The sequence below is a fragment of the Cornus florida genome, unplaced genomic scaffold, assembly GCF_030987335.1.
Source record: "Cornus florida cultivar Cherokee Brave unplaced genomic scaffold, ASM3098733v1 CherokeeBrave_3.0.0_Hap2_Chr05, whole genome shotgun sequence".
Taxonomy (NCBI): domain Eukaryota; kingdom Viridiplantae; phylum Streptophyta; class Magnoliopsida; order Cornales; family Cornaceae; genus Cornus; species Cornus florida.
The window spans coordinates 82,398,338-82,507,629 of NW_026775575.1; the positions used below are offsets into that span (position 1 = coordinate 82,398,338).

At 34.6% G+C, this 109,292-nt stretch overlaps 2 protein-coding genes and 1 pseudogene across 3 annotated transcripts; 2 read left to right on the forward strand and 1 right to left on the reverse strand.

Annotated features, from left to right (window-relative positions):
* The first annotated feature begins 4,760 nt into the window (after window positions 1–4,760).
* LOC132307193 (uncharacterized) lies at window positions 4,761–5,698 on the forward strand. Its single transcript, XM_059804883.1, has 2 exons — window positions 4,761–5,044; window positions 5,235–5,698. The coding sequence occupies exons 1-2, from the start codon at window positions 4,837–4,839 to the stop codon at window positions 5,426–5,428; spliced, it is 402 nt and encodes a 133-aa protein (XP_059660866.1). The 5' UTR covers window positions 4,761–4,836; the 3' UTR covers window positions 5,429–5,698.
* A 32,986-nt stretch (window positions 5,699–38,684) lies between these two features.
* On the reverse strand, window positions 38,685–43,710 carry LOC132307194 (G-type lectin S-receptor-like serine/threonine-protein kinase At4g27290). 2 transcript variants are annotated; one of them, XM_059804884.1, is made up of 7 exons: window positions 41,659–43,703; window positions 41,326–41,454; window positions 40,355–40,479; window positions 40,063–40,273; window positions 39,676–39,913; window positions 39,451–39,601; window positions 38,685–39,363 (listed from the first exon to the last, which is right to left on the reverse strand). In XM_059804884.1, exons 1-7 carry the CDS (start codon window positions 42,953–42,955, stop codon window positions 39,058–39,060), a joined length of 2,457 nt encoding a protein of 818 aa, XP_059660867.1. In that variant the 5' UTR covers window positions 42,956–43,703; the 3' UTR covers window positions 38,685–39,057. The 2 variants fall into 2 exon arrangements, 1 of the variants encoding a protein (XP_059660867.1); XR_009482190.1 differs by having other exon boundaries at window positions 39,323–39,363; window positions 39,451–39,533; window positions 41,659–43,710.
* A 16,570-nt stretch (window positions 43,711–60,280) lies between these two features.
* Window positions 60,281–88,308, forward strand: LOC132307195 (phosphoinositide phospholipase C 4-like; annotated as a pseudogene).
* The last annotated feature ends 20,984 nt before the right edge of the window (window positions 88,309–109,292 follow it).

The window sequence follows — 109,292 nt, forward strand, 5'->3', positions numbered from 1 at the left end:
TGACGCCGTAGGAGATATTGTTGCCTACGTGCCGTTCTCCTTTCCTTCCTAGTTCCTTGCATGTTCTGTCCATTTCTAGCGTTAACCATCTGTTAACACGAAAAGACAGACGTCAGTACCCTTTCTATACGAACCATAAGGAATACAATGAATCCTAACTTAAGCTCTATTCAAGAGAAAACGCTACGCGGAAGACTTAATACGAAAACATCCTAGAGACACTTGAACCTGGAGTGCTCTGATACCAACTGTGATACCCCTCGGATCCGAGACACGGGTTGATCAGGCCCAGGCCCAAACCCGAGGGAATATCAAACAATTAATATTTTATAATGAACATGGAATACAAAATAAATTAAGAAATGAAATTAAAGCTGGAAGGAACTAAAAATAGAATCCGCAAAATATTATAATTATTAAAATCCATCAAACCCAAACTCCAAAACTCCATCAGTTTACAACTTGGGAATCCATCTCTAGTGGACCCCTATTAAACATCCAAACGGAAGATAGAACAACTGTAATAAACGTTCAGAAATAAAACTATAGAGAGAGCCCTACATCGTCACAAGAGTGAATAGAGACCTCTGCTTAGCACGAACACGTCTAAGCCTGGAACTGTCGTGTACCTGAAAAATAGAAGTGGGTCAGGCCCACGCGCAAGTTCTATACTACTACAACTCAAATAGAGGCCCGATACGCATGTACATCCTAAACAATTCAACAATAACTGATAGTCCGTAAATATATATATAGTCACACTAAAGGACTCTCATTGGACTACAAGCCGGTCTCAACCTGAATAGAGGTAACATGCTAAAACGCACACGAAGTGGGCATATGTACCTATACCTAAACAGGGTACACCTCCAACCATCGTAGCCAGCTACACATCCCGATGCATATACGCTCCCTAGCCATCGGTCCTGAGGCTCAAGCTCATACCGAGGCACCATAACAGTACATATATAAAATCCATCCAAAATCCCTGGTATTGCCGCTCAACAAGTAGTTGCCATGACAATACAAATCCACGGGACTTAACTTTTAGTTAATCCCATCCTTATTCCAAGTAGGTGGGTAATGGTATTGTTTTAAAAACCAAACCCATCCTTAGTATTCTACCGTCCCATACCGGTGTCTACTTTCCAATCCTCCAGTAGTCAATAATACCAATAAATCAAGTATATATCAACTAAATTCCAACATCCAACATTCAATGTTAGCAGTGATAAAATAAGCATTGATAAACAGGGTCACAACAACAACATATACATGCCCAATTTAAGTTGTTCCCTTTAGTCTGATATAAAGACAGAATTAATTAAAACTTCTATTTAACACCTTACAAATGACATACAGATATGTAGGGTATGTATCACAAAATCCTAACCTCCACAGTTGATACTAACTGTGATAATGTAAGCATCAAAACAATATTCACAGTATGTATGTAGACATGCTCAAATTATAGTGTTCCACAAAACCGATCTAGAGTTAAACTCAAATCCTCCTAGTATTTAAGTTCAAACAGTTGCTATTACAGAAGTTAAGATAGCTATCATCTAGACCCATCCTTCCAATAATTTATACTAGCAGTGGTAAGGAAAAACGTGAACCACAGAACCACAATGCATCCACAAACATGCTTAGTCTAGGTTGAACAAACATACAACACTACTGTAACTACCAGTTTCATAGCAAAACAGATATCATTTTAGTTTGGTTTAATCTTCATTAATCTTGGAATCATTTAAGAGTGCAAAGAGTATGAAGCCTAAGGGAAAGAGTAAGGATAGAATCTTGCCTCAGAAACTTTTGTTCAAAGTTTCAACGTCGTCTTCTAAAAAAAATCCCGGCAAGTTCCAAAACCCGGTTACTGTTCACGGGTATGAAATACTATTCCCGAACTCACAATCTGATCTCCACCGTTCAGATTGTGCGACACTGAGTCATAAACCTATCCTCCAAATTTCAGCTCGATCGGACCACGGACGAAGCTGGATCGGATGTTTGATGAAATCTAGGCAGAATGGAAAAAAAACCTGTGCGACCCAGTTACTGTTCACGAGTACGAATCACTGTTCCAGAGGTCAAACTCTGATCTCCACCGTTCAAATTGTGTGTCACTGAGTCATGAACCTCTCTTCCAAAATTCAGCTCGATCGGACCACGGACGAAGCAGGATCGGATGTTTGATGAAATCTGGGCAGAATGGAAAAAACCTGTGCGATCCAGTTACTGTTCACGAGTACGAATCACTGTTCCCGAGGTCAAACTCTGATCTCCACCGTTCAGATTGTGCGTCACTGAGTCGTGAACCTCTCCTCCAAAATTCAGCTCGATCGGACAACGGACGAAGCGGGATCGAACCTTTGATCACACCTTAGCAGAATGTGAAAAACGGCGTTTTTCCTTCTCCACTTCCACAAAACGTGTGTTTTGTTTTAAAAAAACCCTACACAGACGTCTACCTTATACTTATAGAGTTTTCCTAAACCCTAAGTTCATTTAAGTCCAACTCACAATCCTAACCGGCCCATCCAATTAACGTAGAAGCCTACGACGGCTATAATATAAAACCCTAATTTATATTGTAATTAAACCCTAGTTAGATGTATTTACCTAATTACCCTATTCACCATTAAATACTTGACAAATAATCTAATTGAACAAAATAATAATTAGTAAACCCAATTAAACCAAATAAGACACACATAAAATAAGACACATATAGAATAATTAAACCAATTACACTTAAACCATTAATGCCAATTAAATAATTAAAACACTAACAAGTAATTCCAATCAAATAAGTAAACCAATTACACTTAAACCATTAATGCCAATTAAATAATTAAAACACTAACAAGTAATTCCAATCAAATAACTAAAAATAAATGTCATTTAAATAAATTAAATCACCACAAAAGAAAACAATTAAGCACCTAATAAAAAAAAAATAATGACACATAATCAAATAAAATGCACTTAAATAATAAATTAAATACCATTATATACCAGGAATATCCTTTTTAAAATTATGGGTATTACAGTTAATAATTCAAATAACAAGAAATATATATAAAAAAAAGGGGCATAAATAAGGCACTGGCTAATTGAAACAAAGACATTACAGACAAATTGAACAAATTCATGCATTTTCAAATTACAGACATTTTAATATAAATTAAACAAATTCATGCATTTTCAAATAAAACCCCCAAATCGAACAATTTACAGACAAATTAAAAAAAAATCAAAATCCTAAATTTACAGACAATCGAAAAATTCAACAAATTTAACAAACCGAACAAAGAAACTCAAAAACTAACCCTAAACTCCCAAATCAAGATCTTAAATTACAGATATAAATTTAACAAACCTTAAACCCCCAAACCAAAACAACCAAACAAAGAAATACTAAAAAAAGAAACTCATTTTTACAAACCCGAAACCCCTTATCAAATAAAACCAAAATCAATTTTTAGAAAGACAAAATTCATACCTCCAAATTGTGATTTTTTCTCAACAACTTCAAATCAAACAAATGCTTCCCCTTCGAACCTTCAACTATCTGCAGATATGTTGTTTGATCAAGCGTATTCGGTGTACGTATCAACCAAAATCGATGTCTTCACATACGAACCTAGGGTTATATCTCTCTGTTATTTCTTCTCTCTGTCTCTCTATCTAGGGTTAGTCGACAAAATGAAATTGCAAAACCTAAGTTTGGGTTAACGAAGTAAAGTGGATTCAAGTGTTTGGCCATTGTGATTACAAGGTGTTTGGTTCGCAAGATAAAACAAAATTGGGTTTAAGTTATACAAACTTTGGTTTAGTTAAGTGTATATTGGAAAACGACAAAAGGACAATTTAGTCTTTTCATTCACTTATTATTTTTTGTCAGCCGATAATGTCTGACAGGGGATCTGATTGAATTTTTGCAAACATAGGGGGTCACATTGAAGATTGTACATACCTCAGGGGGTGTAACTGAAGTTAACCCATTTATATGTATAAGATATGTGTCAAAGAGTCTTGAGCACGTAAATAGCGTGGCTCAACAACTTAAAAGTTTTGTGTCGAATCCAATCTAGATAGCGTGGCTCAACAACTTAAAAGTTTTGTGTTGAATCCAATCTAGACAGCGATTGGATTGTTACAAGGTTATAGCTTCACTAACCTTCTTTATTTATTTATTTATTTATGAGCTAGAACAACTATTATTTACAATTAGGGTTGGATTCGGATTTAAAACACTCAGCCGAAATTCTAATTTATTTTTTTGTACATTTTATAATTTTAAATATTATATATATATTTCTAATTAAGAACACCGGTTTCTTTTCAATTTACTTTTGTTTAAATTTTAATTTATTATACATTAATACTTTTTAGATTTAATTCCTTTGGAATTGCTTAATAGTTTTTTTTTAAATTACTCGTACAAAACTAATCCAAGATCAGCTGGATTAGAGCCTCATTTCCTAATCTGAGTTCAAAAACAAAAAATATTTAAATGTATTAGATAGATACCATGGATCATGAAAAAACTCCAGATACTCTTTTTAGTCTTCTAAGTCAGGTTTAATCCAAAACTTAGACAACATTACTAATAAAGTTGTCTTGGATTGACCCTTTTAACCCCTCCAACGCATCTGAGTTGCACCCAAACACCCAGCCCTTTTGGGTCTTTTGGGTTTTTGGGAAGTGACGAGGATTATTATATGATCATTACACCTATAAAAACAGAGACGCTAACAGCGTCACACAGAAGATTTCAAATATTTTCAAATTTTGAAACGAGAGAGAGAGAGAGAAAACAGAGGAAAAATGGCATCAACAACGAGAGGAAAAGGCGGTGATGTGAAGGGTTTCTACAGGCAGACGAAGAAGAGCGGTGGCATCACTAAGCCCAGAGGCAAAGCTTCTTCCTCTTCCAAAGGATCATCAAAAGCATCTCCAAACCAATCGGCCACTTTCGGCTCAGACATTGCCCAACCACCAACCCTAATCTCACACGGTTCTCTCGATCTCAATGGTCTCTCTCTTCATTCATTCATATCTCTGATTATTAATCTATCTTTGTGTATGTGTGTGTGTGTGTATATATATATATTAAATCTAGGGTTTTGAAATGGTCAAATTGATTGATGGCATAATTTGATTTGATTCGAGGAGTGATATTGTAATTGATTAAATGTAAATATATCTATGTATGTGTGTGATAGATGAATACGATGCGAAGGAGGAAGTGTTGAGGCAATTCGACATGAACATGGCGTACGGGCCGTGCTGTGGGATGAGCAGATTGGGGCGTTGGGAGCGTGCACAGCGTATGGGTCTTAACCCACCCAAAGACATCGAGAGCCTTCTCAATGGACCCAAGGTTAGCCAAGACTGTCTCTGGGAGGGTCGAGTTTAATACTACTAATTTAGTAATTAGCTATCAATTTCAGGTTTTGGTTTTGTGTATTACGCCTATCCTGTGCGCTATGCTTTTTAGTCTTAAATTAGTTTTTGTGGTTGATGTTGATGGATTCAGCTTCTAGCTGGGTTGTGTACTGTTAGTTTGCTATCAATTTGTACTTATCAATTAATTGAGAACTTGTCAATTAATTGAGAACCATTAGTTGTGACTGTGTTTCCTCATCGTTTAGTTTGTGACTGTGTTTTTTTTTTTTTTTTTTTTGTTGGTTATACTGTGTGCAAATTCCATGCCCTTATCATTCTCAATGTAGTGGAATATCTTATGCTTAAAACATTAAGGTTTGGAGGCAAAGCTGGCAGTGTATTTGCCCATTCCTTTAAATAGTTTGTTTTGTTTTTGGAATATTAATTAGCCCTCAAAATAAATCAATGTGATGAAAACTAATTGAAAAAAATTAAAGGATTTGCAACAGAGAAGAACAATGTGTGATTTTATGTTTTGATTCAGGACTGTATTTGTGGGGATCTATTCTTATTTAAATTAGATTTATAGACTACCTTTGTCCTACTTTAATTATTCTATTTTAGGAACAGTGACTCACAATTAAAGTGGGACGGAGGGAGTATATGCGTTTAGGTGTACAGTCTTACGAAGCAGGAATTTATTTATTTATTTTTTTTAAAACTAGTATACCTTGCTATTGCCCCTTGAAAGGGAAGAGGTGATGGCCTGGGTGGAGGTGAAAGAGGTGGAGATGGCCATGATTAGAGGGTGGGGTGTAAGAAGGGGTGGAGAAAATAGAGTGATATGGATACGGAAGGAGAGAGAATAAATATAATAATGATAAGTTTTTATTTTTATTTTTAAAAGGTTATAATTAGGGTGAATTGTTGTGCCTTAAAATGTGTAGTTTTAAGGCACATGACAAGACCAAAAGACCTTCTCCACAACTGAAGATCCAAGTCCTGTATTTAGATCCTCTGCCGAGGTAAAGGATGATCTTTATATGTTTATATGTGAAAGTTGTCCCAAATATATATATCTTATATCTATCTTTTGCACTAGAATAAATGTTTCCCTTTTCATTTTTCAATATTTTTGGTAACATTACCAATTTAACCTTTAACTTGTAAAAAGTAAAGAAAATTACAAAATAGTCTATTTTAAAATTTCACTTTTCAGAGTGATTAAATTAAATAAAATAATTACAAATTCATCAAAAATTATAATTAAGGTCCAAAATGTCTTATTGAAAAATACTAAAATATCCTTCTTAAAATCATCTAATTTCAAAAATTATTTGTCATCGGATTAAATAGTTCGAGAATGAAAAACTCTTAATAATTCCAAGTGGTCTTTCAAGCTTTCCAACTCGTCTAAACAGATCCACCATGCATCCATAATACTTCATTTCTGGCTTCAAATTGCATTTTTAGTTCATCATGTGGAATTACTCGAACACCCTCGTCAACTATACCACGGTAAATACAACCACACAGTAAACGAAGAATTGTGATTGAATCTGGCTGGACTCTGCCATCAACATTTGATTAAAAAATGGTATTGCTTGATCTCCACAACCATGCGTTTCATATCCAACAATCATTGATTTCCAAGTAAACTAATCTCTGCTTTTGCATCCCATTGAAGACACTAAGTGCACTATCCAAGGTTATGCATTTAGCATACATATCTACAGAGCATTCGCAACAAAAACATTGTCCAATAACCCATGTCACTAGCCAATCTTGCATTTGAACAACACTACTAAATACACCCACATGAGCACAATAAGTGACCAAGCTCACAGGAATAAACCAATCAAAACCCAAATTCAAATTTCTCATTCAGTCATATATCTTTATTGTCTGGCAGGGCAAACCCGCCCAGAAGTAGCACGAAATCAAAGAATTCCAAGACACCAAGTATTTTTCGGGCATTTCATCAAAAAATTATGTGCAATACCAATGCAACCATTTATTGCATACAAGTTACAACCTAATGAAATTGGTACAAACATAAATGTCCATATCATACCCACTTTGAATAATCGAGCATAAACCTTTCTGCACACACTTCTAATTGAGAGTTATTCATTCTCGAACAATCCAATTTGATGTCAAATTTTTTTTTAAGAAGGATATTTTGATTTTTTAGAATAAGAGCTTGGAGGGTATTTTGGTCCTTATGAATAATTCTTGATGCATTCGTAATTATTTTGTTTAATTTAATCAAATTGAAAAATAAAACTTTAAAATAGATCATTTTGTTATTTAAGACTCCTAACTCTACCTATAAGTAGTTTTCCCAAAAAAAGTAAACCATTACATCATGGACCCATTATGGAAGATTTAATAATTCATTCATTACCAATACAATAAAAAAGGGTCGTGATACTCAAGCAGACAACTTAGGCCTATTTCTGAGGCAGAATCTACGTGGCAGTCTAATTGTCAAGTTGTCAAGTTTGGGAGAGAGAGAGAGAACTTGGTGGCGACACACAAACTAACTTTCTCTCATTAGGACCCAACAATGGCGTCCCTCATATGCTCAGTTGACCAATTGGCCCAACTCTTCGGCCCTAACACCACCACCGTAGCAGCCGTCGTAGCCTACATCTACAACCAATTCACCACTGTCTCTGACGATGATAGTTTCAACTGCGCCGGAGGTTTTCACCCGAAAAGGCTACAACGGCGCTAAGACCGATGCCTGGTCTTGTGGGGGGTGATCCTTGTGTTTCTTTCTTCTCTCTCCTCCCCTTCTCTACTCTCTACATGCACTCTCACTCTCTCAATTTGAAAACCCAAAATTAGAGTTATGCGATTTCGAAGTTATTAACCCAAAATTAGATTCCTAAAAAAGGATATTTATTTTGGGACGGAGGGAATATTATTAAAATTACAAAGAGTTTCTATAAAATTTTATTATATATTTATTTTTCAAAAGAGTAATGCTCCTAAAAGGTCCCTTTCACGAGAATAGCAAGCTTTGTCTTCATATATATATATATATAGAAAGGCTCTTATGCGGTCCAAAATAACGGACCAAAACTCAATTAGTTAATCACACTTTATTACCTTATCAGACTTAACCATAGTTAATAATGTTAACTTTAATAGTCAATTTTCCAAAAAAAGATTCTCCCTCTCTCTCCTCTTTATTCCTATCTTAAACAAGTTCCTTGTACTTTCAATGTTAGATACATTGATTCATAGAATGATACAAATCTTACAGGAACCAATGATTGTTTTTCATAAGCAATGATTACAAATCTATGAACAAATTGACAGTTGCTCTCTTATTTATTTTTTATTTTTTATTTTATTTTTCATAAGCAATGATACAAATCTATGAACCAATGATTACTTGGAGAATGAATATGGTAATTGCGTTGTGGCTGTAGTGGTGAAGATGATGGAGATGATGGCTGTGATGGTGTGAATATGGCGGGAGTGGCTGAGATTGAAGGAAGATGGAATAGATTAAGGAGGAAAGAAATTGAATAAAGGTATTAAATGACTATGGTAAATTGACTATTAAAGTAAATATTATTAATTATGGTTAAGTCTGATAAGATAATAAAGTGTCATTGACTAATTAAATTTTAGTTATCGCATGAGAGCCTTCCCGATATATATATATATATATATATATATATATATATATATATATATATATATATATTAGTTATCTACTATTAAATTTATATATATTAATTATTTACCACTATATTTATTTAGTTACATAGTTATATTATGTATTTTCCTATGTATTAACAATTCTCTACTCTATCTAACCTTTGAATATGATTTTAATCCGAATCTAAACTAAATAGGATATGGACTGGAACTTCAATATGATAACCCATTAGCAATTGGAATTTGATCCGTTGACAGGGGGCGCGCGCGCGCGCACACACACATACATATATATGTATAATGTATGTATGTATATATATTATATATATAGTAGAATATGGATATATAACTCAAAGACAAAGAAAAGAGATACCAAGGTTGTCCAAGCCTAGGAAGCACATATACTTTTACGAGAGCGATGTACACGTATACATGTTCGATATTTTTTAAACATACTCATAATTTTAAAATATATTTTTTAATTTCTAACACATGTTCGATATTTATTAGATACTTCAACTATGTATCCGATACTTCTCATATACTTTAGGAAAAATTACACTTAAGTAAATTTAGGAGTCCTAAATAACAAATCAGTTTAAAAGTTAATTTTTTAATTTGGTTGATTTAAACAAAATAATTACATATGCATTGAAAACTATTGTTTAGGTTCAATACCTTCGAAAACTCTTATTTAAAAATACCAAGTTATCCTTCCTAAATCAATAGTTCTTTCATTTAAGGAATTTAGAAAAACAAGATTTTTGAGTTGATGTGGCGACTTTGTAGGCGAGTGTGTGTGAGCGTGTGTAGGTAGCATTAGTAGACTACCACACTGGGCGAGCTACAAGTGCACAATTTCACATTACCCGGGTGTGGATGAGGCAAGTGCTATATGTATATTTAACACCATTCTATGACACAACGCGTTTTAAAGCCATAATGACCGTGAACCTACTAGAACACTGAAGTTAAGCGTGCTTAACTTGGAATAATACCAGGATGGGTGGCCCCCTGATAAGTCTTTGGTCCGGGGGAGCCAAAAGCTGACAATATTGTGTATGGCTAGGGTGAGGATTGTTACAAATGGTATAAAGTCTGACCCAGTCGGAGGTGTGGCCAACGGAGACGTTGGGCCCCAAAAGGGGGATGATTGTGGCGACCTTGTGGGCGGGTGTGCGTGAGCGTGTGCAGGTGGCACCAATAAGGCTACCACACTGGGCGAGCTATAGGTGCACACATCGCCTGGGTGTGGATGAGGTAAATGCTATATGTAGATTTAACACCTTTAACCTGGAGTAGTACCTGGATGGGTGACCTCCTGTGAAGTCTCTGGTCCGAGGGAGCTAAAAACAGACAATATTGTGTCTGGTTAGGGTGAAAGTTGTTACAGTTGACTTTTAACTTGGAGGGCATTTTTGCATTTGATGTATATATCACCAAAAATGAATAAAATAAAAAAACAACATATATATTTATATAGGAAAAAAAATTGTGCACTTAACTTTAACCTTATCTCATCTCGGTTCAAACTTGCAAATATAAATTTAAAAATATACAAATAATTTAGTGAACATAACTTTAGCCATATGTGGAGGGAAAAAAACGCCCTCCAATAAAAAGCGCACACGTTACCACTACCCATATCAACATTCCAAGGACATATAAGGCCCATCATGCTCAAGCCCAAGTTGAAGGTATTTATAGCCCAAGACCTTTGTTATTTGTCCTCCAACTTCCATCAAGGCCGAATCAAGAAGTCATCAGCCCAGCTTATGAGTATTTAACATCCGGCCTGTTACTCAAGCCCAGCCGGATCAAAATATATTCGGCCCAAGAATGCACAAGTCCTACCATATGAATGATTTACTATAGAAGGAAAATTCTATAGGAAGTTCTGTACAAGGCAAGTTCTATGTATGGAAAATTCGACAATGGAAAAAACCCTATTAGAAAAGAATGGTTATATAGAAAGAATTGGAGGGCAAGTAACGCGAGTCCTACCATAATCTTGCAATCTTTTGTATATAAATAGAGGCTCAGACCTCCAATAAAGGATCAAGCAATTTGTGCTTCTCTATACACTGTTCTTATTTATTTTTATTGTTTCTTTGAGTGAGTTGTTTTATTTTTCTCAATCATTATTGGTTGAGCGAAATTTTGCACCTACACTTTGGCGCCGTCTGTGGGAAACGTATAGAAATATACTCCCACTCGTTCTTCAAATTAAATCCTTTAGTCGTGTCTGGAATGTCAAACGGAGAGTCAGCAATGAGTCAACAGATAGGATTGATGCAAAAGATGCGAGAAGAGTTCTTGCACCAATTTAAGACACTCCGGCAAGCAAACGATACGAGTGTCGCCCAGATAGCTGCGCTTCAGCAGCAGACTCATACGCTGCACACGGTCATGGCCAGGCTAACGCCACAACCACCACCAGACGATGCTGCGGCACCACCCCCCACACGGAATTTACCTCCGGTTCACGAGCCTCCAGCCAACGAGACACCACCCAATGGGGCTCGACCTAGTGAGGTTCAGCAAAAGCAAGGACGAGGTCCGAGGCGGTTGCTTCGGATAATCTCCCGCATCGCACACAGGACGAACAGGCCGAGTCCAGCCATAGGCTTATAGTATGGTCCAATGGCGTTCCAGATGGCGCACGTGTGCAAGATGCCTTCGACGAAAAGAAGCTCTTGAGAGTCCAGACACCAGCCGAGATGGCTAGAGAGCATAAGAACTCCTTGGTCAAGACCCCCTTTACTGACGAGGTGTACCTTGTGGAGAGACCGAAGAAGTTCACTATGCCATCCTTCACCCAGTTCGATGGGGCAGGAGACCCCTCTCGGCATCTCGATCATTATGCGCAAAAGATGGCACTGGACGATCATAACGATCCGTGGATGTGTAAGGTTTTTCCTACCAGTTTAACCGGAGCAGCGTTAGAATGGTTCAGGAATAGGCCACACAAGTCTATCCCTGACTATGAGACCTTGTGCACTATGTTCTTAGCCCAGTATTGCGGAAATAAGAAGTAGAAGAAAAGTATCGCCAGCCTTTTCACCATAAGGCAAAGGAAGGGAGAAACTTTACAAGATTTTTTATCCAGGTTTAACATGGAGGCCTCGGAGATAGCAGATTGCCATCCTGCCACGGCAATCGAAATATTTAAATTGGCAATGATCCAGGGAACCAAGTTTCACACATCCTTGGTCAAATATTCCCCCCCGGATATGCAGACTTTGAACGCTAGGGCACAAATCTACATTCGGTTGGAGGAAAACGTAGCTCACCGTGCACAGCACGCTACCCTCGTCACAGTGGAAAACAAGTCTCGAGAGAAAGCTGCGAGCACAAGGATGCAGAAGGTTCCTCATACCGCCACACAAGTCACCCAAGCGTCTGAGAAAAGATGAAGGACAGAGGACAGGCTTACCCCTCTCCGTACTACCTTGGCGCGCCTATTCCAAGAGAATAAGACGAGGTTCGCGACTCCTCAGCCCATGAAACAACCCTTGGAGCAGAGGGACAAAAGCAAACATTGTGCCTACCATAGAGATTATAGGCATACCACCAATGACTGCAGGTCCCTACAGTGACAGGTAGAAAGTATGATAGCGAGAGGAGAATTGGTGGAGTATCTCGCCACGAAGGAGCACGTAAAACCTCGTGAGTTTAATTCTCGATGGGTAGAGGGCGGTCAGGTAAAGGTTATCCATGCTATACACGAAAGGTCAGAAGATGATGAAGAGTCTGAAGAGTTGTACAGATCCAGGCTGAGAGAGGCTCATAAGTTACGAAGATTGTCTTCGGTAAACACGGTTGCACCAGGCAGCATCAACATTGGATTTGGTAACAATGATCGTTCTAGAGTCCAGCGCCCGCATGAGGACCCCTTGGTCATCAGCCTCCTGGTAGCGAATTATATGATCAGGAGAGTGCTGATAGATCCGGGAAGTAGTGCCAACATCATTACAAAAACAGCTTTTGATCAGTTGGGGGTTTCACCATCGTCCATCAGGCCAACTTCTGGCCCCCTAATGGGATTTGACGGTACTAAGGTGAATCCGCTTGGGGTGATCGATCTATCCGTTACTGCAGCAAAAAGAACTCTGAAGGAAAACTTCGTCGTGACAGAGATTCATCTATCTTATAACCTCATTATGGGGAGAGGTTGGATCCATCGCATGAACGGAGTCCCCTCTACATTTCATCAAGTAATGATGTGTTTATCCCCGGATGGCAGGGAGGTAATCGACCTCTGGGGAGACTAGGTTGCTGCCAAAAAATGTTACATGTTAACGTTACACGAAGCAAAGAAAGCGTCGAAATCACCTCAGTCAGATGCGAATCCCAAAGACGCAATCAAATAGTAGTTACAGTATCCTCTGCCCAAGTATCTCAAGGCAGAGGAAGAAGCCGAAGCTGAAGCACCTACCGAGGAGTCCCTCGAAGCTATAGAGGTAGTCCTCGGAGACCCTCAGAAGATCACCTACATTGGCTCATCTTGCACAGCCGAAGAGAAGGAAGCATTGATCAGGGTCATTCGGTGCAATTCGGATGTCTTTGCCTGGGATCACTCGGACATGGTGGGGATCAATCCTACAGTCTCATGCCATAGTCTGAGGGTTAACCCAGAGTTCAGGCCAGTCAAGCAGAGGCACCGACGGTTCGCACCTGAACGGAATCGCATAATAGCCGAGGAAGTAAATAAACTATTACAAGCAGGATTCATTCGAGAGGTGCAATACCCACAATGGCTCTCAAATGTAGTAGTCGTTCAAAAGAAGAATGGGAAATGGAGGGTATGCGTAGATTATACCAACCTTAACAAAGCTTGCCCAAAAGATAACTTTCCTCTGCCCAAGATTGATCAAATGGTGGATGCTACGACGGGTTATGAAAGGCTCACATTCCTCGATGCATACTCCGGCTATAATCAGATTCCCATGAATCCTGAAGATGAAGAGAAAACCGCTTTCATCACAGAAACGGGCACTTACTGCTACAGAGTGATGCCCTTCGGTCTAAAGAATGCCGGAGCCACCTACCAGCGACTTGTTAATAAAATTTTCAATAATCTGTTGGGAAATACAGTTGAAGCCTATATCGATGATATGGTGGTCAAAAGTATACGGAAAGAGGACCACCCGAAGCACCTCCAGGAGGTCTTTGATACTCTCAAGAGATACAATATGAAGCTGAACCCCACCAAGTGCTCCTTCGCCGTCTCGTCAGGACAGTTCCTTGGGCACGTCGTAAATAAAAGAGGAATAGAAGTAAGCCCAGCTAAGGCAAAGGCACTCATACAGAACCAGGAGCCGAAAACCCGCAGGGAAGTGCAAGTTCTAACCGGCCGAATTGCGGCTCTCAGCCGGTTCATATCCCGAGTATCTGATAAGTATAAACCTTTCTTTGATGCTATTCGATCCAAAAACAAAGATATGTGGGGACCTCAGCAGCAGGAAGCTCTCAATCAATTGAAAAGCTACATGACAAAACCCCCAATCCTTTCTGCTCCAACGCCCGGAGACACTCTCATCCTGTACCTGGCAGTATCAACTGTAGCAACAAGTGCAGTATTGATCAAAGAAGGAGGCAAGGTTCAGCACCCAATCTTTTACACAAGCAAAACGATGACGGATGCCGAGACACGGTATAGCAAGACAGAAAAGGTAATCCTGGCGTTAATTTATGCCAAGAGGAAACTTCGACATTACTTCGAGTCTCACAGCATAGTGGTACTTACAAATCACCCAATACGGGCTATCCTAGCTAAACCAGACCTGTCTGGTCGAATTACAAAATGGGCTATTGAACTTAGCTCTTTTGACATCACCTATGCACCGAAGGTATCTCGCAAGGGGCAGTCGGTAGCAGATTTCCTACTAGAGTACGAAGATCAACCAGAGGAACCGACACTTCAAGAGCCATACTGGGAGTTACGAGTTGATGGCTCTTCCAACCGGAAAAGGGCCGGGGTCGGGATTGACATCACAACACCCGAGGGTACCAAGCTGCAGCAGTCAATTTTGCTAGATTTCCCATCTACTAATAACGAGGCCGAGTACGAGGCGATGCTCGCCGGACTTCGGCTAGCTAAACAGCTACAGGTACGATGTTTAAAAGTTTTTAGTGACTCACAGCTTGTGATCAATCAAGTGACAGGGCAATATTCTCCCAAGGAGGAACGTATGAAGTTGTACAAAGATGCTATAGAGAGTGCTATCCGGGAGTTCGATCAAATCGAGTTCCATCAGGTACCACGAGATGAAAATGCCGAAGCAGATCGATTGGCTGCAGCCGCATCATCTTCAGATGAAGAGTTGGTTCGGCTTGTTCCAATCGATGTTCTCGAAGAGCCCAGCATTAATCCCCAGCAAGAGGTGATGGTGATCCCGGAAGTACCACGCGAGCCCTGCTGGATTGATCCAATCGAGGCCTACCTCAAGGAAGGGGTTCTCCCGAATCAGAAAGCTGAGGCAAGGAAGCTCAGGCTTACCGCGGCTAAGTACGCAATCATCAATAACCAGTTGTACCGAAGGTCATTCTCCGGTCCCTATCTCAAGTGTTTAACCCCTACTGAGGCTCTCACAATTCTAAAACAAGTTCATGAAGGAGATTGTGGAAACCACTCCGGAGGAAGATCCCTTGCACACAAAATTCTAACCCAGGGGTATTTTTGGCCATACTTGGCTCGGAATGCCGAGGAATACTCAAGAAGATGTGAGAAGTGTCAGCGCCATGGTCCAATAAAGCGTCAACCTATCGAAGGTTTGCACGCCATGGCAAATCCATGGTCGTTCGCCCAATGGGGGATTGATATAGTAGGACCGTTACCCAAAACTATGGAAAAAAAAAAGCATGTGCTTCTGGCTACGGATTACTTCACCAAGTGGGTGGAAGCTGAAGCTTTCTCTAGCGTCACCCACGAAGAAGTAAAGCATTTCATTTGGAGCAACATTATTTGCCGGTTTGGGGTACCAAAAGTCATCGTAATGGACAATGGTAAGAACCTCGATAATAGAAGTACAAGAAAGTTCTTTAGTGAACATGGAATCCTGCAAAAATTGGCTGCAGTTAGTCATCCACAAGGCAATGGGCAAGCTGAAATAACTAATCGAATGATATTCGGGTGCTTAAAGAAAAAATTGGAGAAATTGAAGACAAAGTGGTACGAGAATCTCCCTCAAGTGCTCTGGGCTTATCGAACCACTCCGAGACGGCCCACGGGAGAAAGCCCATTTGCTATGGCATATGGATCCGAAGCTATCATTCCTACCGAGTCCATAATCCCAACCCTTCGGACATCTTTGGTATTGGAAGGGAACAATGAGCAACAACTCGAACATAGCCTTGATCTTGTGGACGAAAGGAGAGATGCGGCAGCAATTCGGCTCGCGGCATACCAACAGCAGGTGTGTAACAGTTATAACAAACGAGTCAGATTCAGGAGCTTTGTGGTAGGCGATTGGGTTTTGAAGCAGGAGCCAGCTCATGTAAAGAAACTGGAACCTAACTGGACCGGACCCTACAGAGTTACCGAAGTAGTGGGGAAAGGAGCATATCGTTTGGCCGAAGCTGGCGGACGTCCCATTGCGCATCCTTGGAACGCAATACACCTGAAAAGGTATTTCCATTAGTTAAGTTTGTCAATTTTGCTACACGTTTTTCACAAATAAGGCTGAATATGTCCACAATCAGCCACACTTTTCTATGTTTTTGTTTCTTTTTCTAAAAATTGGGGGGGGGGGGGGGTCATACGACTCTATGATTACGTAACTTTTATGCGCATGTCAAGTCGCACTATGCGTTATGATCAATGATTTTTACAAAACAAACAAAAAATAACAAGCACACAAGACACAAAACACATGACTTATGGCCTGTGCTTAAAACTTTCTATCCCACATCGATAAAACAGTATGTGCTACATTCTGTTATATATGGGAATATTCAAATAGTTAATTACGGTGTAAGGAGGGCCCACTGGTATTTAAGGCTGTCAAGCTCAATACCAGAGGCATTCCTTACACCGACTTTTTTGAAAAAATTCAGTCTATGTCCCACATCGGATAAAAATAGAAAAGAAATGCGGTTCATATATGCGTGGTCCACAACATTTGGTTGCCAAGAAGGGAGTATCAGTGGAGGCAGGTATCTAAAGTCAACAAATGGAAAACTTCACAGCCACTGTTACTCGCTTTCTTGGCCCCCTATCATTTTTGAGTCCTCGGCCTCATGATAAGTGGTTTGAGGAAAAATATAAAACAAACCTCCCCTCAGGCTCCGCGCCGGGGAGTAATTCATTCGCCTCGGACCTACAGTGTCCGATTCGGCACAACCTCCCCTCAGGCTCCGCGCCGGGGAGTAATTCATTCGCCTCGGACCTGAAGTGTCCGGTTCGGCACAACCTCCCCTCAGGCTCAACGTCGGGGAGTAGTCCTCTCGCTTCGGACCCTAAGTGTCCGGCTCAGCAAAACCTCCCCTCTGGCTCAGCGCCGGGGAATGATTCATTTAAACCTCCCCTCAGACTCAGCGCCGGGGAGTAATTCATTCGCCTCGGACCTTAAGTGTCCGGTTCGGCACAACCTCCCCTCAGGCTCAGCGCCGGGGAGTGGTTCTTTCGCCTCGGACCCAAAGTGTTCGGCTCGGCAAAACCTCCCCTCGGGCTCAGCGCCGGAGAGTAGGTCATTCGCTTCAGACCCTAGGTATCTGGCTCGGCAAAAATCTCGCCTCGGACCCTAAGTGTTCGGCTCGGTGACAACCTCACCTCGGACCCTAAGTGTTCGGCTCGGCGAAACCCTCCTCCGGCTCTACGCCAGGGAATGTATAATTCGCCTCGGATCCTAAGTATCCGAGATAGCTTCGGACCCTAAGTGTCCTACTCAGCAATATCCCTCCACACTCAGTGCCGAGGGGTAATTCGCTTTAGACCTCTGGTACCCGGATTATAACTCTTCCTACCAAACTCCAAGTGTTTAATACCCTGTGGATGCAGATATATCATAAGTTCATCATACTCCACCTCACATCAGGAACACATGAGAAGGAAAGAGTATGTATACGCCTACTACAGGCAAGTAAAAGGCAAGGGTTCATTTAACAGTTAAATTATTGTCCATATGAATCGTCCTGCGATATCAACTAAACTGTTAAAAGGACCTCCTTCCTCCCACAGTCCTTGCGTTTTCACGGATAGCATAAATCCGAAGCATAAAGACAATGTTTAGTGTTTAAACACATTACCAGACAGAGAAATATGAACAGTATCAAGAGCATACAGCAAAAACAAGTCAGACAAGTCTAAAACGAAAAATTATATTCATTATCCCAAAACAGGCTGTTAATAAAAACAAGATACATGACTCTACTTCCTCTTCGGATCGAAGGGAGTAGATTCAAAAGCATCTACTGCATTAGGATTTGAGGTAGGAGGAGTTGAAACCGCAGGAGCAGGGGAGCTAGGAGTACCCTTCAGGTGTGCCTTCACCATCTCGGCAAAGCGGATTTCAGCTTCTAAAGCCTCTGGCCCTTCATCGTATGGGAAGTGCACCCCCACTTTCTTGTCAAAGGCATCCGGATCCATCGTCTTAGGGCCTGAGCCCTGATTATAGCCAGACCGGAACGCTTTAGCACTAGCCAGGTGCGCCAGACAAGAGTAGCGCCCCTGCATTTGCTTCCCCGCCTTGAAGCAAGTAGTAAGAGCCTCGGTCAGGCGTTGAACCTCGGCCTGAAGAGAATCCACCTTAGCCTCAGAGGCTGACAACTGCCTCTTATACGTATCCTTGGCTTCAGAAGCTATCTTCAGATTGGTGGAGGCAGTAGTGGCTCTCTTCTCTGCATTTTCAAGATCCTTTTCCAACTTCTTGATGGAGAGGGATTGAGCTTCAGCAGTGGCACAGAGGGCCATGGTGTGGTATAAACTCTGTTTAACAGGGAAGTAAATATAAGCATAAATAGAAACATAAGCAAGCAAGAGTAACTTAATTCTGAAAGAGCAATGCGAACCTCTATGGCCCGGACTGGGGCAGAGGGGAGTAGTTGCTCCAACCCCATTTGGCTGATGGCTTCCTCGTCCTTTGGGAGCCACATTCCTCGAGCCACCGCTAGTGCAGCTGAAGGGTCTGTAATCACAGAATCCCCTGAGTGCAAGACTGACCTGTCAGCCCTGGTAAAGGAAGGAGTCCAAGGAGCCCCAGTCTCGGCTAGAACAAATGCCCTGACTTCATCTTCAGGTTTGGCCTCTCCAGCCTTTTTCCTTCTGCTTTTAGAAGGGACCTTGCCTTTTCCAGAGGATGAGGGGTTGAGGCGAGATTTCTTCAATGGTGGTTCCTCAACCTCCACTTCATCCTCAATTGATCCAATGACGACCAAGGGTTGGGCATCTTCGGCTTTCTTTTTTAAAGCCTCAGCCCTCTGTATCTCCTCCTCAGTCATGGGGAAACTGTCAAAGGATGGTAGAGACAGATCCATGAGGTCTGCAGCAATGGCACTGGAGGCAATATCCTTGAGGTTTGAAGAAGTTAGCAGGTCCTCGATAGGCGAGGGGTCACTCCAGACTCGTTCCTCAAGAAAAGAAAGTTTGTTCCTTGCTGCGGAGGATGGGAATGTAGCTGAAAAAACACCAAGAAACTCATAAATATGGCGAAATATTAAGACTTGGCAAACAAAACAGTCAGAACACTTGGTATGAAGGGAGGTTAAATATTCTATACCTAACTTCCCGAATTTGCGCGGGATAGGAAGCGCAATTGATTGGGACACAAACCATTTTCCTTTAACTACAACCATCCTTTCTTTCCATTTCTTTTCGGATGAAGGGAGGTTCGTGCATATCCTCTGATGAAGGGGAGAAGTTAAAAAGAAGCGACCAGGCTCGGTCCCGTGCTTAGATATATTGTAAGTAAGCAGAAGGTCGGCAAGGGTCAAATCCAGAGCCTCTAATTTCTGGCGCACCAACAGTGCCGAAAGGATGCGAAAGAAATTGGGATTTACCTGAAGGGGGGCAAGACCTAGCTTATTGAAAACTAAATGATAGAAGGGATGAAGAGGGAATCAAAGGGCGTTAAGGTGCCCTACCGAAAGAAACAATTCATCCTCCTCAATTCCCTCGCCGGAGGTGAAATCGGCACCCTCGGGATATTCTGCAATTTCTACTCCCTCAGGAATATCAAATTCTTCCATTACTGAAGCAATAGAGAACTTGATGCGGCGAATAGAGATGATTGCTTTCTTCTCTTCATGGGTAAGAACATAATCAGAGCCTGAGGTGGATGTTTCGGTTGGAAGAGGGGAAGTACCTAATGGATTCAACGAAGGGCGATCTGTAGAAACCCTAGGAGGGGGAGCCCTAATGCGAATGGGGGAAGATGAAGGTGTGGATTCAGAATCCCCAAGGTCTACACGTTCGGGAGTAGATGGAGTACTCATAATGAAAGATTGAAGAGAAAGATGCGAAACTAACCTGACAAAGCGAAGGAAGCGATGGAATGAAGGACGCAGAGGTGCAGCAAGGGCAAATGTAACTCTTGCAAAATCTTGTGTGACGGAGTAATAATGAAAGACCACGAATCGTTTCTGAAGCAAAGTAAAAACCGGTGTCAATTCCCTCTTTAATAGGAGCCGTCACTCAATTAAAAATGGAATTTGGGGCAAAGTGTGGAGGGAAAAAAATGCCCTCCAATAAAAAGCGCACACGTCACCACTACCCATATCAACATTCCAAGGACATATAAGGCCCATCATGCTCAAGCCCAAGTTGAAGGTATTTATAACCCAAGACCTTTGTTATTTGTCCCCCAACTTCCATCAAGGCCGAATCAAGAAGTCATCAGCCCAACTTATGAGTATTTAACATCCGGCCTATTACTCAAGCCCAGCCGGATCAAAATATATTCGGCCCAAGAATGCACAAGTCCTACCATATGAATGATTTACTATAGAAGGAAAATTCTATAGGAAGTTCTGTACAAGGCAAGTTCTATGTATGGAAAATTCGACAATGGAAAAAACCCTATTAGAAAAGAATGGTTATATAGAAAGAATTGGAGGGCAAGCAACGCGAGTCCTACCATAATCTTGCAATCTTTTGTATATAAATAGAGGCTAAGACCTCCAATAAAGGATCAAGCAATTTGCGCTTCTCTATACACTGTTCTTATTTATTTTTATTGTTTCTTTGAGTGAGTTGTTTTATTTTTCTCAATCATTATTGGTTGAGCGAAATTTTGCACCTACACCATATCTCTTAATCATACTAATATAAACCTTGCAAATGTGAAAACTTTCATGAGCAAAGAAAAATAAATACACACACACACACACACACACACACACACACACATACATATAGTATACATGTACACGGGAATGGGAGAGGGAGAGGGAGATCATGAAACTAAATGGTTGTTTCAGTAAATGGTACACTAACAACCATTTATTTATTTATAAAAAAAAAGTGTAAATTGAGCCAAATGATAATCATCTCAAGGCATGCATCACATCGAAGAAGATTCATTCTTCGTATGAAAGAGTTTAATTATATTTTTCTTTATGGGAATTACTCTTTAATTGCCCTATTTTTTACTATATTGATTTTATTTTATTTTATTTTATTTTATATTGTTTGTATAAATTATCGTGTGTGTGTTATATATATATATAAATATAAAGTTGTAGCAGTATGATTCAAAGTTAATGGAAAGATCTTATTTTTCTAAATTTTTTAAGGAAATAAATTATATCAAGAAAATACTTGATTTAAGGTGAAAAATTTAGTATTTTGGAATAAGAGTTTGGAGGATATTTTGGACTTGAACAATAATTATTGATGCATATGTAAATATTTTACCTAATCTAACTAAGATGAAAAATGAACTTTTAAAATAGACAATTTTGTTATTTAAGACTCCTAACTCTTTATTAAGTGTAATTTTTCCTATACTTTATAATATATTTTATCAAGTTTTTAACATTAAAATATAACTTTTGCAGCAATAATAAGATAGTATAATTGATAAGAAATATTCAAAATTTATTAACTGATTACTAAGGATGCTTGTTTTATATATTGTAAAACTAACTTGTATTAATGATTGTATTTCAATTTATAATATTTATAAAAAATGACCAAAAATTAAAAAATTTATTTATATAAAAATATAATTTGTTATTATTTTATTATCGTATCCTTAGAAATGATTTTATAGGGGTGGGCAAAAAATTCGCGAATCCGTGAATCCGATCTGATCCGTGCAGATCAGATCGGATTACCAGACTCACGGATCGATGGCAAATTCAAAAAAATTGAATCTATAGTTTACCGATCGGATCACGGATTAAGCTGTCAAAAATCTGATCCAATCCGTGAATCCGAGCCGTGGCCAATCCGTAATATATATATATATATATATATATATATATATGAATTCGTAACATACATTACTTTTCTGTTTTCTTTTTTTGGTAAGGATTATATAATGAGTTTTATAATATTTATTACTCAATCAATGGTAGTGGACCACCGACTTTTCTTTTAATCAAAACTTAAACCTAGCCAAAAATGAAAGAACTCGAAGAACAAAAGAAGAGTAGGAAGAAAAGCGGCCGCTTCACCTATTATGCATTTAAATTGGTTTTATCTATGTTCTGTTATACACTTATATTGCTTTGTAAGTGGATATGAAATTGGTGAAAATAAATTATTTTGAAAAATCCAGTCCGCGGATTGGATCTGATCCGATCCGATCCGTTGACTAACGGATTGGTGGTGGATTCAAAATCTCTCAATCCGTTGCGAGCGGATCGAATTAGGATTGATGCTTAATTCGATCCGATCTAATCCATGGCCACCCCTATGATTTTATATAGCCTATATGTTGTACTTTTATTTTGTTTTTATTTATTTATTTTATTTTTTAAATTTGTATCCATTATCGGTCCATGTGTATATCTTTCTATTGGGCTAACCTTGTTATTTATAAGCAAAGAGCCCAACAACTATTTTCTCATTAAACACTCATTTTGTAAATTAAAAATCAAAATTGATGGACCTTAAAAGACCCATTAAATCTTATAATCGACCAACAGTTACAATTTTAAAATGATGGATGAAGTTTTGAGTGGGTCATTACAAATAGTATCAAATCTAATCGGAAGTGTGGCCAACGAGGGCGTTGGGCCCAAGGGGGGTTGATTATGGCAACCTTGTGGGCGGGTGGACTATGGACGGGTGCAAGAGGCGATGACAAGCTACCATACTAGGCGAGTTACAAGTGAACAATATCACATCATCTGGTGGAATAGGTCTTTACTGTTACAGTTTTCAACATTATTTTCAACACTATTAGCCTAATTCTAATTATTAATTTGTTTTTCGACAATGTTAATTTAATTTTCAACACTCTTGATATGATTTTAAACACTATTTAATCTTATTTTCAACACTCTAAAATCATATTGATAGTTAAAAAAGACACAAAATGGGTGTGGTCCATTCGTCTACTGCCTACTCTCGCATTTTATTGTGTTTTAGAAATTTTATTTTTGAGAGTGAATCAAATAAGGATCAATATAGTAATATTTTCTCAAGGAAGTGAAAGATCTTACACAACAATATTTGAAAGTGTGTTGCAACATTATAATATGTCGTGTGAGTATTTAATATATTGCATGAGTGTTGCATCTTTTATATAAATTAGTGATGGTGCAACATCTCACTATGTACAATAAATGTTTGGATGCAAGTTCAATTGAGATGATCCAATTCTATTCTATGATGTGGAAGTATATGATAAACATTTGTTCCACAAAATTTTACATATTGTACTATATGATGACTATTAATACAATATGTATTAATACACTTGTTTCCAACAAGTGGGCTATCAGTCAACAACCAGTTCAGGTCCAGCCCAATTTCTTACAAACAATTCCTTCCTGGATCGTATTGTGGTGGTTTATTTTAAAACCCTTTTGACTTTAGGTTTTGGTTAGGTTATAGGAGTAACTTTATACTAAAACCCATATGTAATCAAATACCATGTTGCAACCACCACATGCCATAAAATAACTAATTAATGGATGGGTTGGATTTGAACAAGTCCATGTTCAACCAAATCTTATTAAATACCATGAGGTTTGGCATATAGTAAGCATACTTTTAAATATCATAAAATTAAATGTTTTTTTTTTTTTTTTTTAGGAGTTGCAATTTTGTTGTTTGGGAAAATGATGAAATTTTTTCATATTCTTTATTTATTTATTTTATGTTTTATCTTATTCTTTTCAATAAGTCTTCTTCTCCTCCCACTCTTATTATAAGTTTACAGTTGTTATGAACACATTTTTATTCTATTGAAAAATTTGTAAAAGTATTGAATTTGGGATTTCTAAATCTGGTTCAATGGTTTTTTTTTTCAAATTATTTTAATTATTATAAATTTATGTATATATATATATATATATTTGTAGATTTTGTTTTTGAGTTGTGACTAATTTTATTTATATTATTGAAAAAGTCATTTTTTATTTTTTTACCTAAAATCTCAAATTAGAATGAGCAGCCCCTGTTTGGACAGACATTATTAATTTTTCGATCTTATTAGTTTTAAATGAGGTGGGTTTTATGTGGTTTAGTAGTCTCCATTGCACAAGTAGGAGGAAGAAAATCCAACGTAAGACACCTCATACAATCAATTGGGCAATTGGGAACGTGGCAATGTTTGATGCCTATATTGTCAACAACTTAATCTTGGGATACTTCCAAATTTGCTGAAAATGACAATCGATAGGTTTGCCATGACTCATGAATTTGTGAATGTAATATGGAAAATGATAAAAGCACCTAATAGTATTATTATTATTCTGTTTTTTTTAGAAAGGAATAAAATTTGATGGAAGGGAGAAAAGAAGATATGAATGGGACATTCATGGAAAGAAATGGTATTCTTCCCTGTTTTTGTTTGATGGATGAAAAAGAAAAGAATGGAATAATACCTTATCTTGTTTGTTACGATTTTCGGTAGAAGAGAATAAAGCATGTTAATTACTACTTCCGTCGTCACGGTTCTTTAAAAAAAATCTTTTTTGAAATAGAGGATGTATAAATTTATAAGGAAAGTTTAGTAATTTAAATTTTGCAATAGTCTTGTCTTTTTTCCCTCTCGTCTTTTGAACATATTTGGAGGGATAAAATTTTGTGAAGGGTGAAGGATGACTCATCCATCCTCTTTTCTCTTCTCTCCTTTCATCCCCACTATCAAACGAAGTGGATCATTCAACTACCAGTCCAGGTCCTGTCAAATTGGATAGAAGGGAGAGAAGAAGAGATGAATGAGACATGTAGAGAAGAGAATATAATAAGATAATACCTGATCTTATTTGTTGTGATAGAAGAGAAGAAAACATGTTAATTTAAAAACTTTTGCAATAGGCATGCCTTTTTTCTTAATTACTTTTTGTGACTTCAAATGAAACTCGAATAAGTTTAATTCAAACTTATTATTTTCTTTTAAAGATTCAATCTTTAATCTTTTGTCCATATTTGGTGGGATGAAAATTTGTGAAGGAAGAATGATAATTCATTCATCATCTTTTCTCTTCTTTATCAAATGAAGAAATTTTATTTTTTCTTCCCATCTTCCTTCTACCCCTCTTGCTTCCTACCAAACGTAACATACCTTTTTCAATGATTGATTTGAAAGTTTTAAAAGAATTTATAATTTGTAATGGATAAATATAGATTCTCTCTCCTCTCAAGTATTTAAAAGAATGATGAACACAAAAATATTATTAATAGAGACATCATTTTTCTACTCCTCTTTGGTGTTTGAACGAGCATAGTGAACAGCTAAGCTGCAGATATATCCTCCGTTAAGGAGGTTGCATATTTGACTATAATGAAGGCCTATACTACTTTGTACTGTCTCTTGATATCAGTACCAACCTGCTTATATAAAATTATCTTACCTACTCCACTCCTTTTTTTCTCCTATGATTTTCAGCATATATATATATATATATATATATATATATATTGATATTACTGTGTAATTTTATATATTGATATTAATTTCATCACGATCAATTTTTTTATTACATATAAATATAGTCGGTTACATGAATTTTTTTCTTTCATTATTTTCTATTGCAAGTCATTTTTTTTATTAATCTAATACATTAATAGTGTTGTATATTTTTAACACAATATATTTATTTTTTCATCATATTAGATATATTTTTCAATAGGGTACATCATTTTCAACATAGTGATTTCAAAACATTACATCTAACTGAAAAATATAAATATAAATATGTTAAAAATTAATGTAATGGTGCTGAAAATCACCGCTGTATCAAAATTTATAGGGCAAATTACATTGACTTCTCTTGAGTTTTGGACAAGTTACACAAGGTAGACTGTTTAACATTTCTTTACTCCAATGAGATTTGGTCTGTGCACTCAGCGAAACTATAGCGTTTTTATTTTTTTATTTTTATTTTTTGGACTTGTTGACCAAAACCTTTAAAATGACAATTTTGTCATTCCCTTATATAAAACACAATATAATATATTATTATAATATAAGAATATTAATGACTTTTCAAACTCTACAACTTTTCGGCAGTTGGTGAACAAATTTTAAGAGAAGTTAAAGTAATAAACGCTAAATGATTTATTTGATCTAAATATTATGAAAGACTTATGAAACACGAACACTCCACCTAGAGGTGTTGTGGCTGTGTCGAACACAGTTAAAAGTATCCTAAAATTTGAATATATTTTTTTTTTGGTTGAATACGACTGGGATTGGCAAGAATACATTTTGGACACTTTCATAATATGATGAGGTAATTTTGTAATTATTTTTATTAGAAGATGAATTCAATACAATTTAAAATATATTATGGACTAATTCGAAAAATAATAGAAAATTTAAAATAGCAAAAATAACAAACTTTTAATTATAAACTCCAAATTAATATTTTTATTCATGATTATGTGGATAAAATAAATAAAAATAATAATTATTTTTTATGTATAATAAAATATTATATTATTATTTTTTAATGTATTCATATCATATGCGTATCTTATTTTTTAAAAAAATTATAATATTATCATGCGTATTCATGTTTCGAACACCAATCTAATTTACTCAAATTTAAACACATACATAAAGTTGCACTCTACTAGTATTAATATGTATTCTGAAATAAAAAGTTACTTCTACATACAAAGTTGTAACACAAGTGCCAGATTTTTCCTGGTGGATGGATGACACAGCATGTGTTTATGTATAGATTATTTGTTCACGCCAGTCTGAGCTGAACCATAATTCTCCACGTTGTTTAACTACAAAGTTTGGGTTAACTTTATGTGGGTCCAGTCAAGTTTTCACTGTGGCAACGTCTCAGAAAAGCGAATGTAATAAACGCTAAAAGGTATAATTGGCGTAAATATCACTAAGCTCAGGAAAAATAGATAAAGGTGTTAAAGAACACTTGGACACATGGCGAATCATGATTTGCCATGTGTAACATCAGTTGCGGTATTGGTATCCGTCACAATCGCAATGTAACAAATTCAGGTAAATATCGATGTAAATCAGTCACTGGTTCATGAAAGTATGTAACAGTATCAAACCCTTAAAAAAGAGTTACAAATCAAGCAATACGTCGCCTATTGACCGATACGATGAACCATACGTCGCCTATTGACCGATACGATGAACCATTTGTCAGAATCAGATAAAATTTAAATATTTTATTTTCTTGTTGAACACAGATATAATTTGATAAGAATACATTTTGAACACTTTCAAAACAAGATGGGATGATTTTACAGTTATTTTTATTAAAAGATTAAATTCAATGCAATTTAAAATATATTATGAACTACGAAAAATAATATAAATTTTAAAAGAGCAAAAATAACAAACATTTAATTATAAACTCTAAACTAGTGCTTTTTTCATGATTATGTGGATAAAGTATATAAAATTATTATTATTATTTTTTTTATGTATAACAAAATATTATATTATTATTTTTTAATATATCCATATCATATTTGAATACTATTTCTAAAAAATTTAAGGTGTCTCGTATCTGTATTTTGAGGACGAATCTAATTTATTCAAATTTATACACATACATAAAGTTGTACTCTACAAAATTGAAAGAAACGAAAAATATTCCTTATGCATATATTCTGAAGTTTGATATATATACAAGTTAGTAATAGATAAAAAATTATATACTCACACTTAGGAAGACATTTTTATGAATATGTGAATAATAATTAATTCACAATTGGTTATTTATTTATTTTGGCTGGAGGAATAATATTATGAAAAAATGCAAAGTAATTTATTATTACTTTGTCCATTATGAATTTTTAATTCGTAGCATGCTTTGATGGTACAATTTATGGTTGCACAATTTATTTCAGGACTTGAAGTTATGGGTATCATTTTCAGATTGCTGAAAATTTATGCTGCAATTGTTGATCTTCTTGTATAAAAAATGATAGATATTCTAAAGTTGAAATACTTTATCATTAAAGAAGATGTTTAAAACAACGAGTATCTATTGAACATATAAGCATACAACTTATAATTGCAATCCATTAGCGAATGTACTACCACCCAAGACATTAGACATTTGGAAGAATGAGTCTTGAATGTAGTCAATGATGATTATTATTTTTAATTAATTACTTAACAATGCTTATATATATTTGATATTTTGATCTCATTAAACGTATTTATGATATTTCCTGTTAATTTATATATGTACATGTACATATTATTTTGAATGAATGATAACATGAATAGTCTTGGAAAAGACATTATTGTTAGATTATTATCGATACTTCTCATTTATAGACTATATTAAATAGATTATTAATGTTGTGGTACATGGAATGAATTGTGTCATTTAGTGATATATAATCGTCATGATTCGTATTGGTAGTTTATTTACCATGGTATTTATGATAACCAGTTTAATAAGTCAATATTTATGGTGCACACTAATGACTATTTTATTAAACCACAACAGAAGTTATCACATGACCAAGTGGGAGACTATAAGATTATTTATTAATTGTGTGGCCCACATGATTTGGACATGTAATATATTTCATTAATTAGTGGTTAAATAAATAGATTTCAGATTAATATTGTATTATCTAGTCAACTTATAAATTACCTTTTTAGTAATTAATTATTAGAGAAGTGTTTTTTTTATTTATTTCTTATTTTGATGGAAAGTGGAATTAAGGTTACTAAAAGGAAAGCCGGTCATCTCTCTGTCATTATAAAGTGCATATATCCCATCAATTATGTACGCTAATAAAAACAACACGTATAATGTTTATGTGTGTAAGAGAAAGAAATCGGTTTCCATACTTTGAGTTGCAGTTTAACACGTTATTCGTTTCGCATAAAAGATCTTGACATTTGCCTTGATCTCTACGAGATTTTCAATTACAGATCGAGGTATTTATAACTAACTATTTATTTATGCATTATAGACATGTGAAAATAATGAAGTTCTAAAATTTGGGATTCATGTTTAATTTGTGATTGACACGAACAATTAAAGTTTACATGTGGATTGATTCGTTAATGAAATGAGAAAGAGGGAATGAAAAGGAAATATGTTGATGTGACTATATAAAACGGGTTGCGTAAAATACACAACAATTTTACACATTTGTGTATCACAGACTGTTGGAGATAATTTATTTTTTTTAATTAATTTTTTTTTTTTTACACATTATATGTGGCAGTCGATTGGAGATGCTCTAATGATTGTATAAAATTAATTTTCTTTATTTTATACTATCTTTTCCTTAAGGGAGATTATCTACTAAAAAAAACTATCGGGGGTTTTTAGAAAAGTCTGATATGTAAAACCAGATTGATATAATCTGATACTTTACAGATTACATTGATTCGATTTATTGTCCTCATTCAGTGGCGTATCCAAGGGGGGGCTCGAGCCCCCCCACAAATTTTTTTTTTTAGTATAGGTATACTTAGCCCAGTGTTTTAAAAAAGAAAAAAATTAGTAGTAGTATTAGCTCCCCAATTTTAACCCATCCAAACAAGCCCAATATTTAAGCCACAATTTTAAAACAAAGGCTCAACCAAATAGACCCAAGCCAAACAAACCTTAAACAATCACTAAGCCAAAGCACAAACAACTCCTAAATTCCTAATCTTGCATAAATTAAAGAGCTCACTCATTCTCTCTCTCTAAAGTCTAACTTTATTTCCTCTAAAATTTTTCAAGTCTTTAATCTTTCGATCCCCAATTCCCCCTTATTTAATATTAACCCCCCCATTAATAATTCCTGGATTCGCCCTCGTCCTCATTGATTCGGATTAGTTTCAATTTTTATGAAACTAGTAGGATTGGATTGGTTTTGATTTTATGTCTATACCGAACCAATTCATTCCATATACATCCTTAAAGGTGAAGGTTCAAGTTTCCACAAGGACAAACGTAGGTGTGAATTTCTTATAATAATGTGTGTGTGTGTGTGTGTGTGTGTGTATAATGCATATAAAGCTTTGATTATATATTTATATAAAGGTATGAGAAATAGATATTGAAGGTGCCGAGCACATAGTGCACCGGCTCATTCAAGTCGTACGTGCACTATATATATCCACATGTGCTCAAATGAGCCTCGTGCACGATGTGCCGAGTACACCCAATATTTATTCAGATCTTAATGGCATCATAAGCACAACACCAATTTTGTCAATTTGGAGGATTTTTTTTCAAAAATTGTGGGAGTAAAAGATCATAGTGAGATCACATCAGTCGCTAGTTGAGTTTTATACACCTAGCTAATCCTTTAAACAATACTCCCTATGTCTTTTATTAGTGGTCCATTTTTTTCTTTTTACATGTTCCAAATTAGTTATCCTCTTTGAAAAGTCAAAGCATATTTTCTTTATATTTCCATCATTATAAAATTTCAAACTTTGTAATTATATATATTTAAATTAAAAAGGACAATTTAGTAATTTTAAAAAAGGATAATACATTAATTGCATGTCTCTTTAAAAAGTTATAAAATCAAAAATTAACAACTAATAAGGGACGGAGATAGTATATGTATATATATATATTTTTCCACCAACCCTTTAAACATTCATTAATGTAGAAATGAAATGCTTCATATGCAGTTCAAACTTTGGTGTGACGAATCCAAGGGCAAGGATGTCCAAACATAAACTATCTATCAACTACCATGACTTGAATTGGGGTAGGTATATCTTGGCCTTCTGCAATTAATTCTTTCAAAATTAGGACAGATGCATCTAGAAGGCGCATGTGATAAGCTGGTGGTGACATTCACCTCTAATTGCCAATATCATTTCAGTATATTGTCATTTATTTTTTGAGACTATTTTATAAAAACAAAATGTAAGAAATTTTTATCGAAAAAAAAAAAATGTAAGAAATTACTTTCGTTAACATTTTTAATTAGAGAAATGATAAGTCTTCCGATCTCAATTACTGACTATTCTTACGAATACAACGTGGTTGGATTACGTTGAAACTCTTAAAAAAAATAACGTAAACATCTCTTTTTCTTCGACTTATTTCCAATCACGTTATATTCGGAAGAAGAGTCGACAATTGAAGTCGGAAGACTTATCATTACTCTTTTAATTATCCTTGTAAACTCACATACTCATTTGTTATTTAATAATAATAATAATCCTAAATTGTTGCGTGCTAAAATTTAGAACTACGAACACAAATTCACATCTAGATTAGGCTTCTCATTTTACATATAATTTTAATTCCTAAATTATGGTTGATATTTGATAACATGTATTTGGTGACTTTAATTGGAATTAGAGTTGGAAAAAAATTACTTCATGCAAGTTTTTATACTGTCAATAAAAATACTTCAAATAACATTGCAAATTTTTCAGTCGACCAAATCAGTAATCTATCACTCACATAGCATATTATATATATATATATATATATATATATATATATATATATATTGATGATGATCGGATTGAAAGTTGAGAAAACTGTGAACAAATTAATAAGGGAAATTTAGACCTGAAATTACACCAAGCAGAAAGAAGGAAAAAAAAAAAAAAAAAAAATCCAAACCAAAGTATAATTTATTAAATAATTTATTAGTAAATCAAATTGAATCTCATTCCTTAAAAAGTACTAGGGGTGCACACGATTCAGTTTGGACCGGTTTAAGAGTTTTTTGAAACCAAACCATTTATAACGGATTCATAAAATTTATAACTAAACCAAACCAATTGACCAAAGGAACCAAACCAAATTGTGAAATACCGGTTTGGTTTGGTTTGGTTCGGTTCGGTTCCACAGTTCCCTTTTTTTTCTTCTTCTTTATTATTACAGAAGTATTCATATTATCTGCATGCACAACAATAAACCAAGTTATCAACACATTCAAAACTATTAATATATTCAGAACTTTTAATTTATTCTTCTCTATCACTTTTGGAACTGAAGTAAATAAATTCAAAATTAGTAATAACCTAATACATTTAGAATTATTAATTCAACAACAAACATTCAACCACAATTCAATTCACAATCACATAATATGTAATAAATGGAAAATAATATTATTGACAACTTTAATACCCCACTTAAAATCGATAGAGATAAAAATATGATGTGATAATCTAACATTCCTAACTTATATAGGTATCATTACTACTCTTGCTTGTTTCCATAATATACGGTCAATTTTTCTTTTCTTATCTTTTCAGTTTTCCATAACCGTTCTTTTTCATTTTCACAACAACTTTCATGGTACTCAAATATTCTAGAGCAAAAACTACGATGTTTTATAATTTTTCAATGCTTTGCAATTTTTCTTTAAATTCATTTCTTTATTTTTGTTTCTAGGAGTCACATAGATCATTAGTTTTAATCATCATAACAATGAACAAATGTCTATCAAAGTAATTGATGTATATTAATAATCAAAGACACAATATTTTATATTGTATATTAATAATCAAAGATACAATATTTTATATATAATGAGGAATACACAATTTAATTATATATAGGAAAAATAATTTTAAATATCTCAATAGTTCTTAGAGAAATGTAATGTGATATATATATATATATAACACATATATAATTTAATATAAATGGTAATTGAAATTTTAATCCTCAATAAAGATAAGAAGAAATTTAGAAAATAAATTACAACTTTCCTAAATCCTTTTCTCTCCATTGCATGGGGGTTAACATGGATTTTTGCTCCATTGCATGGGGTTCACCACTCGTTTCAATTTTTTTTTTTTTTCCCTTTCTTTTCGTCTTTCTCGCATCAATTGGGTTTTTTAAATTTGGGGCGCTCCATAAATCTATGATAATTTTTTTAAAATATTTAATTGAGAAATGATACATGTGCCGACCCAATCCACCGACATGTCATTCGAATCCAACGTGGATAGGTGTAACAAGGGTTATTTGTCCTACATCGGAATCGGATAGGAAAGTGATTGGGTATAAATGGGTGGGTATGCAGCACTACCCAATAGTTCGAGCTTTTGGGTAAATGGGTAAGCGCCCACCCGTTTCAGTTGGTATCAGAGCCAGACCCAGTCCTTGATCTGGTGTCACGCCAAGCACCCTGCCCGGAAGGCGTCCGGGCTAGCATCCCAGGTAGGCAGGGTGGCCCGAACCGCAACGAGGGTGTTGCGAGTTTGGGTGGGGGAGAATGTAACAAAGGTCATTTGTCCCACATCGGAATCGGATGGGAAAGTGATTGGATATAAATGGGTGGGTATGCAGCACTACCTAATAGTTCGAACTTTTGGGTAAATGGGCAAGCGCCCACCCGTTTCAATAGGCCACGTCAGACCCAAACAACAGAGCATTCTTTCTCTCTTTTTGATTCTCTCTGCTTAAAAAAACAAAACCCCTTTTCTTATTTTATCCACCACCACCAAAGGCATTCACCCACACCGCTTCCTCCCACAGGAAATACACAGAGAGGGTATGAGAAAGAGAAGGATTAGAGATCATGACTATCGTACTCCAATCATCATCCAATTAAGAAATTCATCTCTTAGCCACTTGGAGGTGTGTCGCCGGAAACTTATCGCTTCAAATCATTCCTGACAACAACACCGCCACAACAGATCCAACCCAGTGACCTCCTTTGCCTTTGTTGTCGACATCACGGGCCAAGCCGTCGCCGGATCGGAGCTCTGTCAAGAAGGAGTCGATGAAGAAGCTAGTTATCGCCGCTGATGATAGCCCGAACAAGTTGTTGGAACACCCGCTTTAAGTTTCGAAGTCATTTGAGCGGTTCGCCGTCGACGGAGAGCCGAGCTTGGACCTGACGTAGTCCGATCTAATGGCTTTTTTGTCTCTCTGGTTTGCGGCCCACCGCCGAACTTGGACTTCTTGTTGAACCGATCGGGTTTGAAGAACCATAGAGTGGTACGCCATCTATTCCCTTATTCTCGCAGCGTTCATGTTTCGTTTGGGTTCACGGCGAAGGTACAGTTGACGACCACGGTGTATTTGCGTCCATAGCCCCAATCGGAAAGAATTTTTTACTGGTTCGAGGACCGTCGCAGCGGAACATGGTGGCGGCATTTACGACAGTGTATAAATGTATTGTGTATATATCTTCATTTTATGATCCTATTGCCAATCAACCTAAATCAAAGAGGATATTCTTTTTCCATACAAATAAGGTTTTAGCTAGCACCAGATGTGAAGAGAAGAGAAATGAAGAACAATGGAAGTAATAGAGGGAGAGAAAGAGGGGAATCGTGAAGAGAGAAAGAACTATGTGTTTTTGGGTCTGACGTGGCCTATCCACGTTGAATTCAGAGGATATGTCGTTGGATTGGATCGGCAAATCTATCATTTTTCTATTTAATTAGTACTGCTTATGAAGATACTTATGCCAAAATAGTTTAAAGAAATGTTTAGATTATGTATGCCTTTCACTGGCATTGTGTTAGATAGTATCTTGGGATGAGGAGGGATATGATTTTCACATTTTTCTATACATACTCCCGGAAGATTAAGGACATTCATTAGATTAAGGATATGTCGTTGGATTGGATCGGCAGATCTATCATTTTTCTATTTAATTATGAAGATACTTATGCCAAAATAGTTTAAAGAAATGTTTAGATTATGTATGCCTTCACTGGTATTGTGTTAGATAGTATCTTGGGATGAGGAGGGATATGATTTTCACATTCTTCTATACATACTCCAGGAAGATTAAGGACATTCATTAGAACGAGTGATTTAATTATCGCCATTAAATTTTAAACTGCAGTAAATTTGTCAACTAATTCCTGCCTAGTGTCACGGGCTTAGAGTTTCAGCACCACTCTAGTTGCTCCCGTGCGGCACCAAGACGTTGCTCCCACTCTCGCAAGTACTTGGTCAGCCTAATTCCCGTGCACACCTTAGCCAACACACTCCCCTCGTGCGCTTACTAGTGTTGTAGTTGCACTCGCCCTCTCCTCACTTGGCTTGCACACTCACACACACTAAGACACTTAAGTTGGCAAGGAAAGAACACTTCTATTACTTCAAAGAATGCTTTGTACAAGGCTAGCACTCAAGCTCTCTACAAGGCTCTCAAGACTCACTCTAGGACTTGTACCCTGCAAAATGAAGTCCTACCTCTATTTATAGGCATCCCCATCCCTAATGGACGGCTAGGATGCATTCTAACCAACGGTGGAGATTGATTATCTAGAATCTTCTCCCACCTTCTTCACACTTCCATACTTATCTACTACTATCTACAACATTCTAGAATTCTCCATACTACTCCACACAACTCTGGAGAACTGTAGAACCTTCCACACACTTCTACACATTTCTACACATATCTAGAATCTTCCACATAACTCTAGACTATTCCGGAAGACTCTAGAAACTCCACTCGCCATGCAGTTGCCATGCAGCGTCCTCCTCAACGTCTGCGTGTCGCCTGCGTGGCACAACCTCCATAGGCGGGGCGTGACATTCTCCCCCACCCATTTCCGTGACGCCCTCGTCACGGTTTCTTCAGCTGACCCAGCCTCTCGCAGGTCATCAGCACTTGCGCATATGTCCTTGGCCCAAACGTACGAGCGCCCTTCGGGAGATGTGAAGTCCTCACGAGCTCCATCGTGTTGACTGCCACCTCTGGACTCTCCTTCCTGCCCACGAGCGGCACCATACATGCGGCCTTGCCTTCCTCGCCTCCAAGTATCATCAACGCACCAAGGCATGGTAGTGGCGCGGCGTTGTTCCTGTCCATGAACTCCAGCCCCAGCACCATGTCGTGGTCGTCCATCTCCGCAACTTGGAAGTCAGCCTTGCCCTTCCATCCTTGCATGCATAGCTCCACCTCCTTGCACACTCTACTTACGCGTGCCTCCTCGGAGTTGACGGCCTTGATCCAGCCCTCCGTCTTGCGCATCTCCAAGCCAAGTCGTTGCGCCTCCTCCGGGGTAATGAAGTTGTGTGTAGCACCCGTGTCTACCAACGCTTGCACGGCTTTGCCACCAACCTGCGCATCCACATAGCGCACCCCAGCTACCTTCTTTGCCTTGCCCTTCTTCTTGGTGTCATGCGCCATGCTACTCAGCATCTGCATAGCCCCCATGCACCTATCTTCATCGCTGCCCGCATCGTCCACCCTGCCCTTGCCCTTATCCTTCACAAGGGCGCTTATGGTCTTCTTGTTGGGGCAGTGTCGCAATATGTGCGGCCCTTCGCACAAGTAGCACTTCGGCTCCCACTTGCCCTTATCGCGGCGCTCCCCTTTGCCACTAGCCTTAGACCCCTCTCCATGGTCCTTGCCTTTATCATGGCGTGGGCGTCTCTCCTCATCGCTGTGCTCATCATCACTTGACTTGGGCGAGCCCCTTTTCTTGAAGCGACGGTCTCCCCCACCTTTACCGTGGTCCCTCCTGGGAGACGTGGCCCTCTTGTCATCGTGCCTAAAGTCTTCAAGGCGCTCCGCTATAGCCATTGCGGATGCCAAGTCTCTAGGCTCCCTCCTTCTCAGCTCTGTGGCTACCCAAGACTGCAACCCATCAATGAACAAGCACACGCGTTGCCGCTCCGGCATTTCTGGGATCTCCAGCATCAAGTTGGAGTACTCCTTCACATACTCCCTTATGCTGCCCTTCTGCTTCAGGCGCCTTAGGTTGATCATGGCGAGGTCCTCAACGCACTCAGGGTAGAACTGCCTCTTGAGCTGCCTTTTGAACTCCTCCCATGTATCAACTGCTCTTGCGCCCCTACCGGTGAAACGCTGCCTCCACCATAGAGCGGCGGTGTCTGTGAGGTACATAGTGCCTATCTGCACCTTCTCCTCATCATCCTCGATCTCCATGCACTCGAAGTACCGCTCCATGTGCCAGAAGAAGTTGTCAATCTGGCGCGCATTCCTCGCCCCATCGTACTCCTTGGGCTCCGGCGCCTTCTTCTTCCTTGGCTTCACCACGACCTCGCGCGCCTGGGAGAATTCCTTCTTGCACTCGGCAATCTCCACGCGCAAGTCGTCTACCAGATCATGCAAGTCCCTTTCCTTCTCTTGCGCCTTATTGGCGATGCCATCAATCAGCTCGTAGAGCTCCACCATCCTTCTCTCGAGCCTATTAAACTTAGTCTCCGTGTAGACCAAGTGTGTGGCAAGCTTCTCCTCCAAGCTCTGCTCTAAGATGTGGACTTGGTGGTCTCCTCCGCTAGCCATGTCTACTCCAACAAAGCTCCCTTGACGAACCTGGCTCTGATACCAACTGTCACGGGCTTAGAGTTTCAGCACCACTCTAGTTGCTCCCGTGCGGCACCAAGACGTTGCTCCCACTCTCGCAAGTACTTGGTCAGCCTAATTCCCGTGCACACCTTAGCCAACACACTCCCCTCATGCGCTTACTAGTGTTGTAGTTGCACTCGCCCTCTCCTCACTTGGCTTGCACACTCACACACACTAAGACACTTAAGTTGGCAAGGAAAGAACACTTCTATTACTTCAAAGAATGCTTTGTACAAGGCTAGCACTCAAGCTCTCTACAAGGCTCTCAAGACTCACTCTAGGACTTATACCCTGCAAAATGAAGTCCTACCTCTATTTATAGGCATCCCCATCCCTAATGGACGGCTAGGATGCATTCTAACCAACGGTGGAGATTGATTATCTAGAATCTTCTCCCACCTTCTTCACACTTCCATACTTATCTACTAGTATCTACAACATTCTAGAATTCTCCATACTACTCCACACAACTCTGGAGAACTGTAGAACCTTCCACACACTTCTACACATTTCTACACATATCTAGAATCTTCCACATAACTCTAGACTATTCCAGAAGACTCTAGAAACTCCACTTGCCATGCAGTTGCCATGCAGCGTCCTCCTCAGCGTCTGCGTGTCGCCTGCGTGGCACAACCTCCATAGGCGGGGCGTGACACTAGGGTTAGTTCCATCAGATTTACAGAAAGGTAGGTTCATCATCCAGACACAAAGTTCACTTTAATTTTAAACTTTAAAATAAAATAAAAAAATTAATACAGTTGAATAGTCAGTAAAATGGGAGAATATCTCAACCCCATCCACTTCTCATTGTCCAATTCTTTACAATGGGTGAATCAACCAAAGCTAAATTTTTAGAAAATTTGATTAAAAAAATAAAACAAACCTTTAGCATAAATCCTAAACAAACACACACTTGTGATTTTAAGCATAGTTAAAAATATATATAATATTTTCGGGCTAAGGTTGGGCTTCGGGCTTCATTCATATCAACCCAAACCCAGACCAAATTGAATTCGGGCTCAAAATATATAGTCCAGGCCCAAACCAAAACTAAAAACACATTGCCCAAGCCCACAAAATTTCGGGCTTGGCTCGGGTTATTTCTGGTTGGTCCCGCCCGAATTGCAGTCCTACTTCTATCTAGCTTCCATTAATGTTATTGTCAATGCATTTTCAGTATGACTTGTCTCACCCATTGATAAATCTGAATCAATGAAACTTCTTTCCACAAAGAAACCAGGCTGTTTGGGTTCAGGCAATGCCACTCCCTCATTACCCAACATGAAAACTACTGATGACATGGTTGGTCTGTCGTTGGGCAGTTTCTGAACACATAGTAGACCCACTTGAATACATCTTAGTACTTGAGATTCAATGTATGAACTTTTCAAACATGAATCCACTAGTTCCAGGGCTTTGTGATCATTCCACAGCAACCAAGTCTGTAACAATCACAATCCTCAAATTTAGTATTTCAGATAGGAAGTTAGAAAGAAATAAAATAAAATAGGTAATACATTTCACCATACATGGCCCAAAAGAGAATGACAGTGATTAGGATGATGAAATTTCCTGTTCTTCTTGCCACTCACGATCTCAAGTAAAAGCACACCTAAACTAAAGACGTCAGATTTTACTGAAAATTTTCCATCAATGGCATACTCTGGCGACATGTAACCACTGCATAAAGTATCAAATTTAAGCATATAAAACTGATGAAGAAGTACTATCTAAAATTTGTTTACAAAACTTACTATGTTCCGATTACTCGCTTTGTTTTGGCTTCAATTTGATTAGTCCCAAAACTTCTTGCTATCCCAAAGTCTGAAATTTTTGGACTTAGTTCTTCATCTAGTAAAATGTTGCTGGCTTTGAGATCCCTATGAATGATTCTTAATCTTGAGTCCTGATGAAGGTAGAGAAGTCCCCTTGATATGGCCATGGCAATTTCAAATCGTTTTTGCCATGGAAGTTCTAGTCTTCTATTCTGATCTGCATGACATTTCCATCCATATAAGTTCTACATCAGTTGTTTTTGTTCTTTTAAAAAAAAAATAGGGCAGAGGACTCTGCTGCATAAATGCATAAAGTGCACCATGAAATTGGTCTAATAAGATAAAGGGTGAAGAGTAGAACTAGACCAAAAATGAAATAATCCAAGCTTTTGTTCGGCATGTACTCATATATTAGCATCCTCTCTTCTCCTTCAATGCAACTGCCCAACAGCTTAACAAGATTCCGGTGTTGAAGTTTGGTAATCAAAATAACTTCATTTGTGAACTCTTGTAGGCCTTGTCCAGAATTATTCGAAAGCCTCTTGACTGCTATTTCTTGTCCCGTTGCTAGCTTACCCTACAAATTTTTGAATAGCAATGTTAAAATAGGGGTTCACTTTTTTTAATTACATATCAAACGAAATATTACTTATTTAACCTTATAAACATGACCAAAACCACCCTCTCCGATCATATTTGTGGAAGAGAAGTTCTTAGTGGCATTTACAATAGTGTCCAGATCAAAAAATGGTAACTCAATGTCTTCATTCTTAGTTTCCATACCTGCAAGATCAAAAACGTTATAGATGCAACTTGATAACTGTCATCATTCAAATAACTGTCTGGCATCCTAAGGCCGGGTTAGCTAGTCTCCTGATAATCATTGATGTTATTAGCACCACAATCTTCTCCAGGTCTTACAAAAGAATGTTCACCTAGAAGCTTTTTCATTTTCTATTTATAGTACATACTGTATCGTTCTATCATACTCTAGCAGATTTTAGGAGATTTAATCTCCTTTTCTACTTGGAGAGCTCTTCTACCCTAATAATTAAAATTGAAACATCTGTTGGACCAATAGAAGGCCACATGTGGGGGCGTGTTGAATGATCTAAATATTCAACTTATGCTCAAACTTTTAGATTAGGTGGTGTTCAACAGATGTTTTCAAGACAGGCAACTACACACCCTTCATGACAAACAACTTCTCTGTTTCTCTATACTCATCCTGAAAAATTCATGTAAGCCCAAGGGAAAGTATTATGATTAAGCCACACACACACACACACACACACAAACACACACACACACACACACACACACACACAAAAAAAAAATCTTTGGTTGGATGACTTTATCAATAGTTAATAGCATTCAGATTATAACGACCTGTCCTTTTTGTAGAGATAAAGTGGCTCAATTAAAGTGACTAGGTAGAGACCAAGATAAAGTGGCAAAGGAAATAAATTTGAAAATCTTGACATTTGATGCCAACAAGACATGAGAAAGACAAAAAATAGGAACTTGGAATCTAACTAAAAAATGGGGTTGGATTCGCCTCTGTAAGAATTTGTAGTTTTCTTTGCTAAATAGGAAAGGGAAGTAATTTGAGTCTTCTAGATATCTTACCTACTCTCTTCAGCTTCCTCCTTAAGAAATACAAGAGAAAGAACAGGCCTAGGAGTACCACTGCTGCAAGTAATATAGGAATGATTATAATCTTCAATCGTCCCTCTACATGGGAGCTGCTATGTGTTTCTGCACAGTCAAAATTTACCACAATGTAAAGCAACTATATTTGAAGGCAGGAAAACTAAGAAATAAAGCAGCAGTAAAAGAAGACACTTTTCAGTGAGAGTTTCTATATGCCTCCTCTCTGTTGAAAACATGGCAACTTTCTTTTATATTTCCAAACAGAATGTAAAAGCTACTCATCTACATGCTTGGGAATATATATTTTACCTAACTCAGAGGAGGCCATTCTTATGTAAATATCTTGTCCAATTTCTGCGAGGTAGTCCCTAATATCAATCAAGTCATCAAACCAGAGCAAGCAGCCACTTCCTCCTGTTGTTACATCTATATTTGCATAAGCCATACAAGAACAGTTTTTTGCGCATATCATCTCGCATTCCTTGAGGGTCATGCTCCTATTAAACCAGGAATTCCGTGTGTCAGGCAATTTAACACCGGAATACTTGAGAAATCCATTTGATGATCCATTGTGGCAATCCAAGGGCGTTCTTCGAACACACCCACCCGACCAATCTGCTGTGTCCCAATCTTTTGGGTATCTTGGCATAAATTTATCAAGACACGTACACACCGGGGAGTTACCAATGCTGCAGCTACCATAGGCCTGACATAGCCCATAAGAATCACAGTTATCTGATGGTGTATTCGTGTAAACTGTCCAATCCTGTGTTTTATAATTCCATGTCAAGCGCTGTAGAATTCCATTCTGATTCAAAACAGACCGTGAGAAAACTGAGCTATTAATAAGCTCATATTCAAAATATACCTCCTTTTGATCAAAAACAAATTGATATGCGTAAATGCTGTTTGGTTTTAAACCCACCGAGCCACTAAAGCTGAGACCATTCCATGGTCCAGTTCGGTATTGCTCAACCGGACCTTTCATGAGGACGAATTGTGGGAATCCACGAAGATCAAGTCCAAAAGAACAGTCACCTTTAGAAGGGTCATCACTGGACTTCCATGACCATAGACGCCGATCAATTCCGGTTTCTAGGTTCTTTCCAAGCTTCATGCCCGGCAACAAAGTGTCACACGGATAATCAAAACTCTGCCATAGGAAATTCACACCATTTGCATCTTTGACAACAAGATTACCCGAATCCAAAAGCTGTGCAACTGGGTTCACCGTGTTGTTACTGGATGATGATGAATTTGACGAAGACCAGAAGATGCTGTTTGTAGTATTGACAAGCATGAGAACTCCTCCATGAGTGAGCTTTAAGACACCTCCTCCTGATGTATCAGTAATTGGAGTATCTCTGTTGGCAACCCATACCACAGTCCCAACAGATCTTTTGTACCATATTCCCAAATATCGATTCCTGGAAGTACTACCAGAGGGGCTGAAAAACCCCAGTTCAAACGTTGTGTCTGAAGAGACCATGGTTTGCCCATCAGTAAGAGATTGAGTTGCAGTTATGGTGTCTAATTCTACTGCATCACAGATTATTGTGAACATGAAAAAAATAGAATACAAGAAAAGAATTATGGTATTACTCATGCTTCACAATATTAATTCAGAAAACCATAGGATAGGTTTTTTGGTTGGCCGATGGCGTACAAGATGAAAGCGAAATAAAAAAGTCAGGGTCAGTTTGGTGCAATGGAGAAGGGAGGAAAGGAAAGGGAAGGTGATGGAGGGTGATTAAAAATTTGTGCTTGGCATAAATGGTTGGAAGAAAAGGAAAGGAAAGGGATGGTTTTGGAGGGTTAGCACAAGGCTCAAACAGTAACTTTCTTAAGGAAATGGAAGGAGAGCTTGATGTATCTTTGGTGATGCCAAATTTACCTTCAAGATTACACAAGTTTGCAAAACAAGAATTATAGATACATACAAGTTAGCAGTTGCAGAGATAGCGTAAGACGGCGGACAGCGGCTGAAGCTTGCGAAGGGCGAACCCGAACTGGAACAGCGGCGATGGAAACTGAAAGATATGGGTTTTGATTTTTTTGAACAATCTGAAATGATATGCCGATATGGGTTTTGAACTTTTGATTCTTGCAGACAGATAGAAAAACTGAAATATATAGGTTTTGAACTTCTAATTCTTGTAGTGCAGAGAGAGAGAGAGAGAGAGAGTTGAGAACGAGAATAGAGATGGGAGGCGGCGAGATTGGGAAGGCTGAAATGATTTGCCCTAAATTTTATTTTTTCTTTTCTTGTGGCCCATCATCCATGCCATGGGCCTGTTAAATGTACAGGAGACACTATATATATATATATATATACATATATTTATCTTTTAAAATAGAAAAAGGTATAATAATAAATTTTTTGAAATAATAAATTTTTTTTTTTTTCAAACATGATCATTATATATATATATAATGATCATTTCAAAAAATTTATTATTATACCTTTTTCTATTTTAAAAGATAAATATATATATATATATATATATATATATATATATTTATTTTATTAATCAATCAAATATGATGGAGGATTAAAATTATTCTTTCTTTTTATTTATTTCATAACTAATATTATCCTTTCTTGTAGCAAATATAACCTCAGGTGCTGTTTGATAAAACTGAAAATTTCAAGCACTAAATTTTAAGCGCTGAAACTTTAAGCACTGAATGTATTAATTTGAAAACCTGTTTAATTACATTTTAATTATAAGTGCTGAATTCATTAAGATTATTTGTTATATACAAAAGCTGAAGTCTGAAAGTTGTACATATTACATTTTTGCTCTCAATATATGATACTCATAACAGTTTTATATTTATAATGCAAAAATATTAATAAAACAACCACATTCACCCAATGAAATAAATAAATATATGGATTTTGTATTACATAATATTTAAAATATATGAGTTTTGAATTGAATAATATTTAGGTAAAGATATTAAAAAGGGTGTTACAAAGATTAAGGAAAATACTTGAAAAATAATTCTTATTTAGGAATAAAATTCTATTATATAAATATTTGATGGAAATTTTAAATCTGTTGATTTTTGGATAACATAATATTTATGTAGGTATAGTGTTACAAAAATTAAAAAAAGTAAAATTTAAAATATATGTGTTTTGAATTACATAATATTTATATAGGGTATTAACAAATGTGTTGCAAAAATTAAGGAAAGTAAAAAAGAATTCTTATCTAGGAACATAATTCTATTATATATTTTCAGGGCCTGTAGGATTAGTTGAGGTACGCACTAGCTAGCCCAGATACCCACTATTAACAAAAAATAAAAATAAAAAATTAATTCTATTAGATAAATAATTAATAAAAATTTAAAGTATATAGGTTTTGGATATCAAAAAGTATGTTATAAAAGATTAAAGAAAGTAAAATTTAAAATATATGGGTTTTGGATCACATGGTAAAATATTGAAAAGAGTGTTAAAGAAAGTATGTGAAAGACAATTCTTCTCTGATAATAAAATTCTATTATATAAATAATTATATAATATTTTTGTAGGGTATAAAAATGATGTGGGTATAAAAATAGTATTAAAAATATTAAAGAAAATACGTGAAATTGAATAAAATTATGTTATATAAATGATTGTTTTATAGAGTGAATCAATATAAATAGTAACCAAAAGGCTATATACGTGTTTAAAAATTAAAATATATTAGGTAGAATTATGTTTTTTTTCTTTTTTTTTTGAATTTGTTACATGTAATTTATTTTCATTAGAAAAATCGCAGAGAGAAACCCTAAAACAGATAACACAATTATATAATGGTAGAGTAGTCATTAAAAAATTATTTTTTAAATCCAATGACTTACTGTGTTCTGCGATAAGTAATCTTTTCCATGCTTAAAATTGGTGTCCTAAAATTTTATCAAATAAGCTTATTTTTAAAAATTATTTATCATGTTTTGCATTCAGCCCTGAATTTCTTCCCCATGGAAATATGCAAAGTATAAATGCGCAATTAATTTATTCAGGTTCAGGGTCAAAGCCAGCCAGCCAGCCAGGCCTCCTCCTTTTCTAGAGTACTAATGAAGGCTAGTTGTGACTCACCATACTTGACTTTTTAATTGGTGGTCCCACACCACATCTATGACTCTAGCCGCCTTCCATTTGAATGGTTGAGTATATAATTATATAACTCATGAAAATTTCATGAAATTTTACTACTTATATATATATATAAATATAGAGAGTCTGTGACTTATTGGTTATTAACATTTTCTCGTCTCTTAAGGGGAAAAGTGTGCAAGGTTTAACCTGTGAATAAATATAATGAAGGCTAGTTGTGACTCACCATACTTGACTTTTTAATTGGTGGTCCCACACCACATCTATGACTCTAGCCGCCTTCCATTTGAATGGTAGGGTATATAATTATATAACTCGTGAAAATTTCATGAAATTTTACTACTTATATATATATAAATATATGAGAGTCTGTGAAATTTTACTACTTATATATATATAAATATATGAGAGTCTGTGACTTATTGGTTATTAACATTTTCTCGTCTCTTAAGGTGAAAAGTGTGCAAGGTTTAACCCGTGAATAAATATAATGAAGGCTAGTTGTGACTCACCATACTTGACTTTTTAATTGGTGGTCCCACACCACATCTATGACTCTAGCCGCCTTCCATTTGAATGGTAGAGTATATAATTAAATAACTCATGAAAATTTCATGAAATTTTACTACTTATATATATATAAATATATGAGAGTCTGTGACTTATTGGTTATTATGTGACATGATTTAACACCAACAGTAATTAAATTTTAAATGTCACGTGTCAATTTGTTACAAATTCAATTCAGGATAGCATTTAGAAAAAAAAAAAAAAAAAAAAAAAAAAAAAAAAAAAAAAAAAACTTAGTATAACTTAGAAAATATTTAACTTAGAGGATCCAAGTCTTTTAAAGGTAGTAACAAAGTTCTACATTTTTTCTTTAGGATGCCACAATATGCTGCATAGAGAAAGTATTAAATATCCTGGGAGTATGGTATTTCGGGGTCATCCCAACCCTTAAATATGGTAGGACCTACCACTACACAGGGATGGCTAAACCCTTAGGTGACTTAGGTTGTTGCCTAAGGCTTAGCCATTAGGAAGGCCTTAATTTTTTTTTTTAATTTTTTAATTTTTTTTTTTTTGGTATTGTACCCTTTCTAAAATTTTATTTCCTTCCTATATCACTCCGGCCAATGTAGAGGTCTCAAAATTTGTATTTCTTTATATTACAACTTTCAAAAAATTTTATTTGTTTATATTATAACTTTCCTAAAAATGTTATTTGTTTATATTATAACCTTTTTAAAAATGTTATTTCTTTCTTACTATTAAACTTTGCCCAATAGAAAAGCCTCGGTTTTATTTTTTATTTTTTAAAATTTTATTTTCTTATATTATACCTCCTTAAATTTTTTATATTTAGTAGGGGCTAAAATATTTCTATCTTTATCTTACCCCTTTTTTTTTCTTTTTCTTTTTTTTCAGATTCTCATTCACCGTTTCTTTTTATCCATTCCATATTTTATTTAAACTTTTATCTTCTTTGTTTTTTTTATTTTTTCCTTCTTATTTTTGATATATTTTTTTATCATTTTTCATTCAGTATAAATTGTAGAAATTCTAAGATTAATTATGTGATAAGAAAAATTAATTATATATATTAAATATAAAAAATTTATTTTTATATCTTTCGTCTAAAACTTCAAATAATATTAAGCCGCCCTACCACCTCATTCATAATGGAAGAGTTGTCATTGTTCCTGAATATCATACCGGGAGTGATGGCCCCACCACATTAATGGGTTGGAACGACCCGGAACACCCTACCTCCGGCTATTTAATACTTTCTCGTGTGGCATGGACGGTATGCGTCAGTATCAACAACTAGTAAGTGTTCACATCCAGCAAACTATCGAGGCTGGTGGTGCACATATCATATTGTTTCTTAATCACATTAATTGGATTGACTTGATACACCTCGGTTTCGTCACCCTCACCCCACCTAACATTCGTCAGCATCCAGAATAAAATAAAGTGGGAAGGTGATGCCTCAAAGCTCCGGGAGTTCATACAGTATATATTTTTATATATACATATAGATTGAAAAAATTTTGTGTGGGGGAATCTTTTATGAAGGCAAACTTATATAATGAATTTATTTTTATTACTTTAATAGAGTTTTATTTTATAAATTTTTAAAAATTTAAAGTATAAAATGAAAACAAAAAAATTAGTGGGGCAAATTATAATTTTAGAGGGGCATATTCATAAATTCTAAAAAATTTAAAATATAAAATTCAAAAAAAAAAAAAAATTAGTGAAACAAATTGTAATTTTAGTGGGGCATGTTTACAAATTTTTAAAAATTTAAAGCATAAAATTAAAATATAAAAAATTTAGTAGGTATCCGGCCCCACTAATCCTATGTTGAGTCCCTCCATGTACAAATACGCATTTAGATATATAAAAATGAAATTACTTAGCTAATGAAAAAATTAAATAAACAAGTTCAATAATAACTTAATATCATTTCTTCCTTCCATTTAACTAAATAAAATATTTGTATTCGGTTTAAAAATTAAAATGTTAGAACCGGTGGAACAAATTGAACCTAATCAAATCATGTAGTTTGATTCAATGAAAATATTCGATTTCGGTTCTAAAATTAAAGAAGGATTTGTTAGGAAACATGCAAGGTTTAAAAATTTTTTGAGGAGTTTTCATACATAGATTTTGATCCATCACATAGAGACAAATTTTATGCAAAAATAAAGTATGATGTATCATTCAATTAATAGATACTTATATCAAAGGTTTAAGAAAACCTTTAAATCTTTCCTCTAAAGCGAATGTTCCACTTATTGTAATTCCCTTAGCAAGATACATTCTCCTTAAATCTCCATCTTCTTGGTAGTGGTTTTGCCTTTAGAAATTACCTATAAGCCTCCATAAATGACCTTGAAAAACGAGGCTTGTGGGAATCTCCATTAGATGAAAACACTAACCCTAAATTTCTAGAGAGAGAAAATATATTCCTTTTTCCTTCTTCAAAAGTCTCTCCTAAAATATACTTGGACCATGTATATATAAGTAACATAAAGATAAGGAAAGAAAATAATAAATCATTCTCAATCTCTAACTCATATATATCAAATCTAATAGAATTCTAATATCAAGTTGGGATATGAGTGAGAATCCTTTGGGTTTATTATTTTCTTGGTTACAATGAATTAATAATTGGCCTGATCTATGAACCCATTTCTATTAATTTATAAATTAATTTCTACTTTACTAAAAGAAATTAATTGAACTCCAATTAAATAATAAATAACCTCTAAGTCAATGTTGCACTTTGACCCCTCTGTGCATAATTAGTTATCGGATAAATAAAGTCATCAATCCGACTACCTAATTAATATATTTATTTTGATACCTTTGATTATTTCCGGCTTGATCATAATAAAAAATTTGTTTAATAAAAAATAATAATTTAAATAAATAAATATATAATAAATCATTTTGTTTAAAAACACACGAAGGCCTTCGAATTTACTGTGTGATCAACCATAATCAATACAAAATAAATACATATAGTAATGATGCAAATATTGAAAATATAACCCTCTAACTATTAATTACATAATTACTCAAAATGCCGGTCTAAGGATTCCGAAGATTCCGCCAAACAAATCAAGGTAATTATTAATTAATTAAAGAGTCTATATTTCTCTCATACTTAAGAGTCAAATGTTATGACAGTGATAGGGAGCAATTGCATACGACAGCTCTTGCAATTTATCTCAACCTAACGCGGATCCAGTTCAAATCTTAGTTAATAATGAGTCCAACCATAATTACCGACTCTGAACAATTTATGATTACTATTTATATTCATGTATTGATCGCCATCACATACATATATAAATATTTCTTGTAATCAAGTGGAGACTATCAATTCCATAATGAATCGAAACCTAATACATTGAATTCACCAATTATATAAATCATAAATATTTCAGATATATCAGGAACATATGTCATTATAATCTAAATAGGAATTTGGTATAGCAGGGCATATAAATCCCAACAGCTCCCATTTGCCCTCATAGCCAATTCGAACTGCATCTATCTCCAATGTTATCCAGGTGACGATCAAAACTATTGATCGATGACACCTTTATTAATGGATCAACAAAGTTGTGTTCCAATGTAACATTCTAGCCACGAGTACATTTTCTTGCCAGATAATATCATGTAGGACATGATACTTTCTCTCAGTGTACTTTGTTCCTCTATGGAACCTTGGGTCATAGGTTTGGACTACTTCTGCACTATTGTCGCAATATAACTCGATAGGCAGGCTAGTACGCTCCACAACTTCAAAATCAGTAAGATCAAACCAAAAGACTTTCTTTGTTGCCTTTAAGGCTACAATGTACTCCACCTTCAGGTTTAAGTTAGTAGTTGAAAACTGCTTAACAATCTACCAACTGATTTCCCTTCCATTGAGTAAACATACACTAAGTCATGAACCTCATAATATTTACATCTGATTTAAAATCAGAACTAGCATACTCGACTGGAATCACATCATCACATCCATAAAGGAGTAAGAGATTATTGGTTCTCCTAAGATACTTAATGATATTTTTCACAATAAATATTTTTCACAATAAACCAGTTATCAAGTCCGGAATTGGACTAATATCTACAGACTGTCCTGATAAATACACAAAACCTATTATTTCATGCACCAAAATAAGCTTTTAATTAGACTTTTATATTATTTAAATATTCTTATATGCTTGTTTTGTGTTTTGTAGGTATTAATGTATGAATGGGAAGAATGCAAGCAAAAATGGAGAACAAAGCACAGAAGGTTATATGTTTTACTAAGCAAAAAAAAAAACACAAGAAGCATTGTAGCTGAGATGGAATTGTGTTCAAAATCTTTCATGAATTCCCAAGTTCGAATCCTTCCAAAAACAAAAAGCATTGTGTTTTTGGTCCTCCATGTAGTTAGCATGCCATATCATCATTAGCATAATATATATATATATTATATTATATTTTGGAAGAAGAAAGAAGGAAGCCACGTGAAGAAGGAGAGAGAAAAAAGAAAAGAAAAAGAGAATGATTGTGAGTTGGTAAAGGAGGAGAGAGAAAGAAGAAATCAAAAAGTGGGTAAAGATAGGAAGTCAACAATGAGAATAGCAGAGAGGTGGCATGAGGAAATAAAGAAGAAATTTGGGCAAAACCATCATTAAAGCCTACAAGTGGGTTTCTTCCTTTGGTTATAAATTGCACACTTCGGAGGTAAAGAAAGGATGAGCTAGATAGAGTTATAGAGTGAAATAGTTATAATTTTTGATAGTTTATTTCTTTGTGTAATTTTCTTTAAAGCTTTCTTTAATTTAATACAAGTTATTTTCACAAGTTTCATTCTCATTTAATTTCAAGCAAGTTAGTTTCATTTACATGCTTTCATTTCTTGTTGATTCTCAGTTAAGTGTTTAATGTTTTATAGTTGTAATTTTATTTTCATAGTTCGTGACAAATCTCAAAATCAATGTTTTTAAATCTCTTGTGCGGAAACTCATCTTGAATGCGTGGTTCGACCCTACTTACCATTAGACATTTTTAGTTAAATGGTTGTAGGTATTTTATCTTGATATGTAGTGTATTTGACAACAACAATTCTATAAATACATGCCTACCATATCCCTACAATGAAGCGGATGTCCTGTTTGGTATAGACCATAGCATATATGAGAATCCCACATGCCGAAGCATATTATTCCACTCTCATTTGCTCAATCTCCTCTGTTAGTCTTGGAAAACTACTTTCTAGAGAGAGCAATCCATGTCAATAAAGTAACAACTCATTATTTTAGTTTTACATACCAAATCTGGTCAAAACTTTATCGATGTAGGATTATTAAGATAAGCCTATTTTCCTTTTAACCTGATCTTGTAAAAGTTTGATCCTAGGAATATAACTTACATCTTGAAGATCTTTCATTTCAAAGTAATTTGAACAACTACCTCTTTACTGATGACAAAACTTTCCATATCATTCTAAATGAGTAGGATGTCATCAATATATATAGAATTAGAAAAATAATGACATTCCCTTGTACACTCATGATTTATTCACTAAGAAATCTTCTGGTATCCTTTTGTAGATTAATTTGTCTTTCCTAGGTATCACCCTACTAGAAAGTTCTACAAGATCCCAGATTTTATTAGAATATATAGATTCCAACTTTGATTTCATAGCAACTTGCCAAAATGATTTGTATCCATATCGGTTCACGCTTCCGTGTAGCTTACTGGGTCCAACTCATGTTTAACAAGGATGTCCATAAAGGTCTTACCTAAAAATATGATTCTGTTAGATTAGATGATAATCCTCCCACTACAACAATGTACCGATGCAGGAATCTATGTACTAGATGATGCTGACGCATCAATAGGGAATTCATATATAATTCTTAATCTCTATAATAAGTGTGTTCATATATGGTACATATGGTACTCATACCATATTCTTTAACATTATGCTACTAGGTATATAATTCATAATATGATCCTCCTATAGATAAACAATCAACTTTTATCATTGAGATCATAAAATAATTCATCATAATGCTTTTAGAGTAGCCATCAAATCAAACATGCCTATGATCTGCTTCCAACTTACTTGTCCATATCAAGCGCACATGTGCAAGACTACCTCATATGAGCATGTAATTAAAACTAAGATTTAGTAAAAAATACAGTTAAAAAAGGTATCCTTGAGATAGACTAAGATGGAATACAATTTATCATGTGCATCGATATCGTTAAGGCTAAACTCTAAAATGAAAGAGATAATGAAGTATATCAAATCATAGATCTAACCATGTTAAGCAGAATTCTGTTATTCCTATTTGACACCTCAATTCATTGAGCGTCAATTGCGGAAAACCTGTACACAACACCCTCATTAACCATATAGTCTTTGCACTATCCCAAGAAATACTCATATCTACAATCAAAACGAAGTGTTTTGATAAGTTTACCTAATTTGTGCTCCACATCAGTCTTGATACATTCGGAATATACCAAAAGTTTAAGACTTGTGTCGCATCAGGTAAATTTATCCAAAACGTGAGTAATCTTGGTTGGATGGTCATAAGATCACACATGTCAGTGTGTACTGACTCCAATTGTTATTTATGTCATTTCATTTGGCTGATTAAAGCCCTTATGATTATTTATCATTCAATACAGGATTCACAAGTTGGTTTTGGCTCCCCTGCCTCACTAGGTAATAAACCTTCTTTAACCAATCTTTGAATCTTATTTTGACTGATTATAACCTAATAATAAACACTAAAAATACAATGAGTCAAGAATAACAAATTTTCTCTTAACATTCAATCCAGAAAATGCAACATTATTTTCTACATCATGTAAATATTAAGAGCTTGTGATTATAATATATTTACCATCTTCAATGCACCAAAAGCAATCGCATATTTATTTAATTTTATAAAAGCAGTTTTACCAAAAGTAACAGCACAGTTGTTATAAACCAAAAGTGAAACAAGAATGAGATTGCGTCTAACATCTGTGCTTAAAGATAGTTCTCTAATACTAATATCCTTATACTCTCTAATATCAGATGTAATACTCCCACTGACTTAACTACAACCTTGGTATCAGGTCAAAAGACAAATATATATCCATATCATTGAGGCTACTGGATTCCTGAAATCCTTGCAATGAATTGCAAACATGTTTGGTGGCTCTAGAATCTATCCATCAGGAATTAATAGATACAACCACATAACATGGCTCAATGATTAAATATATATTTTCCTATGTCACGTCGTTGTTTAAACAGTTCGTCCTTTAGTGTCTTAGTTAGCCGCAAAAGAAACAGTTTCCTTCGCCCTCAACTTCCACTGCCTTACTTCCTTTAACCTTTTTTGATACCCAGGTTTTGTGCTAGCCTAGTCCTATTATCATCCTTCTTCTTTCCTTTCCCCATCCACTTGGGCCTAGAAGAAGATGGTATAGACTAGGTTAGATTGATAGGAATGCCCATACTTCTGATTATCCCTTCATATATTACCAATTCTATAAGAATATCAGTGAATGTGAACTCAAATTGGTTCCTTATTTAGTTTACTTAAAAAGAGCCGGACGAGTTTGGTAACAAGGTAATAATCATGTCAACTTGAAATTTACCACCTAAGTCAGCTTTATTGACCTCCAGTTAATTTTTAAATAATAAACAATCATTTTCAAAACACATTCTTTTACTGGAGTTCCTTAGACTATCTCAATGGTATTCAAGTCTGACACAGTACTAAGGCATGCACTCTATCTAATCTTACCAAAATATCTCACTGACATTTAACATAATGCTTGAAGAAAATAAAATAATGTAAATATTAGCTTTGGAGCGTATTCGAGATAAACTCTAGAATGTAGCACCGAATCATATAATTTGCCTTATTTCACTTCTTAAAAGCATTAATGTTCTCTTAGGTATTTTAAAGTAAAAGGGAATTAGGTATTGGAGTGGTAAACACATTTTGTACCCTTACGTTATGAGTAAAATATCTAAGTTCCTTTTTCCAGTCTGTATAAATCAAGTCCAATTACATTGAATATGTTAGCAAGTAGATAAAATGGATTGGACATAATATCTGAATATAAATGCATTTATACAATATATGTAAGGTGAATTATTAATACTATCATGCATATTTAAAATTAAATTGAGTTTGTCAACCACATAGTATAATAAATCTCAATAGTATAGGAATTCATTATCACTATTGGTAAAAAAATTATTTTTAATTAATGTGGATCCCTCAACTTCATAACATAATAAATCACACAATCAATACGTCAATAATTTATCCTGATAGAGGAGTCCATTATTACTATTGTAGAGATTCATTTGCTATTAGGCGAGCTATAACGACCCGAGTTTTGATTCAACCCGGCACTACAGTGATGAACTGAAGATTGACCCGTTAACGGATCCAGATGCGGAAGCAAGAAATGAAACAACGGTCTCCCAAGGCACAACACACTTTTGAGACCCTAAGATAACCTCCCATGAGGTCACAGAACCCAAATGAATAAAGTGCGGAAGCAAAACAAAGACAACTCCTTAGAGATGTACATTATCCCTAAGACACAGGAATGGACTTTGAAAGATTTTTGAGGCTCAATGGAAACAAAATGAAGACGAGGGTATCAAAACCCGACGAAGGAATGACCAAGGGTAAAATGGTCATTTTACCCAAGGAGGAAGGAATTTAACTTTCAACAAGTCAAATTAGATTAAAAACATTCAAACCATCTTTTGGAAACTTCACATGAAGTCCCAAGGCCAAAGGAACTGAAATCCCAGTTGAACCCTATCCCGGTTCGAACCAAATCCGACACCCTCTCACTAAAATAAGGATATCTTGAGATAGGAAAAGAATATGAAGCTGAAATTGGTACCATTGGAAAGCTTATTTCGACGCGGTCAATTTAGACTCAAGAACAGACCAATTTGGAGTTAAAACAAAGAAGTTAAGTCAAATTGAAGTTGGAAGTCCAAAACTGAAAACCCTGGACGACTTGAACCGGTTCAACTTTGGCAATATGCCCAAGCTGAACCACAATGACACCTTGAACCAGTTTAACTATTCTTGAACCGGTTCAACTTGACCAGAGTTGAACTTAAACAGCAGAAACAGTGTTTTAACTAGAAAAATGAGTTTGAAGCGCGATTTTCGAGGTCAAGATGACATTTTTCAGAAAATTGTCGTGAAGAAACTCCCCTTAAAATCACATTTTCTATGTGATGAAGTCAAGAACGGAATTTATTCCCTAAAGAAAGTCCCCAAAATGCCCTTGGGCTGAGTTTTTCAACAAAAGGCTCAAAACACAAACGAAAGGGTTTTTCATGGAAACGATCATTCACGAAAACGTAAATGATGATTTTGAGTGTGTGGGAATGATCTGTGGCTCCCGAAAATGGCCGAGTCAAAATTCGACCCCCCAACGGCCAAAAAGGAGAAAATTAACTTGAAATGAGAAAATTGAAAACCAAAATTAGGAAATGGTTTTAATTAACTGTTTGGCCCTTAGCCACACTTTATACATGATTAATGAGACCCTATGAAAGAATCAGAATGGAATTCCCACGCCCGATGCAAAAGTTATGACATAACAACATATGAATTTTCAATATTTCCATATGAACTTTGAAAGCACAAGTGTATAGAATACGAGATATATGATATTGGCCTCCGGCCTCATCTTATATATGTTGAATGCAATGAAAAGGAGTGTACTTATGTACACTTTACATATATGGGATCAAAGAATACAAGTTTTGTCAAAATAAACAAAAGTAAACATGATATGCTAACATGTGCATATTCAATGTCATCAAAAATACTTCAAAACTTCTAGCATGTCTAAGAGTGTTGTGTATCCCACAACAAAGCTTCTTTACCTGTAAAACACCCAGTAACTTCGGAGTGAATAAACAAGATTAACAAGTTTATTCGTAGGGGATGAGCATGCATTGACTCGATTTCTTTAGAGATTTTTAGGACTAACATGATATAGTTTAAAGGGATCATGCCACCTAACGTCTATGTCAAAGTGAGACTCAGGGATCATCCTAAGCTATCATGGAGTATAAACAACAAGAATCATAATGTATATACATATGTGAAACAAATTAAGATTGGAATAATCCAATTAACACAACAAGTTTATAGTTAACATGAATCACATTTTCAATGTAATTGAACTAGGTTTAGAGTAATCCATACAACATGACAAAAGCGTATCTGAATACAAATTAACAAGAATCACATTATCCATGCAATTTAACAACTTAAGAGCAAGTTATACAATGCAACAAAGTATAAACTCTTAAAGCCTTCAATTTAAAATCTAAAGCATGAAATTAACAGAAGTGGGTCATGCCACCTAACGTCTATGTTCACAATGCATCTATAGGATCACTCTTAAGCTATATTAGAACATCAAAACATAATCTATAATACTTATGCAATTTAACCAACATTGGAACTTCTAATGCAACGCATAAAGCACAATTTGGCAAAGTTAATATCACGTAACTTAAAATAGAAAGACAAATAAGGAACAACAAGTTACAACATCATCTAGTTATCAATTTGAAAATGAAATGCGAAATCAAACAAAGTGGATACTCGGACATCAGTCGGATCAGGCCGACACCTTGGTTACTTTAGGATTACTAGCCCATGGTAAACCTCCCTATGTGCGCACTAGACTACATAGAGGAATTATCCCCTGTACTAGAACCACGTCCTAGCCGTATTTAAACAACGACATCCCCAAGTTTTCAAAATCAACAAATTGTGCAACAACGTATATATCAGCATGTATATACAAGATAATCAACTATCTACCATGCACAACCAAATTTGAAAACCTATACAATACATGCTCTAAGTCCACAACTAATATGATATGATGAATGTCGAATCTTCAGTGTGCGATTCGTTATACGCTATGCATGAAAGATGTTAAATACAAAGTGTGCAAATCATTACACAAGGCAACAATATATTCAATAAGGAAAACATATTCTCATGAGTATAAACATAGCAACTATGTCATCCAATACTTAAAACATAACCAAATGAATATACAACAAGTCCATGTCCAGGATTTTAATATAGAAACGACTTTCAAACACAATTAAATCCATGACTCAATTAGATGGAATTTAATTAAATAAAAATAATTAAGTTCCCTAGATTCTAATTCAATTCCAAATAACCTCAAATTAATACATATTAAAGAACATGGCATGGTCATCACCTATATCCATTCTAAGACTCAATTAGGTTATTGGAACAACAGAGTAGAACTCTAATTAAATCATGCTAATTTAATTACCAAGGTTCTAAAGCAACTTCAAATGATCCACAATTAATATATACTAGTAAACAAGTCATGGCCAACACAAATATCAAGTTAAAATCTTAATTAAGCTAATGGGATCACAAAATAGATTTTAATTAATTCTTTTAATTAAAATCTCTAGATTTTCAAATTTAACTAAATGCTCTCAATTTAACATATCTTAGAGAATATGCCAAGGACTAATGTAATATCACATTACAAGCTTATTTCATACAAGTTACACCTATGTAAATTAAACTTTCACTAAAGTTAAATATAAAATAAATGTTGCAATTCTCATTCAATTAATCCCAATTTAATATATGTGAACAACCATACCAAAGCTTAATTTTCTAGCATGTCATAATTCAATTCCAAGTTGTATATCACCGTGAGGATTAAATCTTAAACAAGGAAATTAATTAAATGAAATATTTCAAAACCTCACCGAATATTCTAAATCAAATATATGTGAAGCTATATGGCATGTAGATCAAAAATATCAAGTCGGAATTCAAATAAAGTGAATAGTGCAAATTAATTAAAAATTACTAATTTTTAAAATACCTCCAATTACTTTCAAATTCAACTATGTTGAAGAGCATGCTAAGGCCAAATATAATATGCTATCACACATTGATTTCAAGCTAGTTAAGGCCACATGAATTAATATTTTATTCAAGATCCAAATGCTCCAATTTTAATATATGTTAATCAACATATCAAGGTGTAATATAATGTCAAGCCACAAGTTTAAAACATGTTATAACTCATTGGGAAAATTAAATTTCATACTAGAAAATAAATAATAAAAAATTCTAGATTTAATATCCAAGCATGCAATTTAGTTGAATAAGCATCACAAGCATGTAATAGAGCAAGAAAGTAAATTATAACACCCCCTACCTCAATTTGAGATGAAAATCCCAAATCCCACCAAATTGAAACGGTTCCGAATCCGACGAAACTCCTAGGTTTTGTCGGGGACAACACGATCTATATGAATCCCCAAGAAACCCCATGAAAATCCAAACTTGACCTCAATCCCAAACTCAAAATTTGGTCGAAAATGGGTTCTAATAAAGGGTAATGGTAAAGCACGACGAGGCGAACAACAAATGTTAAGTCCGAAGGATTTCTACCAAGAAAATCAAGTGGAGGAGACGGTCAAAGGGTGGCAGCCATGGCTGCCAAGGATGGTCGGCTAGGAGAGGGGAAGAAGATGAAGAAAATATGATTTTTCTTCTTTAAGGTACCTATTTATAGTAAGTCTCAAAAAGTGCCCTGCCAGGTGCGGAAAAGTAAAATTTAAGCAAATGCACTTAAACAACAAAACTCCGTGAACGAAAAAGATTCAAAATGAGAAAATATGAATAACGGAAAAAACAGTGTCAAAAACCGAGTCCCGAGCAGAAAGTTATGCCCCGAACAAGTTCGGTGGCAACCGGGTCTAAAAACTCTGAAACTGGAAAAAACGACCAGAGCGGAATTCTAAGATTTCACGACTCGACGAAATGTGAAAATGAATCTTGTACGAGGATCCAGGCTTTAGACGAGACATTTTTGTAATAATTTTCGTTAATTGCACAATGGCCCTTACAAAAAGGGTTAACTGCCAAACTGGCCCAGAAAGAAAATATCTTCCAAAAAAAGATATTTTCTTAAATACCCCTAAAATAAAATATCTTCAAAAGATATTTATGAAAAACACCCCAAGAAAAGAAAAAGATTCTGAAGAATTGTGCATCCATGCCCTTATGAACACCGGGAGTAACTAGAGTACTTTCTTTTAAAAGTAAAGATACGTATTTCTGCCTTGAAAGATCGAGCACTTTAAGCCCTGGCATCGCTCCAGGCACTTAAGTCTCGAAAAATCAAATCTCGAGCACTCTAAGCCCTGGCATCGCTCCTGGCACTCAAGCCTCGAAAGAACAAATCTCGAGCACCCTAAGCCCTGGCATCGCTCCAGGCCCCCAAGCCTTGAAAGATCAAATCTCGAGCACCCTAAGCCCTGACATCGCGCCAGGCCCCCAAGCCTCGAAAGATCAAATCTCGAGCACCCTAAGCTATGGCATCGCGCCAGGCCCTTAAGCCTAGAAAGATCAAATCTCGAGCACTTTAAGCCCCTGCATTGCTCCAGGCCCTCAAGTCTCGAAGGATCAAATCTCGAGCACTCTAAACCCTGGCATCGCCCCAAGCCCAGTAAACCTCGAGAGGCTGATCTTCGAGCATTCCAAATCCTGGTGTTACGCCAGGTGACACCGTCTTGAGAGATCGGAGCTCCTTAGCACGAGATGAGGTAGGATCTCTGTGTTATAGGAGTCCATATTTGGGAAACTTAGGAGGATCTTGGATTGGTGGATGAGAATTCAAAAAGTGCCTTCGCTCTTAGCAAGGCTCAATTAACAAGATGATGGGATTATACACGTTATGACAGCAAACCTTAAAATCACAATTAATGCTGTGTCAGGCTTGACCAACTGACGGCCAAACAACATTTAATGCCCCTAATTAGGGGAGAAGTGACATGGCAACATGGGACAAGGCTTGAGGAAAGGATTAGACCCTTCAGCCCTCTAAATCTGCAGGATTACTCGCGTAATCCGGATTGGGGGTGATGCATGCGAGAAACCATGCATAGAAGGGACCATTGGATAATGACCAATGGAATCTCGATCTATAAATAGCACTATCCTATGAAGAAAGAGGGGACTCTCCGAACTAAAGAAAAGCTGTCATATTGTATATTCGCCCTACCACCATCTGGATCTAGTTAATTGGTCTTCTTCTCCTCCTCCTACACTAAGCATCTCCTCTGTTTTCCTTCGTATTTGTATTACTGATAACTTTATTTTATTACTATTTTATTACTTAGCAAAAAGAACCCCTACACTTTGTTTTCAGATGCTCACAAAAACATTTGGAAAAATGTTGTACATCCCCGAGTCGGAGTACTTAAAAGAATTCCCGTCACCAAAAGATTTAAAGTATTATGTTATTATTTCAACCAAACCTCCAAAAGAAGACCTTGAAGCTAAAAGTTTTGAAGGAAGTAACTCACAGAAGGCAAAAGATTCTGATGAAGATGAATGGGGCAAGGAACCATCGGATCTTACAGCTGATCAAGAAAGCAATGATAATTCCAAAATCCAAATTCTTGGGCACCTGCTTATTGGTTTTTGCTTTGGTGGATTGCAAAGTGATATTAAAAAGAGTGACCACAGTCATCATACTGTGGTAAACATTCACGTCCAGCAGAACCACCTGCATATAAGCGTCTAATTGCTATTCAAGCTGGAAAACCAAAAGGTGGGTTGATGGAGGCTCTCAAAGTTGAAATTGACAAAGTTAGACGCCTTAGTTTGAGTGAACAAGCACTTGAAAATGCTGCTGAATCTCATGCAACGGATGTAGTAAGGTATATGCCAATCACCATCACACAGTGTATATTACACCTGGAATTATGTACCTATTTTATGAAAAAGGTTTACATTTTCTGAATATCTCTAATGATGTTCTTTCTCAAAATCTAGGTTCACCCAGAAAAATTTTCTGCGGGTATACTGATGAGCAACGAAAAGTGCGCATTTAAACCCGTTAAGCTTTAGCATTCTAGTACCTTTACCTATCTTACTTTGCCGTTTTAGACTTATTACGTGTTATTTATATTTTCAGGCACTAATCCCAAAATTGAGCTAACTCAGCCAAATAAGAGCTTAATTGAAGCAATCCTGAGATAAACCAAAGGGGGGAGCAAAGTGGAGAAAGAAAGGAGCAAAAAGGAATTAAGTTGTGTAGCTGAAAAGTTCGATCGATCCAACTTAGAGTTCGATCGATCGAACATCTAAGATCGATCACAGTACTTCTCGATAGATCCAACCTTGGCCTTTGCTGAAATTCCAAGTTCGATCGATCGAACATCACCTTTGATCGATCGAACCCTATTTTGTCCTATTCAAATGATTGATCTTATCCACAGCTGTACGCCTACCAACCACTTTTGTCCTTTTCCCGATAAATATCTTCGAAATATCTCAGCCTTGTCCTTATCCGGAGGAGTCAGACCACTTCGATCAATCCAAGATGCAGTTCGATCGATCGAACCCATCTTCGATCGATCCAAGTTAAGGTTCGATCGATCGAACTTCCTTCAGTGAGAAAAAGTTAAAGTCCAGTTCATTTATTCCGTCCTTTATCCAATCATTGGCGAATATGCCTTGCACGACCACAACTCATCATAGGGTGTATTTGACCTACCTATATAAGGAATATGATACACTTTTTGGAGAGGTCTCTAGAGTCTCTTGTCACACATTAAAAATCATCTTGGAGGCTATTCTTGGAAAGGAAGAAGGGAGGAAGCTAGAGCAACCTTTGGAGGAGACCTTCATCATCAAGGAGCAGATTTCCACCATGGATTTAGCCCTTGAGGGTTGGAGCTTTATCATCATGAGTGGCTAGACATCCTCTTGGGGCTAGAGTTAGCCCCAAACATGCTTTCTTTACCTAATCTTTGTAATTTTGAGGGATTTGTGTTGTAATGCATATTTTGATTCTTGAACTTATGAAGATCTTGATTATTCATTGAGTTCTATGGATTAATGCTTCTAAATGATCATTTTCTCTATCTATATGTCTATATATGCTAGAGTAGATGCTCACCTCTAGATTTAATGTTATTGATGCATGTCTATGTGTATTAATGCCTTTAATCTTGAGATTGCCAAAATATGAAGTTCTTAATGTAATGCTCTTGTTATGTCTCTAGATGGTTCATACTTATTCCTTGATGGATTGTGCTTTTCTTTTAAGTAGTGTAGTGTTAGTTGGGGAAACAATTCATACTTGTTCTTTGATGTTCCATGCTTTTGAATGCAAGAAGCATATGCTCTAATATTGTGGTGTAAGGGAATTTTGAGCTTAATGAAGGATTAATGACTAGTTATGATATGTTGTATCTTTCACATGTGTTTAGACAATTTATTCCTCTCCCAATAGATATTTTGTACCTTTCACATGATGTTTAGATAATGCATGTTTAACTAAGTCATCCTTATGGATTGCTTGGACTATGAGCTTAATGAAAGGTTCAATGACTTGAATTGTTATTTTGTTATCTTCACATGATGTTTAGACAATATTTTCCTCTACCAATAGATGTATTGTGGCCTCACACATGTTGATTGAGACAATTTGCACTTGTTGAGTCACCCTTACCAATTGAATGTCTTTTACACACACAACATTGTTACAACACATTCATTTCCCTCATTAGTCACTTGATTATGGTTTGGAATAGTATTGTTTGGTGGTGATCTCTACACCCCAAGACCTTTCCTTCTTACTTACTCTTTATCTTATTGCATTGCTTTATTATAGTTTAGCTCATTTAGTATAATCAACCAATCAATCAACAATTGTGTGATCATTCGACCTACTAACCCTAATTATCATAGTTTCACAATTCGATACACCATCTAATCCCTTGGGACGATCCCTACTCGCCCTATCTATATTTTATATAGAGAAAGGTCGTAGTGGCTTTCTATAAATGTAAAACTTGGCCACCTCCTAAATTCACACACAACTTCAAGCTTTGTTGGTTGTGGCGACTCCATCAAGGAAACCAACAACAAGTTTTTGGCAATGTTGCCGGGGATTTTAAATTGGCAACGTCGAATTGTGAAATTCAATTAGGATTAGTACTTTTTTGATCGTGTCTTTACTTTCTTTTTATTTTCTGTTTTTGATTACTTATTAAGTTTGTTCTTCATTAACAAGGTGCATTGAGCAAAGAGCTAGCAAAGAACTTCAAAGCTAAGGAGCAAAGCAAGCAAAAAGAAAAAAAAAATAATAATAATAAAAATGAAGAGTTTTTGCTAAGCTAAGCTTTTAAATTTGGAGTTGAAGTGCTAAAGGACCATTGTGAGACCTTCTTACTCAATCTCCTTAGTTAAATCGGGGGCCCACGTGGTGGCATTGCATATCATTGAAAGCATGGGAGTATGGGAATTATTGTATATGGAGGAAGTTGATGATATTTGACTTGTTGTGAAGGAGAAGTGTTTGTTTGATTGCTTTGTTGTGATTTGTAGTCTTTACTTGATCATTTACTCTATGCATTCACATGGAAAACCTAGAGGGTAATCTTGGCTACCTAGACCCGCATTCCATGCAAAACCTCCCTTCCGATCAATACGGTCTCGGAGCTCAAGCCCCAATGCCTTCAATGGTACTTCTTGACTATTATGATCTCCATGCATACCATGCACCTTCTTGTATCATGTTGCCTAATTTCGAGACAAATCAATATGAAATCAAACCCGAAACTATTCAATTGTGTCCACTTTTCTATGGTCTAAATGATGAGGAGCCTTATAAGCATCTAAATGAATTCTTTGAAATATGTTCCACCATTAGATACATGAATGTTCCGGAGGAAGTGATTAGACTACTCCTTTTCCCTTTCACACTCAAAAGCAAGGCAAAGCATTGGTTCAATACTTTGGAAGCAAATTCGATAACTTCTTGGATGCAAATGCAAAATGAATTTTTAAAAAAGTTTTATCCCATGAGTTTGACCAATGCTATGCGTACTTCAATTAGAATTTTTTCTTAAAAAGAAGGGGAGTTATTACATGAGGCTTGGGAAAGATTGAATGACTTGCTAGGGAAATGCCCACATCATGGCATTCCAAAATGGCAAGTGGTTCAATCCTTCTATGAGAGCCTATCCGACATTCATAAAGACATTGTTGATACATCATGTGGAGGATCATATTTTGGGAAACATGAGGATGACATTTGGCAACTCTTTGAGAAGATGAGCGAAAACTCTTTACAAAAATTTTATACTTCTCAAATTGACCATGAAAGAAAAGAGAAGAAGAAAAATTCTCAAGTTTGTCAAATAGAGAGTTCAATGGGAATTGTAGCCGAGATTAAAACTCTTTTTCAAAAGTTTGACCAATTCTTGTTAAATCAAAAACCGGCTAACAATTCATATCCTCATCATCATACCTCTCAAATGTATGAGCCTTGTATGACATGTTCAAGTGTTTTGCACACTACTTTTGATTGTCCCCACGGACATGCTTCTAATGAACACTATGAACAAGTTAATGCTATATTTGCTCATCCCTATTCCAATGCTTATGTTCCAAGGTGGAATGAACGTCCAAATTCTTTACAAGCTCAGAATTTTCAAAACAAGTACATTCCACCTCACAAGAGAAATGAAAGTTTTCAAGGGTTCACTCCTTCATATCATCAAAGAATGAATAATTCTTCACATCCTCAAATGTATGAATTCTAAACGGAGCATCATTCTCCTCATGCACTTCATAATAATTCTACATTTGAAGATAAGGTTTTAATGGCTTTGGATAGCCTAGAGAAGAACACAAATTTGTTGCATTCACACTCTCAATCTATATCAAAGCTAGAGTCCCAAATCGGGATCATAGCTAATGCATTGAATGCAAGGGAAGTGGGTAAGTTACCTAGTCAACCCGAGAGGAACCCAAAAGCTCAATTTTGTGTGGAGGCAAACTCTACATCGGAGAATGCCTCACAAGTTCAAACACAAGCAATCACTACTTTGAGAAGTGGTAAGCAAGTTGACAATAAGGTTGAGTTGCCAAAGGAGGATAGTGAATCGATGCAACCAAATGTTGTCACTCATCAAAATTCCAATTCTATACCTATCTCTTTGAATGAGAATGTTCCAAATCGGAATACTCAATCTTCATCATCTTCTCAAGTGCCAAAATGTCATGAGCCAAAAGCTCATTTCCCTTATGCTTTGAGAGAAACCTCACCTCAAGAGAGGCAAGATGGGAAAATACTTGACATGATGGATGTTTTCAAGCAAGTGAACATAAATCTTCCCCTCTTAGATGCAATTAGGCAAATACCGCCTTACGCCAAATTTTTGAAAGATCTTTGCACACAAAAGAGGAGGAACAAAGGACAAGGTCCTAAGAAAGTGTTCATTACGGAGCAAGTGAGCTCCATTCTTCAACAAAATACTCCACTCAAATGCAAAGACCCCGGTGCTCCAACCATTTCATGTGTAATTGGAAATCACGAGATCCGTAGAGCTCTTCTTGAGTTAGGTTCAAGTGTTAACCTGATTCCTTATTCTGTGTATGTCCAATTGGGGTTAAATGAGTTAAAGCCAACCTCAGTGGTGCTTCAAATGGCCGATAGATCCGTCAAAACACCTAGGGGTATGGTTGAGGACATCCTTGTCAAAGTAGATAAATTCTACTTTCCGGTTGATTTTGTAGTGTTAGACACTGAACCGGTTGCTAATTCTACTACCCAAATCCCAATCATCTTGGGAAGACCATTCCTTGCCACCGCCAATGCCACTATCAATTGTAGGTCCGGAATCATGGATCTTTCTTTTGGCAACATGTTGGTCAAACTCAATGTTTTCAATGCAAGTCGACATCCCATAGATGAAGATGAGTGTTATGTTATTGATGTGTTAGATGAGGTTGTTGAGGAATCAATTCCCACAATGATCATGAAACAACCGCTTGAGGATGATCTCTCATCTCTTTTATCCGATGATCCTCTTGCCTCATGTCTTCTTGAAATGTATGAGAGTTGTGGGTTTGATAATGAAAATTGAATCAATGAAGTAAGCAATATAATGGAATCCGTAGCAAGTTTAAATTGTCCACCATGGAAAACTCCAATTGAGCCTCTTCCTTCACTTTCTAGTACTCCTCCGGTTCCATCTTTGGTATCTCCACCAACTCTTGAGCTAAAAACTTTGCCTTCTAATCTTAAGTATGCATTTCTAGGTCCTCACGACACTCTTCCGGTTATCATCTCTTCAAGCCTAGATGAGGACCAAGAAAATGCTCTACTTAATGTACTTAAAGAAAACAAAGAAGCTATAGGGTGGAGTGTGGCGGACCTTAAGGGAATTGATCCTTCCATTTGTATGCATCGTATACTCATGGAAGAGGATACAAAACCCTTTAGGGATGCCCAAAGGAGATTGAATCCTAACATGAAAGAGGTAGTTAAGAAAGAAGTAGTGAAGCTTTTGGATGCCGGAATCATCTATCCAATCTCCGATAGCAAATGGGTGAGTCCTACACAAGCAGTTCCCAAAAAGTCAGGAATTACCGTGGTTGAAAATGCTAAAGGTGAGGAAATCTCTAAGCGCACCGCCAACTCATGGCGTGTGTGCATTGATTACCGAAAATTGAATGCCGCCACTAAAAAGGATCATTTCCCTTTACCCTTCATTGATCAAATCTTAGAGAGATTGGCGGGGCAACAATACTATTGCTTCCTAGATGGATATTTCGGTTACAACCAAGTGGCCCTTGACCCATTAGACCAAGAGAAAACTACTTTTACATGTCCATTTGGCACATTTGTTTATAGACGGATGCCTTTTGGTTTGTACAATGCTCCTGCTACATTCCAAAGGTGTATGATGTCTATCTTTTCGGATATGGTGGAAGAGTATCTTGAGGTCTTCATGGATGATTTTTCTGTTTTTGGGTCTTCCTTTGATGCTTGCCTCAAAAATTTAGACTTAGTGCTTAAAAGATGTCGTGAAACAAACCTTGTTCTTAGTTGGGAAAAGAGCCATTTCATGGTTCAAGAGGGAATTATTTTGGGTCACGTCATATCTAGAAGAGGAATTGAGGTAGATAAGGCGAAAGTTGAACTCATCTCTGAACTACCCCCACCTTCAACGGTGAGGGAAATTCGCTCTTTTCTATGTCATGCCGGCTTCTATCGCCGCTTCATCAAGGACTTTAGCAAAATCGCTAGACCTTTGTGCAATCTTCTTGCCAATGATACTCCTTTCGTCTTTGATCAAGCATGCCTAAACGCCTTTCATAAATTGCGCACTTCATTGTCATCTGCTCCTATCATGCAACCTCCTAATTGGTCTTTGCCCTTTGAAATTATGTGTGATGCTTCTGACTATGCCATGGAGGCAGTTTTGGGCCAACGAGTAGGTAAGCTCCCTTGTGCCATATACTATGCAAGCAAAACCTTCTCAGGAGCTCAATTGAATTACTCCACTATCGAGAAGGAATTACTTGCTATAGTATATGCTCTTGATAAGTTCCGCTCTTATTTGCTAGGATCTAAAGTTGTTGTTTACTCTGATCATGCTGCATTGAGACATCTTTTAACAAAGAGGGAAACAAAACCTAGATTGATTAGATAGATTTTACTCCTTCAGGAATTCGATTTTGAAATCAAGGACAAAAAGGGCACCGAAAATGTGGTTGCTGATCATCTTTCCAGATTACAAATAGAGCCTTTCCCTAGTCCTCCAATTCATGATTCTTTCCCGGATGAACAACTTTTTCAAGTCTCAAATGGAATAATGCCTTGGTTCGCTGATATTGTGAATTACTTGGCAATAGGCAAGCTTCCAACCTCTTGGTCAAAGAACGACAAAAATCGTTTCTTTGCCAACATCCGGAATTACTATTGGGAAGACCCTATTTTATACCGCTATTGTCCCGATCAAATTATGAGAAGATGCATTCCGGAGAGTGAAATCCCAAGTGTCCTAGTGTTTTGCCACACACTTGCATGTGGTGGACATTTTAGTGCAAAGAAGATCGCCCTAAAGGTTCTTCAAAGTGGGCTCTTTTGGCCCACTATTCATAGAGATGCCTACAACTTTTGCAAGTCGTGTGAGAGGTGTCAAAAGATGGGAACAATGTCTAAAAGAGATATGATGCCATTAAACAATATATTGGTTGTTGAAAATTTTGATATTTGGGGCATTGATTTCATGGGTCCATTTCTTATGTCATATGGTTATCAATACATTCTTCTTGCCGTTGATTATGTTTCTAAGTGGGTTGAGGCTTGTGCTACCAAAATGAATGATCACTCCGTGGTCATTCAATTCATTAAATCCAATATCTTTGCTCGTTTTGGTATGCCAAGGGCTATGATAAGTGATGGAGGAAAGCATTTTTGCAATCAATTCTTGAGGCAATTATTTCTTAAGTACTCCGTCACTCACAAAGTAGCCACTCCCTACCATCCTCAAACAAGTGGACAAGTTGAAGTGTCTAACCGAGAAATTAAGCATATCCTTGAGAAAACGGTTAACACCACCCGGAAAGATTGGTCAAGAAAGCTAAATGATGCTTTGTGGGCTTACCGGACGGCATATAAGACTCCCATTGGCATGTCCCCTAATAGAATTGTTTATGGGAAACCTTGCCACCTTCCAGTTGAGCTAGAACACAAAGCCTTTTGGGCAGTTAAAAAGCTCAATTTTGACCTAGCCAAAGCCGGAGAGAATAGGCTACTTCAATTGAGTGAATTGGAAGAGCTAAGGCATAATGTTTATGATAATGCCAAGCTCTACAAAGAAAGAACCAAAGCCTTCCATGATAAGTATATTGTGAAGAAGTCCTTAGAACCCGGTCAAAAAGCTTGGCTTTTCAACTCTAAGTTAAAACTTTTTCCCGGCAAATTGAGAACCAAGTGGGAAGGTCCCTATAAAATTATCTCGGTTGCACCGCATGGAGCGATAGAGATACAAGACTTGAAGAAGGGGAACATCTTTAAGGTGAATGGGCAAAGATTGAAACCATACATAGAGGGTCAAGTCTTTCAAAGACATTTAGAGGCTGCAAATCTTATTGACCCGGTGTATGAACATATTGATAAAGATTTTGATAAGAACTTAAAAACATCTTTTGAGTTAAATCCAACAAATTCTTCCAAGAACCATTTGTTGGGTGGAACTCAAAACATTTCTCACCCCAAAAAGGAGGGGATGCATTGCAAGATCTTTGATCCGGGTTAAAAGAACCCTAGGGTCTTGCTAGAGACGTTAAAGACTAGCACCAAAATTCGTAGGATGTCAAAACCCTATTCCTCCCTCATTTCTATTTTGCATTTTGATTATTGCGAAGTCTAGATACTGTTTTTGTGGTTCATATATATTGGAAGGAACTGAGTAAGGGATTGCATGAGCATTCAAGTCATTTTGAGCATTTAGGCATAATTTCGATCGATCCAAGTTTTGGTTCGATCGATCGAACTTTGGTTCGATCGATCCAACTATGGACTCGATCGATCCAGCTCTCATTTTGCACCCAACACTTAGAAAAATTTTGGACCTGCATCCAAATTCCAAAATGCATGCTCTCGGGATCTCCAAATTTTCAAAAGTTCGATCGATCGTAAACCATTTCGATCGATCGAACTACCTTTCGATCGATCCAACATGTGGTTCGATCGATCATGAGTCCCAACACTTAGAAAAATTTTGGACCTGCATCCAAATTCCAAAATGCATGCTCTCGGGACTTTTCAAAAATTTTCATTTTCGATCGATCGAATTCCAAGTTCGATCGATCCAAGGTTCCAACACGTGTCAACTCTTGAACCCTTAAACTTGTACATTCTTTATCCTCTTCGATCGATCAAAATCTTTCTTCAATCGATCGAAATTTGCATCTCATTAATTAATTTCCTTTGATTTTTCAAAATTCATTGACAATATATATATATATATATATATATATATATATATAGTTGGGAGAGCAAATAGTTCGATCGATCCAAGTTCGGATTCGATCGATCGAACTATTTGAGGATTTTAAAATGCCGTAGCAGCCATGCGAGCCGACATCACTGCCCACCGAGCTGAGTTCACCTCTTTCAGGGCGAATGTCATGGCTTGCTTTGCCAATCTCTCCAGCCGATTCCCTGCACCTCCAGCCACTGCAGATCTTCACGATCAGGCCTCCTGAGACTCCACTTCCAGTTGTTCTATGCTTTCATTTCTTTTATTCTGGATCTGTATTATACTGTCACTGTTGCTGTATTATACTTTGCGGCCGGTCTGTCGGCTTTATTATTTTATTGATGTACCTGCACTTTATATTCTCTATATATTACTTTTTGATTATGGATGTCTCTTAGTATCTCATATTTGTATGTTTGACTCCATCAGGTACACCACAGTGACTTCAGTGAGAGAGTGCTGCCCAATTTTTTAGGACCACTCTTACACCTCTCTCTCTATTCTCTATTTTATCCCATTTTACACTTGCATGTCCACTGTGCACTGATTATCCTATTTTGTTATCTAATGAGTTTATCCGAGTGCAAACTTTTCAGGACCACGGTTTATCCCAAGTTTGGGGGGGGCCATGCCACCCACTTTGGATACTTCTATCCCGATCATTCATGTCTAAAGCACTGGTATACTCTTTCCTTTGTTCTCTTCACACATTGAGGACAATGTGCAGTTTAAGTTTGGGGGTATTGGTATATGTTTCAGTGTTACTTTAAAATTCAAATTTTGAGCATGTCTTGTGTATTTGAGGGATATTTCTATACTTGGTCCATTTCTAGCTATGATTTTGATCTTTTGAGGACTATATTGCTTAAAATTTAAAAATTGCTTGACTTGAGAGTCCAATACTCCTTGCATGCCTTGCGGATGCTATTTAGGAATAAATTTTTCAAAAGATTGATATCTTGCTTGCATTTGTGGTCCACATCATCCTGAATTTGTGATTGTTTTGAGATTCATTCTAGGATTCTACACTAGCACCGGTGCACACTAGCATTCATTTGTGGGGTACATGCTTTGTTGATTATTGAATTGGTTATATCCCAATTGGGCTAGTAATGCATTGAAAACTTTCATTCTTGATAAAGGTGGATAACAACCCCTTTTCATTGAGTAGCCGGGATTCTTGCCTCATTAAGCAGTGAACTTCTCGCGCCGAAAGGTGGAGGGCCCAAACTCTAGGTTAATAATTGATTATTTAAAAAAAAAAAAAAAAATTACAAAAGTAATAAAAGTGAGGACTTCTCCCAAAAGGTGAGAAGTAGGAAATGATTAGATGGTTGTTGTCTTGATTTGTAACCTGGTTGATTTGAGTTTGTAAGTCCGTAGGGGTGTCTTAACACCTAATGCCCTAAAGCCATCTGGTTTGGGAGTCATTGACCTAAAGCTCGCTACATGAATCTTCTAGAAAGCTTAAGAGATCAACACATTGCACAATACTTCCATCTTTGATCCTCAATAAATAAAATAAAATAATAAAAAAAAATTGAGTGAAAAGAATAAGCGCACCTAGAACAATAAAGCTTTAATAAAACGTCCACTCTCTTATCTTGATGCTCGGTACTAGATTTGTGTGCTAGTTTGAGGGTAAGGATGTGATTACTTCTCTAGTTGACTAAGATAGCAACACACTTGATGCTGGACCTCTCACATGGATTCTAGACTTGTTTCGATTTTCATGATCATTTTCTTGATATGTGGAGGACCATACTTGCTTGCTTGATATTGAAATTTTGGGAGATTGCTTAGAAACGGTTGAAAAATTGCATACTTGAGATAGTTTTCTCCCAATGCTTGTTTGCAATATTGGTGCCTCTTTTGAAAGAATGAGCTTAATGTTTGTGGGTATCATTTCTGGAAACCCTCACGAGACTTTACTCGTCCACTAGGGGTAACCTAGGGGTTTAAAAGGCTTGTTGCATATGCTAAATGCAATCGTGTTCCCTACGAAAATGGTGTTATCATTTTACTTGCTTTCCAGTTTATACTTGTTTAGTTGTTCATTTCATTCCTTTACTTCTTAGTTCATTGCTAGGGACTAGCAATATTTAAGTTTGGGGGTGTGATGAGCACCGAAAAGTGCGCATTTAAACCCGTTAAACTTAAGTATTCTAGTACCTTTACCTATCTTACTTTGCCGTTTTAAACTTATTACGTGTTATTTATATTTTCAGGCACTAATCGCAAAATTGAGCTAACTCAGCCAAATAAGAGCTTAATTGAAGCAATCCTGAGATAAACCAAAGGGGGGAGCAAAGTGGAGAAAGAAAGGAGCAAAAAGGAATTAAGTTGTGCAGCTGAAAAGTTCGATCGATCCAACTTAGAGTTTGATCGATCAAATATCTATGATCGATCACAGTACTTCTCGATAGATCCAACCTTGGCCTTTGCTGAAATTCCAAGTTCGATCGATCGAACATCACCTTTGATCGATCGAACCCTATTTTGTCCTATTCAAATGATTGATCTTATCCACAGCTGTACGCCTACCAACTACTTTTATCCTTTTCCCCATAAATATCTTCGAAATATCTCAGCCTTGTTCTTATCTGGAGGAGTCAGACCACTTCGATCGATCCAAGATGCAGTTCGATCGATCGAACCCATCTTCGATCGATCCAAGTTAAGGTTCGATCGATCGAACTTCCTCCAGCGAGAAAAAGCTAAAGTCCAGCTCATTTATTCCGTCCTTCATCCAATCATTGGAGAATATGCCTTGCACGACCACAGCTCATCATAGGGTGTATTTGACCTACCTATATAAGGAATATGATACACTTTTTGGAGAGGTCTCTAGAGTCTCTTGTCACACATTGAAAATCATCTTGGAGGCTATTCTTGGAGAGGAAGAAGGGAGGAAGCTAGAGCAACCTTTGGAGGAGACCTTCATCATCAAGGAGCAGATTTCCACCATGGATTTAGCCCTTGAGGGTTGGAGCTTTATCATCATGAGTGGCTAGACATCCTCTTAGGGCTAGAGTTAGCCCCAAACATGCTTTCTTTACCTAATCTTGTGTAATTTTGAGGGATTTGTGTTGTAATGCATATTTTGATTCTTGAACTTATGAAGATCTTGATTATTCATTGAGTTCTATGGATTAATGCTTCTAAATGATCATTTTCTCTATCTATATGTCTATGTATGCTAGAGTAGATGCTCACCTCTAGATTTAATGTTATTGATGCATGTCTATGTGTATTAATGCCTTTAATCTTGAGATTGCCAAAATATGAAGTTCTTAATGTAATGCTCTTGTTATGTCTCTAGATGGTTCATACTTATTCCTTGATGGATTGTGTTTTTCTTTTAAGTAATGTAGTGTTAGTTGGGGAAACAATTCATGCTTGTTCTTTGATGTTCCATGCTTTTGAATGCAAGAAGCATATGCTCTAATATTGTGGTGTAATGGAATTTTGAGCTTAATGAAGGATTAATGACTAGTTATGATATGTTGTATCTTTCACATGTGTTTAGACAATTTATTCCTCTCCCAATAGATATTTTGTACCTCTCACATAATGTTTAGATAATGCATGTTTAACTAAGTCATCCTTATGGATTGCTTGGACTATGAGCTTAATGAAAGGTTCAATGACTTGAATTGTTATTTTGTTATTTTCACATGATATTTAGACAATATATTCCTCTACCAATAGATGTATTGTGGCCTCACACATGTTGATTTAGACAATTTGCACTTGTTGAGTCACCCTTACTAATTGAATGTCTTTTACACACACAACATTGTTACAACACATTCATTTCCCTCATTAGTCACTTGATTATAGTTTGGAATAGTATTGTTTGGTGGTGATCTCTACACCCCAAGACCTTTCCTTCTTACTTACTCTTTATCTTATTGCATTACTTTATTATAGTTTAGCTCATTTAGTATAATCAACCAATCAATCAACAATTGTGTGATCATTCGACCTGCTAACCCTAATTATCATAGTTTCACAATTCGATACATCATCTAATCCCTTGGGACGATCCCTACTCGCCCTATCTATATTTTATATAGAGAAAGGTCGTTGTGGCTTTCTATAAATGTAAAACTTGGCCACCTCCTAAATTCACACACAACTTTCAAGCTTTGTTGGTTGTGGCGACTCCATCAAGGAAACCAACAACATATACCACAAAGGTACTCGATTTGACTCCACGAATTACAAGCCACTAATTGGTTGGATGCACGGAGCTCAAATGATTGCTTTTAATATGCAGGTTTGGTTCTTCACAATTTCCCAACATGCAACGTAATTTTAATTTTAAATTTTTTTTTTTTTTTGGGAACTCGGAACTCTCTTGGGTAGGGCCCTTTGGACCCACCCCAAGTTACAAACCGAAGGTGCGACAACCGGCCCCACAACGACAGCACCATTAAATTAAAGTATATAATAGAGCGTTGGGGAGTCAACCCTAAACATGTTAGAACCAGGGTCCTCTTCTTACCGCTGGACCAAACCCCTAGGGGCTTTAACATTTTCCATATCAAACTTCTTTTTCTTGTTGCTTTATTATTATTATTATTATTATTATTTTGTGTTTATAAAGTTTTATGCCACTTCACCATATGCCAAAACTATGCAAAAAGTACTTCACCATTGGCCTGCAATGCATTTTCTTTTGAGAGGATCTTCACTTTTTCAAAAGTAGATTACCCTACACTTCCCAAGTTTTAATGTTTATGAGCCACTAAGGATATCCATTATAGAATAAATTTTCTCATTTTCTTGGTAAGCTAAATGTGCTGGCTGGTTGTTGAATTTGCTTTAAAAGTACTAATTGAAACAAAATGATAAACAAATAATAATAATAAATGATAAAAACCCGTGTTAAATGTAATTCTTCTTTTTGGATAAGGTTATCTTGTCATTTATTAGTTTCAGGTTATAGAAGTGGGTCAATCCACCATAAGAAATAAATTTAAAACTCCTGGGAAACATTTGAACTGGATCATAAAAAAAGTTTGTATTGTATACTGAGGCGGGGTTCCATAAAATCTCTCATCTTTCAATTAGTTATTCGAGTGAACTTTTTTTTTTTTTTTTCTTTCTTTCTTTTTCCTATTCCTTTTTTTTAAGGAAGAAAATAAATTTAATCAGAACAACTACAGTAGAAAGAAGTGAATATCTAGTTACTATATTTTTTTATACTAGGGTGAACGTTAAGCTCATGTCTTTTCATCTAGATTATGAATAAATTAATTTAATACATGTGAGATTAGGTTCTATTCCGTATGCTATGACTGGTGATATCGTTTTATTTTATTTTTTTTTTATTTTTTTTTTATAAAAAAAGGAGTGTTAGATTCAAAATGATACTCAAAATTTTAGATGGGGAATTAAAATGACTAAAATTGAAAATATACGGAATGTAATTTTGCAAACTAGGAATTTGTACAAAATAGTGGAGCTCGCTGGACAAATAGACTCAATTATTCACAGAGGGAGGGATTGGTGATGATGCTACTAGAATTAAAATTTTATATATTAAATGGAGGATTCTTCTTGTGTGTTGTATGATTAAGGTAAACTTATAAAAAATAGAAGGTACATCCTACAAAGCAGTTGTTAGATGAACTATTGTTTAGGTATAAAATTAATGTTGGGTGGTTAGATTACAACATATTCATAAAATGAGATTGGTTAAATTGTTTATGTCAAAATGGATTTATATAAGACAAGAAAGGATAGAATTAAAAACGATTATATTCCATTCCCAGTAATGATTGGAAAATTGAAAAGGAATCTCTGAATTAACACGAATTTGACGTGGTTGGCCACATCAGTTTCTATTGTTTACATTCTAACATCTTTTTTTTTTTCATTTTTATCCTTATATTTATTTCACACCCTTTATTTTCTCTTTCTAAAATTTATCAATCTCATTCTCAAAATAATCTCTCCTCTGTCTTTTATTGTCTCCATATATCAGTTCATAAGATTTTATTAGATCTATAAATCTTTCATCTCCTTATTCTTTTTCTATTGTTTTGTTTCTTTGAAGAAGGCCAAGTTTTTTTTTTTAACGGTTAAGAAGACCAAGTTAATAAGCCATTGTGACAGATGAATAGGCTAATTTTGATGAAGTTAGAGATTTGGGTTTATGTGTGGAAGAGAGATGATGATGGTTATTGGTCAAGATGGTGGCCATGGTAGAGTAGGAACAAATTTGAAGGTATTTGAGATATTAAACAATTGGATGGTGGCGGTGATAGGAAGAACAAAGAGACAGAGAAGATAGATATTCTTATCAAATCTGAGAGAGGATTTCACAGAGGGAAAGAGATGCGTTAATTTTTAAAGGGAGAAGGAAAAAAAGGATTGCACAGAATTATGAAAGAAATTCAGAACCCAAATTCGTAAAAGAGAAAATGAATAGAATTTCAGTGAAAGAAGTGAAGCGATAGAAACTTAGAGGGAGAAAGTAAAAGATAAACATTAAGAATATACTTGTTATTTGTTAAGCAATTATTTTTTAAAAACTATTTAAGTAAATGAAGTTGATAAAAACATGTTAAATTCAATGCTTAATTGGAATTAATTCTTTGGTCTTCCTACCATTATTCATTCCTGAAATAATTGAACTCGCAAATATTAGTGATAAAATGAGGAGATATCGGGTTTAGCACGTGAAGGAGGCAGGGAATTTTTTTTTGTATTGTTACCATTTTAATGGGGTGTTGGGAGAGGACTAGGGATACCTATTTTTGCATTTTGCAGAAAGTGGTTCTTCTTAAAATTGTTCACTTATCAATATGCTCTTTTATCATTGCACTAGGCTATAGCCTACTAGGATAGTGGAAGCTCAACAATCAACATTAACAAGGGTTAAGCTAGTAAATATAAATATTATATTGTTTAACTTAACTTATGGCCCTAGATAAAGTATGATGGACAACGAGGTATGATTGGCACACATGACCTGCACTTTTTCTTTTTTTGTTTTTTAGGGGTGGGGGAGGTATTTCAGTACTTTTATTATTTTAGGGTTTTTAGAGTTTGGTAATGTTTTGCTTATATAAAGGCTATTATGTAATCAAACAAGTCAATTCATATAGCTCAACTAATTGGCAGGGATATGGTAGGCCACTCTGGTTGATGCATGGCATGTTTAGATCCAACGGGGGATGTGGTTACTTAAAAAACCTGATTTTTTTATGAGCATGGGTCCGCACAATTAGGAGTCATTGAAGAAAACTTTAATGCTACGTTTGGTTAGAGGGAAGGAATGATGAAAGGGGGGATGACTTAACTTTTTCGGGTTTGGTTGGAGGGAAGGAAAAAGCGGGAGGAAGCAAGGAGGGATGCTTCATCCCTCTTTCATTTGTATTTCTCTATCCGCCCAAAATTGAGAGAAAGAGGAGAGAGAAATAAATAATAACTAACATAAATATCAAATTTCCATTTCTAACCTTCCTAAAAATTTGGAATAGATATAAAATTTTTAAATACTGAGGGCATATTAATAAAAAGAATATAAAAACCCTATTTTCCTTCTTCCAACCAAACAAAAAAAAAATGTGTCACCCCATCCATCATTTCTACTATCCATTCTATTCAACCAAACAAAAAGTGAGAGAGATACTTTTACTTCTCTAGGGATGCCTCATCCATTCCTCCCCTTATCCCTTCTATCTATTTTTCCATCCCTCTAACCAAACGAAGCATTAAAGTGAGAGCAGACCACTAAAGCAAATGTAACTCCACATTTTCCATAATTTACTCTTCACACAACTTTTTGTGGTGACAGGTAAAAGTATATATGGGGGATGGATGGCATTTGGATTTTAAACCAACTCATTTTGATTTGTATTCCCCACCTGACTTCTACACCAGGGTAAGTCTGCAGTACTTCACTAAATTCTTTCCTTCTCAATTACACTAATTACTTTCTGTGTAAGCTAAATAAATCATGTTTAGATTGTATAGCCGGTGTATATATTTGATCAACATGGGAAATTGAATAAAATAAGCTTAGGCCATATTGCACGGATGGATATATGGGACATTGACTTAATATCAACCTATATTCCACTTATCAACTTAATATCTTGAGTCTTGACTTGTTGGTAGATAATTCAGACTTAGTCAAATTTCTTATCCTGTTTTACTTTTTGAATTTAAATAAAGTTGTTAAGATCTATCTTATCCCGTAAGCTATTTCTTCTCTCTTGTGAGTCTATTTAAAGGAGCATTGTATTCATATTTCAATGTAGAGAGAGTTAATAAAAACTCAATTCTGCCTACCTAACTATTGTTCTTTGTCCTCTGTTTTTTCTATCTTTCTGTGAGTTAATTATTCAAATAGCCAAAAGTCTATCAGAGTGGTATCAGAGCTTGTCACGTTCAATTAGGATTCAAGTGAACAAGGCTAAGGTAAGGTGAAAATGGCCGCATCAGGTAATTCTCTCAACATCTCTCAACCAATGTTTCTCATTTTAAAAGGTGATAATTATCAATTCTGGTGTATTAAAATGAAAACATTGTTTATCTCTCTTAACTAATGGGAATTAGTTGAGAATGGTTATACAGTGTATGAAAATGAAAAAGGAAGAATCACTGCTGCCCAAAGAAATGAGATGAAAGAAAACAAGAAAAAGGATGCTAAGGCTCTTTCATATATTCAGCAAGCACTGGATGAAACTCTCTTTTCAAGAATAATGGGAGCGACATCATCTAAAGAAGCATGGGAGTTACTTCAAAAAGAATACAGGATCAAGTCAAGTAATTACTTTAAGATTACAAAATCTTCGTCGTGAATTTGAAACCTTGGTGATGAAAAGTTCTGACTCAATAGATAAGTATCTTACTAGAGTTGCTTCAGTTGTAAATCAAGCAAAGGCTCTAGGCGAGAACTTAATTAATCAAAAGGTAGTTGAAAAGGTTTTGAGAAGTCTAACCCCCAAATTTAATAGTGTTGTTGCTGCAATTGAAGAGTCAAAAGATTTTAACTCAATTAATTGGTTCATTGAAAATGCATGAGGAAAGGCTGAACAGGTCCTCTAAGAACAAAGTGGAACAAGTTTTTCAGTCAAAGATCAACCTTAAGAAAGCTTCAAATGGAGGTGCGTCTTTCCATTCAGCTGGAAGGAAGCATAATGGAAGAGGAAACAATCAGCATGGTTTTTCAGAGAAAAGAAAAAACCAGTTCTATGAGAAACAGAAAGCTACAACAGAGGTAATGGTGACAAGCATTCTAATAGAGGTAATGGTGATATTCATGTATGTCATAATTGTAAAAAGAAAAGCCATATTGAAAGAAATTGCTGGTACAAAAATAAGGATTCCAATATTCCTCAATGCTCCATTTGCGAAAAATATGGACATAAGGAAAAAGAGTGTTGGCATAATCCAAAAAATCAAGTGAATTTTCATGAGGAAAAAGATGATGAAGGAAACACTAATGAAGAAAGTTTGTTTCTATCTTGTCTTACTACCACTTTTAAGAATGTTTGGTATCTAGATAGTGGTTGTAGTAATCACATGTCTGGTGTTAAATCTATTTTTATCGACATTGATGAATCTGTGAGATCTCAGGTACGCATGGGAGATGATAGGCCAGTACAAGCTGAGGTAAAGGAATTATTGCAATAGATACAAAATCTGGTAAGAAACTTATTCATGAGGTTCTTTGTGTACCGAGTTTGGCTCAAAATTTAATAAGTTTGGGTCAATTAATAAAAAAGGGATATTTTGCTATCTTTGAAGATGACAAATGCATGATTTATAATAAGAGTAATAAGGAATTATTGCAATCTGTGAACATGACAGAGAATAAAATGTTTCCTCTTCAATTCTCTGAGCTCTCCTTTAATGTGTTCAATGCTAGCCCAAGTGATGAGTCAAGGTTATGTCACAAAAGGTTTGGACATTTAAATTATGGTGGTTTAAGTTTATTACACAGAAAGTCAATGGTGAATGGATTGCCCCTACTGCACAAAAATGAAGAAATATGTGAAGCTTGTGTTTTTGGTAAGCAACACCGTAATCCTTTTCAGGTAGGAAAATCCTGGAAAGCACGTGAACCTTTGAGGCTTGTCCATGCAGATATATGTGGTCCTATGCGTACACTATCCTTTGGAGGAAGTAAGTATATTCTGATTTTTGTTGACGATTATTCGCGAATGACTTGGGTTTATTTTCTAAAACCGAAATCTGAAACACTCTCAACATTCTTGGAATTCAAAGCTTTTGTGGAAAAGCAAAGTGGTTACCTCTTGAAAACCTTACGCACTGATCTTGGTGGTGAATTCACATCCAATGATTTTTTCATGAAGTGCAAAAATGCAAGGATTCACAGAGAACTTACAGCAAGTTTTACTCCACAACAGAATGGAGTTACAAAGCGGAAAAATCGAAGTATAGTTGAAGCGGCAAGATGCATGCTGAAGGAAAAAAATCTACCCAAATTTTTTTGAGCTGAAGCTGTTTCTACTATAGTGTATCTACTTAATCTATTTCTTACAAAAGCAGTTGAAGGAAAAACTCCTTACGAAGCATGGCATGGGAGAAATCCAACTGCAAGTCATCTAAAAGTGTTTGGTTCCATAGCTTATTCTCCTATTCCAACTGAAAAAAGAGGAAAGTTAGATGATAAAAACAAAAAATGCATTTTTGTTGGGTATAACAATGAAACAAGGGGATATAGACTTTATCACCTTGACAAAAACGAATTGTTGGTCAGTTGTGATGTTGTCTTTAATGAAAATGATTCATGGATTTGGAGTAGTGATGCAAGTTCTAAAGAGGTAGAGTCACTTGAATCAACACCAATAGATGAAGAAATGTATGACTCTCCCCCAAGGAAGTTTAGAAGCCTTGCTGAAATTTATGAATCTTGTGATTTCTTATATGCTGCATTTGAGCCTATTTTCTTTGAAGATGCTGTGACAGAAACTAAATAGATTGCTGCCATGCAAGAGGAGATGGATGCTATTGAAAGAAACAAAACATGGAAGCTGGTTGATTTGCCAAATGGTAAAGAAGCAATTGGTCTCAAGTGGATTTACAAATCCAAATACAATTCTGACGGCTCTCTCCAAAGACACAAAGCTCGATTGGTTGCGAAAGGATATGCTAAAGTTCCTGGAATTGATTACTTCTAAACATTTTCTCTAGTTGCAAGAATTGACACCATTAGAACAGTGCTAGCATTAGCAGCTCAAAAGAGGTGGAGAGTTTATCAATTTGATGTTAAATCAGCTTTTCTTAATGGAGAGCTAGAAAAAGAGGTGTATGTTGAGCAGCCTCAAGGATTTGAAGTCAAAGGAATGGAAAACAAAGTCTACAAACTGAAGAAAGCACTTTACGGACTCAAGCAAGCACTAAGAGCGTGGTATGGGAAAATTGATAAGTATTTTCTGGAGCATGACTTCAAGAAAAGTCCAAGTGAGCCCACATTGTATGTGAAAACCCAAGGTATCGATAAATTTCTCATAGTTTGTCTCTATGTTGTTGACATGATATTCACTGGAAATTGTCCACATTTGATTGATGATTTTAAGGAAAATATGATGTCAAAATTTGAGATGACAGATTTGGGCCTTTTGCACTATTTCTTGGGTATGGAAATTATTCAAGACTCCAATGGAATTTTTATGTGCCAAGAAAAGTACGCTCGTGATTTGTTGAATAAGTTTAATATGTCAAATTTTAATCCAGTGAACACTCCTATGAATGCTAATGAGAAGTTTCTACCGGATGATGGGGTTGTCAGAACAGATCCAAAAGAATTTCGAAGCTTGGTGGGAGGACTAATTTATCTCACCCACTCAAGGCCATATATCATGTTTCCAGTTAGTCTACTTTCAAGGTTCATGCAAAATCCAAGTAAGAACCATTTTGGTGCAGCAAAAAGGGTCCTAAGATACATCCGTGGCACTCTCAAATTTGGAATCAGGTACCTGTTGGGAAACGTGCTAGTTTTAAAAACTTTTCGAGGGATTTTGATTCATAGATCTTGATTCATCACATAGAGACAAGTTTTATGCAAAAATAAAAATATGATGTATCATTCAATTAATGGATTGAATACTTACATCAAAGGTCTGAGTAAACCTTTAAAACTTTCCTCTAAAGTGAATGTTCTCACTTATTGTAGATCCCTTTTGCTAGACATCTTTTCCATGGATCTCCATCTTCTTGGTAATGGTCTTGCCTTTAGGAATCACCCATAAGCCTCCTTGAATGACCTTGGAAAACTAGGCTTGTGGGAGCCTCCATTAGATGAGAACATAAACCCTAATTTTCTAGAGAGAGAAAATTTATTCCTTTTTCCTTCTCATAAAAATCACCACCTAAAATATACATAGACCATGTATATTTATAGGCAACATAAAAATAAAGAAAAGGAAACAACAAATCCTTCTCCATCTCTAATTCATATGTCTCAAATCTAATATGATTCCAATATCAAGTTGGGCTATGAGTGAGAATCCATTGGGCCTATTATTTTATTGGCTACAATGAATTAATAATTGGCCCGGTCCATGGACCCAATTCAATTAATTCATAAATTAATTTCTACTCCACTAAAAGAAATTAATTGAACTCCAATTAAATAATAAATAACCTCTAAGTCAATATTGCACTTTGACCCCTCTATGCATAATTAGTTATCGGATAAATATAGCCATCAATCCGACTACTTAATTAATATATTTATTTTGGTACCTTTGATTATTTCTGGCTCGATCACAATAAAACATTTGTTTGACAAAAATAATAATTTAAATAAATAAATATATAATAAATCATTTTGTCTAAAAACACACGAAGGCCTTCGAATTTACTTTGTGATCAACCATAATCAATACAAAATAAATACAAGTAGCAATGATGCAAATATTGAAAATATAACCCTCTAACTATTAATTACATAACTACCCAAAGTGTCGGTCTAAGGATCCCGAAGAATCCGCCGAACAAATCAAAGTAATTATTAATTAATAAAAGAGTCTATACTTTTTTCATGCTTAAGAGTCAAATGCCATGACGGTGATAGGGAGTAATTGCATACGACGGCTCTCGCAATATATCTCAACCTAACGCGGATCCAGTTCAAGTCTTAATTAATTATGAGTCCATCCATAATTACCGACTATGAACAATTTATAATTACTATTTATATATCATGCATTGATTGTCATCACATACATATATATAAATATTTCTTGTAATTAACTGGACACTATCAATTTCATAATGAATTGAAACATAATACATTGAATTCACCAATTATATAAATCATAAATATTTCAGATATGTTAGGAACATATGTCAATACAATCCAGATAGGAATTTGCTATGCCAGGGCATATAAATCCCAACAGCTCCCACTTGCCCTCATAGCCAATTCAAATTGCACCTAACTTCAATGTTATCCAGATGATGATCAAAATTATTGATCAATCACACCTTTGATAATGGATCAACAAAGTTGTGTTCCAATGCAATGTTTTAACTACAAGTGCATTTTCTTGCCGGACAATATCATGTCGAACATGATACTTCCTCTCAGTGTATCTTGTTCCTCTATGGAACCTTGTGTCATTGGTTTGGACTACTTCTGCACTATTGTCACAATATAGCTCGATAGGCAGGCTAGTATGCTCCACAACCTCTAAATCAGTGAGATCAAACCAATAGGCTTATATTGCCACCTTTAAGGCTGCAATATGTTCCACCTGCAGGTTTGAGTCAACAGTTGAAATCTGTTTGACAATCTACCAACTGATTTCCCTTCCATTAAGTGAACATACACTAAGTCATGAACCTCATAGTATCTACTTCTGATTGAAAATCAGAACTAGCATACCTGACTAGGACCATATCATCACATCCATAAATGGGTATGATATCATTGATTCTCCTTAGGTACTTAATGATATTTTTCACAATAGACCAGTTGTCAAGTCCAGTATTGGACTGATCTCTACTGACTATCCCTACCATGTAGCGGATGTCCTGTTTGGTATAGACCATGGCATATATGAGACTCTCATATGCCGAAACATATTGTTCCAGTCTCATTTGCTCAATCTCCTCTGCTAGTCTTGAAAAACTACTTACTAGAGAGAGCGATCCATATCAATAAAGCAAGAACTCATTCTTTGAGTTATGCATACCAAACCTGGTCAAAACTTTATCAATGTAGGATTATTAAGATAAGCCTATTTTCCTTTTAACCTGATCTTGCAAAAGCTTGATCCTAGGAATATAGCTTACATCTTGAAAATCCTTCATTTAAAAGTAATTGAACAACTACCTTATAATTGATGACAAAACTTCCACGTCATTATAAATGAGTAGGATGTCATCAATATATAGAATTAAGAAAAATAATAACATTCCCTTGTATACTCATGATTTATTCACTAAGAAATCTTCTGGTATCTTTTTGTAGATTAACTTGCCTTCCATAGGAATCACCCTACTAGAAAGTTCTACAAGATCCCAGAATTTATTAGAATACATAGATTCCAACTCTGATTTCATAGTAACTCACCAAAACGATCTGTATCCACATCAGTTCACGTTTCCGTGTAGCTTACTGGGTCCAACTCATGTTTAACAGGGATGTCCATAATGGTCTCACCTAAAAACATGATTCTGTCGAATTGGATGACAATCCTCCCACTACATCAATGTACCGATGCAAGAATCTGTGTAGTAGATGATGCTAACGCATCAATAGGGAATTCATATATTATTCTCAATCTCTATAATAAGTGTGTTCACATGTGGTACACCTGGTACTCATACCAAATTCTCTAACATTATGCTACTAGGTATGTGATTCATAATATGATTCTCCTATAGATAAACAGTGAGTAAAAACAATCAACTTTTATCTTTGAGATCATAAAATAATCCATCCTAGTGACATTTAGAGTAGCTATCAAATCTAGCATGCCTATGATCTGCTTCCAACTTACTTGTCCATATCAAGCGCACATGTGCAAGACTACCCCATATGTGCATATGATTCAAACTAATATTTAGTCAAAAACACAGCTCAACGGTATCGTTGAGACAGACTAAGATGGAATGCAGTTCATAATGCGCATCGATGTCATTAACGCTAAACTCTTAAATGAAAGAGATAATGTGGCATTACTGATCATAGATCTAACCATGTTAAGTGGAATTCTGTTATTCCTATTTGACACCTAAATTAATTTAGCGTCAATTGCGGAAAACTGGTACACAACACCCTCATTGACCATATAGTCTTTGCACTATCCCAAGAAATACTCAAATACTCGATCAGATCGAAAGTGTCTTGATAAGTTTACCTAATCTGAGCTCCACATCAGTCTTGACCCTCTCAGAATATACCAAAAGTATAAGACTTGTGTCGCAACAGGTAAATTTATCCAAAACGTGAGTAATCTTGATTGGATGTTCATAAGACTACACGTGTACGTGTGTACCGACTCCAATTGTTCTTTATGTCTATTTCATTTGGCTGATTAAGCCCTTAGAGTTATCTATCCTTCAAAACAAGATTCACAAGTTTGGTTTAGGCTCCTCTGCCTCACTAGGTAATAAACCTTCTTTAACCAATCTTTAAATCTCATTTTGATTGATTACAACCCAAAAATAGACACCAAAAATACAATGAGTCAGGAATAACAAATTTTCTCTTAACATTCAATCTAGAAGATGCAACATTAGTTTCTACATCCTGCAAATCTTAAGAGCTTGTGATTATAGTATATTAACCATCTTTCAATACACCAGAAGCAATCACATATCTATTCAATTTTATAAAACCAGTTTTACAAAATAACGATCTAGTTTTTATAAGCCAAAAGTGAAATAAGAATGAGATTGCGTTTCACTTCTGTGCATAAAGATAGTTCTCTAATACTAATATCCTCATACTCTCTAATTTCAGATGTAATACTCCCACTGACTTAGTTACAACCTTGGCATCAGGTCAAAAGATAAATATATACCCATATCATCAAGGCTTCTGGATTCCTGAAATCCTTACAATAAATTGCAAACATGTTTAGTGGCTCCAGACTTTGTGATCAACCATAATCAATACAAAATAAATACAAGTAGCAATGATGCAAATATTGAAAATATAACCCTCTAACTATTAATTACATAACTACCCAAAGTGTCGGTCTAAGGATCCCGAAGAATCCGCCGAACAAATCAAAGTAATTATTAATTAATAAAAGAGTCTATACTTTTTTCATGCTTAAGAGTCAAATGCCATGACGGTGATAGGGAGTAATTGCATACGACGGCTCTCGCAATATATCTCAACCTAACGCGGATCCAGTTCAAGTCTTAATTAATTATGAGTCCATCCATAATTACCGACTATGAACAATTTATAATTACTATTTATATATCATGCATTGATTGTCATCACATACATATATATAAATATTTCTTGTAATTAACTGGACACTATCAATTTCATAGTGAATTGAAACATAATACATTGAATTCACCAATTATATAAATCATAAATATTTCAGATATGTCAGGAACATATGTCAATACAATCCAGATAGGAATTTGCTATGCCAGGGCATATAAATCCCAACAGTACCACCATGTTAATGATTTCAAATTGGTGTCTTATACTGATAGTGATTGGGCTAGTTGTGTAGATGATCGTAAAAGTACTTCTAGTTTTGGTCTTAGTCTTGGTTCTGGAATGATCTCATGGTCAACAAGCAAACAACAATTAGTTGTTTTATCAAGTTCATAAGCTAAATATATTGCTGCAACAAGGACTGCATGTCAAGTTGTGTGGCTGAGAAGAATTTTGCAAGATTGAAGGAAAAACAAGATGAACCAACTACTATATTTTGCGATAACAAGTCCACTATTGCAATGACCAAAAATTCAGTTTTTCATAGAAGAAGTAAACATATCGAGCTCCGTTATCATTTTGTTCAAGATCTCGTGGCGAAAGGAGAAATTCAGTTGGAGTTTTGTAGTACAATGGATCAAATTGTAGATATCTTTACAAAAGCACTTCCTTTGGAGAAATTTTACAGACTTCGCAGCCTACTTGGATGCAAGGAAAGTTTGAATTAAAGAGGAGTATGTTGGAAGATAATTCAGACTTCGTCAAATTTCTTATCCTGTTTTATTTTTTGAATTCAAATAAAGTTGTTAAGATATATCTTATCCCATAAGCTATTGCTTCTCTCTTGTGAGTCTATTTAAAGGAGCATTGTATTCATATTTCAATGTAGAGAGAGTTAATAAAAACTCTGTTTTGCCTACCTAGCTATTGTTCTTTGTCCTATGTTTTTCTATCTTCCTGTGAGTTAATTATTCAAATAGCCAAAAGTCTATCATGACTTACTAATTCCCAGATTATTCATCTGGAAATTTTTCTATACCATTCTAAAAAGTGTCTTAAATAAAATATCCTCTCTGAGTCATGATAACCTTCGTGCATGTGAATTGATATTTGTAGTCCGTAGCCATTCAAATCCTTGCATTTTGATAGAAATGCAATCTGCTCCCTGTATTAGCCTTCCTAAGCATATTGATGCATGTATTTACTGGTCAATTTATAAGGCAAGTCGGTATAGCTAGAGTGCCTGCTGATGAGATAATGAAGAAAACAAAGAAAAAAGAGGACGATTGGACACCTGTTTGGGGCGAAGAGTTCACATTTCCCTTGACTGTTCCTGAATTGGCTTTACTCTGAATCGAAGTACACAAGTATGACATGTTTGAGAAGGATGATTTTGCTGGCCAAAATTGTTTGCCTGTTTCTGAATTGAGGGAAGGAATCCGAGCAGTCCCCCTCTTTGACGAAAAAGGAGAAAAGTTTAACTCAGTGAGGCTTCTTATGCGGTTTGAGTTTGTCTGAAACTTCTTATATTTAACTGCATTTTCATCTATTTATTTGGTTGGACTTTGTAATACCCCGATAATTTTAAAAGATTTATTAATTAGGATTAATTATTTTATTTTATTTTCAATGATTTATTTTATTTTATTGAGTGCTAGATTAATTATCTTATTTTAATTAAGTTATATTTCGTGATTATGTATGATGATTGATTGTTTGTGTGGTTGATTATTGATTGAATTATTGGTGTGTTGTTTTTATTGGTATTATATGACTTAGTTGTAAATTCTTGTTTGTTTATGTGCTTCATGTAATTAGTTATTTTAATTTCTGTATTTAATTAATTATCTTATTTATTTAAATTAATTGGATTGGGCTTAAGGAAAGTTGGACCAAAAGATGTGGTCTTGGGCTTGTATGAAACCTTATTGGGTTAATTAATGAAGGTCCGTGGTTATTTAATTATTTAAATGATCACTTTTGTATCAATTATATTTTTATATATATATATATAATTATATATAAATATAATTAATTAATAATTGTTATGGAAAGATATATATATATAGATATATATTTATTGATATTTATAAGTATATATGATTTAATTAACTAATGAGTTAATTATGGAAGGAATATATATTTATATATATATATATGTTTATAGATATAAATTATTTAAAGATTATTATTTTAATTCATAATACTAGTTGGAATAGGATTTGGAATTTAAGGTGTATAAAAATACACATAAGGCTTTAGGGTTAAAGGTTTTACACGTTAGAAAAATAAAACAGACAGAGAGAGAGGAAGAAGAAGGGCTGACAAGGAGGAGGTCGGATCTGAAAAGGAGGACGTCGGAATTGATTGGAAGAGATAATTAAAGCTTAAAGCGTCGGTTTCGTTTCGAAACCTTCAGGCGAGTTTTCTCTAACTTTCCTCTTAGAACTCATAAGGATTTCACCTTGAGTATCAAGGCTTTAATTAAATTTATTTGTTTAAAAATTATGGTTAGATCGGAATAATTAAAAAGTATAAACTATTATATTTGATTTTTAGATTATTGGATTTTAATTGATATATATAGGTGTTATGTATATTTTAAAATCAATCTATAGGTGGATTTGTGACCCAAGAGAGTTAATTATGGTTTCTTTATTTTCTAAAATTGTTCTGAAATTTTCTGGAATTTTTCTGATATTTTTAGGAATTTATTAGGATTTATTTTCCTATTATTTGTTAGGAAAATAATTATATATATATATATATATATATATATATATATATATATATATATATATATATATATACTAGGTAACTGGCGCATGTGGAGCGGCGGCACAATAAAGAATTGATCCAGTGCGGCGCGGTGTAGGATAATAGGGTGTATACGCCAATTAGGGCCATTTGATTAATTAAACTTATGTGAATTGATATGGTGCATCGCGGCGCATAAAACTTTGGTGCGCATGTGTATCTGGACCATAGAAGTGGTCTGGTCAACTATGGGATTATTTGGTGTATTGCAGACAATGAGAAGATGGTACACTCGCTGATCTGGACCTTAGATCTATTATAGTTAATAGAAAATAATCTAGTGTGAGCGTGTTCATTTGCGCACTCATTTATGACCATTGGATGCGGCATAAAGGAAGTGATGGATTCAGTGTGGTGAGCTCACGGTAGCTGAAAGAGCTTAGCCATTCCAGCACACAAGGAGGCTTGAATCCAGCGCGTGCAAGTGCATAGTAAGCACGTGGGCGCGCGTGTGAAACTATGTTGGCTTAATTCGACACTAGAAATTAAAACGGTCATAACTTAGTCATTTTAAATCGAAATTAGGTCATTCTTGAGCTCAAATTCAAGGATTTTTCGTCTTCTTTCCAATGGTACCAATTTCATTATCAGATTCCCATCCTACTAGGAGATATTTATGTTTTAGTGAGAAAGTGTCGGAAAACTATTTAAACCAATATGGAGTATTTAAAGGAAACTATTTCTGACATATTTAGTTGCACTAATTTGTGTAAATATAATAAATTAATAATTTGTTATGGAAGGAAGTGTATATATATATATATATATATATATATATATGTATGTATGTACATTGATTTTAAATAATCAAGGATTATTAAAGAAGGTGTTAAACACATATATACATTAAATAACATATGTGTAGGTATATATATATATAAATCATTTAAGATAATTAATATTATCATTCTTATTTGGCATATCTTAATAGGCTGGTTGTTAAATTAATGATATGCGTATAATATGTATGTGATGGCTATGTATGATTTAGCGTATTGTTAATTTTAAAGTTAATTCATGGTTAAAGTGTGGGCATGGATGAATTGTCAAGTGATTAAATATTTTACCTAAATATTTGTATGAATAGAATACATATATGGAAAGCATGGATGAATTGCTAATTAAATGTATGAATAAATATACCTGTGGAGGCATGGTTGAATTGCCAATGTATAAATATACATAGACGGAGGCATGGTTGAATTGCCAATGTATAAATAAATATACTTATGGAGGCATGATTGAATTGCCAATATATAAATAAAAATATTTACAATGGCATGGTTGATTTGCCAAAGCATAATTACGTTGTTATGTGTTAGATGATTAAAATATCATCTATGGTTGTTGTATGTATGGATTGGATTAGGGTTAGATATTCTTAAATGAGAATAGTTTAGTACTTACTGGTTAGTGTATTATTTTACATTAATAAAATAATATTGGGGAAGACGTGGATGATTTGTCAAAACTTGGATTTTGGATATGTGATTTAAACAATTAAAATCATTATCGGGTTGGGATTAAATAGAGTATTTCTTTTATTATAATTTGTTGTTTAAATGATTAAACAACTGACTAGGATGGGATTAAGGTCAAAGGAGTTTTTATAAAATGAAATGGTAGATTGGTCTAGGTATGAATATTATTTTAATAATTATTTAATAGGTATGGAAATTTAATAAACCTATTAATGGATGTGATTAGTATAGTATATATAATTATATATAGACATGTATATCGTGCTTTATTAAAGTTAAAACTTTATTAGGTTTGGTTTTGATCAGAGATGATCTGCTTATTGGTTTTCAGAGGCCTGGTAGAGTGAACTTGCTCGTAGGGTTTAACCCACGATTTATTTTTTCAGGTTATTAGAGATTCCAGTCTCGAGGTTGAGGATCCGCAGCTGGGAGACTGTCATTCGTCTATTCATCTTGTGTACTTTTAAATAGTATTGGATTATTGGATAATGTTTTAAGGGGTCCTTGAGTTATGGGATTTCCGAATTGTAATTGTTGGAGAATCATTAAATAATATTTATTTATTAGTTTTCTTCAGCGGTTTATTTATTCTTTATTATTCATTTTTGTATTCTGTGCTTGTTAAATACTTAAATTGTTTTGATATCCCTTGATTTTGTGCGCGGACTTGATCAATCCGTGTTCCAAAATTACGGGGTATTTAATTGTGGCCCACATGATTTGGACATGTGACATATTACTTGGTGGCTAAGTAAATAGATATCAATTAATATTATTTATTTATGGTCAACTTATAATTACCTTTTTGGTAATTACTTATTGGAGAAGTGTTTTCCTTTCTTATTTCTTACTTTGATGGAAAGTAGAATTATATTACTAATAGGAAAACTGGTCCTCTCTCTGCCTTTATAAAAGTGCATATACTCCATCAATTATGTACAATTAATGATACAACACGTAAAAGTTTTATGTGTACAAAAGGCCAAGAGAGAGAAACCAGTTTCTACCTTTGCCTGTTGATCGGAGTTGCAGATTAGTTCGTGGTTAAAGGATCTAGAAGTTAGATTTAATCTCAACAAGGTTTGATATCATGAATCGAGGTATTTATATCTAACTAGTATTTATTTATGCATTATAGATATGTGAAAATCATGAAATTTTAAGATATGGGATTCATGTAAATTTGTGATTAATGGCTTAACACGAATTATTATAATTTACATGTGGTATCAGAGCTAACGGTTTAGGAACTCATTATTTTTCATTAAAGTTGTATAAATAATATGTATAATTTTAAAATTAAATGATTGTATAATCCATTCTTTTAGAATCATATGTTTAGATCAGTCCGTGTAGTTTTTGGGTTTAGGTACCTCAATTTCCGAGCCAAAATTGAATTATGAAAGTTGATTACTGATACATAGTTTATATATGTGTAATAGTACAAACGTATGCATAATGTGTGTAAGACAAACAATTTCAATGCTTTAGGTTACTGATTTTCGTGCATGACTAATAAAGAATATTGAATTAAAAAATAATAATAATAATAATAATAGCATTTGTCTTGCTATTGTTTTATAGAAACAGTAAGTTGTGAAAGGATTACAAAGACTCATTATTATTATTATTTAAAAATTAATAAATACATAAAGTTTGTGTATTTATTTATTTTATTAAAGAGGTTTAAATTATTGTTATAAGTATTTGTCCAATGATTTGAAGATTCTGATTTTAATTTAAAATAAATTAAAATTAAAGTTATTGAATACATAAAATATATGTATTGATTTATTTATTTTAGGAATTTGAATTTCTAGAATAATTTGTGAGTTTAGAAATTTAATCTAATAAATTAGATATGTAAATAATTTATTGTTTCGTACCCAAACATACATACATATTGTAGAATCAATTTTAAATTGATTCAATTATGATCTTTAAGTCCGAAAATAAAATACTATATTTTATGATGTATATAAAATAAAAAGATATTTTCTATGAAATTTCGGACTATTAAGTTTTTGAGATCGAAGTTGCTTAAACTTTAATCGACAATTATGAGTATGTGTGTATAATGTTAAATGGGTAAATTAATAATTAATTAATTACTAGTTAATTTAATATTCATATTATGTGTGGGTTAGTAGCTACCAAAGTGAACTAACCATAATGGTCGATGAATATTAATTTTAGTAGTAAATATAACTTAATGATGAATTAATTACTGTCTAATTTAATATTCATATTATGTGAAGATTGGTAGCTACTAAAGTGCCCAATCATAATGATTGATGAATATTAATTTTTGTAATAGTCATAATTAATCATAAATTAGTTACTATCTAATTTAATATTCATATTATGTAAAGGTTGAAAGCTACCAAAGTGGCCTAACCATAATAGTTGATGAATATTAATTTTAGTAGTAAACATAATTGCAATATTTCATGAATTATGATGCTTATAATTTTTTGTGATATTCATGAATATTGATTTTATTTAATTATGAGAAATAATTCCTCAAAGGGAATTGATTTTCAAGTGATTAAATAAAAATTAAAGGGTCGTATGTATTTTTTTTTAATTAGGTAAATATAGGATATCCAAAGGTAACTTATTTGTTTAATTAAATAATGCATCACCAATAAAGGTATACATATAAATACATGTAAGCATCATTATTAGTATTTTATAGTTGCCACCCAAAGGGGTACTATAGTTATACATTGTATTTATATTTTTAAGTTATACATACGTGTTGTTAACTCAAAGCATTATTGTTATTAAGATTTTATCTTATTATATTTGTTTTATTACATCCTTTAATGCGCATGCTATATCTGTTCTAATTCTCAATATTACTAACTTCTCATAATGAAATGAGTAAGTTGAGTTCAAAATTTAGATGTGTTAAATCTTAATTTAACATTTTAAATTGAGAAACTTACTGTTATTACTGATAAAAATAGTGAGGAAGAAAAGATTATCCATAAAGCTTGGGAGAGATCGAACAGATTAAGCATTATGGTTATGCGAATAATTGTTCCTCATAGTGATAGTGCTAAGGAATATTTGATTATAAGAATGTTTTCGTGTTGTAGATAACTATCTAAAATGAAAATTATTAATTGATATAACTACTATGGATTTTTTGTTAGTACTCGTACCATGTATGATCGTTTTTTTAGATGACTAATATTGCTGCAAAATTGAGAACCTTATGGATGATTGTGAATGGGAATTTTCTTATTCAATTTATTCTCAATTTATTGTCTATTCAGTATGAGTCATTTCGAATTAACACTATTAAGACAAGTGGAAAGTAAAAGAATTGACTATTATGTTAATTTAGGAGGAGACAAAGGTTAAGCAGCAGGTAATCATTATGTTCATCTGATGACTCAAGAAGTTAGAAAGAAATTTGGGAATAAGTCAGAAAAGGCATTAAGTGAGCAACACCCAAAATTAAAAGATTTAGGTCAATCTACTAAAAGAAAATAATGTAATAATGAAAAAGTGTCATTAATATATTGAATACTTTTAGAAAGATTACATGACATAGAAAGACTGATTCGAAAAAGAAAAGTACGCTTTTGGCTTTTGTATATTGCGAATTACTTGTTGAAATTCTTTTTAATACATGATAGATTGACTTAAGTACTAATATTTATGTTTCTAATAGATGTAATAATTTTTTATGGCCTAAACCACAAATTCAAATAAGAATTTCTTATTTATGACAATTGGGAAAAAATTTTGTTGAAACCATTGTGACACTATGTTTAATGTTAGACAATGGATTTTATTTAAATTGTTTTAAAATTTTTATATTTATTCAATTTCCTATAATTTGATTTTATTTCAAAAATTTTATGTTAATGGTTTTTCATTTAAATTTGGTAACGATATTTATTTAAGAAATTATAATTTGTGAGTTATGGCATTATTGTTGATGATTTCTGTAAATTCAAATTTGAAGGTTTATTTATTAAAATCCTTTTGATCTTGTATCATAATGTTAGAATTAAACGTAACTCAATTAATAGAAAATTTATCTTTGGCATAAAAGACTAGGTCAATATCTAGTGAAATGTTAGGAAAATTAGTAAAGGATGTGATTTTTCTGAATCTAAACTTTACTGATTTTGATGTGTGTGTAGATTGTATTAAGGGTAGACAAACTAAACGCACAAAGAAATGAGCCACAATAAGTACATAACTTCTTGAAATTATTTGTAAACCTTCTGATGTTCCATCTTTTGGAGGAGAAAAGTATTTTATCGCCTTTATAGTTAATTTTTCATGTTATGGATATATCTATTTGTTGTGTGAAAAATCTCATTGAATACACTTTGTTATATATGCCACAACAGAAGCGTGTAGCTGTAAGGCGTAATCGTACTCTTATGGAATTGGTTAGGAGTACGTTAAGTAATTCCTCATTACCCATAATGTTGTGGATATTAAGTAATCTAAAGGATACAAGTTTTACTATCCGAAACATAGTACGATAATTATTGAAACCGGTAATGTCAGATTCATTAAGAATGGTGAAATCAGTGGGAGTGATAAAAATAAGAATTTGATCATTTCAGAAGTTAGGTTACAAATATCTTTACCCATAACTTATAAGGAAATAATTGTTCCTTCAGTTATTGAACCGTATAACAACGAAGAATAATTAAATGATCAACAACTCTATAATGAGATTGTCACCAATGAATAGATTGTAGAAAAATCATAAGGAATAACATTAAGACGATCTCAAAGAGAAAGGAGATCTGCTATTCCGGATGACTATGTGATATATCTACAAGAATCTGTTTTTGATATATAGTGAGATATATACAGATCCGGTTACATATTCACAAGCCATTAACAGTAATGATTTTACTAAATGGATTAGTGTCATGAATGAGAGATTATAAAGAAATCTTCTCTCTAGTATTTAAGAAGGAATCTTTTAAAATATCATGGCATTAGTAGCTTATTATGATTTAGAGTTACATCAAATGGATGTGAATACAATTTTTATGAATAGGAGTTTATAAGAGGAAGTCCATATGAAACAACTTGAAGACTTCATATTAGAGGGTAAAGAATTCATGGTCCGTAAACTTAAGATGTCAATATATGGATTTAAACAAGCTTCCTAACAATGGTATATTAAGTTTAATGATACCATTATTTCTTTTGGTTTTAAGAAAAACACTGTTGATCAGTGTATATACTAGAAGGTTAGTGGGAGTAAGTTTATATTTCTGATTCTATATATTGATGATATTTTATTTGTTAGTAGTGATCTTAGTTTATTATATGAAACTAAAAGTTATCTCTAAGAACTTTGAAATGAAATATATGGATGAAGTATCCTATGTGATAGGAATAGAAATATTTCATTATAGATCATATTGATTTGTTTTTAGAATTATCTCATAAAGCATATATTAAAAGAGTTCTAGAAGATTTGGTTGGAGGAACAATATTATGAAAAAGCGCAAAGTAATTTATGATTACTTTATCTATTATGAAATTTTAATTTGTAGCATGCTTTGAGGTTATAATTTATGGTTGTAGAATTTATTTCAGGACTTGGAGTTATGGGTACTGTTTTCAGATTGCTAAAAATTTATGCTGCAATTGTTGATCTTCTTGTATGAAAAATGATAGGTATTCTAAAGTTGAAATACTTTATCATTAAAGAAGATATTTAGAAATAACGAATGTCTATTGAAATTATAAGCACACAACTTATGATTGCAATCCATTAATGAATGGACTACCATTCAAGACATTTATGGAACATGTTGAAAGAATGGGTCTTAAATGTAGTCAATGATGATTATTTTTTAATTGTGGATTGCTTAAATAGTGCTTATATATATTTGACATTTTGCGCTGATTAAATGTGTTTCTGATATTTCCTATTAATTAATGTACATATACGTATTGCTTTAATAAGTGGTAATAGGAATAGTCTTGGAAAAGACATTATTGTTAGATCATTATTGATATTTCTCATTTATAGACTATGTTGAATAGATTACTAGTGTTGTGGTACATGGAAGGGACTGTGTCATTTAAGGATATATAACCGCCATGACTCGCATTGGTAATTTATTTACCATGGTATTTATGATGACCAATTTAATAAGTTAATTTGATTTATGGTGCACATTAATGACTATTTTACTAAACCACTACAGAAATTATCATATGTGCCAAGTGGGAGAATGTAAGATTATTTATTTAATTATGGCCCACATAATTTGGACATGTGACATATTACTTGGTGGCTAAGTAAATAGATATCAATTAATATTATTTATTTATGGTCAACTTATAATTACCTTTTTGGTAATTACTTATTGGAGAAGTGTTTTCCTTTCTTATTTCTTATTTTGATGGAAAGTAGAATTATGTTACTAATAGGAAAACTGGTCCTCTCTCTGCCTTTATAAAAGTGCATATACTCCATCAATTATGTACAATTAATAATACAATACGTAAAAGTTTTATGTGTACAAAAGGCCAAGAGAGAGAAACCAGTTTCTACCTTTGCCTGTTGATCAGAGTTGCAGATTAGTTCGTGGTTAAAGGATCTAGAAGTTGGATTTAATCTCAACAAGGTTTGATATCATGAATCGAGGTATTTATATCTAAATAGTATTTATTTATGCATTATAGATATGTGAAAATCATAAAGTTTTAAGATATGGGATTCATGTAAATTTGTGATTAATGGCTTAACACGAATTATTATAGTTTACAAAAACATCCAAGGAAGCATGGGATTTGCTTCAGAATGAGTACGAAAGATCGAGTCAGGTAATTACTTTAAGATTATAGACTCTCCGTCGTGAGTTTGAAAAATTAATGATGAAAAGTTCTGAGTCAATTTATGCTTACCTAATTAGAGTTACATCTATTGTTAATCAAGCAAATTCTATTGGTGAAAATTTGAATGATAAAAAAATCATTGAAAAAGTTCTGAGAAGTCTAACTCCTAAATTCAATAGTGTCGTAGCTGCAATTGAGGAGTCAAAAGATTTATCTAAGTTGTCTTTTACTCAATTGATGGGATCACTAAAAATGCATGAAGAAAGATTAAACAGGTCCACAGAAAGTCAAGTGGAGCAGGCTTTACAAACAAAATTGGAGTTTAAAAAAGCCTCAAATAGAAAAGGGAAAAACTATGGATTTCAAGGCAAAAAAGAAAATCAATTCAATGGAAAAGGGAGACAATTCAATAAAGGTAATGATGAAATTCCTATTTGTTTTCATTGTAGGAAGAAAGGTCATATTGAATAGGATTGTTGGTACAAAAATAAGAATTCTGATATCCCTCAGTGTTCTTTTTGTAAAAAATATGGACATAATGAAAAAGACTGTTGGTATAATCCTAAAAATCAAGCTAACTTTCATGAGGAAATAGTCGATGAAGAAAAAGTTGAAGATGAAAATGCTAATGATGAACATCTATTCATATCTTGTCTCAATGCCACTACAAAAATATGTGGTATCTTGACAGTGGTTGTAGTAACCATATGACCGGAGATAAATATATTTTTGTTAAACTTGACGAATCTGTAAAGTCTCAGGTGCGTATGGGGAACGATAAAAGGGTGCAAGTTCAAGGTAAAGGAACCGTTGCAGTAAATACAAATTTTGGTAAAAAAATGATTGATGAGGTTTTGTATGTTCCAGGTATGGCTCAAAATTTGATCAGTTTGGGACAGCTACTCAATAAAGTTTGTTCAGTTGTGTTTGAAGATGACAGATGCATGTTGTACAACAAAGGAGATAAAAAATTAATATTGTTTTCAAAAATGTCTGATAACAATATTTATCCTCTTGATTTTTCTAAGCTCAGGGATGATGAGAAGAAGAAAGAAGTGGTTGCATGCACAGCAAAAACAACTCTAGAAAATGCATTGAGAATTCAAAAGATAAAGAAGAAACCAGTGGAAGACAAGCCTGAAAAGACTAAAATTTCAAACAAAACAAAGCATGGAAGAAACAACAATGTTGGCAGAAGATTCAAAAGAAACAGCAGCAGTGATCATGGTAGAAATTTGAAGACTTACCCTAAAATTTGTTAAAGACGTTTGAAAATTTGAATTAAGGTGGAGTGTTGGAAGTTAATTCAAATTTAACTTCATATCGTCAATGTTATCTTGACAGTTAGAGTTTTGAAATTAAAATAAAATGATTGATAGGTTTAGGTTGTTAGAGTTTGAATAATGATTGTTATCATTCAGATCACGTTACGCGTACTTACTGCCTATTTAAAGAAAGTGATTATAATCATATTTATATCCAAAAAAAATTAATATAATTTACGTGATTGTTTCCTTTCACGTATATTTTTTCTTCATGTTCTTGTTGTTATGTGTTGGTTCATCACTAGCCAAAAAGGCTAACAGATTCAATATAGGCCATCGATTGATGGCTCTGATACCATGTTGAATATAAGAAAGTGACAGAGATATATGTTGAATATAAGAGAGAGAGATAGAGAGAAACGGAGATATATGTTGAATATGTTCTGTATATTCAAAGTGTATATGAATCATGTACAAGGAGAGATATAAATAGGTTAGAAATCACCAATGACTATACAACAATTACGGCAAAAATGTATACAATGACTATAATATAATCTAATTATGTTAACAATCTATATAACGGCTATAATATAATCTAATTATGTTAACACATGAGATTTTTGTATTCATACCTTGTATTGAAATAAATTTTGTATATTATCGTTTGAAAAGTGGAGTTATGCTCTCCATGTATAATACATTTGCCTCGTTTATTATTTCTCTCGATTTAACTATATGTTGACTTATCAGATACTTTTTAGAAAATATAAAGTTTAATAACTGTTAAATCAGTGTTATAAGTGTTTTAGAAGAACCATTGATCAGTTATTAGCTCGGTTTTCGACATTAATTGAAATCCAATAATATAATTCAATCACGTACACATCACAAGGCCATACTTGGATGTGTATTTCTATTACTACTTTATTGAAGACAAACCTCAAACAGAAGAAGATTTTGATAGAATATTTGCTCAATTAAGTTATAGAGATGGTTTGATACATTTGAAAATGTTGAGACAAGGAAAAAAATTGTTCATATGGAATGTGACAAATTCATAATTAAAAGTGACAACAAACTGTCACTGAGAAACTTCGTGCCTCAGTCTTACAACCTTCATTCTTCCTCTATCCATATGAACAATCTCTTTCTATTTTCACTCATTTATACATATATGTGTTTGTGTGTGTATGTGTGTGTGTCAATGTATGTTTGTGTTTGATGAGTATACATATATGTGTTTGTGTGTGTGTGTTAAGGTATGCTTGTGTTTGAAGATTACTCAGAGAATGACACTATAAGTATACATATATGTGTTTGTATATGTGTGTGTGTGTCAAGGTATGCTTGTGTTTGAAGATTACTTAGAGAATGACACCATGAGAATATATTGTTGTGAGATTTATATGTACCCACTCGCAAGTGTACATATCTTTGCAGATAGGACGTACTTGTAAGTTTGTCGTACCCATGGAACTTGTATTAATGAAGTTTGTCAACCAATTTTTTAATTTCTAAATTAACTTGAAAATAGGATAACCAAAATTTGATTATTTATTCTAGATGAACTAAGTAGAAAAATAAAATAAAGAATAATGATTAAACAAGATGTAGAAAATAGGGGAGAGAGAACTAGGGGCATGACTTCACCACTAACGTCGCACCACCGGTCAATTGCATCAATTTATTAGATATATATATATATATATATATATATATATATATATATATATATATATATATCTAATAAATTGATGCAATTATATATATATATATATATAACATGCATGAGGAATTAATCATGGCTACAAGCACATATTAATTCAGGTAGAAGATAATATAAATTAAAGCTAAGCATGACCAACAGGCCTAGTGGTACAAAACTCCTACTTCCCAAAGGGAGGTCAAGTTCGAATCTTAATGAAGGCAGTGTGTGTGAGTCTCAATTAGAAAAATAAAAAAATTAAAAATTAAAAATTAAAAAAAAAAAGCTAAACATTGACTATCCTCGATTGGCATAAATCATCTACCTAACTATTTTACTCTAGGGAATAGTATGGTCTATCTTTTCTAGGCATAATCCATCAAAACCCTAATATTATATTCAGAGAAAAACCATTGTATAACCATCACATTCACAACTACAAGAAGTGAATAAGTTGTATTCAATCACAAGATTCAAATATCTAAGATAAGATAGAAAAATATTTGTAATTGAATTAAAACTTTAAAACCTATTTTTATTGAAAAGTCAAGTAAAAATCCTATAGGTTACACAATCATGCATGAAAATAATTATTCTCCACTAAATAAATACAATCAAACCAGTGGTGTTAAGCTAAGGCTACATCACAACCCTAGCAAAACGTTTAGCCAAGCATAACTGGAATGGATTTCTTCGTGGTTGAGGAAAACATCTTCATCGCCACGGATTGATCCCTTCTTTCTTCTAAATGTTTCTTTTCTGATCTCAACCTCAAGCTCCTCTGTATGATGCTCACATTGATGTAGAGAACTCCCTTTAAATAAGAAAAGATTAACCCCAAAGTTCCATTTTCCACATACAAGACATATATGAAAAATCTGCCAAACAAGGACTCCAAAATTCGTACAAACTTCCAGCCGAGTTTTGATAAGGTAAACAACTGTTTTATAAAATCCTCGTGAAATACAAAATTGTAGATCTTCGAAGAGAATTAAGCTATTTTGACACTCGAGGAGAGAGATATAGATAGATTACCAAAATGGATTCAAGTCACCAATTTTGGAGAAAGTTTCTTAGTTGGAGAATGATTCTTTCTTTTCTTCTTCTTTCTATTCTCATTAACTTGTGGCTTCTCTTGGACTCTTTTCTAGATCTAATTAGACTTGGATCTTCATCATTGCTTGATCCCACGGATGTGGTCTTCTAAAGCTCGAAATCACTGGTGTTGGTTGATATTACAATTAAAGCCCTAAAATAAACAAAACAATAAAACAATGTAAAATCACAAATAAACTACTACTAAGAGAATAAAACATGCAAGTTAAGGAGCTAAAATGTATAACATTCAGCGCCTAACATATATCACTTGCAATTGTTCCTGATCAGAAAGTTCCAAGGAGAGGATATACTATATTGATTTATTAGTATTATTATTTGTATAAATTCCCATGTGTGTATATATATAAAGTTACAACAGTATGATTCAAAATTAACGGAAAGATCTTATTTTCCTAAATTTTTTAAGGAAATAAATTATATCAAGAAAGTATTTGATTTAAGGTGAAAATTATAGTATTTTGAAATAAGAGTTTGGAGAGTATTTTGGACTTACACAATAATTATTGATGTATATGTAAATATTTTACCTAATCCAACTAAAGTGAAAAATGTGCTTTTAAAATAGACTTTAACACTCCTAACTCTATTTAAGTGTAGTTTTCCTTATACTTTATAATATATTTTTATCAAGTTTTTAAAATTAAAATGTAACTTTTGCAGCAATAATAAGATAGTATAATTGATAAGAAATACTCAAAATTTATTAAGTGATTACTAGGAATTCGTGTTTTATATATGGAAAATGATATAATGACCAAACCAAACAATCGAATGAGAAGTCGAACCTAACGTTAGTAAGCCATGTGAACGTATTTTCTAAAAGCGTAAATGTCTTCGTTTCTCTCTCCTCTCTCCCTCCACATTTCTCTCTCCTCTCTCCCTCTTCCTCTCCATTCTTCTCGTTCTCGATTCTTCCTCTCTCTATCTGTCTCTCTTTTTTTTTTTTTTTGCAAAATTGAGAAGAAAAACAAAACTAAAATTCCATCTCGTATTGCCTCTTAAAATCAAAAGTTTAATCCATGGATGATATATATCATTTGGGCCAAAACAGAACTGATGATTACGAAGGCTTTACTTTCAACCAAATTAAAGATGGAACAATCTGTATGCTGTAAAATGCTTTGCGATTCAAGTATGACAAAATTGAAATATAATTTCTTTTCTATATCTTTTAGATTATATATTTGCCAATAAAGTGCACAATTACAAAAAAAAAAAAAAAAAAAAAAAAAAAAAATGGCTGCAACAGTAGTCTATCGCCTTCAAAGCTTTGAGAAGATTCATCAGTTTCTCTTGATTTTCATTCTGTAAAAAATAATTGTCTATTGTGACGGCAACTCTTCTAAATATTTTTGTCATTTGAAAGATCTTCTTGGAACCCAAGGTAGAGATGCCTATGAAGAGAATATTATGAGCACTTGAACAAAAAGGTGAGGATAAGGACTTAAAGAGAGAAAGAGAGAGAGAAACGGCCGACGAAGAGAGAGAGAAACGGCGAGGAAAAGAGAGAGGAGAAACGTTTAGGAAAGAATCTGACGTGGCCTAGCCACGTAAGATTCGGTCCTTCTTTCTGTAGAAACCTTCGGTTCTCTATCACTACTCTTTATTTATTGTTAAATTAACTTGTATTGATGATTGTATTTCAATTTATAATATTTATAAAAAATGACCAAAAATTAAATTTTTTATATATATAAAAATATAATTTATTATTATTTTATTACCATATCCTTAGTAATGATTTTGGAAATGATTTTATATAAACTATTTGTAGTACCTTTATTTTGTTTTTTTTTTTTTAAATAAAAAATTCTATCCATTATCCGTCCGTGTGTATATCTTTCTATTGGGCTAACCTTGTTATTTATAAACAAAGAGCCCAACAACTATTTTCTCATTAAACACTCAATTTGTAAATTAAAAATCAAAATTGATGGGCCTTAAAAGACCCATTAAATCTTATAACCAACCAACAATTACAATTTTAAAATGATGGATGAAAGAAGTTTTGAGGAGGTCGTTACAAATAATATCAAAACTTGATCTAGTTGGGAGTGTGGCGAACGAGGACGTTGATGTTGGTAAATATATGCTTCATGTGACATTTAAGATATAACTAACCATATACTAATATGCCATAAGATATTTGTAATATGCTAAAAATAATTAATTAAATATTCAACTAGATATTTAATTAAACATGCAAATTAAAGTAATAAAATAATAATAATAAATAAAGAACTTGGACCGCGGCTAGTATTGGATACTATGTCCTTAAGACAGATTCGCCCCGCTATGGTGCTAACGAACTCAGTGTTGTCTATCTCCCAGGATACAATGGTTTACATCCACCAGTAGCAGCGCTACAAACTCGTGGATACGATGAACCTCCTCCGTGTAATATTCTCTCTGACTCAAAAATGCATATATACTATATAAATAATGAATTGAATGCAATCTGAACCAAATGGCTCGGACCAAATTTAATATGACTCAATAAAATTGGTTTTGGGCCTAAGTGGCTCAGACCACTTGACCATGGTTTAAACCCACACCCACTTGGGTTGGGTTCATCTTGAGAAATGGAGAAAAGAATGAAAATAAACAAATGCAAGAATTCTATGGCTATTTATAGAAGAATTGGTGATTCTTGGGGTTAAGTCACGTTGGTTCAATCATTGGGTGCAACCAATCAAATATGGGTTGCATCATATCAATATATAACTAAAATATCTTCCCCAACTATTTAACCATCAATTGTCACCTTTCCAAATTTAAGTAGTTTTGGAAAGATCTGAAACATGGCGTCTTTTGTCATAAGACATGAACATCGGATGCAATAGTTCAAAGAGTTGTGATTGATTTATGTAACCTTTGGGAAATAACGGTGATAACATTCCAACCATTCAACCTGCATTCATTCTCACCATATATTCACGTTGCCACAACATACACACAATGTTATATTCTGTCAACGTTTATAACCCAAACTCACAAATATAGTCATCATGATATCCTTACTTTTCAACCCATACTCAACCACGTTAAATCGCGTGTCAAGAATTCGTTGTAATTTAGAAACTCTGTGATTTAACGTGTCAAGAATTCGTTGTAATTTAGAAACTCTGCGATTTAACGTGTCAAGAATTTGTTGTAATTTAGAAAATCTGTATTACAGAAACACTCTACGTGAATAACCACATTTATGGGTTATTAATGTCGCGAAAGTTATGGTGGCACCACTCCAGTTACATACTCCTTGATTAACAACTTCCATTCACACCAAATTTCTAACAGTTGAGTCCCAAGGGGGGTTGATTGTGGCGACCTTGTGGGCGAGTGTGCCGTGGACGGATGCAAGAGTTGCTGGCAGGCTACCATACTAGGCGAGTTACAGGTGCACAATCCCACATTGTCTGGGATTGAAAGGAAAAGTGCTATATATGTAAGCGTGTCACTCCAATTGGTATGAGGTCTTTTGGGGTAAAGGCCAATAGCAAAATCATGCAAAGCTTGGATCCAAAACGAAAATATCATATCATGTGGTAGAGTAGGTTTTTACTGTTACAGTTTTTAACATTCCAACATTAATATGATTTTCAACACTATTAATCTAATTCTAATTATTAATTTGATTTTCAACAATGTTAATTTAATTTTCAACACTCTTGATATGATTTTAAACACTATTTAATCTTATTTTCAACACTCTAAAATCATATTGATAGATAATAAAGACACAAAATGGGTGTGGTCCATTCATCTACTTGCTACTCTCGCATTTTATTGTGTTTTAGAAATTTTATTTTTGAGAGTGATCAAATAAAGATTAACATAGTAATATTTTTGCATTTGAGAGTGTTGTAGCATTTTAATATGTTGTGAGTATTTTATATATTGCGTGAATGTTGCATCTTTGATATAGAATAATGATGGAGCAACACCTCACTATGTATAATAAATGTTTGGATTTAAGTTCAATTGAGATGATCCAATTCTATTCTATGATGTGGAAATATATGATAAACATTTGTTCCACAAAATTTTACATATTGTGTTAATAATATATGATGACTATAAGAAAATGCAAAATCAATTTTATGCGGGAAAGTTTGTTTCCAACTTTTTTTGAACCCAAAACAAGTGGGCTATTAGTCTACAACCAGTCCAGGTCCAGCCCAACTTCTTACAAACAATTCCTTCCTGGATCGTATTGTGGTTGTTTGTATTAAAACCCTTTTGACTTTTAGGTTTTGGTTAGGTTATAGGAGTAACTTTATACTAAAACCCATACGTAATCAAATACCACGTTGCAACTACCACATGCCATAAAATAACTAATTAATGGATGGATTGGGTTTGAACTAGTCCATGTTCGACCAAATCTTATTAAATACCATGAGGTTTGGCATATAGCAAGCTTACTTTTAAATATCAATAAATTATTATTATTATTATTATTATTTTTTTTTTTTTTTTTTTTTTGGAGTTGCACTTTTGTTGTGACAATAAAAAAATGTTTTGGACAGACACTATTAATTTTTCGATCTTATTAGTTTTATATGAGGTGGGTTTTATGTGGTTTAGTAGCCTCGATTGCACAAGTAGGAGGAAGAGAATCCAACGTAAGACACCTCATACAATCAAATTGGACAATTGGGAACGTGGCAATGTTTGATGCCTATATTATCAACAACTCAATCTTCGGATACTTCCAAATTTTGCTGAACATGACAATTGATAGGTTTGCCACGACTCATGAATTTGTTTTTTACGAAGGAAGAAAATTTGATTGAAGGAAGAAAATAAGATGTGAAGAGATTTATTCTTTTCTCTTTTATTTAGTTGGATGAAAAAAATAATAATAATAAAATAAAATAATATCTTATCTTGTTTATTACAGTTTAAGAGAGAAGAGAAGAGAAGAACGCATGTTAATTATAAAAAAACAAATCCGTAATTTAAATTTTGCAATAGTCTTGTCTTTTTTTCTGTGGGTCTTGTGTCCATATTTATTCATTCTGTACCAACCTTCTTATATAAAATTATCTTATATATATATATATTGATATTACTGTGTAATTTTATACATTGATATTAATTTCATCAAGATCCAATGAGATTTGGTGTCTAGCATTTTTTTTTTTTTACACACTTGTTGATCAAAACTTTAAAAATGACAATTTTATCATTCCCTTGTATGAAACACAAGATATATTATTATAATAAAAGAATATTAATGACTTTTCAAACTTTATAACTTTTCGGTAATTGGTGAACAAGTTTTAGGAGAAGTCAAAGTAATAAACGTTAAATGGTCTACTTGGTCTAAATATCATGAAAGATCTAGAAAACATGAACACTCCACCTAGAAATGTTGTGGCGGTGTCGGACAAGTTAGAAGTATCCTGTAATTTGAATATTTTATTTTTTTTGTTGAACAATACTGGGATTGACAAGAAAATATTTTGGACACTTTCAGAACACGACGAGGTGATTATGTAATTATTTTTATTAAAAGATGAAATTCAAAAGAATTTAAATATATATTATGGACTAATACGACACCAAGTTAGAAGTATCATGTAATTTGAATATTTTATTTTTTTTGTTGAACACTATTGGGATTGACAAGAAAATATTTTGGACACTTTCAGAACACAACGAGGTGATTTTGTAATTATTTTTATTAAAAGATGAAATTCAAAAGAATTTAAATATATATTATGGACTAATACGAAAAATAATATAAAATTTAAAATAGCAAAAATAACAAACTTTTATTTATAAACTCCAAATTAATACTTTTGTTCATGATTATGTGGATAAAATAAATAAAAATGATTACTTTTTTATATATAATAAAATATTATATTATTATTTTTTTAATGTATTCATAACTTATGCGTATCTTATTTTTTTTAAATTTATAATATTATTGTGCGTATTCGCGTTTCAAAGACCAATCTAATTTACTCAAATTTATATACATAAATACGTAGTAAAGTTGTGCTCTACTAGTTTTCATGTGTAGTCTGAAATAAAAAGTTATTTCTACAAAGGATACAAAGTTGTAACAAAAGTTCCAGATTTTTCCTGCTGGATGAGACGGTATGTATGCATAGATTTGTTCACACCTGTCTGAGCTAAAGCATAATTCTCCACGGTTGTTTGACTACTAAGTTTGGGTTAACTTTATGTGGGTCCAGTCAAGTTTTCAGTGTAATGTATTACTGAAGGGGACATGCAATTGGTTAACTTTAAAAATTAGAGTTTTGAAGGGAATATATAATTAATATATTATTTTTTTTTAAAATTATCAAATTGTCTTTTTTTATTTAAATATATATAATTACAAAGTTTGAAATTTCTTAAAAAGATAAAAAATAATGATGAAAATATAATGAAAAGATATTTTGACTTTTCAAATAGAACAATTAATTTGAGACATGTAAAAAAAAAAAAGTGAATTACTAATATAGAACGGAGGGAGTAATAACTTTTGCGCCATTGGCAAGGGTTTTTAAGACAAGTCAAAGTAATAAACGTTAAAGAATTTAATTAGCGTAAATATCATAAAAGATGTAGGGAAAATAGATACTCCACCTAAAAGTGCTAATGAATACTTAAACACATGGCGTATCATAATTTGTAGTCTAAGTATCGATTGTGATATCGGTCACGATATAACTAATGTAAACCGGTCGAATTGACTGATTCATTGAGGTATATAACGGTATATTAAAAAAAGGTTACAAATCAAGTGATACGTTGCGTATCCGCCATAACCATGTGTCAGACTCAGCTAGAAGTGTCCTGAAATTTAAATATTTTATTTTGTTGCTAAACATGGCTGGGATATGACAAGAATACATTTTGGACACTTTCATGACAGGTGATTTTATAATTATTTTTATTAAAAGATTAAATTCGATGCAATTTAAAATATATTATGGACTAATACGAAAAATAATATAAAATTTAAAAGAGCAAAAATAACAAACATTTAATTATTAACTCTAAATGAATGCTTTTTTTCATGATTATTTGGATAAAATATATAAAAATAATTTTTTATATATATAATAAAATATTATATTATTATTTTTTAATATATTCATATCATATTTGTATCCTATTTTTAAAAAACTTAAGGTGTCTCGTATCCGTATTTCGAAGACGAATCTAATTTACTCAAATTTATACACATACATAAAGTTGTACTCTGCAAAATTGTAATAAAGTTTTACGTTTTTCCTACATGATGACACAGTATGTGTGTATAAAAAATATATTAGGGTAAATTGTAGTGACACTCCCCTAAGTTTGTCTAAAAGATAGGTAGATACAACTTAAGCTATTTTTGGACAATGACACTCTAAGTTTGCAAACTTGAACAATGACACCCCATTCTATAAAAAAAAGCCAAACATAGCCTTAATTGACATGAAATGTATAATATGTCCTAAGATATATTTTAATTCTATAATAAAATGATCAAACTATCCTTTCCTTATCATTCTTTTTTCAATTCTATTTTTGCCAAACACATATTCTCATCTTTCTCTTTCAACCCTCTCATCTCAGCGGTGGAGGTAAAGATTGTGGATGAAGATGCGGTGGTCGGGTGACGGCGGCAAAAGTCGTGGGTGAAGATGCGGTATGAACTCCAGGAGCTTTGAGAGTTTGAGGCATCATCACCTTCCCGCTTTATTTTATTCTGGAAGC

Bases quoted from the DNA above. Each gene is read 5' to 3' on its own strand.
- LOC132307193 (XM_059804883.1), top strand. From the start codon at position 4,837: ATGGCATCAACAACGAGAGGAAAAGGCGGTGATGTGAAGGGTTTCTAC. The intron at 5,045-5,234 runs GTCTCTCTCTTC...TGTGTGTGATAG, and splicing joins CGGTTCTCTCGATCTCAATG to ATGAATACGATGCGAAGGAG.
- LOC132307194 (XM_059804884.1), bottom strand. From the start codon at position 42,955: ATGAGTAATACCATAATTCTTTTCTTGTATTCTATTTTTTTCATGTTC. The intron at 39,914-40,062 runs GTCTAGTTCTAC...AATGTCATGCAG, and splicing joins CTTGGATTATTTCATTTTTG to ATCAGAATAGAAGACTAGAA. The intron at 39,602-39,675 runs GTAAGTTTTGTA...TACTTTATGCAG, and splicing joins AAGCGAGTAATCGGAACATA to TGGTTACATGTCGCCAGAGT.